Source organism: Gossypium arboreum, chromosome 11 (genome assembly GCF_025698485.1).
Source record: "Gossypium arboreum isolate Shixiya-1 chromosome 11, ASM2569848v2, whole genome shotgun sequence".
NCBI lineage: Eukaryota > Viridiplantae > Streptophyta > Magnoliopsida > Malvales > Malvaceae > Gossypium > Gossypium arboreum.
This window is the reverse complement of record NC_069080.1, coordinates 3563688-3703699: the sequence shown is the minus strand read 5'-3', so window position 1 is coordinate 3703699 and position 140012 is coordinate 3563688. Positions and strand designations below refer to the sequence as shown.

The 140012-nt window shown below is 30.6% G+C and overlaps 14 protein-coding genes, 4 long non-coding RNA genes and 1 other non-coding gene across 23 annotated transcripts; 10 read left to right on the top strand and 9 right to left on the bottom strand.

The window, feature by feature from the left end:
* The first annotated feature begins 12138 nt into the window (after window positions 1–12138).
* Window positions 12139–14690, top strand: LOC108478950 (mitochondrial phosphate carrier protein 3, mitochondrial-like). The gene is made up of 6 exons (XM_053022347.1): window positions 12139–12672; window positions 13269–13630; window positions 13721–13764; window positions 13879–14093; window positions 14190–14314; window positions 14408–14690. The coding sequence occupies exons 1-6, from the start codon at window positions 12316–12318 to the stop codon at window positions 14466–14468; spliced, it is 1164 nt and encodes a 387-aa protein (XP_052878307.1). The 5' UTR covers window positions 12139–12315; the 3' UTR covers window positions 14469–14690.
* A 9651-nt stretch (window positions 14691–24341) lies between these two features.
* Window positions 24342–26879, top strand: LOC108478299 (transcription factor bHLH137-like). The gene is made up of 8 exons (XM_017780743.2): window positions 24342–24898; window positions 25008–25196; window positions 25410–25475; window positions 25580–25648; window positions 25749–25832; window positions 25971–26135; window positions 26233–26372; window positions 26484–26879. Exons 1-7 carry the CDS (start codon window positions 24566–24568, stop codon window positions 26323–26325), a joined length of 999 nt encoding a protein of 332 aa, XP_017636232.1. The 5' UTR covers window positions 24342–24565; the 3' UTR covers window positions 26326–26372; window positions 26484–26879.
* A 9531-nt stretch (window positions 26880–36410) lies between these two features.
* LOC108478381 (uncharacterized) lies at window positions 36411–37745 on the top strand. The gene has a single exon (XM_017780837.2). It carries the CDS (start codon window positions 36676–36678, stop codon window positions 37558–37560), a length of 885 nt encoding a protein of 294 aa, XP_017636326.1. The 5' UTR covers window positions 36411–36675; the 3' UTR covers window positions 37561–37745.
* Window positions 37746–42720: 4975 nt separating this feature from the next.
* Window positions 42721–43217, bottom strand: LOC128283768 (uncharacterized). Its single transcript, XR_008274179.1, has 2 exons — window positions 43103–43217; window positions 42721–43008 (listed from the first exon to the last, which is right to left on the bottom strand). It is a non-coding gene; the product is annotated as an uncharacterized LOC128283768 (long non-coding RNA).
* A 2213-nt stretch (window positions 43218–45430) lies between these two features.
* Window positions 45431–46437, bottom strand: LOC108478378 (CASP-like protein 1F1). The gene is made up of 3 exons (XM_017780835.2): window positions 46056–46437; window positions 45849–45975; window positions 45431–45765 (listed from the first exon to the last, which is right to left on the bottom strand). The coding sequence occupies exons 1-3, from the start codon at window positions 46253–46255 to the stop codon at window positions 45544–45546; spliced, it is 549 nt and encodes a 182-aa protein (XP_017636324.1). The 5' UTR covers window positions 46256–46437; the 3' UTR covers window positions 45431–45543.
* Window positions 46438–48519: 2082 nt separating this feature from the next.
* LOC108478380 (ubiquitin-conjugating enzyme E2 27-like) lies at window positions 48520–51196 on the top strand. Of its 3 annotated transcripts, none has more exons than XM_053021991.1 (6): window positions 48520–48813; window positions 49597–49787; window positions 49963–50011; window positions 50349–50508; window positions 50666–50755; window positions 50875–51196. In XM_053021991.1, the coding sequence occupies exons 2-6, from the start codon at window positions 49610–49612 to the stop codon at window positions 50911–50913; spliced, it is 516 nt and encodes a 171-aa protein (XP_052877951.1). In that variant the 5' UTR covers window positions 48520–48813; window positions 49597–49609; the 3' UTR covers window positions 50914–51196. The 3 variants fall into 3 exon arrangements, with proteins under 3 accessions (XP_052877951.1, XP_052877950.1, XP_017636325.1); XM_053021990.1 differs by having other exon boundaries at window positions 48525–48813; window positions 49582–49787; XM_017780836.2 differs by lacking the exon at window positions 48520–48813 and having other exon boundaries at window positions 49447–49787.
* Window positions 51197–62744: 11548 nt separating this feature from the next.
* On the top strand, window positions 62745–72674 carry LOC108477406 (uncharacterized). The gene is made up of 3 exons (XM_017779946.2): window positions 62745–63064; window positions 63283–63493; window positions 67744–72674. Exons 1-3 carry the CDS (start codon window positions 62906–62908, stop codon window positions 72489–72491), a joined length of 5118 nt encoding a protein of 1705 aa, XP_017635435.1. The 5' UTR covers window positions 62745–62905; the 3' UTR covers window positions 72492–72674.
* Window positions 72675–75492: 2818 nt separating this feature from the next.
* Window positions 75493–76750, bottom strand: LOC108478676 (NAC domain-containing protein 83-like). The gene is made up of 3 exons (XM_017781149.2): window positions 76435–76750; window positions 75991–76271; window positions 75493–75890 (listed from the first exon to the last, which is right to left on the bottom strand). Exons 1-3 carry the CDS (start codon window positions 76607–76609, stop codon window positions 75642–75644), a joined length of 705 nt encoding a protein of 234 aa, XP_017636638.1. The 5' UTR covers window positions 76610–76750; the 3' UTR covers window positions 75493–75641.
* Window positions 76751–80518: 3768 nt separating this feature from the next.
* TRNAQ-UUG (transfer RNA glutamine (anticodon UUG)) lies at window positions 80519–80590 on the bottom strand. Its single transcript has one exon. It is a non-coding gene; the product is annotated as a tRNA-Gln (tRNA).
* Window positions 80591–84511: 3921 nt separating this feature from the next.
* Window positions 84512–85884, top strand: LOC108477617 (bidirectional sugar transporter SWEET12-like). The gene is made up of 6 exons (XM_017780138.1): window positions 84512–84563; window positions 84662–84698; window positions 84784–84994; window positions 85083–85244; window positions 85343–85462; window positions 85570–85884. Exons 1-6 carry the CDS (start codon window positions 84512–84514, stop codon window positions 85882–85884), a joined length of 897 nt encoding a protein of 298 aa, XP_017635627.1.
* Window positions 85885–88065: 2181 nt separating this feature from the next.
* LOC108478751 (TPD1 protein homolog 1) lies at window positions 88066–90947 on the bottom strand. The gene is made up of 4 exons (XM_017781216.2): window positions 90752–90947; window positions 89779–89991; window positions 89570–89662; window positions 88066–88739 (listed from the first exon to the last, which is right to left on the bottom strand). Exons 2-4 carry the CDS (start codon window positions 89858–89860, stop codon window positions 88396–88398), a joined length of 519 nt encoding a protein of 172 aa, XP_017636705.1. The 5' UTR covers window positions 89861–89991; window positions 90752–90947; the 3' UTR covers window positions 88066–88395.
* A 5608-nt stretch (window positions 90948–96555) lies between these two features.
* On the top strand, window positions 96556–98930 carry LOC108476931 (60S ribosomal protein L7a-2). Its single transcript, XM_017779303.2, has 7 exons — window positions 96556–96660; window positions 97204–97251; window positions 97354–97555; window positions 97808–97977; window positions 98097–98225; window positions 98306–98398; window positions 98634–98930. Exons 1-7 carry the CDS (start codon window positions 96658–96660, stop codon window positions 98763–98765), a joined length of 777 nt encoding a protein of 258 aa, XP_017634792.1. The 5' UTR covers window positions 96556–96657; the 3' UTR covers window positions 98766–98930.
* A 1508-nt stretch (window positions 98931–100438) lies between these two features.
* On the top strand, window positions 100439–101758 carry LOC128283477 (uncharacterized). The gene is made up of 2 exons (XR_008273833.1): window positions 100439–100500; window positions 101547–101758. It is a non-coding gene; the product is annotated as an uncharacterized LOC128283477 (long non-coding RNA).
* Window positions 101759–105713: 3955 nt separating this feature from the next.
* Window positions 105714–106938, top strand: LOC128283670 (uncharacterized). The gene is made up of 2 exons (XR_008274069.1): window positions 105714–105814; window positions 106762–106938. It is a non-coding gene; the product is annotated as an uncharacterized LOC128283670 (long non-coding RNA).
* A 4691-nt stretch (window positions 106939–111629) lies between these two features.
* LOC108477384 (squamosa promoter-binding-like protein 13A) lies at window positions 111630–114021 on the top strand. Of its 2 annotated transcripts, none has more exons than XM_017779909.2 (5): window positions 111630–111764; window positions 111933–112019; window positions 112361–112863; window positions 112960–113093; window positions 113221–114021. In XM_017779909.2, exons 3-5 carry the CDS (start codon window positions 112442–112444, stop codon window positions 113787–113789), a joined length of 1125 nt encoding a protein of 374 aa, XP_017635398.1. In that variant the 5' UTR covers window positions 111630–111764; window positions 111933–112019; window positions 112361–112441; the 3' UTR covers window positions 113790–114021. The 2 variants fall into 2 exon arrangements, with proteins under 2 accessions (XP_017635398.1, XP_052876890.1); XM_053020930.1 differs by having other exon boundaries at window positions 111636–111764; window positions 111969–112019.
* Window positions 114022–114142: 121 nt separating this feature from the next.
* LOC128283518 (uncharacterized) lies at window positions 114143–115979 on the bottom strand. The gene is made up of 2 exons (XR_008273879.1): window positions 115554–115979; window positions 114143–114471 (listed from the first exon to the last, which is right to left on the bottom strand). It is a non-coding gene; the product is annotated as an uncharacterized LOC128283518 (long non-coding RNA).
* A 514-nt stretch (window positions 115980–116493) lies between these two features.
* LOC108479029 (MADS-box transcription factor 23-like) lies at window positions 116494–120511 on the bottom strand. 2 transcript variants are annotated; one of them, XM_017781462.2, is made up of 10 exons: window positions 120440–120511; window positions 119630–119818; window positions 119277–119475; window positions 119011–119089; window positions 117835–117896; window positions 117654–117753; window positions 117293–117334; window positions 117041–117082; window positions 116850–116929; window positions 116494–116752 (listed from the first exon to the last, which is right to left on the bottom strand). In XM_017781462.2, exons 2-10 carry the CDS (start codon window positions 119805–119807, stop codon window positions 116704–116706), a joined length of 831 nt encoding a protein of 276 aa, XP_017636951.2. In that variant the 5' UTR covers window positions 119808–119818; window positions 120440–120511; the 3' UTR covers window positions 116494–116703. The 2 variants fall into 2 exon arrangements, with proteins under 2 accessions (XP_017636951.2, XP_052877034.1); XM_053021074.1 differs by having other exon boundaries at window positions 116850–116923.
* Window positions 120512–122990: 2479 nt separating this feature from the next.
* On the bottom strand, window positions 122991–123561 carry LOC108478572 (uncharacterized). The gene has a single exon (XM_017781036.2). The coding sequence runs from the start codon at window positions 123555–123557 to the stop codon at window positions 123165–123167; it is 393 nt and encodes a 130-aa protein (XP_017636525.2). The 5' UTR covers window positions 123558–123561; the 3' UTR covers window positions 122991–123164.
* Window positions 123562–124793: 1232 nt separating this feature from the next.
* Window positions 124794–125756, bottom strand: LOC108478987 (uncharacterized). Its single transcript, XM_017781434.2, has one exon. It carries the CDS (start codon window positions 125224–125226, stop codon window positions 125017–125019), a length of 210 nt encoding a protein of 69 aa, XP_017636923.1. The 5' UTR covers window positions 125227–125756; the 3' UTR covers window positions 124794–125016.
* Window positions 125757–140012: the final 14256 nt, after the last annotated feature.

The following is a 140012-nucleotide window of genomic DNA, read 5'->3' as shown; positions in this document are numbered from 1 at the left end:
AATCCAGCTGGAGGCTTTTATTAAAAATTTAAAGAAAACAAAGGATCTAAACCATAAACCAGAAAACAGAAGCAAAAACTAACAGCGAAAGAAAAACAAATCCTCCAACCTAGACAAAGAGTCCCACCCCAGATAGATGCCACGTGTATGCCTTGGGAGGCTCCAACCGACAGAAGCAGTTCATCGAAACAGCAGCCATTGGAAAACACACTTCCCAAACACCATTTTCTCTCCAGAACAGCGATTTTACCCAAAAAAAAAAAATTGTAATTGAATGAATGGGTAAAATTTAAATCTTAGGTACTTGATGTAGGTATTTACATTTTCAGTATAAGATATTAAAAATAGAATATAATAAATTAATATTTAAAAATTAAAATTAGATTAAGTATGCACATATTTATATTTTTTCATAATTTATGTCTAAATCAATTATAATAAATATTATTGATATATATAATCCTTGTTATATAAACTTATATTCAATGTTGATATAATTTTATAAAGAAATTATATTGAAATAATATTAATTTTAAACATTAGTTATAAGATACATGACAAATAATTAACCTATTTTTAATTGTGTCATTAGAATTATTTCTTTAATTTTTCCATAATATATATACTTTCTACATTAATATTAAAACAAGAAGTATAATTTGCCCATAAAAATTTACATGTTAATAAAAATTGTATTAATATATTTATTAGCCTTTTTTATTTGTATATTTGAACATAAATAAAATTAAAAATTAATGTACAACAACAATATTACTATCAAGAAAATTTATATGCTAGATTATGATCGAGAAAAATATTTTATAGAAATATATTTATGAAAAAAATGGCGCAAGAAATTATGAAGGCCCCAACAGCAGGTATTCTCGATGCCTCAAAGCATTTTGTAGTTCTCTTTAAAGAAGACAATCAATCTACAAATAAAGGCCTTTCTCAGAAGAACAGAGGCAAATCAGGAACCCACCAAGTCGTACTACCAGCAGCACGAGGTATTATGAAAATAGGAAAGGCTCGGAAAGGGAAAAACCTCAAAGTCAACAAAGAAAAAGGTAACCCCTTTAAGGTTTCTCCTTCAAAAAATCTATTATCCGAATCTATCAGTAGTATGGTTGAATTACTGCAAACCCAAGTCCAGCAAGAGCTGGTAAATGAAGTCCCTGAAGGGACAGAAAGAAAAACAGGAGATAACATAGAGACGAAACAGTAATTTAATAACTTTGATGTAACACTCATTTATCTCTGTTTATATTAATGAGTTCTAGAATCTCAATTTTCTCGTGGAATTGCCAAGGTTGCGCAAATGAAAATTTTCCTCGTACTTTTAGATAATATAACAGGGAACATAAGCCGGACATTGTGAGTTTATTAGAACCATGAATTAGTGGCCGCAAAGCTAGTAAAGTAATTACAAAATTAGGATTTCAGTATTCACATTGTGTTGAAGCTAGAGGATTCACAGGGGGAATATGGCTTGGCTGGAATTCCTCTGTTAACCTTTAAATTCTCCGAAATCATCCCTAATTCATTCTCACACGAGTTTCTTACGGAGTTCCCACAGTTCTTATTATTTTTGTATACGGAAGCCTAAATAAAACGAAGAGGACGCTTTTGTGGGAAGCTTTAGAAGAGACGATCCCTTCACCCAACATCCCCTGGTTGGTAGTCGGCGATTTTAACTCCATCTTGTCCAAATATGAGAAGAAATGAGGGTTATCTGATGAGAAACGTTGCCCTCTTTTCGGAAGCTTCGTAGACAATAACGATTTACACGGTCTAGGCTTTCGAGGACCTACCTTTACATGGCAAATAGGAGGGGTATTTGAAAGACTAGATCGTGCAATGGGTAACATATCCTGGATTCGTTCATTCCCAAAGTGCCTAGTCATACACCTAGTGAGGATTAAATCTGACCATCGACCTCTCCTAGTAGATTTATGCCCTGACCTCGAAGCAGCTAAAGGAAGACCCTTTCTGTCATTAGCTGAATGGGTTCACCATCAAAATTTTTCCAGCGCTATTTCTAATCTATGGAAATGTAATGGGGACATGGCATCTACTCTAGAACAACTCACCACAGGGCTAAAAGAGTGGAATACAAAAATTTTTGGGCACATTGGAACTCAGAAATGAGAAATAGCAAAAAACCTAAGCAAGATACAACATATACTTAAGAGGACAAATTCAATTTTTCTAATACAAAAATAAATGGATTTAAGAAAAGAGATGGAAAACATTCTTAATCAAGAAGAGTTATTATGGAAACAAAAATCAAGATGTGACTGGCTCAAAATGGGAGACAGAAACACAAAATTCTTTCATGGTCAAATGCTTTACAGACGAAAGACTAATCGCATCGATACCTTATGCAACGCAAATGGAGAATGGCTTTTTGAACTCAATGAAGTCCAAGCAGAAGCAATACAATTTTTTCAAAAGCTCTATGGAGAAGAACCTGATAAAAGAAGCATCTTGCCGCCCAGTCACTTTCCTCGCTTGGATCAAGTCAATGTTCATTTTCTTGAAAAAGAGGTATCAAATGAAGAAATCAAAATAGAACTTTTTGATATGACCCCTTAAAAGCACCAAGAAGTGATGGATACCACGCCTATTTTTTCCAATCTCAGCAGGACAATATTGGTAGCGCAGTCTGTAAATAGGTTAAGGGTATATTTAGAGGACGACCCATAAAGCCTGAATTAAATAATACATTTATAGTGTTTACACAAAAATTCCCAACCTAAGGAGATCTCTCAGTTCAGACCCATCAGTATTTGCTCAGTCCTTTATAAGCTAGTCATGAAAGTCATTGCTAACAGGTTTAAGATAGTTTTCCCAAAAATTATCTCACAAGAACAGGCGGGATTCATTGCAGGAAGAACAACCTCTGACAATGTCATAATCGCTCAAGAAGTGATACACTCTATGCGAGAAAAAAGTAAGAAATGGATGACAGTCAAAATTGACCTAGAAAAAACTTATGATAGAGTTCGTTGGGACTTTATTGACAAGTTTATTTAGGCGGCAGGAATCCCAGACTTTCTACGGAACGTTGTTATGTCAGCTATTTCAACATCTACTATCCAGATCCTATGGAATGGGGTACCCAAGGAAAATTTTCGACCAGCACAAAGAATTAGGCAATGATGCCCCTTATCACCTTATCTTTTTGTGGTCTGTATGGAATGGTTAGGCCATAGTTTTCAAACAGCTATTAATTCAGAACAATGGAGCCCAATACGACTCTCTAGGTCAAGACTTGCCTTGTCACACCTTTTTTTTGCCGATGACCTAGTAATATTCACAAAAGCTGACAAGAAACATATTATGTTACTAAAGGATATCTTGGAAAAAATTTGCACATATTCAGACCATTGAATCAACGCACTCAAAACTAATATTTTTTTCTCAAGAAGTGTGGATGAGACTATGAGCAACCAAATAAGTCGACTACTGGGGTTTCAAAAAGTCCAAAATCTAGGAACCTACTTAGGGATCCCACTCCTGCATAGCCGGATTACTAAAGCCAACTATAGTTTATTTGTTGAAAAAGTTAGAGCTAAATTATGTAGTTGGAATGTCAAGCAACTATCGATTGCAAGAAGGTTCACCTTGGCTAAATCTGTCCTCCTGTCCATCCCAAACTATTTCATACAGTCCATACGAATCTCAACAGGAGTTTGTGAAGAAATTGAACGATTGGCGAGACAATTCATGTAATGACCCAAATTTTATCAATACTGGAAAAGTGTAATTTCTGATCTTTGTTTCTGAAAAATAGATTCATAAATATTTATTAAAAATATTTATGAAGTTAATCGAGTGGATAATTAAAGTTTAACTAAGTGAATTAGCTTTAATTAAAAGTGATTAGGAAAATGATTAAATTGAATATAATGTGAAAGTTTAATTATAGAATAAATAAAAGTGAAGGGACTAAATAGGCAAATAAGCCAAAAAGGGGTGACAAATGTATGGTTAAAATAAGTTAAATGTGTACAAATATAAATGGTACACATGTATTATACATGTGTATTTACTTGTTTTATAAGTAAAATAATAATAATTAAAGTATATTATTGTAATGGCCCATTTTCAGTAAAAATCAGAATAGTGGTTTCGTGACCACAAATCCGATCTAGAAAGAAAATTTATTTTAATATTGTGGCATAGTCTATATTACTATAGGAATACTGCATGAAAATTTTGATAGGAAAATTTTATTGATTATATAGTTAAATTGTTAAAAAGAGAAAAGAAAGAAAAAATGCATTCTCGGGACTCCATTCCTATAAATCGGATTCGTAAATATTTATTGCAAGTACTTACGAAGTTAGTTGTGTGTCTAATTAGGTTTTGATTAGGTGAATTTGACTTAATTAGAAGTAAATAGGAAAAAGGATTAGATTGAAATAAGTGTGAAAGTTTAATTATAGATTAAAGAAAATAAAAAGGACTAAATAGGTAAATATGCCCTTATTATTAAATGAGGCGGTTTAATGTTAAAAGAAAAAAAATCTAAGATATTTTTTATATAAAATATATATTATATATTATATTAATTTAATATTTAAGTATTAATATATAATATATTATATTATTATATTATTATATTATATATAATATAATATATAAAACATAAAAAAGTAAAGAAACAGAATAGAAAAAAAACAAACAGAATAGCAGGGACGAAATAGAGAAAAGGAGAAAGAAAAAGAAAAAAGAAAAATTGGGATTTCAAGGGTTCAAATTCAAATTGGTAAGTCAATTTAATTCATCTTCTTGTAATTATTGAGTTTTTATGATCCTAGAACAAAATACTATTAGGTATATGTTGAAATTTTGAGAGTTATTAGATTTTTTTATATAGTTATTGTTGAATTTATGGATAAATTAGAGATTGAACTTATGAAAAATTCAAATTAGAATTGAGAAAAAAGATTGAATTGTGAAATAGATTGCAATAAGGAGTAAATTATAAGAAGTTTGAAATTGGGGTTTATTAGTGAAAATTTGGGAGTTAAACTAAGTTATAAGTAGAATTTAAATAAAAATAAAGCATAGATTGTAATAGAAATGGAAATAATTTTAGTTATGGAATAAATTGAAATGTAAGTTAATGTAAGAAATGATGAATTTATTATATCATACATGTTTATTTTTTAATAGCATAGGAAAGTCATTTAATTATTTTCTCTAACATATAAATGTTATATGTTTTATATGAAATTGAAGAGAAAGAAAAGAAATGAGAGGACCTAATTGAAGAAAAAGGAAAAGGAAGGCTAAGGAGTGAAGGAAGACATCATCTCAATCTTTTGTTGTAAGTACTACAAGATTTTTTTAAATTAATTTTATTTAGATGTTTATATTGTAGTATAGAATTATTTAGAAATAAAATGTAATATATATGTATATATTTAAATTTATAAGTAAATAAATAATAATAATAATAATAGATTATGGAATTATGAAATTTGAAAAGAAAATTATAATTGGAGAATATAAGAAATTATATTGTTTGAACATTAAATAATAATGTTGTGACAAAAGTATATGTGTGAAAAAGATGTGATATTTGTGAATTGTGTAATATGTACTAAATTGTAATGATGAAGAAATGAAAAATCTTTTTCGAGATATTTATGTAAAGTATTTAAATGTATGAAATTCAGTTTTAATGCCCAAGTAGATGAATCTAGAACTACTAGGATATTAGTGGCATGCCATTAAGGAACTCTAGCGCTCTCGATTATTAGCACATTAATGCTCTCTGTTTCTATTATTAGCACGTTAAGTCTGTCTGCTTTAGCACATTTGTGCTCTCGCATAACACTTTAGTGCTCTCTCGTTCGCTTGTGCATAATAATGCACTTCAGTATTTGTTCAGATATCCAGTGTGTTCTATTAAGTCTACTTTGGACTAAAGTTATAAGTTGTGAATCAAAGCGAATTATCAATGTACTAAGGTAAGTTTTATAACTTATATAATAATAAATTAAATTTTGTTATTATAAGATACAACTAAAGAAACTTATATGCATATAAATATATATTGATCAAAATGGATTATAATATTTTAAATGGGATTTATTTGCCTATTTATTCTTGTAGTGCTTACTAAGCCTTCACCTGCTTACTAAGCCTTGACCGGCTTAACGCGTTTAATTTTAACGCGTAGGTACAATTAGACTCGAAGAGGTAGCGTCGACTAGAAGATCTCTCATCTCATCACATCCTCAAGAGCTTCATAAGTAGGGACCATATTTTGAATTAAAAGTGGCATGTACAAAGGTGTTATTTTGATCACATCAGAATGTTACAAGACTTTTGTTGTAAAAAAAAAAATGGTAATTAGTATTTTTAATGTTTATACTAATGAAATGGTACAAAAGTTTATATAGTATATATGTATTGGTTGTTTTTGGTTTGAACTTGCAGGGGGTTTTATACAAAATAAGCAGAAATGCTGCCGAAATTTTGAAAAAAAAAAAAATTTTCGTTCCACTCCTAATACGTACTTTGGGCCTCGAGGGTCTATTATAAAGACTTAAAAGTTAAACTATGCTATGAATGTTATTTATTTATGAATTATTTCTAAGTTGTCCAATATGTCCGACAATGCTCCGTAACCCTGATCCGGTGATGGTTTAGGGTTAAGGGGTGTTACAATTATATTAATATTATTTTATATTAATTAATTAAATAAATAAAAGTTATGACAAGTGTAAGGTGATAAATGAATACATGTGTATTAATAAATATACACATGTATAAATAATAAATATTATAATAGTTTAATAATAAAAGTAAATAAATAAATGAAATAAAAGAAATGAAACAGAAAAACAAAGCAAACGAAACAGAGAAGAACAGGGGAGAAAAAAAGGAAAGAAAGAAAGAAAGGGAGAAAAGGGAAAATCAAGGTTTTGAAGCTTTAAACTTTAATAGGTATGTCAATTTAGTCATTTTTTACTTAATTTTGATGTTTTAAAAGCTTTAGAACAAAGTTTTGATGAAATTAAGTTGATATTTTGAAAGTTATTAGATTTCTAAATATTGTTCATGTTGAATAAAAAGATGAATTAAAGGCTAATTTGATAGAAATTCAAGTTAGAAATGATATAAGGATTAAATCGTAAAGAGAGAATTAAGTTTTGACATAGTAATGATTAAATTAAAGGAATTCAAAATTGAAGTTTTATGTTAAATATGAAAAGCTGGAAATTACTTTAAAGTAAGTGTAAAGACGAAAATTAGGTTAATTTTGAAGAAAAAGAAAAGTTATGGTGATAGGACTAAAATGGAATTTATGAAAAAGTTACATGGAAAATTAGAGAAAATGATATTAATGGTCTTAAATGCTGTCTTAATTTTTCCGTAGCTAATATAGCGCCGAATGTGTCATCGAGGAAAGGGAAAAAGAAAATGGACAAGGATATCAGTGGACTCAAGAATTACGGTTTGTATTTCTATAAACTGAACTTAATAGTTGATTGTTATGTTAATATTTGAACTGCTTGAGAATGGAAATGCTAAGGTAAGAATTATAATGTTTTATCATTTATTGATTTTGATTATTAATTGTTGTATCATGATTGATATGTGACAAGTAATTAAAGTATGAAATATTTGAATGTGTAATTTATTGGAAAATGAATTAAAAGGTATGTTGTATTAAAAATGAATTACATGTGAATTGATAAAGAAAGGATTTGAAATGAAGTGAAAGCAAATTAAGAAATTGAAAATTGGAAGTTGACTGAAATCCCTATTAATAATGTCAGGCTAGTCGGATATAGTTGGCATGCCATAGGATCAGTGAAGTTAGGGATATTCCGACTCTGTGTCGATGAGACACTTTATGTGTCGCCAGATTGTGACTGTTCCGGATTTGTTCTGATGAGGTACTTTGTGTACCGTTCTCGTGGATCATATCTTTATTCTTATCTGCTTGCGGTGTATTCGACTTTTAGATGAAACATCAGTATTATATCCCTGGTGTATGGGTTGGATTTGGATCCGTGTATCCGTCCAGGTCCGAGTCATGTTAATAGGAGTAACTAAAAGTATTAAAAACTGTTTGCTACGGAATAATTGATCATTCTTGAATAAATGATCGTTATTGTATAACCGATCGTTATAGAGTAACTGAATGCTACTGAAGAAATTATTATAACAGTATAATTAATTGTTGATGAATGACTGAATGTTCTGTATGAAACTGATGAATTGGTTGATAAATATTGATTGTTGATTGTTATGTATTAATGGATAACGAATGTAGACCGAATTAAATTGTAAAATTTTTATTGACTGTTGACTGTTATGTATTAATGGATAACGAATGTAGACCGAATTAAATGGTAAAATTTATAAGTTATGAAGTGAAGTTAAGTGATTGAATTATAAAGACTGTGAAGCTAAAAGCTAAAGCTCGAATACATATATGATTGACCAATATTATTGTTTTATTGATTTATGAAATTACTGTAAAAGTTGCATGATTTAAGCAAATGTTTTATTTTTTTTATATGTACTATTAAGTATTTAGTTTATAGAAATACCACTAAGTTTATACTCAGCGTACGGTTGTTTCCGTGCATAGGTTAAGCTAAAGAAAGATCGTCGAATCAACATCCTAAGCCGATCCCGAACTCAACAAGGTAAAATATGTTAATTGTTGATAATGGCATGTACATAGGCTATTAAGTTAATAGAGTAAAAATGTTCAAAAATGGTTTAAAGATGTTAGGTCATAAAATGAAATATGCATGCTTGAAAGTTAATATAAGTAAGTTGTTCAAGATTGTACACAAAAATTTTAAGTTAATCTAGACTGTGGTTCCACTGAAAGTCCATTGGTTGAATGTATTATTGTCAAGTCGGGCTAGCATTAAATATGATTAATCGAGTTTTAATCATGTTGAAAGTCGGTAAAAATGTTATCATTAAGCTTAAGTTTTTACCGGGTCAGTAACTTGCAAAACGAAGCTCATCATAGGTCCACACGGCCAGGTCACACAGGCGTGTGATCAGATCGTGTGAGACACACGGCTCGCACACGGGCGTGTCGTTAGGCCGTGTGTCCCCTGCACTCAAAATGTTCTCCAGTTAGTATATTGGAATTGTTACACGGGCGTATGCTTTGGCCGTGCGAAATTAACAGATTTTAAAGAAAAACAACACAGTGTTCCCACACGGACCTGTAAGAAGGGTACACGGGCATGTCCCCTAGGTCACACGGGCGTGTGACACTGTTCATAAAAGGGAATTTTTAAGTTTTCACGAAAATTTTTATAAGCTTCCAGTCGAACCCCGATTGGATTCAAATGTTTATAGTAATCAATATAGGCCCATTTAAGATACAAAATGACATAATTTTAATTTATGTATCATAATTATCCCTGTTTAATGCATAAAAGTATTGTAATGACTAGTAATGCTCCGTAATCCTGTTCCGGCGACGGGACGGGGTTAAGGGGGTGTTACAATTCATATGGGAAACCAATACAGGAAATCGAAAATTGGCTCTAGTTGATTGGAAATCTATATGCCAACCTCACAAATGTGGAAGGTTGGGCATTCAACATTTGAAAGATTAGGATGCATCTTTCCTTCTAAAGCTAGGTTTTAATCTTATTTCTAAAAGGGACTCACTATGGGTGCAAGTTCTAAGATCGAAATACCGAATGATAGGGTCGATCCCAGAGTGCATCACACGTGGAAATTGTTCAGCTATTTGGAAAGCTATTACAAATGTCTGGCCACTGCTAAAAGGAAATTTATGTTGGTCTATTTGTACAGGAGAAGACGTTAGATGCTGAGAGGATCCATAGATTCCAAAATCAGGCCCACTTAAAGAACACGTTTCATCAACAGTTGGACCTACCCCGGAATGTCGAGTTAAAGATATGGTAATGGAAGAAGGCATTTGGGACATAAGTACCCTAAGGAATTGGTTAACAAATGATATAATTCAAAAGATTATAAACATCCCTCATCCACATCCCTTTGCTGGTCTCGACAAAATCTGTTGGAATCTCACATCCAACGGGAAATTTACAGTAAAGAGCGCGTACCACCTATTAAAAGGAAATACATGGAATGAACAAGATAATAACTGGGAAAACATTTGGAAGTTCCAAAGGCCACAGCGAGTTCGATTTTTTCTATGGCGGGTCTATAAACAGCGTCTGCTTACAAACTTTGAACGAGTTAAAAGAGGAATTGGCCAGAATGAAGCTTGCCCAGTATGCGAATACGAGACAGAAGACATCCTGCATACTCTTAGGGACTGCTCAGTGGCCAAGGATATTTGGAAATTAATATTACCTGCAAAGAGATTGCCCCAATTTTCTTCTGGCAGCTTGCTCTAATGGGTCCAGAAAAATTTAGAATCCCATAGCCAGTTTGCAGGACAAGAAGTACTTTGGCCCATGCTTTTCGGAATCATTTTATGGCGGCTATGGAAGAACAGAAACATGATTGTCTTTCAAGGTCTTCCATGAAGTTCAATGGAAGTTATTAAAGCATCAATTAGCAGGGCAAAGCAAAATAATGAAGTCAATAGCAATGCTTCATCTGTTAATAGAATCTTAGGACATATTCCAAGGAATAGTTTTAATTTCAGCTGGAGAGAATGTTAGTTTTATAGGAATTTTTTTAGGATTTTACCTTACACCAAAAAAAAAAATGCATAAATAATAAATAAAGTGTTGGTTGAATTGGTAAATTTAAAATTTTGAAATTTACAATATTTTAGGTTCATTTATTTATTTTTATAAAATAATAAAAATATACTTAGTGCTTAATTGACTCATGAAACAAATTCAATTAAGAGCTTAATATAGTATAGATATATATATTTTGACTTAATGCATATTTTAATCTCAAGTATACTATTTTTCTATTTTGGTCTGAATATTTAGTCCATCATACGTTGCCACGCATCGATGCGACAATGTCATAATGAAATCATCATTATAGTCATTTGAAAAATCTTTAAAAATTTAAAAATTAAAAAAATACATAAAAAGAAATTCCAAAAAATATTTAAATCTCTAAAATTATTAAAAATAAGAAATTTATAAACTTATAAATTATAAAAACAATATAAAATATAATAAATTACTAATTTTTCTTAAATATATTAAAAACTTTAATATTTTTAAAATTTTATAAGCCACATTAACTATAGCTTGAACATGAGAATGTTGTCAACAATATTATTTATAATAATTGTTTTATCATTTAATCAGTTGGAATTTATAATTGGAAGATTTTAAGTGATAATTTTAGATTTTTAAAATAATTAAATAATAAAAATAATGTTATTCCAATTAAATAATTTAAATAATTGAAAATTAATATTATTTATTTTTATTTTAAAAAACCGCCATGCGAGAGCCGATTTGGCAGTGAGACTAGCACTATTTGTTTTATATTTTAACAAAGGGATTACCAACATGTGTTGTAATACTATCAGTCATTTTAAATTAAATTTTAAATTTTAAAATATTTTAATCATTATTTTTTAAAATACAAATAATTAACCTAAGGATTGTTCGAAAACAAATATAACCCATCATCCTTATTAAAGGCTATTTTAGTTAATTTATCAACTTCTATGTTTTTTTCGGTGGGATGTACTTGAATATTTATTCCTTTACATTATTGAGGAATGATATATCTTTTCAATAAGAGTCAACCTAAAATACGTTGAAATCGAATTTTGAATAGTTTCAATAGCTTTCGAGCTATCTGTTTGAATCAACACTTTAAATTATATATGAATATTATATTAATTAGGTTATTTTGTTATCAAGTAATTTAATTTAAATTAATTTTAAATTTAAAACATTTTAGTTATATCTTTAAATTATAATATTATATTAATCAAGTGACCGTTAAATTAACAGTTAACCAACACTTATTTTATTAAAAATACTAAGATGCCCTTAAAAAATATACTAAGATGAAAAGGAAATTATACAGAAAATGGATAATATTTATATTTAGGGGTCAACCGTGGAATTAAGAAAATATCAAAACTCAGAGTATGAGAGAGGCAAGGAAGAATAAAAAGGCGGGAAGCAAAGTAAGGAAGGAGTGTCCTTTAAAAACGCAGAGATTTTCGAGAGGTTTTGCGTACTTTTCATCTCGTATTTCAAAAAACACCACAAACTTTCCATTTTCTTCGTATCCTCCCCTCGCTCAAAAACCAACTCTGCTTTCAATTTCTTTTATTTTTCAGATTCAATAACCACAAAACAAATCAAAACAACAACAACAACAAAAATGGCAATCTCTGATAACTGCCGCCAGTCTCTCATTCCTAGCTTCCTCTATTCCACAACTACATCACCCTTTGGTTTCGACACGTCTTCGATTAACGCCAATCATCGTCACCATCACCATGTGCTGCGTCGATCACCGTCCGTTTCGCCATCGCCATTGCCATCGCCATCGACGAATTACTTGGGTGTCGGTGATGCAGGGATTACTTCGGGTAGGATTTTGATACCTGCACCGAAGGAGAAGATCGAGATGCACTCGCCCGCTTTTTACGCTGCGTGTACGATGGGTGGGATATTAAGCTGTGGTCTTACTCACACTGCTGTCACGCCTCTTGATCTTGTCAAGTGTAATATGCAGGTATTCTTTCTTCGTTCATCCGATCATTTTCTTGATTATTCCGATATTTTATTTTATATGATGGAATTTATGAGGTTAATCCTAAATTTCTATTTGATGATCCAAACAAATGATAGATTAAACAACCTTGTTTGATCTTTTCTTTACTTTACGTTTGTTGGAATTTGATGTTTATTTGATTTGGTCTTTGATTCTGAAATTTAGTGGTTAATATGCATTGCACAAGATTTTACTGTTTCACTATTATCATTGCATTGCCTTCGATTACTAATAACATATATTCAAATTTTCTTTGAATTTTAGACTTCAGGGTCAGTTTGAATAGATAGACGGTGAAATTAATTTCTGAGATTAGAAACAGTATTGGCAATAAAATGTGATTGAGTACTACAACTTCGTTTTAGTTTAAATTAATTTTTAAATCGACGAAATGGTTGCTCGTCCCTTGATGCTTCCAATGACGTATGTGAAAATGCAATTATTTTCAACGTTTTTTCACCTACATCATTCATAATGAGTAGCTTCATTGTTTTAAATTTAATTGTTCATACCAAAGAAAAATTGGAATGCTAATATGAATGCTTCTGAAATCTCAGATCGACCCAGTAAAATACAAGAGCATCTCATCTGGGTTTGGAATCTTGCTGAAGGAGCAAGGTATTAAAGGTTTATCCAAGGGTTGGGTGCCTACTCTGCTCGGTTACAGTGCCCAGGGCGCTTGTAAATTTGGCTTCTATGAGTTCTTCAAGAAGTACTATTCAGACCTTGCGGGTCCTGAATATGCATTAAAGTATAAGACCCTGATTTTTCTTGCTGGTTCAGCATCAGCTGAAGTGATTGCTGATGTTGCTCTCTGCCCCATGGAGGCTGTCAAAGTCCGTGTGCAAACTCAGCCGGGATTTGCCCGAGGTTTATCAGATGGATTACCAAAGTTTTTGAAGGCTGACGGCTTTGGCGGGTATCATAAACATTAAATAAATTTATGGTTCAAGTAGTGGATTTATGTTTTGCATGAAATGCTGACACTATGTTCTTACAATGTTTGTAGGTTGTTCAAAGGACTCGTTCCTCTCTGGGGACGACAGATTCCATGTAAGCCAAACATTTAGCAATTTGTAACTGTTAACCACTGTGTTTAAGTGTCTTTCCTTGGGGTTGTGAGAAGTTTAGAATCTGTAGTGACGAAATGAATTGCTATATGTGCAGATACGATGATGAAATTTGCATCTTTTGAAACAATTGTAGAGCTACTCTACAGGCATGCCATCCCAACCCCGAAAGATAAGTGCAGTAAATCATTGCAACTTGCGGTGAGCTTTGCTGGTGGATACATAGCTGGTGTTTTCTGTGCTGTTGTGTCACATCCTGCTGACAACCTAGTCTCTTTTCTCAACAATGCCAAGGGAGCAACAGTCGGTGACGTACGTAAAAACCTTATATTGTTTCAATATCATTGATATATATATCACTTTTGACATGATCACCCTGATCTTTTACACTTCTTTAATCTGTTGCAGGCGGTGAAGAAGATGGGATTGTTGGGTCTTTGCACCCGTGGACTTCCCCTTCGTATTGTCATGATTGGAACCCTTACTGGTGCACAATGGGGAATCTATGATGCTTTTAAAGTTTTTGTTGGGCTGTGAGTTTTTTCTGATATAGAATTTTAAATCCTAATATCCAAGAAATTTCAATCATATCCAATGACTTAAATCTGGTTTTCCCACTCCTGCAGGCCAACCACTGGCGGTGGTGCTCCCACTCCTGCACCTGCAAAGGCAGGAAAAAGTATGTAGTTCGTGGAGAACGCAATGCTACTTTAGTTAATTCATGTATGAATTTTATAAAGGGGATTCCCCTTATTGAGAGCAATAATAAGGTTGATGTCCACCAATTGCGAATTTTTTAGTGTACGGATTTTGTTCTTTGTTCTTATTTTGTAGGTACCCATTCAAGCTGTAACCAAACGATGATTGAAACTTTGATTTCAAACGAACATAGGTTTGGGTTAAGTTTAATGCAGAATTCTTCTCAAAGATTATATACTCTTGGCTTTTTGTATACAAAGGAAGCATAGAAGTCGAAAGATGAATTGCAAGATTAATCTTTTTGTCTATCTTTAAAATATGCTTTTTATAAATCAATTGATTTAATATTGCTAAGCTTAAGGCCTTAAACCCTAGCCAACGGTGAAAGGGTTTAAGGTCTAATTGGACTATTGCTTGAACCTAGATAAATGGGTTCTGGGTCTGGTCAAGCTAAAATTGATCCATGTTCTCTTTCTTTTTCAAGCCTAAGATCTGTTTTTTGAAGTATATTTTTCCCCATCAAGGATTGGGTTAGTAACTAAGTTGTGAACCAATTCTAATAGAATTTAAAGCCTCCTTTCCCTTGCTCATTGCTCATTTCTCATTTGACCGCTGCAAGATATTAATTAGGAGTTGGGTGGATTTTAATTGAACACGTGGTAAAACAATTTGAACCATATAACTTCGGTGAACCCTTGATTTACAATCCTAGTTTATATAAATAAATATTAATGGTTTTTTACTTCATTCAAAATACATAAATCACAATTCAAAGACGTAGCATAAATAAATATATGAATACGGCATATCAAAATTAATACAAATATACATATTATTGTAATTATTATTTATGTAACACGTAATAAAATCAATCCAAAATAATATGTAAGTAATTTATTTAGCTAAATAATGATTAAAGTTATTACAGACACGTAAATAACAATTCAAACATTGTCATCTTCAATCTCCTCCTCCATATTATAGAGAAGTTCTTGTATTTAAACTAACTCAAGAAAAACCAAACCCAAGAGTCTTAACTCATGGACAATTGCTTGCCGGTCCCAGGTTTGATTGTAAAATTAAAGGCAAACATGTACTAGCAAGTACAGCGAGATAATAACGCAGGGGTAGAAATGGCAAAGGAGGTGCTCATCATTTAGGGTTTGTTTTCTTTTTGCTGTCATGTTTATGTTACAGCTGACAGGATTTACGACGCAAAATACAACTTTTCTTTGAAATCCATAAAAAAAAAAAAGAAAAAAGGAAAAAAGAAAGAGACAGAAACTTCTGATAATCATAATATCGTAGCTTAGATTTGAAAGCGATTAGCTTGAAAAGAGGTTGAATCTTTTAGTCTAACTAATGCTTAAACTGATTATAATTATGAGGTTACTCGTTATAAATAGATATAATAATAATAATGTCAACTAAATTAAAATTTATTTAATTACTAAATATTTTACATGCATGCATTTACGAGCAGTTTATATATATATTAAACTGTTTTATTTAATTATTGTAAATTTTCTATCAAAATTTATGTACTACATCAATATTTATTTAGAGTAATAGTTAAAATTTTATTTATATTTTTATGATACAATTTAAACCTTATCATTCTCTTTTCTTCCCACATCGTTATCAAGATAAAAAAATTTATATAACTTTTTTTTTTTTTTCTACCAAAGAAACGGTGGTTTCTTTAGTTTTGTAGGATGCCGAAAAAGAACCAAATTAATGGATGATTTTTTTCTATACCAAACATTTCCATTTTCATCTTTAATGTGCATTTTATTATATCAAACGCTTTGACTTTTAAGAAGTCTGAAAAGAAGTCAAACGAAATAGAAAATTTGTTGTTGCAATGGATAAATTTCATAGATATAAATACTTTATTTTAAATTTTATTATATTCCTACTCAATTTGGATACGTGGCATTACGATAAGTTATTTGAGAATCACTCACGGATTGCCTTTGGCTTCACATCACTGAGTTGATCACTGAGTACCCAACCACCCATTGATCAGAAAATCTTCCATTTACTCACCACCTAAAGGAACCATTAATGGACAATTGAGTCACAACAACCTTATTATATCTCAATAGAGGGAATGCAAGATCAATGCCACACTTGAAGGCAACCAATTTGCAATTTGGCAGACCATATGACCGGGCCACTGCCCATATTGTCGATAACTTGGCAGTATCAAACAAGGTCCCTCCCCCTAAAAATATACCAAGGAACGATGAAGAAATGATATTTACCCCATTTAACAACCTTAAGCACCAATCCTCAGTACTCAATGTACCTTACCTTTCTAACGTCCATCACCTTACTCTCCTCTTATTACTCCTCTTCTGTTTATGTAAGTAAACCGACCTCTTTGTCACCATCTCTATTTCTTTCTTATTGACCACTATCAATATTTCTAAACAAATTTAAAAAAGATCAATCCAACTTGTTTATCCAAACTAGGGCTAATTATGTAAGCACGATTTAACCGATTCATGTATGGACGCATGCTGTTGCTATACACGTCCGACAAAATTTGAAGTAAATTTTTTTCTTAATGTTCTAATGGAAAATCAAACTTCGAAGGGATACACTAATGTTATGTCTAAATCCAGGATGGGGTCCAAAGCTATGAGTTTTCCTTCAAAGAAATAACGGAAATTGAGAAATTTCAGCTCCTTGTGTATAAAACGCGTTTTGATGAAAAAGACGTACACTTTGTCTGTGTATTGCATGCGGATTACTGTGTGAAAAGTATTTTTCTCTTTAAACCTTTTACTTTCACTTGATGTTTGTAATTCGCTGTTAACGTCCCCAGCCTCATTAAAGCCACTTTGTTTGTTTCCTGGGAAATCTTTATGAAGCATTTTGTTTTTCATTTCGACGAAAATTGAAAACAACTTTGTTCTATTTTCCCGAGAAAATCTTTCCGTTTTGAAGTTGTATTTGTTATAGGCGTTCACCAGCTCATTAAAACAACTTTGTTCGTTTCCTGGGAAATTATTGAAAGGCATTTTTATTTTTCCTGTTCTACTTGTATTAACTATTAAAGTTTAGGAAATCGAACCAAGTAAATTTATTTGAATTAAAATGAATATACTACTTAAATCCATGAGACATATTTTTAAATGAAAATTTACTAGATTTAAATTTCTTTTAAAAGATTTCACCTTAACTAAAATATCACAGTTTTTTTAACTACCATATTAAGTACATAAACTACTCTTAGCTATTAACAACTGATCTTAAAAATCATAAGACAAAGTTCATAAATTTCTTAAAAAATGCTTTTGTTTAGACTATAGATATATCGAGAAACTATGTAAAAGACCAGCTTGATCTAAAAAATGGATGACAGTTTAATCAATATTATCGAATGGATTGGTATTTTACTCGTCCTATATACTCTAGGGGTCCCCGGAAGTCATTAAAGCAGCTTTGTTTGTTTCCGGGAAATCTTTCTGAAGCAATATATTTTTTGCAGCAAAATAAAAACAAACATGCATGGCAGCAATCTATATATACGTGCTTTATATATCAAATCAAATTGCTTTAATTCCACAACCGTCCCAAATCACCCAATGAACAAATTTGTTTGTTTCCCTAGAATTTTCATCTTTTTAAAAAATTAAGAAATCACTGTCTGCTGGAATATATATATATATATACGGCAGGGAAGCAAGCTTTGCTATATCTTTATCTTTTACGTAAGATCACTCAAAGATCAACTTGCGATTCTTTGTAAATTGGGAAAATAAAAAATATGTCACGTCAAACTAGTTAATTGCTTGCTAGCTGTGTTGGCCAAAAAAAAAGAAAAGGTACGTAATTGAAGACAATAAAACTTTGTAATGTATGAAACAGCCAAACCCGGTCTCGTTTCTCTTAATTCAACATGGTTTACTCTCTCTCTCTCTGTGTGTCTATGTTTTGGTTTGGATTGAAAATTCGACGATGTTAAGTACACACACTGTCACGTCGAGCTGCTAGTGTTTTGATGGTCTCCACATATATTTTATGATGCTGATATTGAAGGAGAAACAAAAGAGAATTTCTCTTTTACTAAGTGCTTATGTTATCTGTCTCGGCTGTAATATCGTTGCATGGAGTTGAAAGAAGCAACGTATTATAGGTGGGTCAAACTCTGAACACTGAGCAGTTGCTATCTCTGTTGTCAAGATTTGTTTGGGTGCGTTCCATCTCTTGTTTACTGCGACACAATTGTACTCCAACTCAATGTTTGGTTCTCCCGTCAAAGATATGTTACTATTCATTCTCATTTATTTAGACACCAAGTACCTGCTGCCCCTCTCATTTGGTATAATTGAAAACAATAATTATTTGAACAAGAACAAAAAAGAAGTCTGAAAACAAAAAAGAAAAGGTAAGAATTTGAACAATAAATTTTTAGATAATGCATTTAGAAAATGAGTTGTTGATTTTGTTCAAATTTATTTTTTTGTGTGGAATGTGTCTCGCATTTTCTGATCAAATTAGAGTCAAAGTAGGGATGGCATCGTGACGAAGTGACAAATTCTAACTTAAAGTAGCCACATAATTAAACTCTTAGTGGGGTTATTTTTCCCAGTTAAACTCTGATTAAACTAGAGATATTTTGTATGATTAAAACTTTAATCTTAGCCCACCTTAGTAATACTAGAATAAACATATTCATAACATCAGATTTTGAGAGAAGATCAAGAGAGAGTTTTCAGAGAGTTTTTAAGGGAATTTTGTATGGTGAGAGAGCTTTTTAGGGTTAGGGTTTGTTTTGAATTTCTCTATCTTGTATTCTACGATTATTTGCTCGTTAGTGAAATTTTTCTTTACTTGTGATTTTTTATCCTTTTGACTAGAAGAGTTTTTTCAAGTAAATTTGTGAGTCCAATTTTCTCTATTTCTTCTTTCTCGTTATTCATACGAGCAAATCCCCAACATTTTATATAATCAAATATTTTTGTTTAAATCTTTAAAAATATTGAAAGAATTTTCCGATTTAAAGCATAATCTAAACTCATGAACAATTTTAACATTTCTAATTGATAGAGTTTCGAAAAGAGGAATTCCCACATATAGGGGTGAGCAAAATCCGATTCGATTCGAAAAACTCGATAAAAAATTTAAATTTTGAATTAAATAGTTCGAGTTATTTGAGTTAATCAAGTTATTCGGATTAACTCGAATAAAAAATTAAGTTTTTCAATTTAACTCGAATATGAATTACACAATTTAAGTTATCTGAAAATTTGATAAAAAAGACAAAAATACGTCGTTTTGATAAATGTTTAATTTTTTAAAAGTTAAAAGTCAAAACCATTAAATTAAAAAGTAAAATTACGTCGTTTTGGTAAATATTTACCCATTAAGTTAAAAGGTAAAACTAAATAATCTTATACCTCATCTACAAGTTAAATAATTGGTCCACATAAACGCAACATTGAGTATAAATAATAGGATCCTTAACTCGACTTGACTCGAAATTTTTTTTACTCGATTTGATTCAATTCGAAAAAAATTCAAGTTGAGTTCAGTTGCTAAAATAAGATTTTTCAACTCGACTAACTCAAAAAATTTTGACTCGACTCAACGAATACTTACCCCTACCCACATATTAATGAGTAGGGGTGAGTATTCATTCGAGTCGAGTCGAATCAAGTCAAAAAAAAATTAGTTAGTCAAGTTGACAAATCCTATTTTAGCAACTGAACTCAATTTGAATTTTTTTAGAATCAGATCGAATCGAGTCAAAAAATTTCGAGTCAAGTCGAGTCGAGTTAACGAATCCTATTATTTATACTCGATGTCGCATTTACATGAACCGATTATTCAACTAGTAAACAAAGTATAAAATTTTTTAACTACATAAACAATATAATGGTTTTATCTTTTAACAAAATAACGTAATTTTGACTTTTTAAATTAATGGTTTTGACTTTTAACTTTAGAAAAAATAAACATTTATCAAAATGGCGTAGTTTTGACTTTTCTTATTTGATTTTGTCTTTCTTTTATCTGCAATGGATTATGGTAGCTTTTAAAATGGTATAATAACAACTTTAACCCTCAACATTTATAAATTATATCAATTTAGTCTTGATTTAAAAAAAAATTAACTCTTAACATTTGAACATTATGTAATTTGTTGTTGTTGTTGTTGTTTTTATTATTATTTTAAATTCCATTTTTTTAGTGACATTCTGGTTAATTTTGAAAAAATAAAAAAGATGAAAATTAATATATTGTGTTATCGGGTATTTACATTTTTTATTTATTTTAATCAAATTTAGCTAATATATATATATATATATATATATATATATTAGCTTTCTAAATGGAAAAGTCACAAAGAAAAGTAATATAAATATTAAAAGTTAAATTTTTAAACTCAAAATTAAATTAACATAATATATAAATATTAAAAATAATATTAATATTATACCATTTTATAAAAATTACCACAACTTTTCATACTTATAGCATCCAACCATCCAAATTTAAATCCAAATATCTGTAAATTAAAATTTTCTTCATTGTAAAAATAAAATAAAGTCTGATGTACAACAATAACTACATAAACTAAATTAAACTTGGGTTGAAATGACATAAGTTTTAACACTCATTACGTTATGACTTTTTTAAAAAAATAATTAATTAACAATTAATCGAGTATAATGATAAGATGTATCGTACTTTCAAAAAAATTTAAATTTAAATATTAAAAATAATATTATTAATTTCAATAATCACGAATCATAAACAACTACAGTAAAACAGAAATAAAGTATATATAAAAACAAAAAAGCAATCGATTCCCTATGATTACTTTAGCACCAACTTTGTCTCCTCCATTTGTCTTCGTTTCCATATAATTCAGGTGATTTTACGTGTATGGTTAAAGCTTTCATCTGGACATTTTGATCTCCTAAACAAATCATGCTTATCCATATTTAATTTTTATCTTCTTTCACGAATGACAACTGGACTATACCAAATTGCAACTTGCTTATTCATCCTTCTTGTTTCCTTAATATTATAAACTACAAATTAGTGTGTCATATCCCCATCTTACAGTTTAGTCCCACAAATAATTTTTCTGTACCAAAAAAATATAATATCTTTCATTCATTTACTCATATGTTTTCTCATTTTCATATTGAAAAACATATTACTTTTGAATCGGATATAACATAAAAAATAATTAAATATGGGTAAAAATAAAATGATAATATACAATATTGTACACCCACAATTAAATGAAAAACTTGTTAAAATTTAAGGTAAATTATACCGTTAGTAGTTAAATTATGGGTAAATTTTGTTTTGGTCACTTAATTAAAAAATTACAATTTGATCACTAAACTAAAAACAAAATTCATTTAAGTTATTAAACTGTTAAAACCAATGTTATATGGCTTTTTTCTATTTAGACTCAGGGACGAAGCTAGAACAACTTTTTGGGAAGGGCCAAATGAAATTTTAATTTTTTATAGTCTATATATTTATAATTCTTAAAGTATTAAATTGAATTTTTATAATTTTAGGGGGGCCAAAGTGCAATTTTATTTTATTAATTTAAAATTTAAAAAAATTAGAAGACCTAAATGGTAATTTTTTATTTTAAGGGGGCCAGGGCCATGCTATCCCCCCCCCCAGGATCGCCTCTATTCACACTGCCTACACCAGTCGATAGCTCTCTCTCCCCTTATCTTTTACAATTTGGTTTTCTTTTTCAATGAAGCAGCTTTGGAAGTCATGAATTTGTAAACCAAAATTTGAATAATTTTTTTCTCTAATCTAGCACATTGATCGTCAAATCGACATGGATTTAATGTATGTTCTTCTACTTGTTGTTTGGTACTAATCCACTGTACCCATTGTTGCTTGGAGCTAGCTAGTAGGACTTTTTTTAATTAATAGTCTATTAACTTGAATATAAACTTTTAAATAGTTCGGTGACTTAAATGAAAACTTTCTAATCATTCAATGACTAAATTGGAACTTTTTTAGTTAAGTGACCAAACTTACCCATAATTTATTGGCTAATGGTGTAATTTACCCTAAATTTAACATTAATATAATAAATTATCATGTCTTAATATGTCTAAAATTTCATATTATTTTATTTTAAATAAACGAATAAATCACCATATAATCCCTAAACTTGATAACTATTTCTAACTTAGTCCCTAAATTTTTTTTATCCAAATCAGTCTTTAGACTTGGTAACTTTTCCCACATTAGTTTTACAACTTGACAGTTTTTTCAATTTTAGTCCATATGATGATGTATTACTCTGATATTATGTCACACTACATCATCATATACAAATTATAATATTTTCTATGAAAAGTTAATTGATAAATAGAAGAATCTAAGAGCGGCACAATATCGCGAAGACCAAAATTAAAAAAAAAAAAACCACCAAGTTTAGGAATTAATATAGACAAAAAAAATTAGGGACTAAATAAAGAAAGAGTGTTAAATTTAAGGATTAAATGTCAAGTTATCCATTAAGAGAAAAAACGATGGGCTAAATATGAAAAGTCGGGCTTGACCTATCAGGGTTAGATTTTGGGCTTAGTGGATAGTTTTGGGTCAGAGTGAGGGTGGCGGTGATCCTTAGATATTACAATACGTCCTTTCAACCGTCAATCCCATCCCATCCAATTCTGTTCTGTTCTTTTAAAAAAAGATTGGGACTGACATTGACTGTGTTTTTTGTCTGAAAGTATACACAATCAGCCGCTTTTATGTAACAACATGCCTTTACTGTTTTTCTTAACTTCTTATACACAAATTTAAATAATAATAAAAATTATTAATAAATGAAAAAACCCAACCCAATCGAAACCACCCATTTCTTCTTTGTTTTTGGTTGATTACTCAAACAGTATAAATATTTAATTTCTCTGAACAAAGGGTGTGCCAAATCACTGCCGTGAACATCATTATATGGCAGAAAAAGTATAGGTATAGTATGTCTGGGAAACTGAATCACTGACATCTTCATCTGTTATAATTCACTACTATTTTAGAAACTCAATTTTTTATTATAATAAAAGCATTTTTAAAATAATTACATCTTATATCTTTTGATATTGAATAATTATATTATTTTTTTATCAATAATTGATTGACTTAAGATTCAATAAATTGAAAATCAAAATATCAACACGCTAAATAAATTGACCTAAGAACTACTATTATGAATCAATAAGTGGTGGAGCCAGAAAGGTTGATAAGGTATTTGTCACTTTTATAATAGAAACTTTTTATTTAAATTTTTTATAATTTATAAAATTTTAAATTATTAATAATAAAATTATATATTAACCACTTAAAAGAATAATAAAATCTAATTTAATTATTTAAACATTATAAAATGTTGACTATTAAAATAATAAAATTATATTTTATTTATTGTAAAAATATATAATTTAGTTTTGACCTGAAAATAATTTTTACCTCCACTATTAAAATCAATTGAATTAAACAATTGAACTAGAAAACAGATTAAATTTTTAATATTTTTTATAATTTATTTAATTGAAACAATAAATCAGTTTACAAACTTGATTCTCAAAATCTTGTTTGCACCTTGGTGGAAGAGCATCAAGAGGGTTTAGGTGTTATGTATACTTTGAAGATATAATCCACTTTAATAGAATCGAGGTTTTACTTTTCTGAAGGAGGAAACCGTACAAATGTAGAATTTTTAGGATTATTGATTTTTTACAATTATAGTTATACTTGTGATTTGGGAAAGAAAAGAAAGGTCAAATCTAGGATTAGAATATTAAAATAAGAAATTATAATATATCTTGTTTTTTTATTGGTGGGAGACGTGAGAGATAGATAAGATAAGAGTGAAAAATAGAAATTTTGCATGGGAAAGAGTTACCATACAATCTCTTTCCCTCTCTCTCTCCTGACGTTTATATAAACCTTGGAAATGGGCATCTTTGTTTTTCATACACACTTTAATTTTCTTGACTGCCTCCAAACACGCTCACCTCATCTCTCTTGAAAAAGAAAAATAGTAGTTTGAATTCTTTTGTTTTTCTTCTCTAATGGCGACCTATTCGTTTCAGTCTCATCCTTTTCTTCTTGACTCCATTTTCTTACCAAACACGTCCACTACCAAAGTTTCTGGTTTCGTGGAAGAAGGCAACATCATTAATCCCAATTGTTTCCCTCAATTTTACCAGGATTCACCTGTTGGTCCTATGCTCCATCAAAGTAACTGTCTTGATCACAGTTCAAATGAGCCTTCCACCGTGACTAAAAAACAGAGCACCGACGATGGTTCCTCCACTGCGGTGGATAAGCTTGAAAGTGGTGAGCAAGTCACTCAGAAGAAAAGGACAAGGAATGGGACAACCTCGAATTCTGCACAATTTAAGGTTTGTCCATGACCATGTTTTTTTTTTTTTTAAATATTGTGTTTCGGGTTTTTCAATAATGGGTTCCCTAACTGTTTTTTATGATTGATCCATGGAATTTTTTCATTAGGGTGCAAAAGAAGGGAAAACCAAGAAGCAAAAGAAGTGCAATGACGGCTTGAAAAATGAAAAGAAAGGGTGTAACTCTAAAGCTGATAAGAAAGCCCAAGAGAAAGCAACTGAACAGCCACCAACAGGTTACATTCATGTTAGAGCCAGGCGGGGTCAAGCCACCGACAGCCACAGTCTAGCAGAAAGGGTACTGTTACTCTAGCAAAACTCACTTTTTCTGGGGCTAAGAATCCCACACTTTTTGCAGCAACAAGCAGCAGCTTGGGCTTGACCCTCAGCCCCTTTTCTGGGTCAAAACTCATGGCCTTAAAGGATTAGTTAAACCATGGGACCTAGCCCCTGGTTTTAAAATTAGATTAATTGTTCCTTATTGGTTATTTTCTTGAAATGGATTTTGCAGGTAAGAAGAGAGAAAATAAGTGAACGGATGAAGACATTACAGCGACTTGTTCCAGGGTGTGACAAGGTGATCAAGTTCAGTTCCAGTTTAATTTGCCATTTGTCTTTTTTTTTTTAAAACATTTCTGACAGGCTGTTCTGATCACGAGGTTAATTTTTGTACGAAAATAGGTGACTGGAAAGGCCCTTATGTTGGATGAAATTATCAATTATGTTCAGTCCCTACAAAACCAAGTTGAGGTAACAATTAACAAACTGTTTTTTTAACATTATTTCTAATAGTAAGATCAAACAACCAATACATAATCTCTTTTTTCTTTGTCTTTCTTTTTATTGGTAGTTTCTGTCAATGAAGCTTGCTTCTTTGAGTCCCATGTTCTATGACTTTGGAGTGGACCTGGAAACATTGATGATCAGACCAGAAGTAAGAAAGCATGTGTTGTTTAAAGCTATGCCTAGTTTGCGCACCATTTATATGTGTTAACTATAAGCCATTATTTCATTACTGAAGCTGATGAAATCTTTGTCTCTCTTGACATTATTATTGTTTTTTTTTTATTAGAGGGTGAGCAGTACTGAAACATCCCCACTTCCAATGCCATGTCCACAACAATGTAACCCCATTCAGACCACCATTGCCCCATCTCACAATTATCCTCTTCTGGATGTTTCAACTGCACTTTTTCTTCAACAGGGGCTAAGGCCCAATCTCTTTTCTCACTCTCAGGTATATTCACATAAAAACAACCACATTTATCAGATATATATATATAAATATGTATATGTATATATATTCTAACTATTTGACAAGACATCTTTTTCAGGATAATGGAAGTTTATTGTGGGATGTGGAGGACCAAAGACAAAAAATTTTCAACTCATCTCAGCTCAACGACAACTTATGTTCTTTCCATTAATATTAATGCAGAGGGAGAGTGAGAGAGAGCTGCCCTACAAACATCTGGTAGTAAACCCCTGATGTACTGTCTTTTTTTTTCTTTTTTTTTTCATGCAATAAAAACATTAAAACAATTTCCATTGTAAATTTACCTACATTTTTCCTTTGTTAAACCAGCAAAAAATACCGGAAAAACAAAGATTCAAAACCAAGTTCATCTGGCTTTTTTCTGCATAACTTTTCCATGGAGGAATTAAGAGCAGCATCTGAAAGATGAATAAAAGGGCAGCTTGCAAAGCAACATTGAATGGAGGAAGAAGAACGCAAAAGGACAGATATAAAGCCGACCAAAAATAAGACCATATCTTTTTGTAGATCCATTGTTCCTGTCTATTTTGACTCCCCCCCATGTCACTTTCATGCACAAATTCCTAGACCCTACGCCTGTTTAGTGTTTCGGCCCTAGAACTAAAACGAAGAACCGCTAAATTTATTTTCTTTCATGTAGTAAAAGTAAAAAGTATGTTGTAATGTAAAAATCAACTTTATAAAATCTCTTTTCCGTTGCTTTTACTGTTTTTCTGTTATTTCTGTTATATTTATTGTTGTCATGTTTATTTGCTGAAGAAAAAAGTAAATAAAATAATATTAAAATTTAAAATTTTATTTAAATTAAATGATTAAATAAATATATATGTAAATAGAATTAATAGTAAGAAAAATATATAAGAATAGCTGTTAAGTTTACAATAAATAGGTATGGCTAGGTAGGTTCTGATGCTCTGTGGTTGATGTGACCAGTTGTGCAATATTTGGCTTCAATTCGAGGTGGAATCTTCTTGGTTCTTGCATTTATGGGGGCTTTAGCTTCATTTATTAGATGATCTTCCTATAGACGAATTCTGTCATGATACAAAAATAATTATTTGATTTTTTATTTTGGTTCGTCTAGGGTTCGTTGTGTTATTTGTTAATATTTTGAAAATATAATTATTTGAATTGATAATTAATAACTTGAGTCATTGGATTGTGTCTATATAATCCAAGTTGAAGTGTTTTCTTTTTAATATATAATTTAGCCGACTTGGTATTTTCCCCTTACAAGTTGAAGATTCTAAACAGTGCAAATTAATAATTGGTCTGAAAGAAGAAGAAATATATATATATATAGTATTTGGATTAATATTTGTAAAAAGATGGACAATTTTCACTTCTAATGTCCAAAGATTGCCATAGCCTGTCTGGTTATGGATCAACAATATCTTCAACATAACATGTATTTGCTGTCCAAAGCACCAGAATTCCTTTTTCCTTGATGGCAACATCAGAATGGTGGTCTCTATTCTCAACGTAATCATATAATAATAATGAATATATAATATGAAACTGAATGACAGCCCACCAATGAAAGGATGACAGTGTTCCTTCACTTGTGGCTCTTCAACCTCCTAATCACATCATTGTATCAATGGACGTAAATATAGAAATATATTGATAAAATTATGATTAGGGTTTCGATGCCTTTTGTCAAGCGCTTTGAGTAAGATTTTGCAATTTGTTTGTTTTGGAATATTTGGTTTAAGTCCATAATGGAAGAAGAGAATATTGTTATGGAGATGATCATAGGAATTTTTATTTTTATTTTTTATTTTTATAAAGTTGAGGAAACAATGAATATTAAGAAGCAAGAAAAAGGTAGGCAGCCCAACTATACTGGTCAAAGGAATTGGAAAAAAATGGTGATCTTGATTTAATATTCGTACCAGTTAAATATACCCCATTAAACAATCAAAAAGCTTGGATTCTTTTTTCTAAAAATATATTCCATTTGGCATTTCTTATATTCTTTGTATTAATTAAATATGCATGTTTTGCATTATGATTTGATTATGGTACAAACTGATTTGATTAAAACTCCCAAATCGTCCAATTAAATCCTTAATTATCAGCATCCTTGGGCATGACCCACTGTAATTAAACCAATCTCTCTTTTGTTTTAACTCTGGTATAGAAGCAGACAATCCATGTGGTTCAAAGTGTTTCACTTGTTTTTTTACACTGACCCACACAAATTAACTTCCATAGATGCTGCAACGACTAACAAATAACAACCTCCCCCTCTTTCTTCACCATTCCAAAGTCTCAATCTCCAAAAACCAAGGAAACAGAACTCCGGAAAATGTCGGAAAATAAAATTTTATGTGTTCAAACCGTTTGAAGTTGCTTTTCTAACAAAGCTGTGACATTGAAATTTTCTTTCAAGTGAGATGATAACGATGATTCAGTTCATAGAATGATTGCTTTACCAATCAATTCATAGATGGAAAAACAGTGATATGATATTTAAATGAGAGTGGTTAAGTGTCTCCAGGAGAGGAAATTAGTGAATGCCATCTGGATAATGAGGTGTTTTATTAGCATACAAAATGGAGTAAATGCTCTTTATATAATGTAAGCTCACCAACTGATCAATCTTCTTCTTCATGGACCCTCATGTTTCTCCATTTATGATGTGTTATTACGAGTTTTTATTTAATTAACATCATGTCTATAACATATATCGTAAAATTAAAACTTACTATATTAGTGTCTGATTCACTAAAATTTTATTTTATAAAAAATGACAATTTCGAAAGTTGGAATTTACTTCCCGATGTCTCCGGAACTTGCAAGAATTTGGATCCCGCAAGTTTATTACAGAAGAAAATCTTTGTTAAATTATTATTATATATATGAAACAGATTGAAATATATTAAATTATGTTACATTCATCATATTATGTAATAAATTTTAAAAAATAGATATAATAATTAAATACGGTATTGGTTGAAATAATAAAAATATTATAATACTTAAATAGTCTATTCTCAAAACTATGAGATTGATCCGCAAGCCGTGCCTGTGTGACAATTTAAATGGGTGCATCAGTTTCAAATGTTATTATATAAAAAATAATAATATTTTGGGTTCATTTCCATCTATTACTTTCAAAATAATATATATTACTCTGTAAAAAATAACTTTTGATAAATTTTTCATCGAATGGAGACCAAATTGAAGGGTACTGACACGAAACTTGTGATTAAAAAAGAAATTAAGAAAATTATAAAATGACATATTTTGTTTTGTCTGGGCAATAAATGATTTTACATCAAAGTAAGTGTTATTCCATAGAAAATTATGTTTCTTTCACGTCCAATATTGACATGGAACTTTAGATAAAAATAATTACTGAAAAATAAAAATAATTATAAAATATTATTACACCATCAAATTTTAGCTTAACTGTATATCTTTTAACCATATATATAACTCAATAAATAAACCCAACTACTTAATGTACTAGTTTGCTAACTTATTACAAGAGTTGTAAAGAAATTTTCACCTAATTTTTTATATTATTTATCTTTTGTATTGTGAGGTTATTAATATCATAAATTAAGATAATATTACCAATAAATCGTTGGGTGTAATGTTAAAACACATTGCATTCTCAAGGAGAAGACGTAAACTTGAATATTGAAAACAACATTATAAAAAAAATAACTACTGAACACTATATATATAAAAAGAATACGACAATATTGATTCACTAAAAATATTAAATAAATATGTTATATTGTTGGTGATTATTTTTATTTTTGTTTCAAAGTACATTTATAATAATGCATTAGCCTTATAAATACAAAATCAATTAAGACAACACCCATCTGAGTTTCTTCGACCAGTCCTTTCAATTAAGTTCAGTTTCTATCCATTCCAAACGTACAACAAAAGGGAAATTTGCATGGCAAAGCATGCTTTCCAAAAGCACCAACCTCAGCTGCAAAGTTCGACAATTGTCAAAGCTAGTTTCACTAAATGAAGTGGTTTGTTTTTGGGGGGTTAGGTATAAATAATAATATAAAAGCAGAAGGAACAAAAAACCCAACTAAAGGAAAGGAAAAAAAAAAAAAGTGCTACTTTAATTTTTTTTTTGTCAACTAACATTTTGGTAAGTTGATTTAAATGTGTGATTGACTGAACATGAAGCAAAGGTCATGTATATAATAACTAAGGCAAATTTTATGTGCAAGTGTAGGAGACACATGTCAAAACCTGGAGAAATTTCCTTGCTTCGTTCATTCTCTTTTTTCCTTTTTTATAATTTGATTATGATGATGGTGATGACATGGTATATTTATATGCATGACCCATCAAAATCATGAAGGAGACATGACTGCCATTAAAGGACCCATCAAAAACTCTCGTATGATTATCAGTCTAACCATCTAAGTATATGAATAAGGGGAGTTTCCTTTTTTTTTTCTTCCGAAGAATAATGAGAGTTGTTTTTTAGTATGAATTTGTAAAAAATTTAATCACAAAAGAATTAGCCATTAAAGGATACTTTAGTCTTCTATTTTTGGATTTAGATACGTATTTGGTTTAACTATGTTTAGTTTGTTCTTTTAATATGTATTTAGTGAATATTTTAAAATTATATCTTGATATTTATATTTTGAATATGCATTTAATCTACATGTTAATTTAAAATACATGAATATTGAAAATAAAAATATTAAAAAGAAATTAAAAGTCAAAATAACATAGCTGAAGGAAATATATTAGATATTAATGAAATAACAAAAGTTCATAATGATATAGGTGGTTAGAAGATATTATCGCTACTAAGAGAAATCTTTGAAATATTGCTTATTTAGAGTTTACATATCTTTAATGGGTTGATATTGTTATTGAATTGAATTAAGATTTTGTAGCCGTAAAATTAGAAAAAAAATTTGGGAGGACTAGAATTAATTTGTATATTTTATGATGGTAAAAATATAATTTTATCATTTTAATAATTTATATCTTTAAAATTTGTAAATGATTAAATTAATTTTTATCGTTTAAGAATAAAGTGTAATTTTACTAATATTAATTTAAAATTTTATAAATTATAAACAACCTAAATGAAAAGAAATTCATTTTAAGGAGTCCAAAGCCCCTGTCAACTCCTCACTTTGCCGTTGGAATTTTGCCTTCTAATTTTATCAAGAGCCCTAGTATTAGAGGCGGAGTTCATAGAGCAGAAGCACCTCACTAAATTGGGCTTGCATGGTGCACGCACGATCACCTACCTCAAGGATGAGAGCATCACAATTTTAGTAGAGTTTGCACCTTTTTGTTGAGGCTCGAGGGAGAGCAGTTACTTTCAGTGAAATTTTCAAAGTGTGGTTTATCTGAACAATAAACTTTTCAACAGGTCAATATTATTTAGGAATTGAGTCGTAGCGTTGTCTCCCTCAAATAATTTATCGTCAAATTTCAGCACAAATTAAGAAATTATTTTCAACGGTCTTGAAATATATTGGTACTAACTACCTAATACCTATTATGACAATCTTTTAGCAAAGCAAATATGGAATTAAAAATCACCAGTTTCTTCCCGGAAGCATAACAATCGATGCTGGAAAACACTTGGGCAGCGTGTCTCACCGGCGGTTTTGTCAGAAAACGAGAAAATTATGTGCGTAACGGAGGAGGTTTATTGGACCAAAAATCTTGGCCGTCGTTGTAGGTAGAAGATAACAAGGAGAATTATTAAATGGCAATGGGCAGTATTGGCCCACCTTTGGGGGAGGTGAAGGGACAGGGACCAGTTTTAAAAAGTGGTGATCGGCTAGGAACTTGGGATGGTGCAGCCTCTGGTTGCGGCCGAATGGACCAGACTAGGGGTCCACTAGGGGGACTTCACTTGTTAAGAGTCGGTCCAAGTAGAGGAGCAAACCCGCATGGCTTGGTCGCTTCCCCATCGAACTGCCTTGTCTCTTTTGCTTATCAAAAATAAATAAATAATGGATTGAAGAAGAAGATGATGATTTAAGCATGGGCTCTACAAATAAATATATCGTTTTTATATCCACTTGTTTCATGTTTTTCTCTATTATAGGATATAGGTGGATTTGATGAACGGTAAAGTGTGGTGCGGTTTATAGCGTTGTTACAGTATCTAATTTTACCATCACTATTATTTTTATACTAATCGCAAATAAACGCATTGCTCATCTAAACTCACCCATAAATTACTTGATATTCTTTTTAATACAAAAATCAGATAAATACCTTATATTAAAAAGATATTAAATTTTGGTTGTCTCAATTGCCAAAAGACTAATAAGATCAACTAAATTATTATTTTTATTAAATATAATATATGATAATCTTAAAGAATGGTCTATAAGAACTCTTGATTATATTAATTCATTTTTCGAACTAGTTGGAAATGTTAAATTAAAGCCGCTACCAAAAAAGGACTAATGAAGTGCGAACCTTTTTTTGTCGAATTAGACGACCCCAAGACCAAATAAAAACTTGTCTATTTGCAGGTGCTTGCCCCCTTGGATTGGTCCCTGTATATTTGACTTAAATGGACACTTTGATCATGTTTTGTTTTGCCTTTATCACACAGTCCAACTTGGGAATTGTCCAATCACACACCCTACAATTTCCTTCCTACTAACTAAGATACATATATCTTCAGAACTAGAGTAAGCCAATGTTGAGGTATGAAGTTTTAGATTAAGATATTGTCCGTTTTTTCTATTAAGAAATATTTTTTCTCAAAAGATAAAAATTATTACAATGATCCACAAACCAAAAGATTGCAAATGGTGGAGTGGAAATTAAAGGCTTTGCGAATTGGTCTCGTTTGCTATCTATTTGAAATACAAGGAGAAAAAACTGGGACCATAACCTCAGTAAATTAATGTCTGCCTTGGAGTCTCATGGGATGTCTGATTCAGACCAGACGAAAATATTTGTAAAAGAAGGACGTTTCTCAAGTTCCCGGTACAAACAACACAATGGTCCCTTCCTATAGTACAATTTTAACATGATTTATTTATATTAGTCCGTTAGGACCGAAAGCAACTGCGTTATTGCAGTTGGCTCGGGGTGTGCTTTAGGGTTCAACATGAACAGTCTTAGACACTTAATTCAACCTTTTGAAACGAAAACTTGTAATAAGACTCTCATTGACTAGGCTACTACAATTGGTTCTTCACCCGTAGCACCATGCTTCTTGAAGGGTTTGGATTCTTGTGGTTTTTTAGTGTAAAAATTTCGGTATTTAGTAGTTACATCGTGTTTCGATTATCTTATTTGGACAGAAACAGGGACATGAAAAGAAGATGGGGGGCAAGTTGAGCAATGAAACCGAAATGGAAAACGAACGAAAATGAGAGATTCATTTGAACCAACGTGCAAAAGACAATATACTGTTTTTGCATGCAAAATTCAATGTAAATTGTGAGCAGACAAAGGCATGGGAAACCAAATTGACTGCTAAAAATGGATTAATTGCGAAGGGGACGTAACGCTGAGCATCCAAAACCTATAATATGCCGATGGGATGCCCATCCCTCCTTCGAGACTACACATGCAAGCACATGAACCTCGGTTAGCACCATGACCTTTAAGTCAAACATTTGACGACGGTTTTTCCATCAAGGACCCTTTTTTAAGTGGTCCCATTACCACGAAAATAAAGTCTCCATGCATTTCATACGTAAATTATGCGTAACAATACATTTATATATAGTTCCAAAAAGATAAATACGTTTTGTGGGCACGAAAATTGAATAAGTTAGGTAAAAAGGGTCGGTACATTTGTATGAGATTAATTGCGAAAGGGATTTAAGGTTGAACAATGAGAGCATAGAAGTTGGTTCCTAGGGTTTTTGTTTTTTTTTTTTTCTCTTTTCAGTCTGTGCATTGCCGGTGTGCCCATACCTCCATGAAAGAGACTACACTATTCTTTTTATACTTTGTTAGTATTCACTTCTTTTACTGTAAATTTCATCGTCATTTTTTGGTGGCCAACATTGGACGTGGTCCTCCACCGTGAAAATGGATAATCCCTATAATGAGAAATATAAAATATGTTTATGACTAAATTTTATTATAAATTTAAAAGGTGAGCCGAGATGGAATAGATTTAATTTTGGACTGTCCTCTTTACTAGTAATAGCCATAATGAGAAAGAGGGTCAGGATAAGCCCGTTTATAATTAATGGGCTTTCTTAAAAAGTCCATTTATAATTAATGGGCTTTCTATACAAGAGTCCATTTCGGATCCGTTACAGAGATGCAGAATCTTTATTTGCCATCAAATAATACTATAGCTATTGTCTTACAATTTAAAAAAAAAAAAACTGAAATGATTAGAATGTTTTCATTATTAATTAGATTTATCCGATTTACAGGTAAGAAGCTTAATTTAATTAAAAATATTAGTGATTATATTTATTTGATGATAAAAGAAAAAAGTTGAAACTTACAATTAATTACTTTAATCTGTCTGAAGAAATTTTCATCGAGAAATATTTAAATCGAATTCAAAAATGCATCGTCAATCAATTTTTATTGAGTTGAAAATTGACAGCTTCTGTAAATTGAATCAAATTAATTTCTCAGCATTCGTGCATATTGAATGGATCGTTTACACTCAATGAAGTCATCCAAGCATGTTTTCACCCGCAATTCTCGATTTTGGACCAAGATTTTCAAGAATTGAACCCGTGATTTTCTTTAAACTCGATATTGTCACCTTGAAGCTTGCTAAGTTTGTTTGTCGCGAACTTTTGTATGATCAAGTTCGTCATCGCTCAAATCCGCTTCAATCTTACATGAGTAATTAGACCTTCAGGGAGACCAAGCCCATTATTATGCTGGCCCTTAAATGGGCCTCAGTACTTGCATCATTTCTCCTCTACTCAACAAGATTCATCCTCGAATATATGCAATGTCAATGAGAGATAAATCAAAGGCATTAAAAGAAGCAATACAACCATACTTACCAGGCAAATCAATTTTGTAAGCATTACCATTGATCTACTCAAGGACTTGAAAAGACACATCACTTCTGAGATTTAATTTAATTTTACGTTTTTCGAGAACATGTTCTTTTTGCATATGGACCTAAAAACTTGTTTCCTCTTGTGGTTTGCTTTTTTAACATTGGTGGTATTGATTTTCTCTCTGTGTTGTCTTACCTTTCATGAATTTGTTTAACAAGTTTCCCTTTATATTCACCATCAAAGATTTAAAAGTTAATGTGTTAAATCCTTGAACACTTTCGAAGGAGGATAAATTGATGGAACACTAGTGATATGCTTACCTACCAGGGTTGTTTGGAGAATCATTGATGTCGTACATTGTGAATGGTGCCTAAAAATATGTTGCGATTTATGACTTGTGACTAAACAAAAGAATGATGAATTTACATTCACAAAGTTTATCATCAAATAAATTTAAAAGGGATAAAGACATATAACCACAAAGATAATAATCTCATGTAAAAAAAACCCTCCAAAATCTATTCTGAAGAGACCTCATTTACTATTGTTGTTGTTTCCACCACTAACTATACATATCATTTCAATGGGAAAGGAATAAGTTCTCTTTCATTGAACAATTATAGTTGATTAGTTTATTTAAAGATGTAAATATGATACCTTAAGAAGTTGATACATTGTTGGTGTTGTTGGCCTCCTTGTGATCACCTATATTTGTATAAAGTTTAAAACCATTCAAGGGAGACTTTTTTGGAGTGACACATTGGGTTCCCAATGATATAGTTCTTCATCTATTGCAATACGAAGTTTCTTCATGTGTGGATTATTTTTTAGGTCACGTGTAAATTCATGTATGATGAAATCAATCAATAACACTATAATATCAACACAGTTCTTATTTAGCTTTATCAACTTAGATAAGAAATAATGTCATTATTATTGTTTAGTTCATAAGCATGTAGCATGCTTACATTAGTAAGATCAAGCGTGGCGAATTCTTTCGATTTGGAAAATGAATTTCTAGACCCATAAGAAGTTGTCGACAATAGAGAAAGTGGAAATGGATAAGTGAAAAAAAAGGAATAGATATTGTTAATGGTCATATCAGCTTGCGATTACAATGTTAATGATAGCTAACGGGTCAATGACCATAATGTAATAATTCGATAATGTTAGTGATCATATAGTATTTTTTTTAAAAAAATTGATGACCAGAGCTCAATTTCAATCATACAATGGTTTAACTTGAAATTTACCCAAGAACTCAAAGCGACACTTCGTCAGTATAAAAAAATAAAAATTTGAACATATTAAAGATTTTAGATTTAAAAAAATTACAACGAACAAAAAAATTAGAAGAAAAAAAAAAAGGGATATGAATCGACTGATCCGATTGATTTGAACTGAAAAGCGGCAATTCGAACCGTTCAATGCCCTTTCTTTAATCGCCGTTTTTGCTTCCTCATTTTCTTCACAAATAAAAACAAACCCAAAAAGAGACCAAAAAGAAAACCTAAAGTAAAACAAACATGGCGGAGGTGCCGCCGTCAGACGGCCAGGTAAACGCCGGCGGAGGGACCGACCCGTTGGTTTCATCTGAGACTATTGGATCGAAACGCCAGAGACGACCCAGCGTTCGTTTAGGCGACATCGGCGGCGACCAAGCTTATGATTCTTATGTCCGAAGACAGTCGTCTTCCGCCGCCGCATCCGTCGCCAAGCAATGGAAACATCAATCCCGCCACCATTCCGTAAATCCCTCAGTAGCCGCCGCGAGTTCTAAATTATCCAAGACTCGCGCTTTAACCAATCTCAACACTGACTTCAACGCCAAGAGCCAAACCCTCGATGACGTAAGAGAAGTGAACAACGATACCAACAATTTAGATGGCGTGGCCGTTTCTAGCTGGAGAGTCAAAGATTCTAAGAAACGAGGCTCCGCCGCGAAACGGGTCCGCTCCAATTGGGTTTCCAACAGTAATGTGGATGCGGAGGAGAAATACAGTGGCGGTGAAGACAACGATGATTTCGACATGGAGAACTCCGAAAGCCCCTTGAAAGAACAGAGTCATATTCATTCTTTGGACAATTTGGGTATCGATGGCAAAGAAAGGCAAGTTCTTTATCATGAAAATAATCGAAGAAGGCCATTTCGAACTAGGGTTTCTGATAGAACTGAGTTTTCTGGGCCATCAGATACTAACTTAAGGCGGTGTGAGGAAGATAGCGTTAGAACCTGGTTGGATACTTTGGGTCTAGGACGATACGCCCCTATTTTCGAGATCCATGAGGTAGATGATGAGATTCTGCCATTGTTGACACTGGAAGATTTGAAGGATATGGGAATAACTGCAGTTGGCTCAAGAAGAAAACTCTTTTGTGCAATCCAAAAGCTCGGTAAAGGCTTTTCCTAACATTTTCTTTTTTTCATCATTGTTATAAGATTTTTGAAACCAGAATTTTATCTTCTTTTTTGATGTAGTGAAGGTAGGAGAATTTTGAGTCTGGTGCAAATTTTTTTTTTTTGCTGTGCAATTCGCTCATGGTGAACTAAAACAATTATTGAAAACTTTTAATGGAAAACATTGAGAGATTATTAGCTTTTTTTGTTCTTTTGGTTAAAGGAAAGTGCTTTCACAAAATAAGGCGATTTCTAATCATATTCTTATGGTTTTCTTAGTTCTTCTTGATTATGAAATGGAATGTATCTTTGCATTTACACTATTTTACCCGAACTGTTTTACTATCTTTCAAATATATGGGAAAACTTTAAAAGAAACGAGCATATACACATGTTGGATGCATACCTGTATCCTACACTCGTGATGTAGCAATCACTTAACATGTGTTTCTTTGCTCTGCTTGTTGAGGATTCTGTATTTAATAAGTTGTTCCCTCTTGAAACTGTTTGTTTTGAATTTATCGTAAGATACTTGCACTCTATCTTTACATACTGTCATCCTTGTGCATATGCACATTAACCTAATCATATAGAACTTCCTCTTAACATGCTAATTGTGTTTTTAGGATCAATATCAATGTCTGAATTTCTGTTTCTTTGCCTTCGTTTTGTTCCGTGTATAAATCTTTAGTTGGAAACCTCATGCATACATTCCCATAGTTGGAGCATTTCTGTATCTTGTGTTGATAACATGCTTAATACATCTTGCCTAAAATTCTACATATATGTATATATATGGCATGAATGCACATAAACAGAAGTGCTTAAAAGAGAAAGCAGAGTTCGAACCTGAAACTCTATATTTCCTATGCTGAATAAGGTAAACTTGCTCATATCTTTTGTTTTATGGTTCATAATTGTAACACATTGTGGAACATTCTAAGGAAATGGCATGGAAGAGATGTAGGTCATGCATGAAAGATAAGAGCCAGTGAGGATAGCCAAAGGAGACTGCCTAAAAAGCCCCATTAAAATGGATACTTCAAACAAAACCCTGTTTGGGGGTTTTAGGCAAGTCATCCTTGGCTACCTTACAAGGCTCTTTAATCTCCATACAAGACCTCGCTTCCTGGTTTTGCTGTTAATGAAAGCATTGAGAAAGCCTCTATTTATAGCCACTGAAAACTGGAGGATTCCAAGGCCTCTGTAGACTGTAAATTAGCAAATTCATGGTCCTAAATATTTGTATTTCTCGACACATAGCCAACGTTTAATCAACGTGGACATTGTCAGAATATATTCCCAGTGAACTTGTGTGATGAACGTTGGTTTTGGCTTATATTTGTTGTTTTCACCACTGTCTACCATGATTGAAAATCACCCTTGATTTTAAGGTCAAACATATATATAATTAAAATAAAAGAATTGGATTGGGACATTTTGAATGTTGGTGAGCCAACTTGCAGTGAATCAGTTCATTTGATCGACCTTCAAAGACTTCCAAAGGGTGAAAACGATGTTTAATGCAAGTTATTTGAATTTGATAAATTCAAATTATTTTTGAACTCGACCAGCTTGAGTTATCCATAAGCTAAATTTAAATATTGTAATGAACTCCGGTCGTGTGCTAATCATGTTGCTGTTAAAGTTTTTACTAGTATTAAATTTGACTAGGACAAGAGTGTCTGTCTTTGAATAAAATAGTTTATTTTGTCTCAAGATTCATCCGTCCAATTATATTTGAAATATCACATTTGTAATTAAGAAATTAAAGAAAACATAAAAACAATTTTCTATTAATATTTGTATAATTTTATAATTGAATTTAATATAAATTTTATATTAATTAAATAATTACTTAACAAAAGAAGATTAACTTCTAACTCTGACCTGTTTCTTTCCTATTATTCATTATTTCCCAATTTATCCAGAGTTCACTAGGCGAGCAATAACAAGTCAAAAATCAAATATGCCTTTTTTTAATTTCAGGTTCAGTCCTTAGATATTTGATTTAATGTAATCTGAGTTTTAGTTCTTTAGTAATCAGTATTTTTATAATTGAATCAGTGATCAAATTAATCAAACCATTAACTTATCAGTTGAATTAAAAATTTATTAACAAATAAAAAGAGCTTGATGCAACCAATAATGTAATTTAGTTTTAATCCCTCAAATACCATCTATATCCATTGTCTCAATCAATAAATATTTGGGGTAAATTGTTCCAATTTGACTTCAACGTCACATCATTTTCACAATTTAATTCCCAATGGTTTTCAAAGTCAAATACTACTTTGGCATAATTTTATTTAACAGATTTTCTTTTTTAATAATTCATATTCCAGGCTTCTCCAGTTCAAAAGTTTTCTTCCCCCACACTTGTCTAAATCCCTCACTTGCTTTCAACTTTTATGCTATTTGGGGTCTCATATGAAAGAATTGGTTGACATACAAATGTAAAGTCAACTATTCGCCTCCATGATTAAATTGATTAAATCATTATTTTTTTATTAAATTAATTAAATATCTGGATGTAATCTTTTTTTATTTTCTATTTTTATCAATTTTAAATAATTTATTCAAAATTAACTTAATCCTTTTGTCCAAATTAATATATCCATTAATTTTTAATTTAATTAGGGCCCGCTCGCTTAGCTTTTCAGATGAGCTTTTACAATAAAGATCATTTTCCTTCAAAATCATTACCAAACATACATCATTTGAGAAAATTTTCAACTTAAAATAAGTGATTTTTGACAGATGAAAAAGTTGAAAATATTTTTAACTTTACTTTTGTCTTCTCTCAAAATGTTAGAATACCATATCTAATTAAATTTAATAAATAATTAATATTAATTACTTAAAATATTTAAAATTAATACTATATAGTAAAATATTAACAATAAGTTGTAATAAATTATTTTTATATTCTTCTTAAAATATCATAATATTAATTAATTTGAACAGTATTTAAATGCATATTTGTTACTTTATAATATCATGTCTAAAATAGACATTTTATTTCTCAAAAGCACTTTTGACAATAATACTAAACACTTAAATTTTAAACCAAACTTTTCAAAAATATTTTTTCACAACACTTTTTAAAAGTATCGCTAAACTAGCCATCAGTCATGTCTAATTCCAACAACTTTGCTTTTTATGTAGTAAAAGAATGAAAAGAAAGAAAAAAAAAAACCCACGCTTTTTATTTTGTTAAAGGACAACTCTCTTACTCTTTGTAAATTAGATATGGATGGCTAAGTCTAATGCTTTACCATAAATGTTCATTTTTTCCTTATAAAAAAATACAACTTAAACTCTAAATTTATTAAATGTTAAGTTTAATTAAGAATGACTTATTTAAGAGAAAATGACTTGTAAAAAATATGATTTGTATTTCATGTGTTTGTTTCATGAAAATCAGTTTAATCAATGAAAAAACTCATTTATGAATAATTTTATTTTTATATAAAATTAACTTAAATCAAGCATAATATTATTACATTAATAATTTTTTATTTTAATTATTAAAATACTTTAAAATATTAATATATTAATATCGAATACTATGATGTTTAATATTATTGAACATTCATAAGTAATTACTTATATTTTATAATATAATAAATTATTGTTATAGTTAATATGATTTATTATTTTAATAAATTATTTAATATTACAATTTTATTTAATAATAAATTTGAAATATAATAATTTTAAATTTTAATTAATATTCTTAACGTATTATTGATAATATTTTTATTAATTTTTAATATATAAATATGGGTATCTGTTTAAATTATGCTTAACTCTTTTATCCTTCCAACTCTAATTTGTCATTATTTACTCTCATATATGTAATATATATAAAATTTAAATTAAGTTTTAATTAACCATTGTTTAATATTAAGTTTAAATATGATATATTTGGCCAAAAAGTTTATATATGGTATTAATTATTATAAAATATCATTTTATTATAAAATAAATTTCGATTGTCAAAAGGAAATGTTACTATAATATTTTGTAACAAATATTTATAATGCATTCGTTTCACTAATTACAACTTTTATAAACCGATTTTAGGAAAATTTTTCAAACAACGGAAAATATTTTAAGTAGAACCATCAAAATACAAAAAAATCAACTTTTTCAAAAAATTAATCCAATTCTTAGAAATCATTTTTGAAAGTTGTTTTAATAAAACAAACGTAACTAGAGTAGTTGTATGATTTAAGCCTTAATTGAAATAACTAAAATTAATATTTTCAGCAATTTAAATCTTTAAATATGTTTAATAATCTATAATATATAAAAATCATATGATAAAATCTTTTCTATGAAACAAATGCATAAAATGATAAGTAGATAAAAAAATTTAACCAATCACTTAATTTATTTTATTTGTTTAGGTTTAAAATGTTATTTTGTTTAAAATAATGTGAAATGTTTTAAAAAAATAAAAAATAATTAAAAGTTTATATTTACCAAACCGTCTATTATATTTTAAACATTTTATAACTTAAATTTAATATCCTTAATTTCCAACACTTGAAATTTTATTTTTATTAAACACCCCTCAATTAGAATAAATTGTCAACCCACTTTTTTTTTTATTTGTTTAATTTGTAAGGTAAGTAAGTTATGATATATGATTTGCTGCATATTTCTATTTAGGCAAAAGTAATATGAAGGTGTTGTAGGATATTTAGATTGCATTTTGTCTCTTTTGTTAAAAAAAATAAGTAAATTAATTCCTATGCGTTAGATCAAATAATAAATTAGTCTTTTTTGTTAAAAGCTTTATTTATTTTTATTGTTAAAAACTGCCTCGTATATGTTGGCATGAGGTATACATGGCAAATGGCACATTACATGTTATTGTTTGGTTATTCTGTCAGCCATGTTAGTTTTTAATAGTAAAAATAAATGAAATTTTTAACATAAAGGACCAGTTTACTCATTGATCTAATATATAATGATTAATTTATTTATTTTTTTAGTAGTAGTGGTAAAATTCAATCTAATACCTAATATAGGAGCCTCTATACACATATATAAAAAAAATACACTTAAACATACTCAAACCCAGATCGTCTTAATTATTATAATAATAACATATTAATTGAATTAAGGATGCTATAAGGTAATGTAATTTTGAGATGAAGAATTTGTGGGTCTGACTCCAAGCTCAAGCTTATTTATTACACATTCTTAAAATTTGATGATATAAATCATATTTCCAATTCAATCTCTTTTGCTTACTTGTCCAACCTTTTTTATTTTCCGGACACAACATTGTTAGCAGTATTGGACACATAGACGTGGTCACCTACAGACATTACTTGTTCCAAGGGCCGCAGGTTTGCGACCAACCAGCATGGATGTTACCACCGCGGCCTAAATACCCAAATGCAGTCCCCGCCGCCATACCGGATAGCATCAGCGACATCAGAAACTGCAGTAATCCGAATATCAATATCAAACAAACATTTGAGGTTAACAAAAATCGTATTTCAATCTCATGGATTTGTTTAAAACCAACATTATACCATATCGTGAAGGAACAACAAGTGATTAGTAGGATTCAAGCCATGGCGGCCAAAGAAGAACACGAATAACAAGAAAAGCAAAGTGAAACCGCAAGTGAAGGCATTTGCAAACGCCAGGAACCTGAAAAACCAGGTGATTTTACCATTAGCAGTTGAGCAGTTCCGAGAAATTTTGAGGGCAATATATTGTAATAATCCCGGGTTTCTCATTTCTTACTTGAAAGCCGAAGAATAGCTACTGGTTTCTTAATTTGGAAGTGACGGTCGTTCATGTGGCGGCAAATGCGGTGGCGATCGCAACCATCCGCCAGCAAATTTGTGCAAAGAGGAAAAGATGGTGGGTATTGTGATGTGAGTTTTTCAAATTAAATGTTAGAATTAAATTAAAAAATTAAACATGTTAAATTAAAATTTTATTATAAAATAATTAAATTATTATTTAGATCTCAAAATTATTATTTAAAAATAAAATTTAAAAATTTTAATTTTCTTTATATATCTTTATTTTAAAATTTAAAATTTTTAAATTATAAAATATAAATTTTAGATTTTTATAAATATTTTAAATTTTTTTTCGTAATTTTTGTTGAGAGAGATCAATTTGTTGATTTTTCAAAATTGATAGGGACTAAGAGGATATTCACACAAATATGTTATTCAACTTGTAAAATTCAACTTGATTCGAACTCGAAACTCAAATTACTTATTCGAATTGACTCGAATAACTTGAAGAACTCAACTTAATTAACTTAAAATTCGATTTTTTCAAGTAAAATCAAATTTTACTCGCTACTATTTTTCATTGCGACTTAAAAAGACTTAAAAAAGAAAGATATAGGGAAAAAAATTAGAGATGAATGATACAGAGGAAACTTATGCATTTGTTAAGGTTAAGCTTCAAGATAAAAAAAAAAATAATGGCGTCTCAACTTTCAATCTAGAACAAAATTGCTTGGCTTATTTCTTTAAAATTGGATCGTGAGTGGAACTACTTTAATAATTATCTATAAATTAAAATAATCATTTTATAAAATTTGAGATTTAATCTCTATAATTATAAAGTTAAATCAGTAAACTATTTTAATTTAAAAATTATAATTCAATTATTGAAATTGTAAATATTTTGTGTCATAATTTTTCAATTTGTCATATTGGTTAAGTTATCCTTATGTGATGTGTTAGAATAAATTTTAATAGAAGCTACCAATAATAATAATAATGATTGAACTGAAATTTTAAATTAAAATAAAAGTAAAATGATTAAATTTTAAACTTTTAAAATAAGAGAAGAGTTGATCTCAAAGTCGAACAAAATTCCAAACACTAACTCAACTTGAAATTTGAGGTTGAATCTGACTTGAGCTGGATTAATTTGATCTCAATCGATAAAATTATTTATCAAATATAAAATAAACTTGAGTCTCAAAATTAATTTTAAATTTAATTACATTGTTGGAGTTGAAATGAAAATTTTCAATATTAATTTAAAATAAAAATGAATTAAAAAATACTTTTTATTAAGCTAGCAAGTTACTTAGAATTCAATTTATTTGCTCAAGATAGAGTTTAGCTGAATAAGGAATGAACACCAAATTCAACTCAAAGGAGTGAACCCAAGAGGTAGGCATAGACTTTGAACACCCAAAATGGAAAAATTACTTTTTAAGTTTATTAGATAATTATAAAATTATAAATTAACATAATGAAAATTATTCAACTTGAGTCATTAAATAACAAAAATATTATGTGTGAAGAGATAAAGTTAATAATATTATCTGAAATAAAATTTTAAAAGATGAAAGTTAAAAATAATGGTTTAACAAAAATTAATTATCAAGTGGTCTTGATTACAGGTGGGTTGGACGGACGTAAAAAATAGTAACAATAAAATTAAATATTATAATGATATTAAAATATAAAACAAAAATAAATTAAACACATCAAACTACATATAAATGTTCATCTAAACCACACTTAACTTTAAAACTTATCTCTTAAAACTTATTTTAGATAGATGAAAATTTATTTCTGGATGCTTTGTGTCCCATCCTCCCATCAATTAAAAGCATTCACTTCACTCTTTTTCTACGTCATTAGATAAAACTTTCCAGTAACTACGATAACATGAAAAAAGAAAAAAAGAGGTAAAGTGTGTAGCTTTAACATTTAACTTTTAACTGATAAGAACAGTAAAAACAGTTGATGAAATAACTTTTACGAAGGAAATGACTTTGACTTTATAAAGAAAAGTTAGCCAGTTTTTCCTGAAGCTATCCTTTCCCCCATATGATAAAACTGTGATTTATCGATACTCACGAAGAAGGAAAATAAGCAGTAAAAAAAGGCTAAATTTTATTACTTTCGTTTTTGCTACGAAAGAGTGAACAAAGTTTACAAAGACACGCATTGCATCGTCATCATGACCCAAATTCAAATAACTTTTAAACCATGATTTGTCGGGACTTGCCGGCGGAGATGACTGTAAGCACCACTAAACAAAACACTGACAGATACGACAGCACCATAGAAGTGGTCACCTTGTCGCAGTATTTCTTCAAACGGTCGCAGATTTCCGACCAACCAGCATGACTGTTACCATAACGGCCAACAAATCCTATTGCAGTCCCTGCCGCCACGCCGGAAAGAATCAGCGACATCATAAACTGCAATGCCCAACCAAACACAGTATTATTTATCAAATAAAAGCTGTTGGTTTTCTATACACGTACATGAAACCCGACATTACCAAATCGTGTAGGAACAGGAAGAAGAAGTTCGAAGGTGTAAAGCGGCCATGGCGGAAGATTAAGAGCACGAACATCAAGGAAAGCGAAGTGAAACCACATGCGATGGCATTTGCAAACGCGAAGAACCTGAAAAAAAGAGAGGATTTACTGATTTAGCACATGAAAAATTTGGGTTTTGTGTTATAATCACGATGAGTTCATCTTACTTGAAGGCAGAGGAATAGGTATATCGAGCATCGAATTGCAAGCCGAAAACCACAACAGTTTCCTTGGCGTTGACAATCGTCCATGTGGCAGCAAATGCAGTCGAAATGGCCACGATTCTCAAACAAATTTGTGCACAAAGGACAAGTTTGTGTGTTTTACGAGGTGGGTTTTGTGGGAGCTTGGCTTCCATGCTTTCCATTGAAAGGGAAATGAAGCTCTTCAAACAAGAAGAAAAGAAAAACAGGGGAATGAATTCGCAGAGAATAAAATAGAGCAAGGGCGTTGATATAGAAAAAGGAAACACAAAGTTAACGAGGGTATTTATAGATGAAAGAAAAGAAAAAGTGAAGAATCTTTTAGTGCGTTAAAAAAGTTCACCAAGAAACAAAAATGGTGGTATTTCAGCTTTTAATCTAAAGATTAATACTACAAATGTGGTTTTTGTTCTGAAACAAATGAGGTAATTTTTTTTAAATATTAGGTAAAGTGATGGATATGCAATTAATATAGACACACTAGTTGTTTTGACTCTTCACAGATTTTCATGGAAAAAGGCTAAAGTTTTCTGGCGGTGAATAGACTACGTTACTAAGTATTTGCTACTTATATAGTAAAGAAGAGGAAGATTTTATGCAAACTTATTCAAATTATTTGTGGAGCGTGACTCATTTCCGACGAAATAGGGTCAATATCGTCACGAGAAAAGCTTAGGAATTTCAATAACTGGATATTTTAATTAGATTAGCCTACGAATTTCAGCCTATAAATAATAAGGTTTTTACTAATTGAGAGCGATTAATTCAACAACACAATTAAGAGAGGGTTTTTTGAAAACTTCGAGAAAACTTTACATTTTGGGTTCGGGTTTATTTTATTTCTCCATCTTGTAATCCTCTTTGATTATTTATTGTTTTAGTGAAGTTTTTTTCCGTAATTTTTTATCTTCTTCAACGAAGTTTTTTCACGTAAATATCTATGTTCAATTTTCTATATTCATTTTTTGTTCGTTACTTAATTCGAATTTATCCCCAACATCATTAACAGTGGTTAATAAAAGAAAAAATCAAGTTTTAATTTTAGAAATTATATTATTGGGACCAACTCCAAAAGAATTAGTTTTCTTAATGGGCCGGTATAAATGCATTAAATAGATTTGGGGGTGCTTGAAATTTTAGATTAATTGATTTAATCTAGTTTTATCATATGTAATTGTTATATAATATGAGTCTCTAAATTTACCATCATATGTCTTAATCATATTAAGATTTTTCATCTGTTTGTGATTTTTAGTCTCTTAGACCAATTTCATCTCAAATCTAATTTTGTAACATCTTTTAACATATGATACCAACTTAGTTAAAATTGATTAAGAGTATTTCACTTTTATAAAATAACAAATATTTATATAAAAATAATTTTATTTTATTTTAATAAAACAATAAACTTGAAATACATGAAATTTAAATTTTAAATGATTATTTTAACCAAAATTATATATATTAAATTTTTATATATAATTATTTTCACTCTATTTAAAGGATGTACCATAATCTAATAATAATAGAATGATTTTAGAAAGAAGTTAACATATTTGGAAGTTTGGCATAGTAGTTTAGTTCATTTCTATTTTGTTTTTATTCTGGAAATGAAAATAAAACAAAAGGAAGAATTGAAGGTTTGACTTATGCTTCCGTAACCCATAAATCCCAGTTGAGAACCAAACAAATTTCTTAAAACATGTGTGGACTTCATTCTCACCATTTTTCTCTGCTTATTGTATTTTTGACTCATACTAATATAGAGGAAGGTAACCGCCCAGCAACAATAACTCAATCTCCAATATATTTTGATGGTTTATTGTGTAAGTTTGTCATTTTTCTTTTATATTTTAAAAATTTTGAAAATTGTTATTGAACAATATTTATAAAAAAACACTTCAATATTTTATTAAATAGTATTAAAAATTATAAAATAAATTTCATTTTATTAAAATATCTAAAAACTTAAAATAAAAATTGCTCTTCAAAAAATCCCACCTAACCAAATCGATATTAGTATATATGCTTGATAACCCATTATGATAAATTTATACACATTTTGGTGGCTTGCAAAGAGCCACATGCATTCCTCTGGATGGAAGATGATGGTTACCTAGCCATAACCGAAATCCTACTTGGTCTTTAATGTGCCATGTGAAGTGGTATTTGGGTAGCTAAGAGCTAATACGATTTTTAGCGTTTTTTTTTTAATTTATTGTCAGTGCTTTTTAAATAGGTAAACGAGATTAAATCTCTGATCACATAGTTAAAAAATGAGATGTGTAACAAAAAAAAAAAAACCATTAAATCATAGTGGAAGATGTTAAAAAGGACCAACCTATTATCATGATCACAACTTTAATTTTCAGTCTTCATATATATGTATATATAAAAGCAATTAGCCCATGCATTAATAAGTGAGAATATATAATAAAGTGGTCAAAGAATCAATTCCAATCCTTCTTCCTGCAAATGGAAAACAAAAGCCAAGTGGGTTAAATGTGGAAGGTGATAAAGATTAAGTCTAAAGTGATATGTAATTTATGTTGATGAATATGCCTATCTAACCACATGGCCCTGAGACCTTCACACATGTAAAGACAACTATGCGAGGAAAGTGTTGATGTAAGGATAGTAACGCTAGCTTTCGGTATGAGGTATTGTTGGTTTTGGAGGAGGACATGTTGATAAGTAGCGAATGATCCTTGCTGGTTATAAGGTGAGATCTTCATTTTAGTGTTTTTAAACTTACATTTGCTTTGGATCTTAGCCATTCATGATAGTGAGTATAATAAGTATAGTGTCATGACAACACTTGTACCCAAGAATCTGTTCATCCATAAACAAACAGAAACAAAGAGGGCGGCTTCACCCTTTTGGATTGCTGCATATAAATTTTATTCCACCATGATTGCAGCTTAGCTGAATTTGTTTTTTTTTTTTTTATATAATAATAAGTATCCTCGTCTATTTTACTATCTTCATCTGTTTTGATATCTACTTTCACTTATTTCAACTATTTCATTTAACATTTACACAAAAATATAATAATCAACTATTTATTATAATATAAAACAAAATTTTCATCACAATTCTAGGTGAATTTTTTTATAGTTAATAATTATAAATTAAATTATCACATTTTTAATTAAATAAATTTAAAATATTTATGTCATCCATTCAAAAAATTTATTTATCTCGAATCCTGTGTTCATTGTCCCAATTATAGTTTAAGTTTGAATCGCGTTACTGATAATTTCTCTTATCATTTACAAAAAAAAATATTTATGTCAATAATTTTTTTAGATTCAAAATTCAATTCAAATTAAAACTCCATTTCAGAATAGCAAAAATCATTTAATAAAACTCTTTTGGCGGGAAAAAGAAACCATTGTTTGTTGGACTCTTCCCTTTATAGAGTTTTTTTTTTTTTTCTTTATAGTTCAATTTGGCAATCTTGTTTTTCTTCTTTAATTACTGGGTTTAGGGTTTGATCAAGAAGAAGAATTGAGAAGATGAAACACCTTGCTCGGATTCTAAAGGAGTTAGAAGAATGTAACACAGAACAAGACTCCTCGGGCATTACGCTCTCGCTGAAACCAGACAATCTCACTCGCTTGATTGGCAGCATCGCCGGTCCCCTCGGCACTCCTTATGAAGGAGGCTCCTTTCAGATCCATATCGCATTGCCTGGTTTATTCACAATTCTTAAATCTTATTGTCTACTTTGATGGGGTTTGTGTTGTGTGAAGTGATAAATTAATGGTCTTACATATGTAGTTGGCTGATAGATTAAGTTGAACTTAGCCTTGTTTAATTGGATTAGATCATTAATTGCTGATATTGGTGAATTCATGCTGTTTTGCAGGTGCATACCCATACGAACCTCCCCGAATGACGTTTATTACCAAAATTTGGTAGTAAAAAATTTGCATCATCTTATTTAGTCTGCATATTTCATTTTCATTTGTTGATTGCTTTGGATAGTTGAGTTGATTTTCTAGTAGTGTAGTACAATTGATGTGCCTGTGATTGATAATCCACTGAACTCTGTACTTGGGAATGGCCTAAGGAGAGATATATGTATGTTGTGGAATCCTAGTTTCAATTGGTACAAACTGCTTCGTTTATCAGATGCAAAACTTTGTCGAATTTGATACATAAGCTAGGTGCATAAACATGACCTTACAAACGATTAAGTTCTGGTTTTAATTAACTCTTGAAAACTTGCTTATGTTCTGTAACCTACCCAAGGCACCCGAATATCAGCAGTCAAAGTGGGGCGATGTGCCTCGATATATTGAAGGACCAGTGGAGCCCTGCAGTCCGTCTTAAAACGGCTCTTCTTTCGGTCCAAGCTTTGCTTTCTGCTCCTGAACTCCGTGATCCTCAAGATGCTCTAGTAGCACGACAGGTTCGGTTTGCTCAATGTGTTCTCCCATGTTCCGTAACAAAAATTTCCTTTGTTTTTACCAAGCCTTATTTATATATGCAGTAGCTTGTAGATGAAGAAACCTATATATGTTCTCAGGACAGCTTTAGTGACCCTTTTTTAATCCATTTTATCGCAGTATATTTGTGAGTATCAAACATTCATCGATACAGCTCGTTCCTGGACAGAAAATTTTGCCAGGGTGCCTTCTTTAGGGGTTGAGGAAAAGGTTAGTATTATTTATTCATCCGGCTACTCATAGACGCAAGTAAATACATTCCAACAAAGTATGCTTCGAGTTAGTTTCGGTAGCGGACTAATGTCGACAATCTTATTTATTTTTATCAGACGGGAACAGATGAAACGGTTTCGCCGATGATTTGGTGAGAAGTAGTCTAGCAGCCATTGGCGGTGATGAAGGCTAAGCTCTTGAAGGACTTTTGACCTGGTGATCTGTGGTGGAGCTGCCAACTTAGTAAATTCTCATCTACCAAGTGAATCTGAATACTATAGATTGCACAAAGGATTATATTTGAATAAAAGCTGTTAAGTATTGTCTGAGGTTATGAGACTTTGCTTATCAACTTTTGCTGGATAACATGGAGTTAAAGTTTGCTTTCTTGAATGATTACTTGCGTGCTAAGTCTCATGATCATTCAATTTCTTCGAAGTTGCATCTATGCTATTATTTTATATATTTTGTTTTTTTTTTCATATTTTTATATAATCTACACTATTTGAACTGTATATTAAGTTGGTGTCATTGGTTAATTGGGTATCAATTCAATTGGGAAAAAACTAATTTACTCTTTCTATTAAATTATTACAAAAATTATTTTAATGGTGTTTTTATTTTTTTCATACTTTTATATAATCTTTAAATAAAAGAAATATGTAACACCCCTTACTTGCTAAGTTGTGGAATATACTCTCTAAGATCTCTATTTCATCATTCATGCTTGGTGTCTGGAAATTTTCAAGAATTTTGAGCATAATAGTACGGTTTTATGACAAAGGACTAAGTTGTAAGAAAATGAGAATTTCTCTCCTTTTATGATGATGGCGGTGGCATTGGAGCATGGAGAGTATGTTCATATTTCTTCTTACTTCCATACCAATATCTCATTTGATTTAATTAATTAAAATATTAATATATCTTATAATAAAATATTTGTAACACTCCAATTACCCGACCCAATCACTGGGTCTGAACAACGCGATATCACATTCGTTGTTAGAGCAACTGACAATATTTATTTCAATATAAATAAAAAAAATCATAGATTTAGACCCGTGATCAAGTCATGATTAATATATGTATATATCAGTATCTCAACTATTAACCTCTTTATTCGTTGCATTTCATGCGTCCTCTTTTCCAATTATCGGTTCACACAAAAAACATTATAACTTCATCTAAATATTCGCATAGCATCATCGACGTAAAAAATATACATAGTACAAACTATTATCAACTGTCATATATGCCTATTTATATAACTTCTCGAAATATGAAATAATTCTCCATCTAAGCTTATTAACATAAAATCTTATCGAATTTGCTATTGTCTAAGAATAAATATTAAATTCTTGCTTGGAAGTGAGTAGTTAGGTATAGCCACACAGGCAGAGACACAGGCGTGTGACTTGGTCGTATGAAGCTAGTTTATTCATGAGTAATAAGTCAGTGTTGTACACGGGTAAAGGACCCGGGCGTGTCCAAGTCGTGTGAGTCACATGGGGAGGCAACACGGGTGTGTCATGGAGACACAGACGTGTCTCCTAGGCCATACGGGCGTATGGTACTATTCATTAAAGGAAATTTTAAGAATTGTATGAAAAATTTTATAAGCTTTCGATTGAGTCCTGTTTGGTTCCAACATACATTATAAGTCTCGAGGGCCCAATAAGGGACAATAAGATATATTTTATGAACTAAATTATATTTCTCTCTCTATTAATCGTAATCGAACTGTAATGACTGGTAATACTCCGTAATCCTGTTCCGGCTACGGGATAGGGTTAGCGGGTGCTACAAGTTTAATGTTTAATAAACATGAAAATGAGTTGGTTTGAATGCACATTACAAGGTCATCTATGCATATTAATGTACTTGATGAAAAGTGAAAACCCTAGTTGAATGAAAAGGATGTCCGATGGATTTTCCTAAAAAGGAATTGACAGTAAAAAGGATCTAGCCCGGACGGGTGTTCCTAAAGTGATCTAGCCTCCTGAATAATATGTGTGCAATATAGTTTTAGCCCGAACGGGTAATCCGATTAGGATCTGAATTTAGCCTGGACTGGTAATTCAAATCCGAGCTCATGAGAGTAATTGTCGTTGTAAGGGATTTAGCCTGGACTGGTAATCCTGCCGTAAGAGTGATGTTCGCAGGAGTGCGTACTTGAAATGATCACTTGCATGATTTGACGGTAAATGGGATATCCATCGAGATTCCGAGAAATTCAGCAGGATTAATATGAGAAATGAATCAAAAGGGTTTTTGCCATGACGAACTTATTTATGTTATAAGATACTATTATGATGATATGATTGTCACGATTGGACAAATGGTGGTGCTAAGAGATAGCATAGGTATGTCCTCGAAACCCACGAACATGTGTTGGACAGGGGAAGTGAAATGGACTTGTGGTAAGAATGCTAATAAATGAGTGATACATATAAGAATAATTTTTATGGCAATCATATAATGATTATCATTTTGTTGCTTTAAAACTGTTTGACTAGCAGCAATATTCCGACTTTCAAAATCCACCACAAATTTTGGAAGTCAAATTAAATGCTAAATAAAATATAAAATTAAAGCTTATTGAGACTAGTTTCAGATAAAGGAAACAACATAAGCAAAGGAATCTCATATTATGAGATATTTGAATTTTTGTGAGACAGTGTCAGAATGAGTTCGGAATCCCCTGTTTTGACTTGGGAAAATCACTAAAACTTGTACAAAAATAATTAGGGAAATCTACAAAAATAGTCACTTTTGTGTGCCTTAGGTTACATTTTATTCACTTATGTTTGAAATGTTATGTTTTAGTCGCTTATGTTACTATTTTGTTACAAAGTGATCACTCTATCGTTAAGTTCCGTTATCTCTCTAACGGTAATCCTACGTGGCAGTCCAACTAGATTTTAGATGCCAACTTGGATTTTTAAATGGGATGAAAATAGATTTTTAATTAAAAAATTTAATTAATTAAAATTTTTAAACTTAAACATTAACTAAAAAAACTGCTCATTTCCTCTTTTTAATTTTTCTTCAATCTCTTCTTTTTTTTCAATGCTTTTTTTTTCATTTAACTGGAAAAACTATTATTAAGATCAAAATAGTTGAAATCAAATTCATTGCTTCATAAAGATGGATTCAATGGAGGGTTCAGGTATGTCTTCTTTGCATTCCTCTATCTCTTTTATTCAATATAGAAAAATAAAAGATTGAATTTTTTATTGTTTAATGAAAACCCTAAATTAAAATTCTTGATATGAATATTAACTAAAAGAATTTCAGATCAGAAAAAAGGGATACCCACAAAGGGATTGTGAACAATCAAGCCGATTCAAATCTGAAAAAACAGGATTGAGAAACTAATTATTCAAGAATGTGAAGAATTGAAAAATACAATGATTAGGAACAAAAACGATTACCATCTTCTTATTTGTCGACAACCACTTCATTTTAAGTTTTAGAACATAAATTTGTCGGTGAAGAAAACATACCTAGACCTTTCATTGAATCCTCTTTTGTTTTTGTACTTGAATAAATTTTTTTGATGATAACGAAATTTAACGGAAGAGTGATCACTTCGTAACAAAATAATAACATAAGTGACTAAAATGTAACATTTCAAACATAAGTGACTAAAATGTAACCTGAAACAAACAAAAGTGACTATTTTTGTAGTTTACCCAAATAATTATGGGTTATAATTCATATTACTAAGTCCTTAATGAGTCTATTGTCAATAGAAATAGACGGGAACATTATTTGAATCCCGTACTAAGAGATAAATAAATTTTAGTGAAGAAATGTAGAAGCTGTCAAACAGTGAAATAGAAGAGATTTTGAATAATTAATTGTACTTATTAGTTGGACCAAAAATTCTGAAAATTTTATGGTAAGAAGATATGTGAGTCTAGTTTTAGGAAAAATTATCGGATCTTAATTTGGAGTTCTATAGCTCCGGATATAAATAATTTAATCACCGCGACTCTAGAAAATAGCTTGACTGCACTTTAAATAAATAAAAAGAATTTGAAAATAGCATGTTAATACATTGCTTATTATTTTTCATGCGAGCTTACTAAGTGTAAAGCTTACTCCTTCCTTTCCATTCCTTAGTGTTCTTAAGTCGGCTCGAGATTGAAGATCGTCGGAGGCAGCATCACACTATCAAGCCAATACCTTTGGAGTATTGATACATAAGTTAGAAATATCAAGTGAGTGGCATGTATAGGGACCTAATTTTATAACATGTGTTATTATAATTTGGCCAAATGTATTGGCCTATATTGAGCTATTGATTACGACTTGTTAATCTAGCCATTCATGTTGTGTCTAATAATTGCGATGTGAATATGCCTGTTTGCCATGCATGGTTGGTAATATGTCATGTGTGTTGAATGCATGTTTTATGACCAATCGAGGTGGTCATGACCATAAATTAAATGTGTAATGTGGAAATAAAATGATAATGCCTTGAACATGGACGTTTGATGGATAGTTTGGTAACCATGGTACAATGGAATAAAGTGAGAAACAGTAATAATGTTAAATTGAATATGGAATTGGTGTAGAATGTCTTAGTCAAGCATATTGTTTTATGCATGTGAAATATGGACACTAAATAAAGTTATGACTTGGTTAGAATGTAATGGCCTAAATTCAAGGTTATCGGAATAGTGGTTTCGTAACCACAAATCCGATTTAAAGAGAAATTTATTTCAATATTTTTGCATGAAAATTGATATGATAGGAAAATCGTATGAAAATATTGATAGAAAAATTTTACCGATTTAGTGGTTAGTTAGAAAAAGAAATTATTGAAGAAATTGGGTAAAATAAGGTATCGGGACCTCTATCTCGTAAAACCGAGTCGAAAATAATTTTATAAATATTTATGAAATGTTAGTAATGTGGTATTGGATAATTAATTAAATGAAAAGGACTAAATTGTAAAAGATGTAAAAGTGGATGAGATGGTTAAATAGCTTTTTTTAAAAAAAGTACTTTTCTTTTAAAAGTAATGAAGTACATATATCATTGGGGCAACTTTTTTAACTTTTGGGATGAGCTTTTTTAGAGATGAAAAAGCAGTAAATTTTAACTTTTTCACCAAAAAGCACTTTTAACATTATTTTACCTTTTAACCTTACTTTTTGACTTAAAATGTGTTTGATGCTATTATTTTGTGTTCTCTTTCTTGGTTATTTAATATGATTTTTACAAATGTGTTAAAAGCATTAATTAAAAATAAAAATATTTTTAAAATAATATAATTGTGTCAATATCTAATTACAAATATTTAATTATTATATTTAAATATTTAAATATAGTTTATATATTCTAATTAAATTTAATAAATAATTAATATTAATTACTTAGAAATATTTAAAATTAATATTATATATTAAAATATTAACAATAAGTTATAATAAATTATTTTTTATATTTTTACTAAAATATCATAATATTAACTAATTTGAACATTATTTAAATACATATTTGTTACTTTATAATATCATGTCTAAAATGAACATTTTACTTTTCAAAAGCACTTTTTGACAGCAAGATCAAACACTTAAATTTTTCTAAAGCACTTCTCAAAAACACTTTTTCACAACACTTTTCAAAAGCACTTTTCAAAAGCAATGAAGAACTTGCCCTAAGTGTCCAATGAGAGAGGCTTTAAAAGGAAATTAGACCCAAAATTTATTTGGGCTGGACGGCAAGGGCATGAAATCAGCAGGAAAATTGATAAATTAAGGGCAAAATTGGAATATTACAAAATTAACTAAATAAAACTAGGACTAAATAGGAAATATCTAGATTTCTCTTCATTTCTCTTCAATTCCAGCAGCTAAAAACGCCATACGAGGGTTCTCTAAGCTGGTATTCCATAATTTTTGCACCAAGTGAGTTAATCCTTGCCTTTTTCTTGTAATTTTTATGTTTCTAAGACTTTTACAACTAGGTCCTACTATTAAATTCATTAGTTTTTGATTTCATAGATGAAATTGAAAGTCACCATGGTTGAGTGATGTAAGTTTATGATGAAATAGAATGAAATTAAAGCTTTAATTTGTTTATGAGATGATTTTATTAAGTAATTTGAATAGAAATTAATTTTTAGGACCTAATTCTAAAAATGTTTGGAATTAAAGTCTATTGCTGAAATTTTGATTCCTAAAGGTTGTAAAATAGTTTAAGGTGATAGAATAAAGTGTTAATTGAGAAAAATCAGCTCAATTGAGAGGCTAATTGAGTAGGGACGAAATTGTTATTTATTAAAAGCCTAGGGGAAAAATGGTAATAAACAACTTGCACTAAAACAATACTGGACAGCAGCAGTAGACTAACTTTGAAAAATTACCATAAATTTTAGGAATGGAATTAGAAGATGAAAAAAATATGAAATTAAAGCTTATTGAGCCTAGTTTCTCATAGAAGAAACGGTGTAAGTAATAGATCTGTAAATGATGAGATATAATGAATTTTGTGAGACAAGGTTAGAATGAATTTGAGTTCCCCTGTTCTGACTTTGAAAAATCATAAAAAATTGAATAAAAATAATTATGGGCTTAAATTTATATGCCTAGAATCCTTAATGAGTCTATTTTCAAGATAAACAAACAAAAACATTATCCGAATTCTGTATGAAGAAATAATTAATTTTTAGTGAAGAAGGGTCAGAACTATCAGACAGCAGAACAGGGGTGACTTTAAAGAATAAACTGTACTTATTGGCTAAACTGAAAATTATGAAAATTTTTTGGTAAGAAGATATATGAGTCTACTTTCAGGGAAAATTAACGAATCTTAATTTAGAGTTTCGTAGCTCGAGTTATAAATAATTTAGTGACTATGACTCAAATAGACAACTTTGAATAAACTATAAGTAATAATAATGAAATTATAGAAATTGTTGCATATGAACATAAAATGTATTAAATTGATAATTAAATTTATTTATTTAGATCCAAAAGATTCAAATACGAAGCTAGATCAAGGAAAGGAAAAAGTTCAAGATTAGTAGATTTTTGTACACGAACAAGTATCAAGGTAAGTTCATGTAACTTGAATTATATTCTTAAATGCTTGAAATGTATGTTATTGATGTGAATATGATTTGAAAGTTCATTGTATGAAAATTTATGAAACATTGATATATTTGATAAAAAAGGGAAGAAATTCTGGTTGCATGAAAGGAAATTTTGATGGATTTCTGAAAATGAATTGACGGTAAAAAGGATTTAGCCCGGGTAGGTGATCCTATCCTGATATAGCCCTCCCAAATAATACGTGTAAAATAGATTTAGCCCGGACGGGTAATCCGAATTAGGGTCTGAATTTAGCTTGGGTAGTAATTGGATCCAAGCTCATTAGAGTAATTGTCGTTCTGAGGATTTAGCTTTGACCGTAATCCCAACAATACTCTATGAGTTTATATTACGAAATTTAGCTTTGACTGGTAATCCCGCCGTAAGGATGAGGTTCGCGGGAGTGTGCTCTCTGAAATGGAAAAGTGCGCACATGCATATGAATTGACGGACCTGGAAATGTACACTAAAAGTGTACCTCTGAAAATCCATCGAAATTCCGAGAAATTCAACGGGATAAATATGAAAAAAATAACAAGGAAATGGAAATCATGGCATTGATGAGCTCATCAATCATAGTATATATTATTGGTACATGGAAATTATTGTACTAACTTGAATGTTGAGTTTGTGCATGTTAGGGTAATAATGCATTGAATGGATATAGGAATGTTTATTGTATTGTATTGAAAATATTCGGTAAGTATAATTCTTGTTACATGAGCTTACTAAGCACAAAGTGCTTACCAAGTTTCATTTTCCCCTGTTTTGTAGTGTTAAGAGCTCGGAGGTCAGATTTGGTCGGAGACACATCACACTATCAAGACTCCCAGCTTATTCTCTTTGTACTGCTAGTTTATTCTCTTTGTACTGAAGCCGGAGCATGACTCCCAGCTTTCTCAGATTGAGCTCAGTCGGATGACATTACTATAAGAAAAACACATTTTAAATGGTCAGGAGATATCACACTATCAATAATAATTTAAATTGCATGTATAGCTAATCCCGTATTTGCTACATAGGTCTTAGAACCAGCTAAACCGTAGCTCTGATACCAATAAATGTAATACCCCTACCTGTATTCATTGCCGGAATAGGGTACGAGGTATTACTGGAGTTTACGAATTAATTTTTTTTTATATTCAATATAGCCCATTTATAAATATCTAACCTTCCCTGCAATATTAAATCGAGACCAATCCACATCAACCAAATCAATTCAACATATTTTCAAGATAAATTCATGCATATTTATAAGATAATGTCATCACATATCTAAAACCAGGTTTGTTAACCATACTAATGGCTAACTTTACATTCATTTCACGTTAACATTTACTTTGTTAGCTTATACATGCCATTGATTTCCAAAATAAAGTTTCTTTAAAAACCGAAATCCTGAGGTTGATAGTGTGATGTGTCTCCGACCAAATCCGACCTCCGAGCTCTTAACACTACAAAACAGGGAAAAAGGAAACGGGGTAAGCACTTCGTGCTTAGTAAGCTCATGTAATAAGAATTATACTTACCTAATATTTTTAATACAATACAATAAACATTCATATATCCATTAAATGCATTATTACCCTAATATGCACAAACTCAACATTCAAGTTAGTACAATAATTTCCATGTACCAATAATATATACCATGATTGATGAGCTCATCAATATCATAATTTTCATTTCCTTGTTATTTTTTCATATTTATCCCATTGAATTTATCGAAATTTCGATAGATTTTCAGAGGTACACTTTTAGTGTACAATTCCGGGTCCGTCAATTCATATTCATGTGCGCACATTTCCATTTCAGATAGCACACTCCCGCGAACCTCAACCTTGCAGTGAGATTACCAGTCCAAAGCTAAATCACAACGACAATTACTCTAATGAGCTTGGATCCGAATTACCATCCAAAGCTAAATTCAGATCCTAATTCAGATTACCCGTCCGGCTAAATCCATTTTACACATATTCTTCGGAGGGCTATATCAAGATAGGATCACCCGTCCGGCTAGATCCTTTTACCGTCAATTCCTTTTCGAGATCCATCAATTTTCCCTTCATTCAACCGGATTTCTTCCCATTTTATCAAATATATCAATGTTTCATTAATTTTTATACAATGAACATTCAAATCATATTCACATCAATAACATACAATCTCAAGCATTTAAGAATATAATTCAAGTTACACGAACTTACCTTGATACTTGTTTGTAAACAAAAAAATCTACTAATCCCGAACTTTTCCTTTCCTCAATCTAGCTTCAGATTTGAATCTTCTGGATCTAAATAAATAAATTTAATTATCAATTTAATACATTTCATGTTCATATGCAACATTCTCTATAATTCAACTATTATTATTTATAGTTTATTCAAAGCTGTCTATTTGATTCATAGTCACTAAATTATTTATAACTCGAGCTACAGAACTCAAAATTAAGATCTGTTAATTTTCCCTGAGACTAGACTCATATATATTCTTACCATAAAATTTTCAGAATTTTTGGTTTAGCCAATAAGTACAGTTTATTCTTTAAAGTCACCCCTGTTCTGCTATCTGACAGTTCTGACCCTTCTTCACTAAAAATTAATTATCTCTTCATACAGGATTCAAATGATGTTCTTGTTTGTTTTTCTTAAAAATAGACTCATTCATGATTTTATACATGTAAATTTAAGCCCCTAATTATTTTTCTTCAATTTTTTATGATTTTTAAAATTCAAAACAGGGGAACCCGAATTCATTCTGACCTTGTCTCACAAAATTCATTATATCTCAAAATTTACAAATCCATTACTTACACTATTTCTTATATGAGAAACTAGACTCAATAAGATTTAATTCCATATTTTCTTCATCTTCTAATTCGATTTCTAAAATTTATGGTGATTTTTCAAAGTTAGTCTACTGCTGCTGTCCAAACTGTTTTTGTGCAAGCTGTTTATTACCATTTTTCTCCTAAGCTTTTAATAAATGATAATTTCGTCCCTACTAAATTAGCCTCTTAATTGAGCTGATTTTTCTCAATTAAAATTTTATTCTATCACCTTAAACTAGTTTACAACCTTTAGGAATCAGAATTTCAGTAATAGACTTTAATTCCAAACATTTTCACAATTAGGTCCTAAAAATCAATTTCTATTGAAATTACCTAATAAAATCATCTCATAAACAAATTAAAGCTTTAATTTCATTCTATTTCATCATAAACTTACAGCACTACCATGATGATTTTCAATTTCATCCATGAAATCAAAAACTAATGAATTTAATAGTAGGACCTAGTTGTAAAAGTCTTAGAAGCACAAAAATTACAAGATAAAGGCAAGGATTAACTCACTTGGTGCAAAAATTATGGAATATCAGCTTAGATAACCCTCCTATGGCGTTTTTAGCTGCTGAAATTGAAGAGAAATGAAGAGAAATCTAAATATTTCCTATTTAGTCATAGCTTTATTTAGTTAATTTCGTAATATTCCAATTTTGCCCTTAATTTATCAATTTTCCTGCTGATTTCATGCCCATGCCGTCCAGCCATAATAAATTTTGGGGCTAATTACCTTTTAAATCCTTTCTCATTAGACTCTTAAGCTATTTAATCATTCTAGCAACTTTTACACTTATTACAATTTAGTCCTTTTCATTTAATTGACTACCCAAACATTAAAATTTCCTATCGAAATTTTAATACCATATTACTAACATTTCATAAATATTTATAAAATTATTTTTGACTCGGTTTTACGAGATAGAGGTCCTGATACCTTATTTTTACCCAATTTCTTCAATAATTTCTTCAATAATTTCTTTTTCTAACTAACCACTAAATCGGTAAAATTTTTCTATCAATATTTTAATACGATTTTCCTATCATATCAATTTTCATGCAAAAATATTGAAATAAATTTTTCTTTAAATCGGATTTGTGGTTATGAAATCACTGTTCCGATAATTTTAAATTTAGGCCATTACAATATATATATATATTAATCATGACTTGGTCATGGGTCTAAATGTATGATTTTTTTTATTATATTGGAATGAATGTTGTCAGTTATTCCAGCAACGAATGTGATATCCCGTTGTTCGGACCCAGTGATTGAGTCGGGTAATTGGGGTGTTACAATATAAAAATGGAAATACTATAATAAAAAATTAGAAAACATGTATTATTAATACAATATATTTGTTTGTTTAATTTGTTTTATTCAAATTTAAACTAATTTCTTTTTCTTAATTCCGTACATGTTACATGAGTGTTCATACATATTGCACAAATGTTATTATTATTAGTTTCAAATAGTACATTTTATTATTGATTATATGTTATTTTAATCACATACTTATATTCTAAATATGTGGTTTGTATATGCATATGCTTGTGAGAAAATTTTATATTGATAACGTTATTAATTGGGTTAGTGTCACAACTTTAATTCTTAGAAGTGTATTTAATATTTTTAATATAATGTATTTATATGTTTAAATTTTATTTTACTCATAATTTAAAATCCTACATATTTCATATTTTATTATTAATTAATTTTAAATATTATATTTTATTGTTTTAAAACATATTTATATATTTTAAATATGTAATTTCTATTCACGTACATGTGTGACAAAATTTAATATCCCTTAATTGCGGCAAGGAATCTTAATTTATATGCATTAAAGAATAAATTGTAAGAGTTTCTCTTTTCTCCGCCGAGTAAACGACGACTTTAAAAAAAGACTATTCTTATTTTCGTTTTTGACCAAAGTGGAAGCCAGAGCCTCCTTCCGTTCAATTGTACTATTACCTTTTATATTTTTTTTAATAAATTAATAATTGATATTATATGAATTTTCATAATTTCGTTAACTTTTAAAGGAACTCCTTATTGATTAAGTCACCTTGGCGTTGGGGTTTCCTTTTCCACGGGAGACACTAAAAGGTCCTCCTTTTTTAGTCCACTCTCTGCTCTCTACTTCCTCTTAACTTTCATTTTCTCTGAGAAAAAAGAAATTAAGGAAACTTGTGTTAGCAATGGCGTCACCTAAAGAACACATTGATGCGATTAGAAAAATAAAGTACTCAATCGGAGGAGAACCCAACCCTTTGACAGAAGACCTTCATCAAGCCGTTCGAAACTTATCCGCTGAGCTTTATACTAAAGATGTTCATTTCCTCATGGAACTTATCCAGGTCTTTTTTCATGTTCCTTTTGCCCACTTTTTCTTTTGTCCATTTAATATGATATTGTTTCCAGTAATATATGAAAAATTTTGAATATGTTACTGTAAGATATATACTCAAACATTCATGTGAATCAGAATGACGTAGATGATCGATTGTGTTTTTTTTTTTTATATTTTTAAATTTTGATTGTCGTGGTAATGGGGGAAAGTTTTGTGATGAGGCAGAATGCGCAAGATAACGAGTATTTAGAAGGAGTGGATCCATCACTCGAGTTTGTGATAACTTCTCGAGATATTACGGCGACCGGAGCTTCGGCAACGTTGCTGATGTTCAATAATGAGAAGGGATTTTCTTCCAAAAATATTGACTCTATTTGCAGTGTTGGTCGTTCCACCAAGAAAGGGAATAGGCAAAGTGGTTATATTGGGGAGAAAGGTACATGCATTTTCCATTTTCTATTCTTTTTATTTTTAATTGGTTACCTGCTTTTTATTTTTTAAAATATTAAATTTTATTATATAAATATATAATTTTTTAAAACAAATATTTAAATCCTTAAATAAATTTATATGTCAAATAAAATGGGTTTTTTTATTAAACTAACCCCAAAAAATAAATTAATTATCAAAATAACCCATATTTTTAATTAAATACAAAAATAACTTATTTTTTACAGTAAAAAGTGGTGGAGCCATATGATATGGCACCACCAAAGTGCCACGTCAGCAAGGAGTGTTAAAAAATTATTTTTTAGTGGAGCCATGTTGAATGGCGTCACCAATATAAAATACCAAGTAAATACTTAAAATTTTGGAAAAATAAGAAATTTAAAAAAAAATTTACCATTTTCGGGTGGAGCTATTCTTAATTGGGCCACCACTTTTTTGCCTTCTCGCACCTTTTGTTTTCTTTTTCTTTCATTTTCATATTTTTTTTGTTTTTTTTGTTTTATTTTCATATTTCTTTTTTTTTTTACTTTTTTATTTTGTTCCTTAATAAACTTTATCTTTTTTTTTTACTTTTTGATTTTTTTCTTATTTTATTTTGTTTATTTTGTTTTATTTTTATTATTAACTTTAAAATGATATAATATAATATATTTTTAATTATGATATAATATAATTATGTGGTGTCTAATATCATTTTATTTTTATTTAATATGATATAATATAATATATTTTTTAATTATGATTGAATTTTAACATCCATGTCAAAAGAAAATATTATCTACTATAACTATTAAATATAAAAATAAATTTAATAGTTTTCTATTATAATTTTAAAATAAATAAATAAAATTTATTTTTATTTTACTTTTAATATTCCCCCCGCCCCCAAAACTTTGACTGTTTATAATGATCCTTCAATAACTTTTATCATTCCATTTTAATCGACTTTTATGTTTATAATGATTTTTTTTATTCACATTTTGTCGTTTTTGCAGTCTAGTTTTATAGAAAAATATTTTAATCAATTTTTTTATTTTTTTATTAAAACCACCTCAAAAGACCGTGCCAAGCTATTTGATCGAGATTCGAAATACCCTTCCTCGCCGCCACCTTCCTTCTGAGCCAGCCCGATTGGAATCTTGTACACTTTCGTTATCTTTCTTTTATTGATCCAGCCTATACCTATTTCCTCTTGCTTCGTGCGCCCGGGCCTGTACCTCATAGAACAGAAATCCGCTTTAGGAAGCTAGCGCCAACACTACTAAACCAATTAACAATCGAAATTCTATAACAATTCAAATGCTTATCAATTAATCAAATTACAAGTTATTAGCAATTAATATTAATTTATATTATTTGTTATTAATATTAAGATTAAGTAATTAATAATATTTATATTATTATATTTATATTAATATATTTCGATTTATAAATCTATATTTCTATATTATTTATTTTATTATTCTATCTATTATTATATTATCTATTATTATATTATCTATTTATATATTAATATTATTTTATATATTATTATATATATTTTATTTCTATTTAAAATTAATTTTATTGACATATCTCACATTTGATTGTCATATAATGATATGTCAACATTTAATTCATTTTCAAATTTAAATTTTTATATATTCTTAATTATTTTAATTTTTTTAAAATTTTTAAAATTAATTAAATATTAAGATATCATCCACATAGCTATTTATGTATTGAAAAATTCATCAATTTTGAGTAAAAATAGATTTAAAAGTTAAGAAAATGAAAAATTAAATGAATGAATAAAATAATTTTTTAAATGCAATATATTTTACTAATATTTGTTAATTATAATATTGGATTTTAGAAAAATAGGATGAAATATTCATCACAATTAATACCTATCTTTAAAAGGTAAAAAGCAATCATGGCCATATAATTCTCATTTAATACAAAAAGATAAACCAATCATAATTAAAAAATATATTATATTATATCATAATTAAAAAATATTATATTATATCATTTTAAATTTAATAATAAAAATAAAACAAAATAAACAAAATGAAATAAGAAAAACAATCAAAAAGTAAAAAAAATAAAAAGATAAAATTTATTAAGGAACAAAATAAAAAAGTAAAAAAAAGAAATATGAAAATAAAAGAAAAAGAAAACAAAAATGTGTCAAAAGCAGAAAAGTGGTGGGGCCATTTAGAATGGCTTCACCCGAAAATGGTAAAATTTTTTTTAAGTCCCTCATTTTTTCAGAATTTTAAGTATTTTCTTGATATTTTATACTGGTGGCGCCATTCAACATGATTCTACCAAAAAATAATTTTTTAACACCCCTTACTGACGTGGCACTGTGATGGCGTCATATCATATGGCACCACCACTTTTTACTGTAAAAAATGGATTATTTTTGTATTTAATTAAAAATGTGAGTTATTTTGATAATTAATTTATTTTTTGAGTTAATTTAATAAAAAGCCAACAAAATGATGAAATAAATAATTAATAGTTTAATAAAAAGCTAACAAAATGATGAAATAAATAATTAAACTATCTCTATAAAGGTCAAAGTATACTAGGATTCTCTGTCATACAGTGTAAATTTCATTTTACTCCTATTAAAAATTGGACGACGTTAGTCTTTTGTACATTAAAATCTAATTAAATTCTGACACTATTACAATTTCCATTTAAATTACTGTACAGTTAGACTAAATATATTATATCAAATTGATTTACCTTAATTTGACCTCACATATAAAAATTCAACTATTCCCAAAAAAATTTATTTAAATTATGATACTATTACAATTTATAATTTAAGTTAACGATAAATCAGACTAAATATATTATATCAAAATAATTTAAAATGATCGGACTCGACACATAAAAGTTTAAGTATCCCAAAAAAATTTTATAATTTTTTATGGGTCAAGTCAGTCATAATAAATTAATAGATTATAATATATTTTATTTAAATTATAATTTAATTATAATTATAGTAGTGTCATGATATGAATAAATTTTAATGTATAAAAATTAATTTAAAGTAATTTTAATGAAGGAGTAAAATGAACTTGAAATAGTAATATAGTAACTCTATAAAAAGTTGTATAAATAAAAGAAATTATATCGATATCTTTTGTTTGCAAACTTACATCAGTGCTCAAATATGTATATTATAAAATTTTCATTGGCTGCATATTGTTGGGATTTTTTGGTATTACAGTTTGTTGGGATTAAAAGGAAACGGAAAAAAAGTATACTAAAATTTTTAGTGTTTAAGATAGAATTTTTGATAAATATTAGAAATTTTTAATATTGACTAAGCTTTAAATTTTCTTTTCTCGAACGCAGAACAGAATTCCCTCGGCATGTGAACTTTTCATTTTCTTTTTTTTTTTTTTTCATTTATGGGCAATGCTTAAAACTAAATTTAATCCACCTTAAATGTATAATATGTGATAGCTAAGAAGTCAAATTCCTTTGAAAGCTGATATTTTAAATATATATTTGGTATTTTGGGATGATTTTGATAATTTCTAATATGCATAGATTTATTATGATAACTCTATTGAATTTTTAATATATTTTATGAAACGAGTAAGTTGGGAGAGAAATTCATTGAACTTAAATAAATTAAGTGTATAGGATATCAAAACTTATCTTTTTCCTTTTTTTTGAAAAATTAAAAAAATAAAAATTAATAACTGAGTGAGTATAATTATTTGGTGGAAGATTAAAATTAAAATTTTTATATTACGTATGGAAGATGATATATTACCCTAATTTGCTTGACACTTTTAGTATACTATATTTGTATAACTTTAGAGTGTTCAAGCCAGTTGCCTAACAAATATTTTAATCTTCTAACATAATTATATACCCTATTTTGCTTACACTTTTATTAGCATAATCATTGATATCCTAGTCTTCTAATACAAATATTTCAGTGTTCATGGCATTTACATTACCATTGATATTTTAGCATAAAAAAAAATTAGAGAAATGGAATAACACGTGATAAAATATTTCAATGAAACATCAGAGCTTCTTTAAATTACAAGAAATCTTTTGTGGACGTACAAAAATAATTCACATTTAACATTTTTAGCAACTAAAATTCAAATAAAAGGAAATTATAACAGAGCGAGACTTGGAAACCTCATAAATATTACAGTGCCATAATATATGTGAGGATTTATTATCTAAGGATGTATTATGTTTTCTTTGCAGGAATTGGATTCAAGAGTGTCTTTCTGATCAGTGCGCAGCCCTACGTATTCAGCAATGGCTATCAGATACGGTTCAATGAGGCCCCTTGCCCTCACTGTGGTCTTGGCTACATAGTTCCTGAGTGGGTTGATGACCTGACACTCAACGACATTAGAAAGGTTTATGGATCTGCGCTTCCAACCACAGTCATTGTGCTTCCCCTGAAGCCTGACAAGGTCAAGGCAGTGAAACAGCAGCTGTCAATCATTGAACCCGAAGTTTTATTATTCCTTTCGAAGATCAAGCGTCTTTCTGTCAGGGAAGACAATGAGGATCCGAGCCTCAATACTGTGAGTGGGATAGCTATTACCAGTGAGACTAATTTTGTGACAAGGAAGAATGTCGATGCTGAGTCCTATACTCTCTGTCTTTCCGCTGAGGAAAAGGATGACAAGTCCGGAAAAGAATGCAGCTACCATATATGGAAGCAGAAGTTTCCTGTTAGGCTGGAAAACAAAGTGGAAAGGAGAATGGATGTGGACGAGTTGGTGATCACGTTGGCTTTTCCGAACGATGAGCGTCTGCATAGGGGGATGAACTTACCTGGGGTCTATGCATTTCTTCCCACGGAGATGGTGACCAATTTCCCCTTCATTATTCAAGCAGATTTTGTTTTATCATCATCAAGGGAAACAATACTCTTAGACAACAAATGGAACCAAGGGATTCTTGATTGCGTTCCCACTGCTTTTGTCAATGCTTTCATCTCACTGGTTAAAATGACAAATGAGGCCCCGGTTTCTAGTTTACGTTGGATGTTCAATTTCTTGCCTGTCAACTGTTCCTCGTACCAGAAATTTAATGCCATTAGGGAAACAATAAGATTGAAACTGGTGGATGAAGATATACTACCAAGTGATGAGTCTTGCACGGGCCAGAAGTTTTTTCATAAACCCGGTGAAGTTGGTAGAATTATGCCTGCTTTCTGGGTTATTGTGGAGAAGGCAAGAAAGGAGGGGGTAGGCTTGCATAATCTGTCATCACATGGAACATATGTCTTGCATTCTTCTTTTGATGTGGCCGAGTATGATAATATTCTGAATTTTTTGGGAGTTGGACTGGTCGACAACAGATGGTATGCAAAGTGCATCCGAGGTTCTAATCTTGTGTTGGGAGTTTCGGAGAGCCTTTATCTTGAGCTTCTTATCTTCCTTGCAGAGAATTGGAACATATTCTATGGTACCAACATTATAAACGTACCACTTCTTAAATATGTTGATCTTTCTGGATGTGTGTCCACGTGCAGTATCAGTGAATCCAAGCAACATACTCGAGGGACAATATGCCGATCTCATCAATTTGATCACGTCTCATGGATGATTGATTGGAATAGGGAGTTTGGTGGGGCTACAAACTGTCTTTTTCTTCCTGAAAGCACACAATATGCCATCCGTACATGCTTCAAGAAAGAAACAATTTCAGGATGGCTACAAAACCAGGTCAAGGTTGTTTCAATAAGTGTGTATGACTATGCAGCTGCTCTTATTGACAGTCTTGGTAGCAAGCCGAAGCTTGTTATTACCTATGCTCACTTCTTATATCATTCATTCTGGAAGTACTTCGTAACATCAGCAGAAGTTGGTGATTTGTGTGACATTATGCCGCTGGTAGATAACTATGGTAATGTAAATGTGACCAAGAAGAGGAAGATTCTTGTTCCTGCTAATGGAAGCAAATGGAACAGTTTAGTGGGTTCTAATCCACTGAAAGCTGAAGGCTATATTGAGTTGGGGGAAGATTACTTGCATGAGAGGACTTTTGCTGGTCAATTCACTCCTGGAAAGCAGCTCTTGGAGTTTCTAATATCACATGTTGGTGTTTCAGATATCCCATCTGTGTCTCCCCCTAATGCTGCGGTTCCTGCTGTCTCTTCACCCCTCACAAAGGATAACACTTTCTTGCTTTTGGATTGGATTCAGTACTTGAGAAGTAGAAGAACGCCAATTCCAGAAAGGTTTCTGACTAGCATAAAAAGTGGAAACTGGCTGAAAGTCACCATAAATGGCTCTTCTGGCTACAAACCACCAGCACAATCATTCTTTCATTCATCTTCATGGGGAGATATTTTGCAGAATGGGTCAGTGTTTGTTGATATTCCACTAATTGATCAGAGATATTATGGAGACAGAATAAATTATTATAGGGAGGAGCTGAAAATTATCGGAGTAATGTTTGAGTATGGTGAAGCATGTCAATTTATCGGGGACCATCTCATGCGATTGGCATCTTCATCAACGCTAAGTAAAGATCGTGTGCTTTCCATTCTTGGTCTCATCAGATATCTGAGGAAAAAATACCTCGCTCCTGATGAATTTATCCGCAGTATCAAAGAAGGAAGGTGGCTAAAGACTTCCCATGGTTTCAGATCACCGGTGGGAGCTGTTTTGTTCGACGAGGAATGGAGAACAGCCATACAAATATGTAATGCCCCCCTCATTGATCAAGCATTCTACGGTGATCAAATCCTTGGCTTCAAAGACGAACTCAGGCTGCTTGGTGTTATAGTTGGCTTCAGTAGATGCTATCAGCTTGTCATTGATAACTTGAAAAATTCTTCGTACTTGACCTCTATGAGTGCTGATGCTTTTCTTTTATCGCTGGAATGTATGCGTTATGCAAGATCGCCTGAGAGGCTTGTTACTACACTTAGAGATGCAAAGTGTTTGAAGACAAATCTTGGTTTCAAACCTCCATCTGAATGCTTTCTATTTGATCAAGAGTGGGGCTGTCTTCTACAAGTTTTCACTTGTTTCCCGATAATCGATCAAGCTTACTACAGAAGTATCATCTCCAGCTACAAAAATGAGTTGAAGAGATTGGGTGCTGTTGTGGATTTCGATGTAGCAGTCAAATCCTTTATCAGCCGTTTCAAGCGACGGGCATCGTCATCATCTCTTACAAAAGATGATGTTTTCTCATTCCTCTCATGCTGTAGACAACTGAAGGGAACGTCCTATAAGTTTCCCTCTGACTTAAAGAAATGCATACTTGAAGCAAAATGGTTGCGGACTCGGCTTGGTGATTTCAGGTCTCCGAGAGAGTGTATCCTTTTTAGTCCGGAATGGGAGTCCATCTCTTCAATTACCCTCCTTCCTTTTCTTGATGATAGTGACAGCTTCTACGGAAAGGATCTTCACAAGTACAGACATGAGTTGAAGACTATTGGAGTAGTCATTGAATTCGAAAGTGGTGTGAAGTTTGTGCCTTCTTGCCTCTATTTCCCTCGAAGTACTGACAGTATAACTCCCAGAATTGCACTTTCATTTCTCAATTGCTTGAGAATTTTGTTGGAAGACAAGAACTACACCTTCTCTTTACCATTTCTTAAAAAAGTTTCAGAAAAATGGTTGAAAACCACTGTTGGTTATATGAGTCCAGGTGATTGCTTACTTTTAGATAAGAATTCAGGCTTGAAACCAACTGATGGACCATTCATCGATGAAGGGTTTTATGGTTCCGAGATTAGAACATACAGAAAAGAGCTATCTTCTATAGGTGTTATTGTTGATGTTGAGAAGGGAAGCACACACATAGCCAATCACCTTGATCTGCATTCAGATTTTGCCACAATCATTCGAATATATAAATTCTTGGCAAAAGTAGAATGGAAGCCTGACTGTGAAGCTAAACAGCTAATATGGATCCCAGAGGGAAATGAAAATGGAAGGTGGGTAAAACCTGATGGATGTGTTCTGCATGATAGAGATGGACTCTTTGGTTTGCAGTTGAATGTTTTGGAGAAGCACTATAAGAACAAAATACTACTGCAGCTCTTCTCTGGTGCAGCATTTGGTGTCAAATCGTATCCTTCGCTAGATGATTACTGCAAACTCTGGAAAGGTTGGGAAACTTCAGGACACCGATTGTCGCATGGTGAGTGTTGTGCATTCTGGAGGTTTGTTTTGCAGCACAAGAGTTCAAAGGAAGAGCAAATTCTTTCTGAAAGTTTGGTGAAGGTCCCTGTGGATTTAGGTTCAGAGGGGATTATGTTATTCGACAAGCATGATGTGTTTATAGCTGATGATCTTCGGCTTAAGGAGCTTTTACTCAAATCATCATCTCATCCTCTATTTGTCTGGTATCCTCAGCCAAGTTTACCTGTTTTGCCTCGGACTACGTTGTTCGAGTTATATTTGAAAATCGGGGTTCGGATGATCTCTCACTCTGTACAGAAGAAAGACTTATCCTTTACAAATGGCCTGGAACTTAAGCAGATCAATCCTAGAGATGCCATGCTTGGAAAAGAGCTGCTCCGACTTATTCTTGGGTTTTTAGCATGTTCATTAAAAATGGAAGCTGAGAAAAGGCATGAAGCTGTTCAGTCCCTCCGCAATCTCACTGTCCTTGAGACTTCGGAACCGGTTGCTGTTGTATATAGTTTGTTATTGTCTTCAGGTAAAACCCAAGAAGTTCAAGCTAGTCGAATGGTACGCTGGGACAAAGAAAGCTCTAAGTTTTTCATTCAGAAGTTGGATGAGTCTGCTGGGCAAAAGGATCGGCTTGAATATGCTACTTATTTCTCAGAAGCAGTTGCTGAGGGACTACTGTGGGAGAAGGAAGATCAGGTCAGTTCTCTCTCCGAACTAATCAAGCTGGCCTTCATTCTGAAATTCGATGAAGACGCTGTCAGTTTCCTGATGAAATCCAAGAATCTGCAAGTGTTTGCGGAGGATGAAGATTTCCTATCTGCTGCCTTTCCTAATGAATAGTGTTTATGAATCATAGTATGGTGTTCAGTTGTGTGTATTAAAACATAGCTTATGAAACATATGCTGGTGCGTGAACTTTAATATTTTGATGCATCTGTAAGAACTGGTTTGGATGAATGTCTACATGCATGTATATGTATGAATGGTTTCTTATGATCTGTTTTTTTTATGTATCTTTAAAAACTTGCTTGTGATATTTAACCTAAGGAATTCGTTTGTTTGTCGATGTGCCAGAATTCGATATATCTCTTTATGTCTTGCAGTATGGTCTCTATGATCTGCTTGCTAGGGATGGTTTATGTTTGAGCAATCACCATTTCTGTCCAATATGCTAGCCTTTTAAAATATTATTATTCTTTAGATAAAAATGATTCACATCTTATTCGTAAAAGTGAGACTTACATGCCAGCTTTACATGAAAATGGTAGATAGACCTTAGTGCCTTACGCTTTTTGAAGGAACTTTTTCTTTTTATCTTTCTTATCTTCAGCATTGTCGTCATCCAGGTTATCTTGTGTTGTGGCTGACCCGATTGAAAATTTTTCTACGGGGCAATTCAACTTGAATCAATTTCAATCGTAATTTAAAAAAAAAAATCAAATTTATTTAAAAGTAATATTCATAATTATATTTAAATATATATATCAGACACTGATAGCTCAATCAATATGAATATGCTAAATACTTTTCTTCAAAGAAAATTCTGAGAGAAATTCTAGGCTAATCTACAAAACTATTCCCTTAGATTATCAGTTTCTACAGAATTTCGTAGAACAAATATATCGCTTTCCAGACTGGGACAAGTTGTGTATATGACGTCAATATTCCTATAATTAACTTGAATCCAACTTTTCACAAAAACACACATTAAAAAAAAAAATAGTAAGAAAAGATGTTCCAGTAAGGAAAGGCTTGTTCGAAACTAGAAAGATAAGATACAATTTATTTTGGATGGTTGAATCAACAAACTGAGACCAATTTCGGCATCAAATAAATTAAATTTAAACGTATTATATTTAATTTCATAATCCAAAGTTTCTCTATTGTAAATTTGATTTTTTTCATTAAATTAAATTTTTTAAAAATATTTACAAAACATTAAATTAAACATAATAGTTTGTACGACAATCCATTTATATTTTATGTTTTTTAGAGTAGCTTTTTATTATTATTTATTATTATATTTTTATATTATTTGTTGATGTAGAATATAAGACAAATAATCTCATGTCGAATAAAGTACATGCAGAATGTCATGAGTTGATACGCCAACATTATTAAAAGATTAGTGTTTAATTTAATTAGCATTTCCGTTAAAAAAGTAATTTAACTCTTTTCAAATGTTTAATGGGAAAATTTAGTAAAAAAGATATAAACATTAGGACTAAATTTATTATTATACCCTATAACATACACAAAATTCTTTAGAAGTAGTGAATGTGACTTGCACAATTAAATGGTCAGTAATCACACATTACAATAGGCATGGATGGATCCAGGGGGCGTGGGGGACGGTCGCCTTGAAATTTTAAATTTTTGAATTTTATATATAAATTATCATGTATTTTATATTTGGTGTTCACATTATATAATATTCACCCACTTAGCTAAAATGTATTTCATATAATTTGCTTGATTAAGTTGTAAGGTTATACTTTATATTAACAAAGTATTTTTTAAATTTTAATTATATAACTTTAATAATAATATTTAAATATTAATGTATGATGGGCCTTGAATGACTAAACTTAAAGGGTCAATATGGATTTTAAAGTTAAATTCCAGAATTAATTGATTTGGCCCATATTCATACATATTAGGCTAGTGGCTTTTTTGTATTTTAATTTGTATGTCTTACTAAGGAATTATCTTCCCCTAGTAAGGTGTCGACACTGCCGAGAGAAAAAGAAATGAGTTTGATGTCGAGACTCAGGGCATAGAGTAAAAAAATACAAATTATCTTCCTCTTGGCTGCTTACGTAAAAGACGTCTTGGTACGTAAATATTTTTGCATAAATTATGTTATTTATTTATTTGACATTATTATTTTTCTTTTTCCTAATATGTTTTTGTTTAATATATTATTACAGCTTGAGGTTTTTCAATTAAATTATGGTCAACAAAAAGATTAATTTTTTTTCCAAGAAAAGGGTCTCAGAAAGTAATAATGATCAATTGGTTCCTCAATCTTCTATTATTAGTGCAGAAAAATGAAATATCAGATCTTCCCAAGATCCTAAACGAGATATCCAGTCTTCTTAAACTCCTAAATAAGATATCGAGTCTTCTCAAGTTCCTAAACGTCCTCATAAAGTGTCGAGAATCAAAGCAAAGAAGTTTAATACTTCTTCTTTAGAGCGTGATCTGGGACTTCGAAAATCTATTTGGGATTACCCTCCAAATCAATAGGATAGAGTACGTTAAGCTTACATTAAGGTTGGATCATATCAACCGATTCCTACCAATGAGGCTCCAACATCTCCTCAATATATTGACAAGAATGACACTTTTTTACATTAAAAACAAAAAAATAGTTCAAATTTAGAAGTCTCCTTTGGAGTAAAATATTGGATCCGTCCTTTACGATAGAAGCATACTCACACCAGGTCTAAAGAAAGCTGTCCAAATAAAAACCTATTACTTATACTTTTAACGGTTCATTCATAAGTAGATGGATTTTATGGGTGATCAACACTTAACCACCAAGTTCATGATTTAATTGTAAAAGAAATAATATTTAAAAAGTCTAAAATTTGACTTTTAACCCTATAAGCATCTGCAATCCATTGCTGAGAAGCGAACATAGAGTTTAAACCACATAGAACCTGGCAAGAAAGAATCAGAATTGAATCCTTCCTACGTGCTACATATTCTTGCTTTTAATTAACGGTGCTTTGCTTTGCCGCCGAATAACCTTTTTTTTTTCTTCTTTTCGCAAAGTTTGACATATTCGTTTTCTGTAGGATAAAAATGAATATGCCTTTTTTCATCCAACCTCTAATTTCTTTATATCAATTTATATTTTATATTATAATAAAATAGTTTTCCAAATGTCAATATAGATGGACTAATAACAACAGACTGCTGATGAAGAGAACTTATCCACCTAAATTATACAGTATGGCAGTGAGTTGCTTTCTTTCAGTATTGTCAGCTGCATGCACTTGAAGACACCTCAGTGATATCACTCCTCGAACTTGCTGATGATGAAGATGATGACTCGGCATCTTTTTCTCTCATAAAATTATACAATTTGGGTTCCATCCTATGACCCAATTCTTCATTTCTATTTTTATTGCAAAAACTCTGCATAATCTCCTCCTCACTACTTTTCTTACTAGTTCTCTTCAAAAATACATGACATAGTACCCATTTTTCCATCCCATGATTCAAATAATTCTGCAAAATTTTTAAAAAAATTTATATTAACAATAATGAGACATGTTATATGTATCTATGTTACTCAATGTAGAATATCAGTTTATATACATAGACTTGCCTGCATCATTGGGTTGTTTGCCGAGTTGAAATCATTGTTTGGTACATTGACTAAACGATATTCATGCATGATCCAATCAGTTCTTAATCCATGTGGAGGCTTCCCCATGTGAAAAACTAGGGTTTTCCTCATCCCTGCTACTTGATTTCTCCTTGATATGATTTGCTTATCTGACCCGGTTGCCTTCCAATATCCGGAAGCAGTCGCCCGGTTTATCCGGTTCCCGATCTTATACTTGGCTTCCTTCACACTAAAAAAATACCTCTCTTCCCCCAAATCACCTAAAAATAAAGTTGAATATTAATTAAACTTCATGGATATTTACATGCAAATGCATGTTTTAATAACCCTCCATAGAGACTGCATGCATGCATGCTACATAAGCTCCCAATCATGGAATATGTGACAGCTAATAAATAAAAATAAAAACAAAACATGTGTTACCAGGCAAATCCCAGGGATCAAAATTGCAAATATTGAGGTCAGGGATGATAGAAGCAGGCAAAGGGAAGGAAAAGGCCTTGCATTTCAAGTACTGAAACACAAGCTCTTCCTCCGTCGGCTGAAAACGGAAGCCCGGCGGCAATTTTCTTAATCCATTCAGCCTCAGACTGTTCATAATATCCTTAAGTGAGTAATAGCCTAAGTTTCCCTTTCTTCTTCTGCAAGGTGGGTGGTAAAAGTCAAGCAATGGCCATTGAAAGTTGAAAGCATTTTATAGGGCAAAAAGAAGAAACAAAAGAAACCAATGGTCCCCGTTTTTCTTAATGGCACTCCGGCAGATTCGTTAAAAGTTTTATCAAATCAAATTTAAGGGATTAGTTAACTGAACAAAAAAAATTTCCATTTTTTGGTCCCAATATATAATATAATTTTTTTTTGAGATTACGATATAAAATTTTTTAAATTATTTACCTAATTCAAAATTTTATTTTATTATTTAACATTGTCGGACAGATTCAACCGGTCAATCAGATAGATTAGATTGAAAACCAATCAGTATATTAATTTAGACAAAAGCATTAAACTATCTTTTGAATGAATCACTCAAAATCGAAAAAAAACCTAAAATCAATAAAAATTTAACAGTTGAACTAGTCTAACGAGTTTATAATTTTTGTAATTTTTTTTAAATTTTTTATTATTGTTAGATTGGGGATTAAACCAATTGAATTGAAAATTAATGAAGTGATAAATTTAGAGATGTGTAAAGCTAGGGTTTAACGATAGCCTTTTTCTTTTCCAGGCAAACTTTTCACGCTTGGTCCCTTCTAAATTTGATAGGATGGTCCGTGAATCTTGTTTAATTGGTTTATCACTTTGAGTTTTCTTCATTATTATTGTTTTACACAATTACTCATTTTGTTTCTAATTGGAACTTAATTTTGATATAAGATTAAATAATGATTTATCATTTATTAGATTATGGTAATAAAATATATTTATTAAAAGTTCAAATTAAAAAAATCGATAAAAATGATAAAATCAAGGATTTAAATAGAAATATAAAATAATGGAAAGGCATTTTTCCAAAATTGAAATAATTAATGAACATTGTTAAATAAAGTAGTTTTCTTTTCTCTTCTTTTATAGTTTGTCAAATGCAGTACCTTTTTGTTGAAAGAAGAAAATATATATATATATATATATATAAAATTAAGAGAAATAGATGGTAGAGGTTAGGAAGTTACTTAAGGTGTAAGTTTCAAAGTAGAGAGTGTGAGAGTGCTATATTTCTTTAATTTGCTGTTTTGTTTAATTAATCTCTCCCCATTTTATCTACTTTATAAGTGGTTTCTGTGAGTCAAAGCTTTCATATATCTTTTGTTGCAATTATCATCAACATTTTATTTATGCTTTTCAACTTTTCCAAGCTGCCCAAATTTGAATCACGGTTTTTTTTTTAATTATTCAATAATTTTTTTATGTTATTATATATAATTTGGTAATTCTTTTTATTTCAAATCCCAAATTTTGAATCTCGAAGTTCAAGATTTGAGGTTCCGAGTTTAGAGTTCAGGATAAAAAATATTATTAAAATCATGTATTAATGACATGAAAAATATTATTGAAATGTCATTAAATAATTGAAAAGTCGCCGTGAATGATGTGGTGGGAATGATCCATAAAATATTTTTCCAATTTTAAATTATCAACAATTTTTCTTATTTTAATATAAATATTGTAATTTCAAAAGCAAATTGAATTAAATTTTAAAGGTAGAAAAAGGTGAAGATAAAACTCATATTAATTTTTTAAAGTTTAAATTACATTTACAATTCCAACTATAAATAATAAATATTTGAATTAACTATAATTAAAATCAAACAACGAAATATAATCGAATCGAATCGAATACTTCTTAAAAGAACTTACACATGGTAAGTTTTAAACTAAAATAAATCTGAAGACAAGTCACATATGATTTGTGTAAAGTTAGAGTCGAACCTAAATCATTAAACTCTATAAACACTACCAAAGTTTGATAAAATTGACTTCGAGCTTATTTTTAAAAAAATAAAAACCTTATAAAATAAATAAAAACGAATAGAATTTGAAAAGATAAATTAAAAATGATTTAAACCATAAAAGAGTTTAATTTTAAAATATTAATTAGATTAGAGAATATATTAAATAAAAATAAAAGTTTTAGGATCATTTTGTAAAGAAAACTTTAAGTCGAAAATTAGTAAACTTTAAGAAAATAAAGGTACGTTTTTTGTTTATTTATTGAAAAAGAAAATTGTGCATGAAGGCGACGTTGGAGTTTTGTGCTTTTCTTCATAACGAAGATGTTATCTTTGCTCTTTCCACGCAATGTTGATTCGGAAATAAGAATGCTCGGCTCCCATTTTAGTATTATTTTTATTTTTATTTTTATTTTATTTAATTCATTGTTTTATCAAAGAATATTCATTCACAACACCAACAAAAGTCTTATGTTTTTCTTTACCAACTTTGACCATACAATCTACTCCAAAACTTCTTATTTCTTAAATTCCCCATTTTATAATAATTCAATTTTAAATTTATTTTTATTGTAATTCCAACTAATTTGACGTGTGGAAAATCACATTAATTATTTTTATTTTAGTCCCATCAAGTTGTGTATAGTCAATTCAAAGCATAAGTATCCAGCTCATGAAATCAATGAAGTTCTTGGTAGCTAATTTTTATGTTTGGATAAATTTTGAAAAATAGGGTAGTCTTACATGTACTTTTTATGGTTCTGAATTTATTCATAAAGGATGACATTATTTTTTATTAAATGGATGGATTTAATTATTGTATTATTAGGAAAAAAAATTAAAAAGTGTTATAAGTTTTATGTTGTTCGTGAATTTAAAATTTAGTCTTTTATTTTTTAAAATTTTAAAATTCAAATTTAATTGTTAGCATTATCAAAATTTTTCCGTTAAATCTGCTAGTGTGATGTTTTAAAATAAAAGACAATACTCACTTAGTAGTCATGCAATTTTAAAAAAATGGTATTGTAATGAATCTAATTTTAATAAAAAATTAATAGTGTGAATAATTGGATTTGCATTTTTAGATTAAAAAAATCAAAAGACTAAATTCATTGATATAAAAGTAAAAAAAAATTCAAAATATATTTTATCCAAAAAAAATCAAATAATGCCAATTTGTAACAAAGTTAACCATGTCGAATTTTGGCCTTATTTGATAATTAACAGCCATGTCAACACATTAGTGGTCAATATGACGAAAACCATTAGTTAAAGGATTTTTAACGTCTAAGTGTCACGGTTCAAAGTTCGTGACAAATGCACACAAAGTGTCTCATGGAAGTCAATTGATTAAATAGGGTACATTTAACCCACTTGAATTGATTCGATTCATGACACATATGGAGAAGACCGTCTTCTTGAAGCTTTGGTGTCTCAATGAAGCACTCCAATAAAACTAGAGTTATTATGCTGAATGTTGTAAATCTAGAGAGACAAGATTGTATGAAGTTTAAATCCTTTAGGATTCTCGTCCTGTAGATAAGTTTTAATTTTTGACCGTCGATGTAATTTAAACTGTACCACTTAGTTTAAGAGAGCTCAACTATAAATAGAGGTATTCCCTTTATTTGTAACTATCTCATTGTACTTCATTCTTGAGTTAAAAGAATATGTTTGAAAGCATTTATTCAAACACCAACATGCTATTATTTTCTTTTGACTTTTCTTTTCAATTTAAGCCCATTTGTCTTTTCGAATTGCTTCCGCTTTGTTTCGGTAACTTAAAGAAATTCTTTATAAATTTTTATTTTCAAGAGTTAGGCTGATAAGCTTGTATTCAATTATATATTATATAAAAATTAAATTATAGTGTAAACATTGAAACCATGATATGGCTAACAAAGAATCTTGAACCTAAAGGAAGAGAAAAAGAGAGTATTGATTCTCTTAACAAGTGGGCAAATTTAAAAGCAATACCGTTGAAAATACATGGGCCTAATGGTCCGCTACTGATGTAAATCATAAATGATAATGATGATAAAAAAAAAAAAGAGAAAGAAAGGTCCCACCGGGAGTCGAACCCAGGTCGCTGGATTCAAAGTCCAGAGTGCTAACCACTACACCATGGAACCCCAACTTGAAATCAATTTCTCAGTCTTACTTTATTAATAAAATTGGAATTTCTAGCTGATTGCACTAATAAAAGATGGTCTTACCATTTGTGTGTTTTTTTTTACTCATAATCTACCACTTTTTGTATTTTATAATCATCATCATAAACGTTTATATACATATTCAAAATTTGTATTATATAAAACTTAGCATATTCGTTTTTTATTTATTTCATATTATATTATATTTAATATTTTCACATCTTTTCTTTAGACATGATTTTTTCTTCAGTATAATGTCTCATACTAGCTTTAAGCACAATTAATGGTTAGATTTTAATTTTTTTTCTCTTTGGTTTAATTAATTTCTTAATCAATTTTCTCTTCTTCATTTTGTATTTCTTAACGTAGACTCTAGACCTTGAAACCTTGGACCATCGACCCTAAACCCTGGATCCAAGGTTCAGGGTGTGAGGATCCAGGGTCTAAGGTTTCAAGGTCTTGGATCTAGTGTTTTAGAGTTTTAAGGTACAGAGTATAAGATTTAGGGTCAAGATTTAAAAAACTTATCAAAATGATGTGTCAATAGCATGAAAAAAAATGCTGAAAAAGCATTAAATAATTGATGAGGTATACAGGATGATGTGACGTATTTGTTTCATATAATCATTTTCCTTTATTAACATATATAAAATATCTCTTCTACGTTGCTAATTAAAATTTTAAATTCAAAAATCAAGACGAAACAACCCTTATATCATCACGAGTAAATCAAATAATAATACACATCATTTAACTCTATTTTTAATAATATACTTTAAGTAATTCACTAATTAATATATTAAATATAAACCTTAAAACCAAAATTCAAATTAACTAAAATATGTACATAAATAATTGGTATGTATCAACAATGATACATCATTACCTTTTATATGCAAAACAAAAGGTGAAACATCATTGTATATTACCTGTCTGTGGTTTATTTAAATGCAGGTTTGCAACAAATGTTCCAATCTGAACAAAAAGATGTAAACTTGAATGACAGCCGCAAGATTAACAGTAGAATATTAGCCTTTTTCCAAACATTGTTCACACACTCAGCTTCTAACTAAGTTTAGAGCCGCAAAAATTAAAAGCTTTTTAGTACGTGCTAAAGCTTGTTTAAGTGCCAAGTTACCCACAGCTTTTCGCTTTCAAAATACTGTCCATGAAAGCAACTAACTTCGTATCCCACTTATATTCAGACGTGCAAGTAATAAGCTATTTTCAGATTAAACACAACAATGTATATGTTGCTATCAGTTTTTTTTTTTTTAATTATATCACTTTTATCATTGTTGTAAACATATAATAAATAATATTATCATGATTTTTTAAAAAAAATAAAACAAAATGAGTTTTCAAGTCTGTTGAATCAAAAGTCGAGATTTTGTTTAATTTAATGATGTTATAATTATATTTTGTAAATTTACTTTACGTGTCTATGATCTCACAGGTCAACATCTTGCAAGCTTAAGATCTTATAAGCCCGATCTATAAATCATATACTTGACCTAAATAGAATGCTTACCATTCGCCAGTGATACATATTAAACCTTAAGACATCTTGAGAACTCTTTTGCTCTCATCATTTCCTTAATCTTTCCCTACAAATAAACTGTCGCAACCGTATCATTGTATCAACGAATGATTAGTTCTAATGGTAACTTAAAGATTATATCATCAACCATTAAACCGTACATTTAATCAATTCAATTTATGAGCTGGTTTTTAACATAATGCTTGATAAAAAAAGTATGAGAAGCAAAGAAATTGTTTAAAACAATGATCATTAGGGTAATCTTTTAATTAATCAGATGATGGGGTTTGTTTAGAAAATGTTATCATTTCAGGTATGGTTTAACACTTAAACCTACCACTTCAAGTCCCATCTTTACAAAAAGCAATTTGTCTTGAAAATGATATATAAAAATTTCGACACTTTTTTTTCCTTCAAGCCTTGTAATTTGATTTAATTGGAAAACGAGTGTGGGAATATCAACATCAAAGATGAAAAATAAACAGTGAAGAAATGGAGTGAGGTTGACTTGGATGAGGTTGAAATCCTCCTCAGTTTCACGCGTGACGAAGTGTAAAAAAAAAGAAAAAGAAAAAAGAGACTGTTATAGAACGCAATACCAACTTAACATTTTGCTCTTCACCATCATTAAACAAAAAAGGTTTTGTTAATCACCCTTTAATATTAGTTTTCTTAATTTAAATCTGTTCTCACCTTATGACTTCTGTTAAGATTTCTGTTAAGAAAATTATCATTATCGGCCCAAAACCTAAAAGGATTTGGGCCTGGGTCGTAATGAGCTCGTGGGATGAGCTCACAAGATCAATTTATTCTCTTATGAGGTTATACGTGCATAAAATTTTATAAATATGTGTTGAGCCTAAAGGAAAAATATATATATTTAAATTTATTATATGTGTTTTTTAGTTTACTTATTAATATATTATAATGATTGATTTTAATCATAATTATAAAGTATATTAATATTAATATTGTATTGACTATAATTATGCTTATAATAGTGATTTAAAAAGTGGGAGGGTTTCTTTTTAGAGAAATAATTGGTTGAATGGTAGAGATCGGCTTAATGCACTGTTGTCGAAAAACTGAGGAAGGTTGGAACTTTCCGTACATTAGCAGGTCGTTAAGTGGGGGGATTTTGCGTACGTCACTAATATTGGTAGACATGTCAAATTCGTATATGTTGTAATTGTCGGCCTACTTATAAAGATGACCTTTCTATTTCATATAAATTAAAATTTTAATTTATATTATTTTCTAATAATTTAATGTCTTTAAAGGTGAAATGACATCAAATTATTAAAAAATACAAACAACATAATATTTAAGTTATATACAAAGATTCAACCAGTAGTTTTAAGATGGAAGTATAAAATTATCATTAAAAACATTAAATTTAAATGAGTGTATGTGTATAATAAAAGCTAAAATCATAATATATTATATTAAATGATAAAATATAAAAATTATATAATTTTAAAGTTACATTTAAATAAGCATATTATTAAAATTATGTTTAATAAAATATATTAAAATTATTTGATGTTAATTAGTAATTAAAATTATATATTTATTAAACTTTCGTATGGAAATAAAACTTGTAATATATTATATAATATTTTTATGTTTATGTTTATGTCATATGACATATTTTCTTTTTTTCCTAAACCCATAAAGAGAGTTAAAATTGGAAATATATGTTCCACTATTGGAGCCTTGTCCGATCAATTGGAAGTTTTATAATGCCACATTACTAATTTATAATTAATATTTAATTAATAATATTATTTAAAATTTAAAATATATATTAAAAATAATATAAATTAGAGTTATGTTTTTTTTCTTGTAAAGAATAATATAATCAATTTTATTTTAAAATTTATTTATTTATACTTGGCAAATTATAATGTAATGATTGTGGATAGCCCACAGTGTAGGGTATATAATAATTTAGTTTTAATTAAGAACTGTGATAATTATTTTAGTCTGTGAGTTATTGAAACCACATTGAATGTGATTAAAATACATGCCTCCACCTGTCTTTTGCAGTTGCAAAAATTCGGTATAATTAATTACATATATGCTATGGTTGAAAATATTTTCATAATTCCAATGCTCAAGTTTCATTTCTTAACAACCTTAAATATAAAAAAACACATAGGACTTGGTGTGATTATGATATGTTGGGTGCATGGAATTGAACACAACATATATACCCAACTGATGAAAAAGTAAGAATTTATGATGCAACAGCAAAGGGGATGGGCTTCCCTTTCTCTATATAAACGCCATCACCCTGTGCTAGGTTTTTGCATCCCAGCCTTGTTCCAGTGCGAGAGAGTGAGAAACATATAGAGATCATGGCGTTAATTTCTGCAGATAATCCTTGGGTTTTCATCTCTGGTCTCTTAGGTACATTTACACAATATTCCATTGTTTTTCAACTTCACAGTTTTACAATAATTCATTTCTTCTTCTTCTTCTTCTTCTTCTTTTTATCAATGTTATAGGTAACATTTCTTCCTTGGTGGTTTTCCTTGCTCCACTGTAAGATTCTTTCATGGTTTAATTTCTCTTTTTTATATACATAGTTAAAGACAAAAGATGTAGTTAAATTTATTGATCTTTTCAGACCAACATTTATCCGAGTTTGTAAGAAGAAATCAACAGAAGGCTTCCAATCAATCCCATACGTAGTTTCACTCTTCAGTGCTATGCTTTGGATATACTATGCCTATGTCAAGACCGGAGCTTTCCTCCTTATTACCATTAACTCCTTCGGTTGTGTCATTGAGACCCTTTACATTGCTCTCTACATTACTTATGCTTCAAAGGAAGCTAGGGTACAACACTCGTCTCATCATTCCTACATATATTTATTTGTATTTGTAAAAGTTCATTAACTCTTTCAATTTGCAAAATGATGTACAGATATTTACCTTAAGGATACTTTTATTGCTGGATTTTGGGGTATTTTGTGCTATTCTTCTAATCACCCACTTTTTAGCCAAAGGTTCCAATCGAGTCCAACTTCTTGGATGGATCAGTGTAGTGTTTGCTACAAGTGTATTTGCTGCACCTTTAAGCATCATAGTAAGCATATATTTAATTGGATTTTATATTTAAAGTATTGCTAAACCTGAATATCTCACTAATATTATTATTTTTAAATTTATAACAATATTTTGCAGAGGCAGGTTATTCGTACCGAAAGTGTGGAGTTCATGCCATTTTATTTATCAATTATGCTTACTCTAAGTGCTATTATGTGGCTTTTGTATGGCATATTCCTTAAAGATTTATATATTGCGGTAAGTAATTCATTGAAAAAGACAATCCCTTAAACCTTTCCTTTAAAAGCTTTTGAATTTCTGCTTTAGTTAACAGCTAAAAAGAAGTTGGTGTAAATTATTGACAGATTCCCAATGTTCTGGGTTTCATCTTCGGGATGCTTCAAATGGTGTTACATGCAGTATATAGGAAGCACAAGACAGTGTCCGAGGATGTCAAGTTACCAGAACACTGTGTCGATGTTACAAACGTGAGCGCGGTTACGGATTCCCATAATCATCGGGTGCGGGAAACCGTGAGCTCATCCGAGCCACCCCAAGTTCACGATCATAGAATGATTGGGATGACCTGCAAATCACAGAATTATCAAAGTGATCAAAGGGAGGAAATCATGGATTCCCCTAACCCTAATCCTAACCTGCTAGGAACATGTGAAGCTTGATGGAAGTTGTATACATAAATCTCTCTATTGATGGCTACATGCGGTATATATATTATATGCACGTATCTCTCTCTCTCTCTCTCCCCTGGACTTCTGTAGTATACATATATGCGTGTAGCATAGGTATATGTCAACATCTCATGCTTTTATTTTTCATATAGGTATATGAGTTTCAAAAATCATAAAATACTTTAATTTCATTAAGAAAAACATTAGACTCTTACACACTCTTGAATTCTTTTAAAATTTTCACATAATTATAATTTTTATACTGGTTATATTTGTTTATTATTATTATTTTTTGTTTTTTAAGTTGTATTGGTTTACCATCATACATAAGTTAAAATAAATTAAAAATATATAATTATTTATTTAATGAAAAATCTAAGAGGTTTAATTAACACATAAATTCTCAATTAAATAAGTGATTAATATTAATAGCAAGAAGTTTTAATGACTATTGATGTTTATAGTAAGAATTCCATGTGATTGGTTTCAAAGGCACCACCACAACATCTTGCTATTTGGTAATGATCACAATTCAGTATTTCGCGCGCCCACCGTGCCCATCGACTCATAAATGACTGCCCACTGGGCCCTTTTCTTTTTATGTAAATAATAGGGATAAATTAACTTTAGTCCCCCAACTTGAAAACCCTTTTTAATGTAGTCCCTAATTTTTTTTCTCACAATAGCCTTGAAATTTGGTAACTTTTGATAGCTTTGATTTATGTGATTACTAGTCACTATCATATTATTATTATGTCACATCATTATCTAAAAACTATTAATTTTACTAAAACATTAATGATGACGTGGCATAAAATTAAATTGTTGTATTATTACATGTACCAAAACTAAAAAAAAAAAATTGTGAAGTATTCATAAGACTTAAATTAAGAAAAATTGCTAAATTCGAAGGCTAAATATTATTTTATCCCTTAACAATATTATGCTACATTTATGCAAATTTTGCAAGGAATTGAGTGGAGTCGTAAAATGATTTGAGTGATTGGAAATTTAAAACTTAATATCTTATGTTACATTTGATTAATAGTATAATAATATGAGGAAAAGAATTTATTTAATACACATTTATTATAATAGTTACACATAAAATAAAAGATAATTAGTATAAATTTAAACTTGAAATTAGAAAGATGAGTAAAAATTCTTGTAAAAAAAATAAAACATCTTCAAAATAAAAAGAAAAATATTCTCTCTTTTCAAAAACAAGTCAGGCGGCGCTAAAATTATCAATTAAATTTTGTTTATTGCTAACTCCTATTAAAATAAAATGCAAAAATAATACTCTTACCAAATATGATATTATTGATTAATTGATTAATCTTGTTTTGAGATAAATAAGATCTTATTATATATTAAAAAAGTTTGAATACATACTTTCTAAATTAGCTATTTGTGTTCAAACTCCTAACTCCAAAGTTTTTCTAACATAAATTTGAGTCCAAATTGGATAAAATTTATTTATTTTAATTAAATCAAGTTGCTTTAGAATATATATATATATATTTGCATTTGATTTATGCTCTAAATTTTAGATAGAATTTGTAAATTTAAAAGTTAAGTTTGTTGAATTATTTAAAATTAAGATTAAATTGATAAAATATGTAAATATTAAAAATAAATGTGTTATAATATCAAATAGAAAAGATCACACCTTTATTTCCGTCGAAAAAATTAGAAAAATATTATGCTAATAAAAATGAATGACAAAAAAAGACAGAAAAGTTAGCATTACGTTTATCATTATGTTATAAGAAAGAAATCCACTTGTTTAGTTCTTTAATTCTTAAGGAGCACAAAAGAAAGAATAAAAGGAGGGGCTCATTTGGGAAAAGAAAAGTAGAGAAAATTTGCAAGATATGATCTTTCTGTATCTAACATATCAACTTCAAATATTGCAAATAAAAAGAGAAAGTCGATTTAGTGAAGAACGAACAAAACAAAACAAGTAGGAAAATGTTATTAAAAAGCACAGTTTAATGATCAAAACAAAAACATTCTAAAAATTAAGAGACTCGTGGTGTAATTTATCTCAATTTTTTCAACTTACTAGCATACTGCGTCAAATATATGGTAAGGTTACCATATGTTATATGGGATGAATATAGGAATTAGTAATCTTACTATATTTAAGATAATATGCTAGCAATGATATATACACACTCACGAACAGCAACAACCAATATTCATGGTAGATCTTCACTACAAAACCAGTTCAAACACTTTTACGGTATAGTATCAAATCTCAAAATCAGTACCTCCAAATAGACATTCATATCGGATTCATACCTCGTATTTACACCCAAGTTCAAAAGCATATTCTCCAAATTAAACTAAATGGATGAGCTCACAAGGGTCTATACGTATACTAAAGGTATGAAAATCCAGTATTGTAAACTAATCACTAACCTATTCTTGCTTTAAAGTGGGATTATATAGAGAGAGATATCAACATGTATAGGTTGAGCTCTTGAATCTTTACGGTTAAGAACAAATGACGCGGGAGACAGAAAGAGGGTAAAGGAAGGTGTTGGCGTATTGAAAGGAGACTGTTCCACCATTGATCAATGGTTTCCCGTCGTTCACGAGGCAGTCGTTGTAGCGAAGGCGTCTGAACGTTTTGGGGTTGATGAGACGGGCGGAGCTAAACCAGCCGCAGTTTAAGTGAATTCCAGAGATGTCGCAGCCGGTAACGCAGATGTTCATGATCTCGACGGTGTAGGTCGGGATGCCAGTGGGGAGTGGCCGAGTGGCTCCCTGGTTGATCACTATATCTGCCTTGGTACACTTCTCCCCTGGAAGTCGGTTCGGTTCCTTCATTGTTGTCCCTGAAAGTATAGGGACTTATTTGATTAAATTCTGAAAGGATAAATTAGTCAACTTGACTTTTACAATAAAATATCGATAAAAAAAACACAAAAGTAACCCAACCAATAAGGGGAAGAACATTTGCAGACAAAATACACTTTCTAAAGGGGGAAAAGGGAAACAGACAGTATTTAACCCCAAAAGGACTGGGTTCAAAAGGAGAACACAACGGCAACAAATTCCTTTACATGTTCAAACCTTTTCTTACTGTTCAATGAGAAATGAAAATTCGAACAATATTCGAATCCAACCCTAATTTATGATATGATTTTACCGGCTCAAACAAAAATTCGAGTTACACAACCAAAAGAGATTTAAAAAGACAAGCTGGCTTCATTACCAAAAAAGATGATAAGCTAGCATAAAAAAAAGTTGGTGCCCAAATTTAGCATCGATCACGGTGAGCTAAAAGGCTTTAAAGAAAAAGCAAGGCTCTCAAGTTTCTATTACGAAAAAAAGGCAATCTCTTATTAAAGCTTTCATGGGGATATCATTATCAGATCCCATATTCAAAGATACTATCGACAGTAACTTGTATCATCAATGGCAAGACGACAGACATAGTTAACAAACGCTGGAAACTTTTCCGGGTTCGGAAAAAAAAGGGTCGGTTCTTTTAGTAGAAATTTCGGGTTGTAGTAAGTAAAAATCAAACCCACCCGGACCCCCTCATACAAAAACAGTGACAAAAACCCAGAATAAAACATTCCATATCCTAACTTTTTTGTCATTTTGTTTATGAAAAAAAACAAATGGGTGGATTCTATTTTGTTTCTTTGTATAACTTTACCATGAAGAAGCTTGCGATGTAGTGCAGAAAATGTGTTGTTTCCTTGCTTGATCCTCAGTCCCATCAACTTCAACCCGAATGAACCACTCTCACCTGTAACATGAATAGCAAAAACCAATAAAAAATTAGTATAAAATGAACATAAAGAGACAAAGGGGAAGATGATGGAGAATCCCAAAAGGGTGTATCTTTGCACGTAAATCAAGCACCTGGAAATTGCACGATGAGGAAGAGGAATAATACGGCGGTGGAAACCGAGGACAGTAGTACCAAAAGGAATCGCCGATTCATCGGTCAAAGTTACCTATATGACATCAGATCCCGATACTTGGAAAACCAAGTCAAAAGGTCAACGAGTGGAGTGGCCTTAAAACGCCATTGAAAAAGATAAGCAGTGGTGAGTGCTTCAGATACTTGAAAATCTGCTTCAAAAACAACGAGGGATCATTTATATATTAGATCAAATAAGAACATCCCATCCATCAAATTTTTGAAATGAAATCGAAGATGAGAAAACAACCGTCAGATCATCAATAGGGCGGTTCAGATTTGACTAGAATAAAAAAGAAAGTCTACCAAAAAGCTACGCTTCACGAGCTCAACTTTAGGCTCCGAAAACAGTAACACCAAAACGACGGCGATTCGTACCTGAACTCTTTTCTAAACAAAAAATCAAAAACCCATTTTCATTTCATTTCAAAAAAATTTAAAAGCCTTTTTTTATTTGTAGTGCTAAAAATGGAAGTTTTCTCGAGAGAAGGCGAAAGAAATGTTTGCAATGAAGAAGAAAAAGAATTGACTCCAAGACTACAAAAAAATGAAAGAAAAAGGAAAGTGATGAATTCACTGAGAGCAGTCGACAAAGCAGAGACTTGCACTACAGAAAAGATGCAAGAGAAACAGAGAGAGAGAGAGAGCAGATCACCAGACCATATAGAATTGCATGATATTATAATAATAATCGATTTTGTTTCCTCTTTTGCTAGTATATTTGAAACGACAAAAATTGCAGAAGAAGATCATGAAAGACAGAAATGACAAAACAGCAAAAATCCCAAAAAGGTCGTTCGCATTTATTGAACTAAAATCCAAATTTTCAATAAAATAATCCCCTTTTCTTCGCATTTTCGAACCAAGAAGCATAGAAAAAAACAAAGAGAAAGCTTCTTGACTTCACCTTACCTTGGGAAATCGAGATATAGTAAGGATGGATCGGAGAGTACAATCAACTACGAAACGCGTGCGTTTTAGGGGTGGGTTGTTTAATCTGATTTGGCTTGAGAAATCGAGATGAGAAAAAGGAAGAAGACGAAGGAAAGAGCAGCGGGGTAATTTATGTAGTTTTCAAATTTATTTTGTTTTTGTGTTTTTTTAAATGAACCATGGTTAGAAGTGCACGTGGCGTTTTGAAAGGAAAAAAAGGTTGATTAGATTAAAAAGTGCGGACAAAGTCACGTGCGGCCAAATACAGAATTTATTAAAGCGTAAGAGTAGTTGACGCGCGCCTTCTATAAGGAATGTATTGTATTTGCTCTTTGTATGCTGCAAAACTGTTCTCCAATCAGGTCGGTTCTTAGATTCCTTTTTTATTTAACTCCTAAGTTGATTGTTTTATTAAAAATAAGACTTAGTATTTGATACTATGATAATATTTTTTTATTTTAAATATTTTTCATTTGTAATATATAATTATATTTTATAAGATAAAAACTTTCCTGATATTTATTAAATATTTACTCAAAAATAAATATAGATATTTGATATCCCTAAAAAAAATTCTCTTTTGAGGGTTGAGACATCCTTTAACAGAAGAAAAATTATGTTGGATTGGCATGATGTGATGATACACTAAAAAAGGGAAAAAGGTCAAAACAACAATGGAGTAATAGAGGATCGAAAGTGTTTTTTTAAGAAAACAAAAAGTAAAAACTATTATATACACTGTATTATAGCATATAGGTGAAATTTTTATATAAATTATATTTATATAAAATAAAATGAAATTTTAGATACAATAATAAATTTAAAATTTTTAATTTCAGAAAAGATATTTTGATTTTATATAAAAATATAAGAATACTTTTATAATAGTGTAATTTATTTTGTAAAAAATACAGATAAGAATAATCTTCAAAAGAAAAAAATATATATTAATATAAGCTGAGTAAACAGGTAATGTATCATGGGGGTTATTAAGCGGGTTTTTATGGGGACCATGAGATGAAAAACTAGGGAGAAAGTGGAGAGGTATTTCGCAGCAATCCTAGAGACTAGAGAGACAGAGAAACATTCTGAGAAAGGGGTTTTCCTTGGGTTTCTTTTCATGTTTAGTAGAGGGATTAAAAAATAAAAATAAAGAATTATTTAAGAAATAGTAAGGTCTGATTCATGTTGAGGATCAGAAATGTGTCATCAATTGGCTAGTAATAGGGTCATGTGGACACCATGCCACACAGACAGAAACACTGGTCGGAAACATCCACATGAAACCAGAGCCTGCCACTGCCACTGCCACTGCTGTTAGCCTCTGCGCTCTAAGCCTCGGCTTTTAGCCACTTACCACATTTACCCATTGCCTAAAACTTTTATACAGTGGCAGACAAGTGATGAACGACATTTTCAATGTAAAAAAAAAAATAATAATAATAATAATAATAACAGGTTGTTCGCATTTTTGCACAATTTATTATTAAGACTGGAATCTTAAATTTAAAACCATTTTTGTTTAATGCTTTATGATATTTTTATTTTCATTTTACAGTTCATATAACTATCTAATAATGTTTTATATTATATTAACTTTTATAATACTAAAAGAAATACATATTATAAAATCATGCATTTTTAAAAGATTTTAATTAAAAGTAAGTATTTAGTATATTAACGATATTTTTATTTCATAAATACTTTTTAAAAAATTATAAGTGTCTTTTTTTAAATATATTTTAATATTTACTATACTTTTATGATATTTGTGAACTATATAACTTTGTGAATTCTAAAATTTCATTGATAATATATTAAATATTTCTTATTAATTAAAATATAAAAATAAATTCTCAAAAAAAGTTCTTTTTTAGAAAAGACATTCAATAAATATCTAAAAATTAGATGGTGAGAGTTACAGTTTTTCACCTCATTAATCTAAAAAATTAATTATATTTCAAAATGATATCCCTATGACATTATTTTTCAAAATAGGATGAAATGAATAGTGATAGAAGGGTAAGCATTCGGAGTTGTCTGACTCCTATCCTCCAACCACTAAAAAATATTTTTTTAAAGATTTATATTTAACCCGTATAAGCATATTGGTGCCGTTGTATATGATCCATCCACCGTTATAATATTAATTTTTTTTTGTATAATAGCCTAATGATTGAGCAACAAAAAAGGGATGGTGCCGTCACCTTCTCAGGCTCCACTCCTTGGCACTATTAATTTCACCCCATGGTAAATAATGCCATCAACAAGGGTGAAGATAGAAATTTTTTTTAAGGAGGTCGAAATTAAGTTATAATTTTTATAATAGTAAAAATTTAATTTCATCATTTTAATAGACTCTATCTTTATAATTTTTAAATGATTAAATTAAATTTTTATCAATTTTAGGAGGTCAAATTTTAATTTTACCTTTTACTAATTATAATTTTTAAAATTTTCGAATGGCCTAAATGAAAATTTTTCAATTTTAGAGGGGTTAAGGCCCTGCCAACCTCCTGATTTCGCCCTTGGCCACGGGGATACCATTTTGGAATATGTTTAATTCTTTTTAGATTATTACGATAAAAAAATTGGGGTTACTTATGGGATCACCCACTTGATTCAAGCATTGAACAAATCTTTCAGTGATTCTCAAAGTAGTGATTATTATTTGGGTAAATTCTATTAGAAGGAACATAACTATGTTTTATTTTATTTTTGGTCACTTAATTATTTAATTTTGTCTTTTTGATCATTCAATTATCTTAGATTTTTTGGTGTTCTCGTATTTACATTAGCCACCGATGACAAAAAATAAATTTAAATAATTAAGTGACCATTTTATAACTTTTATAGTTGGTTGACAAAAAAACCTAATTAGGTGACCTCTACCGTAATTTACCCTTATTATATTTTTTATTTAATGTTAATTGTAAAAATCAATTATTTACATGTTAAATGAATAATGTATTCAAACATTTTGGTTGCCTCACTCGACTCATATATAAATCTACTTAACAAAATTTGCCATACCTTGAATCATCAAACTAGTAATAAATTTTTAAATTCATAATGATATATTTAGTTTTAACAATTTTTTTTTAAATTCAGCCGTTATTCTTTTTTAATTAAATTTGACCCTCAATTTTTTTAAAAAGGTTAAATTTGACCATCAACCTTTTTAAAAATAGTCCAGTTAATGTCTCTTTATCAAAAATATTGACTAAAATATTAAATTTTTAAACATAATAACTCACATGGCAATCCACGTGTGTTTGTTGATGTGGCATATAAGATAAATAGTGGCATCCATGTCTGCATAAAGTGCATGTGAACTATTATATGGGTTCTCATACCAACATCGTTAAAAAAATAATATTTTAGTCAGTATTTTCGTTAAAAATAAAAGCAAATTAACTTTTTTTTTTGAAAGGTTAATATCAATTTACCTAAAAAAAAGAATAAGGGCAATTGACAAAAAATAAAAACATTGATAGCTAAATTTATCATTGTTCCTTTTCTAAAAGATAGAGGATTAAAAAAGGTGATGCCACTATTGGCCTTCAATTATAAAAGGGATAATATATTTTTTTGACCCTTGAACTTGACAACTAAATTCAATTTGGTACTTATACTGGCACTTGAGCTTGACAACTACGTTTATTTCGGTCCTTAAACTTAAAAAATATAAAAGTTTGACAATGTGGCATTTTGAGATTATGCCACATCATCACTTGAAAATTTTAAAAATTATATAAATCTTCAGATGATGGTGCAGTTCCATCACATAGTGTCACATTCTGTATTCTAATAATTGGATCGATGGTTGAAAAGGTTAGACTTAAAGTACTAATTCCCGATTCAACCAGCTCGATCAATTTCATTGTCAAACAAACAATAATTAACTAAATAATTTAAATATCATAAAAATCCAAAACTATCAATTTTTTATATTAAATCGGTTAAACTATCAATTTTTGTCCCGATTTTTTATTTTTACTTCTTTCAAGTAGTTTTCAAGTCAATCGATTCAATCCATTTGTTTGGATCATTATATCAATCAGTTTTTGATCCAACCCTACTCAAGTAATATTGGTCACATCATCAGATATTAACAAAATCTAAATTCGGAGACTAAAATGGATTTAGTTGCACATACCAAAGTAGAACCCAAAAAAGTACACATGCTAAAATGAACTTAATTGTTAAATTCAAGAGCCGAAAATTATATTATCCCATTATAAAATGGTTCTTTTAAAAATTATAAAATTTCTAAATAACTTGATAAAATTGCATCTTGTTCCTTGAGAAAATTTAAAATTCAATGCTGACCCTATAAAATGAAAAAAGTACATAGTTTAATCCCTGGGTAAAGAACAAAATTGACGACGAATCTCATACCCCTGGCCCTCTACTCTGGTGCTTGCATGAGTGTTGACCATCAAGTCTAAGCCTTCCTATAAATAAGAGAGCCAAGTTTGGAATTGCTTTGCATCGGCTCTTGTGACAAAATTTCCGAACCATACTAAATTCAACAAGCATCTGGTTCTCATGTCTGACGCATCAATGCTAGGATGTTCTTGGAATGTTATGCTGCCTGCAATGGCGTTTTTGTTCGCCTGAACTGCCATGACGTAATGGCATTTAAGTATATGAACAACAAAGTTTTTTTTTTTTTTGGTTCTGCAACTGTTAAGACCAGAGATGGTGTTACTTGGTAAGAAGATTATAGTATCAAGCACTCTCGGCCACCAAAAAAATGCCATAATGGACAAAGACAATCAAACAGATAGACTTGATAAAAGACCAATTTTATAAACTTCAACGATAGCGTTAACGAATTATGATTTTGATGATATCACATTAGACCAAAAATATTCCAAAAAGAAGATTACAAGCAAGAAGAGCATTGTAGAAGGCAAGTATATAGATCAGTTGTTCTTAGTACCTGTGATCATAGACGTATAAAGTAGACGTCAAAATGGAATAACACCAAACAGGACACACGCAGCTTGGGTGAAGTATCTGATGCTTCTTTTTGGTGCAGCTTTATGATTTTTACCCTTGTAAAACAAAGGATAAAGAATCGCATTCAATCCTGAACTGATAGTTTAATTATGCCGATGGAATACTTCAAAAGAAAAAATGTAAAAAAGTTATGAAATAGACATCTTTTTTTAGTTTTTAAAATTCAACCAATCATTGATGGGCCCTTGTATATGTTGGTTACAATTATAGTTATGTTATACCCCTTCAGATTTGGACACGTTTAAAGAGGATAAGTCACCTGAGAAACGCTCATAAGCAGTTATCCATTGCTCATTGGGTAACCTACCTCCCGAATGGTTTGTCTTCATTCAACCTCTCGCCTCCTTCAAAAAGTTTTCGTCAATCTATCTTTGTCAACAGCTACCCGCTTCTCAAGGCATCTACATGCTCCCTTAAGAGACAAGGGAGAACAGATCCCACCATGCTATAAATACCCTCCAAACTTAAGGAGGAGGGGGCTAAGTAAACCTATCCAACATTTTACAGTCTTTGTTCCCGTAGCAAACTAGCAATTGCCTTCTTCTGCTTTCTACCTGGTGAGAGTGAACCGACCTGCTTTGCTCTACAGCTTTCTCTCTTTTATATTAAATATCTTAAATAAAATGAAATACCATATTAAATATCTTAAATAACATGAAATATTTGATTTCTCTCTTTTATATGTAGAAAGGTCCAACAAGCCCAAAACTTTCGACAACTGGCCCAAACTTGGGCTTTTTTTCTTATATAATTATAAACCCTAATTTTTTGAATTTTCTCCTTCACTGAGGGTTTTCCTTCGCCGGTTCCATCTAACCCAAAAAAAACCTTGGAAAAAGCTTCAGGAGGTTCCAAAAATGGTAAATCCGAAAACTCCGTTTCATTTTTTTTAATTTTAATTTTGTTGTGTTGTTTCTTTAAATTCTATCCGCGAATGCTCTTTCATTTATGCTTGTTTTTGCTTTAGATTCAGTTCACTAAGCTTTTTATTTGAGCTATTTTTTTGGACAAAATATCGTGTGGAATTTAATTGATGGGTTAGAACCTTAGAAGGTTATCGCAAATACTCGGTTTAAATGTTATTTGTTAAATTCTAGTAAAAAAAAGAACAGTTTCATTTTATTATAAATTTACAAATACAATGCAGCTATTGGTATAGTGTTGTTAAAAGTGATCTCATTGAAAGAGTAGTGTAAGTCATTGTTTAGTTAAAAGGACTGATATTTGTGTTGGTCAATGTCGAGTTATTGAAATTAAACATGTGAAGTTTATTTGTGTTTAATGTTTAAAGAATTCAACAGTGGCTCTTTGTACGTTAGTTTAATGGTTTGATCCTCGTTATTAATTGACGTGTTCCTTTAAAAGGGATTGGGATTTCTTATTTGATTTGTTGATAAATGCAGGCCCCAAAGAGAGGAGGAAAGGTAGTTGTGCCGGCCAAGAAGAAACAAGTAATTTTCAATTTTTTCATTAGTTTTTATCATATGGATGATCTCTTAAATAACTTGATTACGGTTTTCTCACTATCTGTTCTTTTCAATTTTGGAAATTAGGAGAAGGTTGTGAATCCATTGTTTGAGAAGCGTCCAAAGCAATTCGGTATTGGAGGAGCTTTACCTCCAAAGAAGGATCTGCACCGTTTTGTGAAGTGGCCTAAGGTTGTTCGCATTCAAAGGAAAAAGAGGATCCTTAAGCAGAGGTTGAAAGTCCCACCAGCACTGAACCAGTTTACAAAGACTCTTGATAAAAACCTTGGTACGTGATAAAATCTTCTCCTGTAAGCTGAATGGGTTACATTTCTATTAAATCTATTTGTGTTAGCCTGAAAAATCTGCTGTGTTTGTTCTTTTATCTTGTGTTGTGCCATCATATGTTCTTTGTTTTTGTAGCCTCTTCCATTCCTGTTCTATTTCATTTGCCTGTACTATTCCAGAATTCCTTTTTCTGTTTATAATGATTGATCATGAATTTGTGATTATAAGTTGGTTATTTTATGTCCAAATGTAGCAACAAGTCTGTTCAAGTTGCTCCTCAAGTATAGGCCGGAGGACAAGGCGGCCAAGCAGGAACGTCTCCTGAAGAAAGCCCAAGCTGAGGCTGAAGGAAAAGCTCCCGAATCAAAGAAGCCAATTGTTGTAAAATATGGACTCAACCACGTTACCTACCTCATTGAGCAGGTTGCCTTCCTGGTTTTTCATATTTTCATCAGTTTATCTGGAGTGTACCATGTATTCTGTTTATCGCAAAATTATTAAAAACAATTGTCTTCTTTTCTATTTTTATTATGCCCTGGCAGAACAAAGCACAATTGGTAGTTATTGCTCATGATGTGGATCCCATAGAGTTGGTAGTATGGCTCCCTGCATTGTGCAGAAAGATGGAGGTTCCATACTGCATTGTGAAGGGGAAATCACGTTTGGGATCGGTAATTGTCTTCTGCTTTTTTGCCGTTTGTAGAATTTAAAGCTAGTAGGTTACTTATTTGTGTTGATGCTACCATGGCAGATTGTCCACAAGAAAACTGCTTCCGTCTTATGCTTGACTACTGTCAAGAATGAGGATAAGTTGGACTTCAGCAAAATCCTTGAGGCTATCAAGGTACGAATTGAACCTTACCTGCAATATTTTCCAAATTCCAAATATATGAAGTGTATAGGGATTTGAAGCATATCTTAACCTAGTAAAATGAGTTACAAAATCAGTAAAAGAATTAAATATTTTAGTAATATACCCAGGTTGTGATCGGCAGAATTTAACTAAAATTGCCCTGACCCTAACTAAAAGATATTAAAAATAGTTACAAAACACTAAAAACAATCAACTAATGTGGCAGGCAAACTTCAATGACAAATACGATGAGTACCGGAAGAAGTGGGGAGGTGGTATCATGGGGTCCAAGTCACAGGCCAGAACCAAGGCAAAGGAGAAGCTTCTTGCAAAAGAAGCTGCACAGAGGATGACTTAGAAATACCATAGTTTCTCCCAAAGGCGGCTTGGGTTGTACTTTTATTTTCTATTTTTCTTGATTGATTAAATGGCCCTGAGTAGTCAGCTGCAACTTGTGTTTAAGTGGATTTGCTTTCCCCTTTATTGATTTTGATGGAATTGTCATTAGAAGTTCATCTTTCAACTTCGCCTTTCATTTTATATTTCTTATTGAACTGTATTCTCATCTTATTAGGAAAGGTTTTCTGTTGAGTTTTGTAACGACCCGAATTTTACCGTTACCGAAAAAGTGTCTTTTCGGGTCCTTGTTTCTGAAAAATGGATTCGTAAATATTTATTAAAAATATTTACGAAGTCAATTGAGTGGTTAATTAGAGTTTAATTAAGTAAATTTAGTTTAATTAAGAGTAATTAGGAAAAATGACTAAATTGAATAAAGGATGAAAGTTGAATTGTAGATTAAAAGAAAATGAAGAGGATCAAAATGGCAATTATGCTATTTGTCCTAAGTGAGGCGGCATAAACATAAAAATTTGAGATTTTTTATGTGTTAAAATATATATATTAAATTATTATTATATTATAGTATATTATATTATATATTATATTATATAAATAAGTAAAGAAACATAAGAAACAGAATGAAAGCAAACGAAATAGAGAAGAAACAGGGGAGAAAGAAAGAAAGAAAAAGAAAAAGGAAAATTTAGGTTTCAAGGCTCAAAGTTTAATTTGGTAAGTCAATTAAGTCATTTCTTCTTAAATTTTGATGTTTTAGAAACTTTGGAATAAGGCTTTGATGAAATTAAGTTGATATTTTGAGAGTTTATAGATTTTCAAGTATAGTTCATGTTGAATAAAATAGTGAATTAAGGGTTTAATTGAGTAAATTTCAAGCTAGAATTGATAATAGGATCAAATTGTAAAGTAAGTTATAAGTTTTATGTTGTAGGGACTAAATTGATGAAATTTTGAAATTAGGAAAGTATGCTGGAAATTTAATATTTAAATGAGAGTATGGATGAAATTTGAATAGAAATAAAGTATGAATTAAGATAGAAAAGTAAGTGAATTTAGTTAGAATTAAATTGAAATTAAAGTAAATCAACATTTTGTACTAAGACTATTTTGGACAGCAGCAGTAGTCTAAGTTTGAAAAATCACCAAAAATTGTAGAAATTGAATTAGAGGATGAATAAAATATGAAATTAAATATTATTGAGTCTAGTTTCTTATAGAAGAAACGATATAAGCAATTGAATTGTAAATTATGAGATAATAAATTTTATGAGACAAGGTCAGAATGAATTCGGGTTCCCCTGTTCTGACTTTGGAAAATCACCAAAAATTGAATAAAAATAATTAGAGGCTTAAAGTTATATGTTTAGAATCCCTAATGAGTCTATTTTCATTAGAAATCAACGAGAATGTTATCCGAGTTCTGTACTGTAAGATAATTAATTTTTAGTGAAGAAGGGACGAAACTGTCAGACAGCAGAATAGGGGTGAATTTAAAGAATAAACTGTACTTAATGGCTAAACCAAAAATTCTGAAAATTTTATTGTAAGAAGATTTGTGAGTCTAGTTTCAAGAAAAATTAGCGGATCTTAATTTAGAATTCTATAACTCAAGATATGAATTAGTAATGTATTAATGATTATGAATTGTATTAATTTCAGTAGTCAATGTGGTACCGAAATCTCGGCTAAGAAAGGACAAGACAAAGTCAACAGGAGTTAGCTCGAAAATTACGGTTTGTATTTCTATAATCCGAACCTAATACTTAATTGTTGAATTTATTTCTTAATATGTATATTAAGTGTTTTGAAGTAAGAATTATTGTGTTTTGCAAATGAAATGGATTGATATAGTATGTGATGAACTTATTGAATTTATATTGATTGAATTGGCGTATATATATAGATATATATATTGAATATTGAATATATATTGATTATTTAAATTGAATTGAAATATAAATTGTTTGAAAATTTTAAATATGAGATTTGTGATATTTGGATATTTGTTATTGAAAAGTGAATTGAATTGTATTGAATTATGAATTTATGTGATTAATTAAAATGTGTATTGATTGAAAGAATTGAAAGTGAATTGAATACCCTATTAACAAGATGTCGGGCTGAGTCGGATATAGTTGGCATGCCATAGGATTGGAAGTGTTCAGGGACTCTTCGACCTCGAGTCGATGAGACACTGGGTGTCACTATATTTCTTCGGATAGGTTCGATGAGGTACTGGGTACCAACTTTACTTCGGCTAGGCCGATGAGACACTGGGTGTCAAATATTGCTTCGAACTATCCGATGAGGCACTGGGTGCCATATTGGTATGTTTGGTTGGATCCGTGTATCCGCCAAGGTCCGAGTCTTGTTAATAGGGGTAAATAAGTGAAAAGATAAGTCGAGTGAATTTGATTGATTGAGCTATTTGAATGAAATGAGAAATTGAATTGAGAATTGAAATTGAGATATGAGATTGAAAACATGAACCAAAAGGTTCATGAAATGAGTGAAGTTCAAATGGATGATGATTGATGTTAGAATGAATTAAAATGGTATATTGTTAAGAAGTAAAGTGTGAAAACAAGTGAATTGTGAATATATGACTTGTATAGAATTTATATGGTAAGTAATTGAAATTTTATCTATAAAACAAATAAATGAATACTTATAATTGTTATTGTGATTTTAAGTTTAATTGTTATATTATTAAGTGTTCGGATTATGGAAATACCACTGAGTATACCATACTCAGCGTACGGTTTGTTTCCGTGCGCAGGTTTAGTAAAGATAGAACGTTGAATCAGCATCCCAGTTCGATCCCGAATTCATTAAGGTAAAGTGTGTTAATTATTGGTAATGGCATGTACCTAGGATGTTTTATGAGAGTCATTTAGGTTGTAGATGTACTCATGAAATGAGTAAATTATGATTGGCAACGGTATGTAGTATGAATTTTGAAATTTACTAAAAATTCGTAGTGATTCTAAATTAGTCCCGAATTGAATTTACTGTTCATATTGGACCGCGAGGGCCCATTAAAGGGACGACATCTTAAAACTAGGATGTGTGTAAATATTTATTTTAATTAATGACCGAAATTGGACTGTACTGACTGGTAATGTCTCGTAACCCTGTTTCGATGACGGTATAGGGTTAGGGGGCGTTACATTTAGTGGTATCGAGCTATTCAGGTCTAGCGATTCTCGGACTAAATCGAACTCGAATTGAGTCTAGGGTACATGCCATAATTGAGTCGAAATTGAGTCGGGATGGGATCTTGATATATTTGTTTGGTACTTGTTTTATAGTGAAAATGTTAGACAAAAATATCGATGGTATTGATTATGAAATGTGTCTTTGAGACGAATAGTCTCGTGAATTAGATGAAAACCGAATCAACAACACTGGGTATAAACTCAATGGGTAATTAATTCTTGAATGATGACTGATGAAATAATAGAAAAAAAGGATACATAATTATTTAGAATTATAACGATGTTTTTCGTTGAATAGAATAAATTGTATTTGTTATGATATCTACCCTCCTGCTTCTCAATCGGTTCCAAAGTGCTTCAAGGTATAGAGCTTGTCGAGCGGGTAAGTTATCTGCTTTAATGATTTGGACATGTATATATATGGTGTGGATGAATTGAGAATTACAGTTGAGAATGATCTTGAAAGAAACTGAAACTGGTTAGAGAATATTATCGGGATTGTAAATGAATTGTTCTGATCACCGATTAAATGTTAGAAGGGTATGATATTTCATTAAAAGATTCAGCTTACCGGTGGTAGAAAACATTGATTATGTTGTGATTAAGAAAGGGTTATTTGAAGGTTTTCGAGATGAGTTCGAATGAAATATATATATCGATCGAGATTTCTTGATCGAAACGTCTGAAATTCTTGAAGCTTAAACAGGATCATATAACGCAATCTGTGTATGAAGGGAATTTGTTTGATTAAATAAATATATCGGAGGGTATATTCGATAGAAACTGTATGATACAAATGGTTTGAAGATGGTTTAAATGAAGGCAAGTGAACAATATAGAATAAGGAATGGAATATGTGTTAGACATGATTCTCCGATTATTATCTTAGTGATTGTTTGAAGAAAATTGAAAAAAAACATTATTCGAGTTCAAGACCGAGTAATGTAGTTAATAGAGGTAGGTTACCTGTAATCTCAAAAATACGAGTGAAAGCCAAGTGTGACAAATAACTTCATTGTAAAATCGGAGAATGAACATCGGCCGGGTATATGTTAATTATATATGAGAAGATTTATCTCTACGGATGTCATTACGGTACTTTCTTATTTATCGACACTAATATGATTATTTTAAATTGATCTTGGTTTGACTATTCCTATGATTACATAAGTTCAAGATCTATTAAAGATTTGCTGTTGGGTTTGCTGAAATTTTGGGTTGAAGCATTAAATTTTTAGATTAGTATTTATGGGTGATAAGATCTGCGAGGAACTGTTTGATAATGATACTCTTGTTTTTCGAACAATTTGATGTTCTTCTTGTTTGATATAATCTCAATAATGGAATGGTTAATTCTGTATGATATGGTGGTAAATTATAAGTAGAAGTATAATATGTTGCAAGATCAAGATGATGAAATGTTTTGTTGAATCAGAGAAGATTGAGCTAATTGTCTATTGTGATATTGAACATGCCAACATAGATATATGCCGGAAAGGGGTCATGGTATTTACCTTGTTTATGTATTGAATATTAAAATATTTAAGTTAAGGTTTAAATCAGTAGCAATAGTGCAAGAGAATTCTAATGTGTTTCCAGAAGAGTTACCCGAACTACTGTTGATTGAAGAAGTTGAATGTGCTATAGATTTTGTAACTGAAATGATAGTGAAAAATATATTTGAAATCAGAGGTTTTCTAAAACTAGTCGGTTATTATAGAAAGATGTGGAATTGGAATGATCGATGAGCGTTAACAAGGTTACGATTAGTTGAAAGCTCGATTAAGCTGAAGCACTAGTTACGTTCGATCTGAAATCGATAAAGAAACTTGTGGTTTACTGAGGATAGCAGTGTTTTGATGCAAAAAAAGAAAAAAAAGTGAAGTAATGGTTTATGTTACGAAATGTTAGAATCACATGGGAAGAATTATTTGATACCTGATTTGGAAGTGGTAGTTACTGTTCTTGCATTAAAAGATCAAGATATGATAATTAATTATCATCCGAAAAGACAATGAATGTATGTATATTCAAGTTGAAAGCTTTGTTTTGTGTTATGAGCTATGAACATCTGACTGTTATCATTTGAAGATGGTTCAATTTTGGTAGAGATAAAAAAAAAATTAAACCGACTTCTTTATAGCAGATCTGCGAAGCTCAGAAATGTGGTAATGAGTTATCGATTAAATGGATATAGTATACAGATTTCTAATTAAACATTTCAGATTGGATATGATGGTTGTTTGCTATTTAGAAATAAAAGCTGAACAGAGAGATTCAGAACTTATACGGGAGAATTTGCATGAAATTATAGTAGTACTATGTCTATGCATTTTGGAAGAATAAGATGTACAGTGATTTGAGGAAGATGTGTTGAAGACTGGGAAAGAAAAGTAGTACTTTGAAATTGTATATAAATGTTTATATCAGATACAGATATCTTCAGAACTGTTACAGCTAGAAAGGATATCAGAATGGAAGTGGGATATAATTTCTATGGGTTTGAATTGGAATTATCTCGATCTTTGAAAAAGAAAGACGGTATTTGAGTAATCATCGAAGGTATGGTGAAGCTTGTATATTCTATTCTAGTATGAATAAGTTTCTTACTCAATAATTGTTTGAAATCTAGGTTTCTGAGATTATTAGATTACATGGTATGGTGGTTTCTATTATTTCTGATTGAGATATGTGGTTTATACTCTGATTATAGAACAAGTACAAGAAGTTCTGGGTGCGTAATAATAGTTTTCAACACTGTATGAAGTTCTGAATAATGATTGATGTAAAACTGCATGGGATTTGATTAAATACAGTGAGAAAAAGAATATGTAGAGTTGTTTAATTCGTGAAATTGAAGAAAAGTGGAAGTGATTCGAGATAGATTGAAAGTAATTTTGACAGATAAGAATCATATGTGGACTTGAAACGTTGGGATATTGAGTATTTAATTAGTGATATGATATTTCTTAAAGATCCACCTTGGAAGAAAATTTTAAAGATCAGGTTGAAAAAGAAATTGAGTTCTTGTTACATTGGGCTATGTGAAGTTGTAGAAAAGTCAAATTGGTAAAATATTGCTTGGTTTTGCTTCTAAAGTTACGAAAGTTTATGATAATTTTCATGATTTGAAGCTCGAACATTATAGAGATCAAATCTCTTGCATGTTATACCGACAAAGGATATTGAGATTTGATGTAATCTATAGTATGAAAAAGAGCGGTTGAGATACTAGCCCGAAGCAAGAATGTCATAATATTGAAGAAGCAATATGGGAACCGAGAGGAACAATGAGATCTTTGTACTTATACCCCACCTCTCTCGTAAATTTCGAGGACGAAATTATAAAGGGGGAGAATTGTAACGACCGAATTTTACCGTTATCGAAAAAGTGTATTTTGGTCCCGTTTCTGAAAAATGGATTAAGTAAATATTTATTAAAAATATTTACGAAGTCAATTGAGTGGTTAATTAGAGTTTAATTAAGTAAATTTAGTTTAATTAAGAGTAATTAGGAAAAATGACTAAATTGAATAAAGGATGAAAGTTTAATTGTAGATTAAAAGAAAATGAAGAGGACCAAAATGGCAATTATGCCATTTGTCCTAAGTGAGGCGGCATAAACATAAAAATCTGAGATTTTTTATGTGTTAAAATATATATATTAAATTATTATTATATTATAGCATATTATATTATATATCATATTATATAAATAAGTAAAGAAACATAAGAAACAGAATGAAAGCAAACGAAACAGAGAAGAAACAGGGGAGAAAGAAAGAAAGAAAAAGGAAAATTTGGGTTTCAAGGCTCAAAGTTTAATTTGGTAAGTCAATTAAGTCATTTCTTCTTAAATTTTGATGTTTTAGAAGCTCTGGAACAAGGCTTTGATGAAATTAAGTTGATATTTTGAGAGTTTATAGATTTTCAAGTATAGTTCATGTTGAATAAAATAGTGAATTAAGGGTTTAATTGAGTAAATTTCAAGCTAGAATTGATAATAGGATCAAATTGTAAAGTAAGTTATAAGTTTTATGTTGTAGGGACTAAATTGATGAAATTTTGAAATTAGGAAAGTATGCTGGAAATTTAATATTTAAATGAGAGTATGGATGAAATTTGAATAGAAATAAAGTATGAATTAAGATAGAAAAGTAAGTGAATTTAGTTAGAATTAAATTGAAATTAAAGTAAATCAACATTTTGTACTAAGACTATTTTGGACAGCAGCAGTAGTCTAAGTTTGAAAAATCACCAAAAATTGTAGAAATTGAATTAGAGGATGAATAAAATATGAAATTAAATATTATTGAGTCTAGTTTCTTATAGAAGAAACGATATAAGCAATTGAATTGTAAATTATGAGATAATAAATTTTGTGAGACAAGGTCAGAATGAATTTGGGTTCCCCTGTTCTGACTTTGGAAAATCACCAAAAATTGAATACAAATAATTAGAGGCTTAAAGTTATATGTTTAGAATCCCTAATGAGTCTATTTTCATTAGAAATCAACGAGAATGTTATCCGAGTTCTGTACTATGAGATAATTAATTTTTAGTGAAGAAGGGACGAAACTATCAGACAGCAGAATAGGGGTGAATTTAAAGAATAAACTGTACTTAATGGCTAAACCAAAAATTCTGAAAATTTTATTGTAAGAAGATTTGTGAGTCTAGTTTCAAGAAAAATTAGCGGATCTTAATTTAGAATTCTATAACTCAAGATATGAATTAGTAATGTATTAATGATTATGAATTGTATTAATTTCGTAGTCAATGTGGTACCAGAAATCTCGGCTAAGAAAGGACAAGACAAAGTCAACGGGAGTTAGCTCGAAAATTACGGTTTGTATTTCTATAATCCGAACCTAATACTTAATTGTTGAATTTATTTCTTAATATGTATATTAAGTGTTTTGAAGTAAGAATTATTGTGTTTTGCAAATGAAATGGATTGATATAGTATGTGATGAACTTATTGAATTTATATTGATTGAATTGGCGTATATATATATAGATATATATATTGAATATTGAATATATATTGATTATTTAAATTGAATTGAAATATAAATTGTTTGAAAATTTTAAATATGAGATTTGTGATATTTGGATATTTGTTATTGAAAAGTGAATTGAATTGTATTGAATTATGAATTTATGTGATTAATTAAAATGTGTATTGATTGAAAGAATTGAAAGTGAATTGAATACCCTATTAACAGTATCGGGCTGAGTCGGATATAGTTGGCATGCCATAGGATTGGAAGTGTTCAGGGACTCTTCGACCTCGAGTCGATGAGACACTAGGTGTCACTATATTTCTTCGGATAGGTTCGATGAGGTACTGGGTACCAACTTTACTTTGGCTAGGCCGATGAGACACTGGGTGCCAAATATTGCTTGAACTATCCGATGAGGCACTTGGGTGCCATATTGGTGTGTTTGGTTGGATCCGTATATCGCCAAGGTCCGAGTCTTGTTAATAGGGGTAAATAAGTGAAAAGATAAGTCGAGTGAATTTGATTGATTGAGCTATTTGAATGAAATGAGAAATTGAATTGAGAATTGAAATTGAGATATGAGATTGAAAACATGAACCAAAAGGTTCATGAAATGAGTGAAGTTCAAATGGATGATGATTGATGTTAGAATGAATTAAAATGGTATATTGTTAAGAAGTAAAGTGTGAAAACAAGTGAATTGTGAATATATGACTTGTATAGAATTTATATGGTAAGTAATTGAAATTTTATCTATAAAACAAATAAATGAATACTTATAATTGTTATTGTGATTTTAAGTTTAATTGTTATATTATTAAGTGTTCGGATTATGGAAATACCACTTGAGTATACCATACTCAGCGTCAGATTGTTTCCGTGCGAAGGTTTAGTAAAGATAGAACGTTGAATCAAGATCCCGTTCGATCCCGAATTCATTAAGGTAAAGTGTGTTAATTATTGGTAATGGCATGTACCTAGGATGTTTTATGAGAGTCATTTAGGTTGTAGATGTACTCATGAAATGAGTAAATTATGATTGGCAACGGTATGTAGTATGAATTTTGAAATTTACTAAAAATTCGTAGTGATTCTAAATTAGTCTCGAATTGAATTTACTGTTCATATTGGACCGCGAGGGCCCATTAAAGGGACGACATCTTAAAACTAGGATGTGTGTAAATATTTATTTTAATTAATGACCGAAATTGGACTGTACTGACTGGTAATGTCTCGTAACCCTGTTCCGATGACGGTATAGGGTTAGGGGGCGTTACAAGTTTTGTGTCCTGGTTTCTGATTAATGTTATATAAGATTATGAGATGTTTATGTATACTTTTTTGGTATTTGGGGCTTTCATGAATTGGTCAACTTTGTTGCCCCGCCTTGACCCTACTATTGTTCTGAGACCAATGATAGGGTTCAGGTTGAAGACGGGACTCCAAAAGCTGTTGGGATCTTGGCCACTTCTGATTCTTTACGGCCGGTTGTTAAGGGGAAGAACAATGGTGGTGGGAATGTGGATAGTGGAGTCAAGTTGTGGCCTCTGTTGGTATGTTTTTGATGATTTGAAGAGGGCTGTATTGTTGCAGTTGTGGGGGATAATTGTGACTCTGAATGCTGTGAATATAACAAGGCAATTCTTTAATCTTGACTGCTTTCAAGCTAATTTTAGCTTGGAATCGTTTGATCCCCGAATTATCCAAAGAATACTGCTTTATTAATGTGATTTTTCGCTTGATTTTGTAGGTATAATCACATTTTACTTGTTATTAACTTCGTCTTTTTTATCAATCTATTATTAGAAGAAATTTTCAGTATAAGCACCATAGCTAGTTTAATTGAGGAGCCAATACGACTCGAGGAATACATTATTCACCTCTTTGTTGTATATGTACGCGTGCGTTCAATCTTCACATAAAAAAGTGATTATACCTGTTATATTTGACGAGTCTCCATCGTTCTTTCGCTCAGCTCTCTAATATGAAGTACCCAAGCCATTGCTTCGTTTTCCTTGTAGCCGCCAACTGTTAAAACGGGGTAGGAAATTACTTCTTCCATTGCGCTGTTATTACCCATCTCTTACTAAGCTAGTTGGAGCTAGAGGTGTGTATGGGCTGGGTTGGGTCCATAAAAAAATTTAGGCCCATTTTTTAGGCCCGGGCTTGGCCCAAAATATGAGCTTAAAAATTTATCTAAACCCGGCTCAAAATAAAATTGTTAAGTTCGAGCCCGGCCCGGTTCGACTCATATTAATTTTTTTAACTTATTTCATTAAATAAAAAATTTTAAAATATATTAAATAATCAAATACATTTAAAACAAATATTAAAACAAAAAAATAAAAATATATTAAAACAATTTTTAAAACAATACACAAATTGAAAATATAATAAAAATTAATTATATTAAAATTAAAAAAATATAAATATGATTAAAAATAAAAAAATATATATATATTTAGTATATAATTCGGGCTAGGCCAGGTTGGGTCAAAAAAATTTACCTGAGCCTGGCCCATTTTCTAAACGAGCCTCGTTTTATTGCCCAAACCCATATTTCGGGCCTATATTTTTATCCGAACCCTCCCATTTTTCGGGTGAATCTTCGGACCGGGCCGGGTAGCCCAACCCATGCACACCTCTTGTTGGAACCCATACCCTCTGAGTTATCTTCGTTGTTCTGATGTACTCCTCCGCTTCCCTAATGATCGTTAGCGGATTAAGTTGATTGTTTATAATATATAATATTACAATTTTAAAAAGGAAAATAAAAACAATAAATCAATTAACTAATTTAGCCGATGGAATCAAGTAAAATTTAGTGGGTGGAGTGTAAAAATCAATTCATATTACAAAGGGATGATGGATCAAAGAGACTAAAATGACCGTTGTCTAAGACTTAGAAGGAGGTGATTGGGTGAATATCATCAATGGGTGATATAATATAGCAGCTAGAATCATAAATGAGCAGTTTAAAGTTTCATAACCATCATATTTATACACTCCAGGTGCAACCAGGTGCAGGACAGATGTGACATCCAGCACCGTAGAATATATATATATATATTTTTTCACAAAATTAAAAATATTATTCTTAGAATATTTATATTTTTATATTGTAACAAATTTTAAAAATATATTAAATAATAAATTTTGAACTCAAAATATTACAGATATACTATTTCAACTAAACATATTTAGTTTTTATATTGAATTTTATAAATTTATTGTATATATATATATATATATATATTTTACTGAAAGTACCCTAATCTAATTATTAGAATAGATAGAATTAAGAGTTTATTACATAAGTATTAATGGATTTTTTTCAACTTGCCGGTGATTCCTAGACTCTATATGTAGCTTCTTTTTTAAATAAACAATATATCCATATGCAGTTATTAAGTTTAAATTTGACTTTTTCTATGGAAACTTTAAATTTTACTAGAGATTTTTTTATCTGATATGATTGTTTATATAGTAAAATCAGCGTAAAGCAAAAAACAAAGATTACATTAATTACTCAAAGAACCGAAATGTTTGGCTAAATTTGAGACCTCGAAATGTAACGAATAAAGATCTTCCAGTTACAACTTAATAGATAATGAATAAGATATAGATAAGACGTAGTTTCACCATATTACTCTCAATAGATCTACTAGCTAAAATCATCTCTATTAAAAGGACATTATTACATTTTAATTTCAATTATCGATATCCTTTCCCTTAAGATAAGCTTAGACTCTCTAATGTGACTTTTGCTTCGATTTTGAGAACTTTATTTTTATACTTAACTTCAAACGAGGGGCAAAGCCAGGGGCTGGCATGGGCCCTGCCCTCTCAATATATAAAATTACTATTTAAGTCCTTAAATTTTTTTTAAAATTTTAAATTAGTAAAGGTAAAATTATACTTTGACCCCTAAAATTATAAAAATTTGATTTAATCATTTATAAATTATAAAAATATAAACTATAAAAATTAAAATTTCATTCATTTCTTAAAAATTATTCGACTTACCCGCTTCAAACTTTATTTGAATTGAATTTTTTATATTAATTAAAAAAATTAAAAATTTATTTTGAAAAACAAAATTCAACTTATCGATTATACATTGAGACACTCGAATTATTCAAGCTTAACGTGTAATGAGGTTAAAAAGTTTTCCAAGTCACTTGAATAACTTGTAAGCTCATATGTTTCTTTAAAAAAAAAATTGTAACAATTTCATAATAAAATTTCAAATAATTTAATATTCTTCTGTATTAGCCAAGTCAAGCTTCCATATGAAGATTTTATTTAATTTCCAATAGCGTAGAGGACAGTGTCGGCTAGGGAAAAAAAAAAAAAACCAATTCAAAAATAGACAGAAGGTGGGTCTTTTTTGGGGAGAGTAATAAATAAATGGTCATTTTCATGCATAAAATAAAAAAAATAATTAATTATTAAATCCAAGACGACAGCCACAAATTTTACATTTTAAGGGCCCCAACATGGAAGATGATCATATAAGAATAAAAGATTTGCATTTAAAATTTAGTTACAATGGAAAAGGACAAAAATAAATTTTTATTAATTTTTCAACACTAAATTTTATTATAATGGTATATAAAATAATAATTCTTTGTTTAAAAAGGCAAAAGATAAACTCAGAAAGAAGAGAAACATGTTATGAAATATGAAACACATTTTGTCCTAAGCATCCTCTTCTTTGTACTTTTGGTTTTTTTTAATCTTTGTTTTAAAAAGTTTGAAAGCAACAAACAGGTTGTTCCCTATTTTCCCTTCTTTCTCAACATCATTTCATATTTCAAACAATCTCTAAAATTCATATACATAGTATATTTATTATATTGTAAAACAAATCTGTTTAAGGCAAAAACCCCTTTCCCTTTCTTACATTTTATTTTTAAAATTTTTCTCTTTGCTTTTCAGCTACTTTAAATTGTATTTTAATGGAGTCTTTGTCAGTGATTCAATGGCTTGAAAAGAGAAAACAGCTCTTCTTGTTTGTCTGCAACTGTAAGTGCCCCCTTTCTTACAATCTTTCTTATTTGTTTATTATATCTTTATCTCTCTGTCTCTTTTTTTTTTTTTTTACTTCCAATCTTCTTGGAATTGTATTTGTTGCTATATAAAAACATGTTTTTCTCTTCTTCCCTTTTTGCTATTTATTTTATTCTTGTTCATCTAAACTATATTAATGTCGGATCTGACAAAGGGTGTGTCTGATTTGGGGATTTCATTGTGGAGTTTATAGTTCAATACCCATAATATTTCAATAATTGTTTTTTTTGTCATTTTTAGCTATTTTCTATAGCAATATTGACTCCTTTTTTTTTTTTCCTTCTCTTATTTAAAAGGAGTTTTATATTAGGTGAGCGTAAAACAGTAGGAAGAAGCTTAACAAACAAGGTGTTGAAGCGAAGGGGTTTTTGATTTTAATGGACTGGAACTTGAAAGCTACATCATGGGATTTTACTGAATTTGTTGAGGAAACTGTATCAAACGCAGACACTGATATCATCAATGGCAATGAATCAAATAGCTATAAACTTGTTAACTCTATAGGGGATTTTAGAGTTGATTTGAAGCTTGGCCAAGTAGGAAATTCAGGTGAATTACCTTCTAACAAATGGAAGGAACCCAGAGTTTTAAAGATGGAATCTTCTTCTTCGAGTTCGAAGAAAGCTAGACCTACTAATATCGGGACTCATCCGGTTGTGTGCCTCGTTGACGAATGTAATACGGACCTTAGTAATTGTCGGGACTACCATAGGCGACATAAGGTGTGTGAGCTCCATTCTAAGACTGCTGAAGTTATGATCAATGGCCTAAAACAAAGATTCTGTCAACAATGCAGCAGGTCCTTACTCGTGTTTTGAGTTCCATCTGTTTTTAGAGGCTGGATCATTGTGGTTTCCCCGGATTCCTCAACGGTAACTTATGTTTTTTTTTGTAGGTTTCACTCACTGGAGGAGTTCGATAATGGGAAGAGAAGCTGCAGGGCACGTCTCGATAGACACAACCGGAGACGAAGGAAGCCTCAACCGGATCCCCTCTCACATTCTCGAAGCTATTTCTCCAATTACCAAGGTTAGCTTATGACTATGATGCTTGAATGAAATCAATTAGGACATATATCCTATGATGTTTTCATTCAATTTGCTTTGCTTTTATATGTAATGAACTTGTTTGAATCAATACAAATGCAACATTTCAGGTTCCCAAATGTTGCCATTCTCTAGTTTGCAAGTATATCCATCCACCAGTGTGGTGAAAACTATTTGGCCCGAATCTCGGTATCTCAACCTGAAGCAACCACCTGCGAAACAAAACCTTCTTCTAGGATCCTCTTCAAGCAACTACAGAGAAGGTAAGCAGCAATGCTCATTCTTGCAAGGCAAGAATCAAACACCTGCGAAAGCTTCCATTTGCCAGCCAGTCCTCGGGCGTGTTGCACCTTTCTCGGAAGGCAATGGGGGCTGCCAGAGCATGTTATGTGACAGGCTAACAACTCAAGTTCGGGATTCGGATTGTGCTCTCTCTCTTCTGTCATCTCCACTGTCGCATACATCTGGGATTGGGTTGAGTAACATGGTGCAGCCTCAGTCATTCCCCTTGGTGCAATCCTTGGGTCCGAGCCTACAAGACCACATTATAGAGCCTATGGGTTCGGTCGTTGCTAATGGCAGGGAGACTACGGTCCATGGCTCAGGAATGTTTCACATGGGTTCTGGTGGATCATCTGCAAGTGAACCCCCTGAAAATCTTGGCTATCATTGGCAGTAGGAAATTTGAAAGTCGCCGTAACAATAAATTGCCAAAGCTATAATATTGGTACATTCGAATTTAAACTCACGAGTTTCGGGGTTTTTTTCAGGTGTGTTTTAATTTGGAGATGTTAATCTATTGAATGTTACTCTTAAAAGTAGATGCGAGTATTACTTTGATTAAACTTTGGGTCCCAATAATAGACATTTAGTTGGAATGATACATGCAATCATTTTAGTAGTGGAGAGAATCATGTTTGGATTTAGATTGTTCAGAATTTATATTAATTTAGGTTTGATGGTCTATCAGCATTTGAGTTTCAATCATGGATGTTCCTGCATTTGGTTTTTGATTAGATCGAATCACACAAATTTTCTTCAAACAGACTTTCGGTTTTGGGTTTATTTAAAGAAATTAACCAACAAAATCTTTCAGTTGCAAACTATCTCTCATTTCAATGGACTTCACAACTACATCATCAAACGATCTGTGCTAAGATTGCTTATTGCCACCGTAAGTTTACAGATTTCTAATGTTTCTTCGTGTACCAAGCTAGGTTTCCTGCTCCAAGCTCACCACTTGGGATTCTCTGACCTGGAGGAACTACACAACCGGCTTCAAGGATAGGGTGTGTCTCTACCAGGGAACCTTCCATAAGAATAGAACAAGTATGCGCCAATTGATGTCTCTGCCAGAAACCCTGTTATATAGAAAGAAATAAAAACATTTTAAATAAAACACAGTCCAGATTCAAAAACAGTGTTCACATGATGATGCCAAAGAGGTACAGATGACCCCGAGTGACGAGGCATGGATAAAATAAAGTTATACCTAAACAAATAAGGGTTGACTTGCAAGCAATCAAGCATGGATTGCAGGTTCCAAGAGCAAAACTAGAAAACAATGGTAGAAAAAGAGAAGCAAAACAAGATTCAAGAATGAACCAGTTCTTAACGTACATTTACTTGTTTTTACTCGTGCCTACCATCAACTAATATATCTAAGCAAATCAGGCAGAAAATCAAAAACATTGATGAAATAAAGCGAAAAGCACTAATGATATCCCTCTAAATGTTATCAGTTTCCTTACTTCTATTCAAAGCCATTAGACCTCTGCATTTCTGCTGTTCAAGGCAGGGATTCCAAAATGAAATTCAGTTCACTAGCAATGGAAAGGTTCAAAAAACGTCTTGTGTAAGGCATCACATACTAAAGTGATTATTGCTCACTTGCCTCGTTTATCTAGAATAAATACACTTTTCTTGGCACCAAAATTTACAGTATTAACAAATATCAAGCTGCAGTAAAAACCAAGATATTCTTCGAGGTATGGGTATATTTTCATAATGCAAAGCATTGAATGCCCAGGTAATAGACTATCCTTCAAGCCATCAACTAATGGATCAACATGTGTCGACCTCATATGACAAATTTCACCAGAAAAATGAAGCAAATGATGGCTGTAAATCTCAAAATAAAAGCTTAATACACATTGTTCTGCATCTGAATTCATTGAGTAAATTAGCTCAGTCCATATTATACAGACACCAAGAGCTCCTATGAACCAGAATTTAACGATCTACAAAATTTTTTTTCCTTGCTTATTTTTCAGCTGCATTGAAAAAAACTAAAACATAATGTACAAGTCTTAAATCAGTTGAAGCTTAAACTGGATGGTCTCAGCTAAATTTTGATTACAAACAAGTCCCCACAAAAAAACTCCTAAAGATTAATTTTCTTTTCTTTTTTTGTTTAAAGATTACAAAGCACCGAAAGATTTACCAGCAGTTGAGAACCAAGCGGCGTGAATAACACAGCGTTCCTGCAAAATAGAGCAGAATCCAACGGTGTTCTTGTTGAGATCGCCCCCTAGGACGCAGCCGTCCCATACCGAGGCTCCATCGTTGACGGTTACTTGACGGCCAAGACAAATTTAGGCGCCACATAAGCGTCAGCAGCTACCTTCGGTACCCACTGGCCAAGAGGAATTATCGTCCCTTGGACCCTGTAGTCCCTCCCGATTCACTCGATCCGACGACGGCGATAAAGTTTTATCCGCCTCCATTGCTAATCTCCGGGTAGAAATGACGAGGCGATGAGCAGAGAAAGCCGAGGCCACCACCGCTCACGATTCGCCGAGCTGACATAAGATGTTGCCATTTCTAGTGGTGACGTAGATAGAGAGAGATCGTTACAGAAGCAACAACGGCGGGAAGAAATGCGAAAGGGCTATAAAGGGAAAAGCCCAGCCCAAATCATATTCTTTTAGTGGGCTTTCATATGAGCCCAGAAACTTTCAATAGACCCAAAGGATAATAGAAATTTTCAATTAAAATATTTATATTCAAATATAGTGAGGTCCTTGATAAAAATCAAATAAGTACAAATTTTGATAGAGATAATATTTTTTTAAATGTCATTTAAAATTATCAGAACTAATAATTTCTAAATTTTTTATGGTTTCTTTTACTTGGAGTTGGAGTGTAAATAAAATAATAATTTTTATGTAATTTTTAAATCCTAATTTTAATTTTATTACAATTTGAAGAATTAATATCATCCACTCCTTATGAGAAATATCAAATTTGAATGAAAATAATGTAAGAAAATTTCATCATTGATTAATATTTGTTAACCATTACTTGAACGGACGGTTTAAAAGTAAAAGAAAATTCATATAATTAAAGACTGCATAAAATAAAAATAAAATTCAAAGGACTACTTTTGTACCACGTGGAAGCATGGGTTGAAAATAAATATAAAAATACTGAATCACAATTTCTTGTATAATAGAGGTAGCCATCAATAAAGGCCATTTAAAACAAATTAAAACATAAAAGGGCAGGGCTATGATATGAGCACCGTACGTCAACTAAATATTATGCAATAGTAACGCCGGTGACATCGGTGACATCCAGATGCATATATCCGCTCATAGTGGGAGGCCTGTTTCGTTATGGAAATCTTCTTCATGAACGATCCTGCAATGTTCCAATTAATGCAGCAAAGCTTTTGAAATGGCAAACGGTTATTATCTAAGTGCATACGAAAAACTTGAAGCTTAACAGTAATGATCACCTTTGATGAAACATGGTGCAAGCATTTTCACCCACAAGTCCTGAGCTGATATTGCCATCTTGTAACTCTTTCAACTTAACCTCAAAATTCACACAGAAGTTATAATTTTAACTTCATTGTAAAAACAAGCTAAATAATATACGGAAATTATCAAATAGTGATTTCTATAAAGTGCAAAATGAAAGCCTCACTCTTTTATGGAGGCGACTGTTCTCCTCTTGCAATTGTTTGTGCTGTGTTGAACGTTGGAACACAAGATATGGTTAGTTTGAATTGCTTTTCTGATAATATATTTCATCCTAAAAGATTAAAGTTAAAAAAATATATGGATCATGTGTAAGTGTTTGATATAGTTATACTCAAGTTTTTTCTTAGATGATTCCCTCGAATGTGAATGTGTTTCGAGTTCAGAGGGTCAAAAACAGACTGATGAATTTTCTTACCCTTCTCTTCAGCAAGGTGGCGTGATCCGAAACAATGCGTCTCTGTTTAATGCAGAAAATGGATGTTAGCTTAATACAAATATATATAAGCAGGAAAAATTTGTCCTATATATTATCATGTCACTGCATGAAAAAAATCTGCAAGTCCTTCAACGCCATTTCACTTTCCATCCGATATATAAATATTTGTACTCGATATCTGTGTACAATATATATTTGAACACGGATATGAGATATCACGATCATTAAAATATATGAAAAAATTATAAAAATAATATATAAAAAAAACATACTCATCTTCAACATTTACTCCAAAATAACTAACATAGATTATATAGGTATAACCGTGTTTGAACCCTACCTTTCTGGAGCGGACACGTTCAACGCCTATTTTCAACTGGCGCTCAAGCTGTTTCAAGTCTCTCATGCCTAATGCTAAGATGTCTTCTCCAGATAAGTGCCTGCAAAAATCGAAAACATTCGATGTACGGAAAACATGGAATATATATATATTTAAGTATTGTGAGATCAGTTGTACGTACTTAAGTCTAGCTTCCAAGGTGTTTATGGATCTATTTAACTCATCAATCTCACTTCTCCAAAACTGTGAACATGAGGAAAGTGAGAAGCTGTTTAGTTAGCACATGGTATGATCAAATTCGAATTTAAAATTGACCACCATGCAGTCATAATATTGAAACAAATGGAAGGTTTAACCTTTGGTCTTTGCCCTACATGTATAGGCTAAACATGGTAGATTAAAGCTTGAACCCATAGGATTATCCAATGTCCAGTTTTTGTTTTAAAGAGCTGAAAAATGCTTTCATAAAATTTATTATTTTTTCAAATGCATAAATGACAAAGGATTATAACTAATCCAGAATTAAAACTTGGTCCAAGACAAAATAAAAACCCAAGAAATCAATAATTCTAAATCCGAACCAGGATGCAATGCAAGAGCCTAAAATAAAGTTATATGCAATAGTTCCAATCCAATCCTATCCAAAAACCTAACCTCTCCTTGTGTTAAAATAAAGTTAGAATAGGTCATCCGGTTTTCATGATTCAAACTGTAAAAAGAACGAGATAAAAGGTTAAAAAGTCTTAAGCCTCTCTCTTTTTGGCTTTCGGTTTTCATGATTCAAAGTATAAAAAACTTGGATGTCCCTTTCACTATTTTTCTCCATGACAGGTTTGATGAGCTCTCATTTTCAGAGCTTTCTCCAAACTATTTGTTACAATCCCAAATAGCCCTTAACGACTGAAATAATAATAATTAAATAGATTTCTATGTCACTGATAATGTCAATAAACAAACTTAATGTCATTGGTTCTTGATAAGATATAAGTCATCATCTATCTTACCCCAAACTTTTCATGTTTCTTAAGCACTTAATTTCTCCAAATATATAATAATTAAAAAAAAAAACCTTAGATAAAATGGAGAGTATATCCATATCCAACCTTCACCTCAAATTCGAAGAATATAGCTTAAAATACCACTAAGATTTGACAGAAATAAAGTTGTCAGGATAAAATGCATGATGTGCTCTTATTTGCTATATAAGAAATGAATATGGAAAAGACGAAATTTACAGGGAAGGGAGTATTCAATCTAATGGAGATGTAAGTAGTTTGTAATTGAATAACCGTCAATATTATTCAGAAGCATTAAATACTAAAAAATAACAGATTGATCAGAAATCATCACACAATACCTCCATGGTTCTAAATTGGGGGTTACTTGAATCAGGCAGCCCTACTTCCCTTCTATACTTTGCAACAGTCCTATCCATGCTGCAGCAATTAATATATATATTTTATATTGAGATCAAGGATAAACTATATTTAAGAAAATAACAATTGGTTTACAGCTTCATGCCATAGGTTTACATACAAGCTTCCATGAGAAAATGCATGGTGGAGCAAGGATTTTAATAGCAGTAGGAACACAATTTTACAGGTTAGAATTAAGTGAACTTACTCATGACTTGCAAACTGGTAAACCTTTCCAGAAGAAGAGAAGATAAGCAAGACAACTTCAGCATCACAAAGAATGGACAACTCAAAAGCTTTCTTGAGAAGCCCATTTCTTCTCTTTGAGAAGGTAACTTGCCTGTTTGTTGGGTTCTCAATTCTTTTCAACTGAACCTTGCCTCTCCCCATTTCCTTTAAAACCCAACCTAAATCAAGTAAAAACTTGCTGCATAAACTTCAATGTTTGTCCATATTTATACAAGAAAAAGAAAAAGGGTGGAAGAAAAAGAAGGACTTGATTATGAAAGATGAAGAAATGTTTCCGATTCCATGCAAGCAAGCAAAAACGATCAAGCTTACCATCATGCATTGGCGCATAGGTGTCGACTGTCGAGAGTACGTTGTCAATGGCTTTGTGGGTGTTTTGAGTCAGGCAAGAACGAGACGGCTCTGGTGACACGACCGCACTACTCGATTGCCTTTCATAATTCCAAATATTTCTCAATTCCCTTGTACAATGGGGTCCCTCCGACCTCATCACCACCCAAACTTAAAAGAAAAAAAAAGCATAAATGGGTTTTCAATAATCATTTTTTTTCTTACCAGATATCTAATTGGCTAATTGTGAAAACTAGTAACAAGAAGTTTCATTTGAATTCACTAGAATTTTACTTTTAAAACGTAGCTCCATTGAAATGGTTTATATGCAATTGGATTAAAACTTGGAATTAAATAAAAAAATTCTATTCGGCTTATAAACTACACGATAGAGTTTTTCCATGATGTCTCGTTTCCACCCTATCTTTTACAATTAAAGCACTAATATTAAGAGAGATGAATTTGGTCAATAAAGCACATAATCAAAAAAATAAAACCTCAAAAAGTGCGTATATATATGATGCATATGTAAGAACATAAACGTTTCCAAATGCTATAGTATATTATAATTGATCACAACAAAACTCCAATCAAAAGTTTCTTTTTTTATAAGGTTACTCCAATCAAAAGTTTGACTCATAAATATGGCAGATATATGTTCTATTAATCATTTTTGATAATAAAATATTTACAAGATATACATGACGAGAAAGAGATCTAGATATTACAATTACAAATAATGTATCATGTATTTTTGATCGTGAAAAAGCCAATCCGTTGGCAGACCCTTACCCTTAATTTGCTTATAGACAACTGAGATGCCGACACATGGTTGAAGAAAAAGATGGTGACAAATTCAACTATAAAATGATTTGCAAAGAAGATAAAAAAGAAAGATAAAAAAGCAAAAGACTTTGTTTTTTAAAGTCCATGGTAGGGTGAGGTGGCACATATATGAACCAACAATCAGACTACAGGGCTGGTCAGTTAGAGGTAGTGGGTGCCAGTTACCGGGTACAACGGGCAATCTGTGTCGAACAATGTGGAGGCTAGACAGTTTGGAGTAAACAGTCCCCTGCTAGGCATTTTCACAAACAAGGTATGAGCTAATCGACACGTATGGATCATGGTACAATCACAGATTCTGGTGAATCCAACAAGACACAAACAAGTGTCCTGTAAGATTGATTGATTGAATACCCTATATTTAAATTGGGATTGGAGGGGCTTTTTTTTATGGAGATCGAAAGTTGAGTAGTGAAGAAACGTCATATGATGTCCTTTTTCACAAGAAAAGTTGAAAAATAATGAAGGTGATGTTGAAGTTTTGGGGAACTGGTAAGACAGGTGTCGAAATATATTCGGCTGATCGAAGGACCCAAACGTCACTACATAGCCAGAAATCTGGCGAATCCCTCATTATGGTTTTTATTACCCGAAACCTTGTACAACCATTAATGTTTTGCTTTCCAAGTTGTAAGGAATATTAACATGTTCATTGTTATTGGAATACATATTTTTTTTTCCAATATTTGTGTTTACTATCAATAATTTAGTATTTATTTGAATATAAATTTAAATTATTATAATATCTTAATTAGTAATCAGGGTTCAAGTACTCTTAATGTAATCCTCTCCTCAATTTGTATAAAAACCCTCTAAGAATAATTAATAAAATGAATGATTTGTTCTCTTAAATTCTAGAAAAATGAAGCATCGCTTTCATGCAACCTTGCTATTTAGATGATTATGGTAGTCAGTTGTGTAGCATAGTAGAGACCCAAGGTCATGACACTAAATTTTAAATTTAAGCTTTTTATAATTTATAAAATTTTAAATTAATAATGATAAAATTGTACTTTGACTCCTTAAAATAATAAAAATTTCATTTAACCATTTAAAAGTTATAAAGATATAAGTTATTAAGATGATGAAATTACATTTTATTATTATAAAATATACAATTAAGTTTCAACTCCTAAAAAATTTAAGCTCCACCACTTATGGGTAGTTTATCTATTTCGCAAGTTTTTGTGTTTAAATAAAGTTAAAAATGAAAAATTCAAAGCATATATTTATACTTTTCTAAAAGAAATAAAAATAAAAAACTCAATAGATTTATACAATATTTTTTAAAGGCAGACATTTAATAGATTTCAAGTTCGAACTTCATCCACAACTCTTTCCCTATCTCAGGTGATATCATTTTTTGTACTAAAATGAAAAAAGTTAAATCCCAATTTTAATTTCCATTCGAAAGTGCACTGAAATTCTCTTCTTTTTATTTGGTTAATTTATCATTTAGTACTTAAATTTGATTTTAATATTCAAATTGGTGTCTAAATTAAGCAGTATCATGTGGTCTAATGAATATTTTGCACGTATACCCTATTAAAAAGATATAAACACTTAATTGGATCAAACAAAAGATTTGATACCAAATTAAAAATTGAAACCAAACTCAAATATTTAAGTCGAACAAAAGAAAACTCAAGTATACTTTAGTATTAAAATGAACATTGAAATTAAATTAAGACAGAAAAATTAGATAACAAAATAAATATGAAAACTAAACTCAAATACTAAATAATATATTTTATATATATATATATATATATATATATATATATATATATATAAAAGAGGGTTATCTTATGAATAATGGAAGGAATGCAAACTTTACTTTGCCAATTGCGAAGGAAGTACAATTTGACAACCCATTATAAAAAAACCCATTTTTATCTCTTAAGATTCAACTTCTAATGAATTTTAAAATTCAGACAAAAATATTATTAAATGTAATAGAAAATTACATTATATTCTTAAAAATAAAATTTTATTCAAAATTTGAAGATATCGTTGTTAGAAACGATAATCACAAACTCCTAAAAAATTTGTATATTTAAATCATTATTGTTTGAAACGAACCAAATTGGTCATTGCTCAAGGTATTAATTTGGAAAAATATATTTGACTAGTTGAATCAAGCTAAAAATCGGTTGAACCACATCTTTATTTTTAATAATTTATTTAATCTAATCGATTAAACTAATTAAACCGATAAACTAATACATTTACATGTTTGATCACCGGTCTGATTTTCTTTTGCTATAAACCGAAACTTTTGATGAAGCTTTCTGAGGAAGGCTAAACCCAATCATTTGAGGCGGCTCGAACTATTGGACCCTGTAAACTTCCAAGCCCAACCAAGTTGATATTTGTCGTTTATTTTATTATGATCTATTTGTTTTTCTTTTCCTTTATGATATCAAATCTGAATCTGAAAGCTCGTTTGCATTCGTCATTTTAAATCCTAATTTGCCTTGAAAACAAAAGCTGTAAATAAATGAAAATTTGCAGTTTTGATTCGATTCGGACCTTGTCAATTACATGGTTTCATTTCATCTTACAGATAGAACAAAAGAGCAAAAAAGCCCAAACAGTACTACTGCTGAAGCAAAAAAAAACAAAAACACTAACATAAAAGCAAAGAAGCCATTAAAGAGAGAAACAAAGATCACTGAGAAGCATAGATATGAACTCCAATGGCAATACAAAAGATAGTAATGAGACCAAAGTAGATAATAGCGTGGACAACAATGGAAGCTCCACTGGTATGCATGTTACCAAACTCAACAACCTTGTTCCTACCAGGTATTTGAAACAAAAGTCCAGGACAAAGCAATACGAACAGCACTGTCGCTACTAAGACCGGACCCCAGTCTGCCATTTGCTGCCGCTGCCTTTGTCTCTCTTTTTTTTTTTTTTCCCAGAAGGAAAACAAAAAAGTAATGAAAATGGGGGGCGGAGGGGAAGAAAAAAAAAGCAAGTGTGGGAATAGAGAGTAATGGAGATGGGGATTGGGGGGATAGCATAGAAGACGACGAAATGCGACAGTTTTTGCATCCATTCAGGATCCTTCTCGGATGTCGTGGCCACGTGACACGACAAGCGAGACATCACGTGAGCGGCTTCCGCTGTTTGTTTTTCTGATTTTCCAACGGCTGGGATTGTCTTGGGGTACTCGAAATTATTGTAGTTGGTAAATTTTGAGGTTTTGGTTTTCAATTGGTTGTTCTAAATGATGAAATTTGTATTATTTGTAATTTATATTCTACTTATAGTTTTATTTGTAATTATATTTGTAAATTACTTCGAAGAAAAGTATTACAGAGTAAACAGTCAATTTATTTTATTTCAATTAACACTGTAATTGTATTCATCAAACATCAATTTAGATTAGAGTTATTGTGGGATTAGTTCATCCGATTAGGATTAAAAGCCCTTTAAAATATAGAAGAATTTGGATAAAAATATAGGTTCGAAATATAAGCTTAAACAAAAAACAAGATTCATTTTCTAAACAGATCGGGCCTTGAGTAAGCTTTTTTAGCTTCGGCTTGACCTGAATAATTATCTAGAACATTTATTTTATTGTTAATTTTGCTACTATTTTAGTTGCAACATCTTAGTATAAAGACTTTTTAATGTACTTTCAATTTGTTAAGAAACATTTATTTTATTATTTTTAGTGTATATTATATAATAAAATAGTTTTTTAAAATTTTAATATGGTTCAGGCCCGAATTTAGCATCTGCAATCTAAGTCAAGCTTTGACAAAAATTTAAGCTCATTTTTCGAGCAGGATACAAACCTATCAAACGAACCTAAAATTTTATTAAGATTCAATTAAACCTATGAACAACTCTAATTAAAAATAAAAATAATCAAATTGATTGGAATTAATCAACCCAATATAAACTCAAAATGCAGAATTGATAATAAAATGTGATATTAGTACATCAAATCGTACACAAATAAGTAAAACACAAAAATAATAAAAATACACATAGGAAGTTGTTAATGCAATCCATATTCAGATCTATCTATTCATTAGATAATTACAAGTACACAAGTTGTAATAATTTGTATAATTAGATAATGTTTCATCTCTTCTTAAAACTCTTATTTTTTTATTTGTAATTTTAATAATTCGTTAGCCTAATAATTTTTTAAATTAATATATTTATTATCTATAATTGTTATTAAAAAGACATTGGCCATTGATAGCAATAATTGACTCTCAACTTTCAAGTTTAGCATGAATAATGAGATAATTTCTATTAGACAGATGAACACAGGCCCTTTTAAATGAATAACGTATAAATTTCGATTACTAGAAATAACAACTTTTACAAAATGAACAAAAAAAAAAAACCAAAAAAACAACATAATTTGTAGTTTTGTTTCGGCTAAGTTCAAAAGATAAACGAACTCGAACAATGAATTGAAACACAATCAAACTATATATATATATATATATATATAAAAGAATAAGAAGAAGATAATGTCAAAACAATAAATGAGGTTAGCCAGCGTAGATGCGGATGCCCAGGGCCAAAATGAGGATAGTGAAGAGACCAAAGAAGAGGAGAGTGTGGATAACAATGGCTTTGCCATTTGTTTGGAAGTTACCAAATTCAACAGTTCGGTTGTTCCCTGGAAGCTGGAAGAGAAGGCCAGGAGACAGCAGTATGAATAGCATATAGCCTACAAGAACGGGCGCCCAATCCACCATTGCTTTAGTACCTTCTAGCTGATGTGAATTTTTGCTGCAATGCAAACTCTCTCAGTTAAAACAACAAACACAAGAAATGCTTTCGAACAATGCAATGGAACATCAATAGAAGCCTATAAATATATTTGGTATGTAAAAGTGACGAAGGACCCCTTTAGATTACTTGTATTCGGATATAATTATGGGTATAATTTTTAAAATAAGTATTTGACACTAACTTTATAAATTATATTAGCTATATACATTTTTTGGCTTTGGAATTAGGATGCTTTGAGTATGGAAACAGTAGAAAGAGCAAAGTTTCAATCAGATGAGAGAAATGATAAATTCTTTTCTTACAATGAAAGCATCAAAATATGGGATCGAATACCATGAATATTTGAGTTTGGGGATCTTTCATTTGAAGTGAAAATTGTTAAGCAAAGGTGCCTTTCTTCGGTACAAAGACATGCCAATGGTGACAAAAGAAAGTAATCCGATTGGGTTAAGCATCTCTCCAGCATCCGTACAATGAACTGATTAAACCCATTGTTGTCAGTGCTGTTTTAGTGAGTTATTTGATTTGTATTAAAATAGTTCATCTTACTAGAGTTGCTCATAAGTCAGATTGTTCATCAGGTTTGAAGGTTCGTTTAAAAAATAAATAAATTTATAAGGCCCAAAACATAAGCTTGAATAAAATTTTAAGGCCCGTTTTTTATATGAGACTAATTTTGGGTAATATTTTTTTTGTTGACCCGAATATGTTATAAAAAATATTTGTATTAATTATATATGTTAAATAATAATTATATTTATATATATTTATATTAAATCACTAATTAAATAACAATTAAATTCATTATTCAAAACCTAAAATAACTTATCCAACTAAATAACCCAACCAAAAATATAAAATTTTAAAATTTATATTTAATACAATAAAATATTCATTATGGGTACATTTGTTTGCCAAGTAAAATGTTTTCCGGAAAATGATTTACGGAAAATGATTTACTTTTGGAAAATAATTTCTGAAAATATTTTACGGTGTTTGGATGAAGTGTGTAAAATATTTTCATTGTTTGGCGATTTCTGAAAATATTTTCCGTAAAAGTTGTTTTATTACATATATTAATAAATTTATATACATATTAATAAATTTTTATATTTTAAATTGTTTTTACATATATTGCAATGATTTATTTATAAATAAATAAATTAAATTAAATATATAATAATACTCAATTATTAAGCTACAATATTAACCTTCATAAATTGAAAACAACCAAATTCAAATAAATTATTTGTAATTGTGTTAAAAAATAAAAACAAGGATTAAATAATTATAAATTAGCTTCCAAACCACAATTAATACTAGAAATTAATAATATTATCCAACTGCATAATTATAGCGATTGCACCACATAATAACAACATTGTCCAAGTGCAAAACTAAATATTACACCACATAAAAGTATCAATATCTTCAACCTTGGGAAAATTTTTGAAGCCAAATTTTTTTATGCTTCTTATTTTTAACTAAAAAAGCTTTGGCCTCGGATTCACGACTCACTAGATAATCAAACACGAATACAAGAAGTCATCATGAAATCCTTCTTCCTCCATCGACATCACTTGTTCAGTAGTCGTGGTGTCTTATCCATGATAAATTGTTCCAAAGCATTAGCAATTTTGCCAAGTTGTTCACCCATAAATTTAACTTGTTCATCAACGATACTTTCTTGAACATTTTTTCTTTTACGTTTGGATGTGCGAGATGAAGATATATTTGTTCTTACCTCTTCATCCTCTTCATTGTAGCAGTCTAGAGGCACTGAATCTTGTTTACCATCATCCAAATCTATGTCAGCAAATGTTCTGGCAAAATTCTCTGTTGCCATATCTTTGCCAACAACCAAAGCCATTTCATCATAATGATCAATGCTTTTATTCAAAAATGGTTCATACTTCTTGTGTGCCTGTTGGATATTATACACAATTAGAATAACAAGTATAAAATAATTGAAATATACTTAACATATATATACATATATTACCATCACTGCTGCATCATATGTCGCTCTATCACATGTGATCATTTTCATGTTATCATCCCATCCAAAACCACTTTCACCTCAAATTTTGCATATAATTTGCCATTGGTTTTTTACAGTCCTCAAATGATTTTCCACATGCTTCGCATCGCATTGGACTTGGAATCTTTCAGAAATAGCTTCGACAACTCGTTTAATAGAAACTGTTTTGAAAGTATTAGAAGGCTTATTTTCTTTCTGGGCCTCATCTGCTAGAATTTCAAGAAAAACATGTTCCATCGGTTTTGTCCACCTGAATTGCTTGGAGGTCTCTTCTTTGTTGCCCTTACCCATTCTACATTAATAATTGTCATTGTCAATCATTTCGATATCCAACAAGCTTAAAACATAATAAATTCAATATCTAACAAGCTTAACATAATCAATATCTAACAAATTCAAGACATAATAATTTCAAAATCCAACAAACTAAAATTTTAATATCATTATCCAACAAACATTAACAAAAAAGAACAATTTTAATACTAAAACATACATAACATAGAAACAACAAACCTAAGACCTAAACCTACCTAATATTTCTAGCCATATAATCAGTCCACATAGTTTGTGCAATTTCGTCTCTCTTAGCAGATCCATTCTCTTGCTTCTTCTCTTTCTTCTCGCCCGTAAGAGTTGGTATTATCAAATCGACTCGGACTCTCGTATAATCCTTGATTAAGTAAATCATTAGGATCAACTCCCATGATATGATTATGAATGATACAACAAACCAAAACTATATCTACTTGAGTTTGAAAATTCCAAAATGGTTCAGCATCTAATACACGAAACTGTTTCTTCAAAATCCCAAAAACACGTTCAATAGTGATTCGCAATGACGAATGTCGAAGATTAAAGAGTTCCTTTGCATTTTCAGGCCCCTGAGCACTAAACTCTTTTAAATGATATCGGACACCACGATATGGGGTAATAAATCCATTTCGGATGCCATATCCAGCATCAGCAAGATAATATTTGTAACACCCCTAGCCCGAGTCCGATCGCCGGTTTAGGCTATAAGGTATTACAGAGCCAAACAATTAAATTTTTTTTTTCTTTTTTTTTTGTCCATATAATCAATCAACAAAGACAGAAATTAAGCTGAGTAGATCTTTAAGTTATATAAATGTCATTTTCATATGGCTAAAATATTTACAATACAAAACATAACCGTCACCGGCCTAACCTATACATGCCATACCAAGGCCAAAATATAACTGTACCAAAAAGATTGATAGTATGATGAACTGCTGATGATCCCCGAGTCGGTGGCCAAAATTGACAATCTATAAAACAAAAAAATAAAATAAAACAGAGTAAGCTTTCGAGGCTTAGTAAGTTTTAAGTGTTTCAAATAATTAAAACGTATCATTTAAAATCTAACATTAAGTATCACAAGAACCCAAATTTAATTTGTAAATTACTTGGCCAAAAACTCACAAGTACATTAATTATAACCTATTGGCCGAATATATATATATACATGAATACACAAGAAAATTCTCAGTACATATTTCACTATACTATATGGTTCATAAAATTTCTTTAAGACACATGCTTTTACAATGACATACATTGATCAAATAAGTCATTCTCTTATTCTTAAATACGGTATTCATTCACATACATATACACACTCACACACACACACACACACACACACATATATATATATATACCATTCTTTGATACTAATAATTCGTTTTGAAGTCAATTCACTTATGAGTACGTAATACGTACCTTAGCAAGTATAACATATATAATACTTACTCGCACGGATATTCAATGTCATAATCATACTTAACTTACTGACACCGGTCCTGTCAAGTCTTAGGACTCGAAACACATATCTAGCACAGCCTGCAGATTTTTAACCCGGATGTCATTCCAAAGACGAAGCTTCTTTGGTCTTTAAGCCCGGATACAATTCCAGCACGAAGCCTGTGGGTCTTTAAGCCCGGATACAATTCCACATCAAATAACATGTCTTTTGTTTTTTTTTATCGTATTCTAACACATTTTATAGAACATTTCACATTATTAGTAGCCAGTGGCTACATTCGGACATGAGCTTCTTATGAACACCATTATTTCATTTCAGCTTAAAATCATGCATGAATATCACACGTACCTTTCATCAATCAAGCTTAACCCTAATTTACCATTCAACTATAGGTCATACACTTAGATTCTTTACCATTAACTTAATTCAAATAGAACCAAAAAGATCAAAATTCATGTAGTATATATATGTCAAGGCATTATAAATTTTATACTAAAGGCGATTACTCAAAACTTACCTTGTATCTTTCTGAACAAATTTCGGGTTGGCTATTCCGCGACTTTAGCTTTTCCCTTATCCGAGGTTGCCCATTTATGCTCTTGAGCTTTAATTCAATAAATTTTAAACTAATCATTAATCAATTATTCAAGTATTACTTTCAGAATATAATACATATATATTCGACTTTCACACATATAGATTATAGTAAACTTATAAGAAATCAATAAGCAATTCATTAGCAAATTTTTTTTTTATCAATGTTTACTATATAATTACAATTTCACTATAAGCTGAATTCCTAAGCAACAGTCATTAAATTACTTATAACTGGAGCTACGAAACTCCAAATCAATTGCTGTAAATTTTCCTTGAAAATAGACTCATTTATCTTTTATCCATAAAATTTTCATAATTTTTAGTCTAGCCAATCAATACCAGATTTTTCCTAAAGTTTCCCTTGTTTCACTGTTTGACAAATCTGACCATTCTTCACTACGAAATAAATTTCTCATTGTACAGAAATCAAAATATGTTGTCGTTTATTTCATTTGAAACTAGACTCACTAAGGAGTTTAAGCATATAAAATTTATTCTATGACCATTTTTATACATTTTATAATGATTTTATAAAAACAGAATAGGGGATCTAGAAGTCATTTTACTCTGTCCCACATTACTTCAAATTTTTCATGATCGGTAATTCTTTTACTTTTATGGTTTCTATTATAGAAAACTAGACTCATCAAGCTTTAATTACATAATTTATTCAGCTTCTAATTCAACTCCTACAATTTATGGTGATTTTCGAAAATCACCTTACTGCTGCTGTCCCAAGTAGATTATTACCAATTCACTCTTTCACACATTCTTTGCATACATATTATTTAAGCATGTATCTCACCAATCAATTTCATCATATATATATCTATAAATTTACTTATACATAATATCAATACCATATTGTGCTCAAATCATTTTTCAAGTTCAATTTCACCAAGCTTCAACCTAACTTAACCTATAATAGTTCATAACACATTTAAAGCACATACCTTACTAAATTTTATCATAGTCCACAATCAGCCATAGTACATTCGGCCATGGCATAGACACAATTACATTTAACTTGATTTCTTCATGAAAAATTAAGGCTATAACCGAATAGTCTTTAACCATTTAAACTACAAAACACAATTTATAACTTCAATTTTACAAGCTTATATCATAAGAGTTTCTTCATTAAAATTTTCAATGTATATTCGGCTATAACACAAACACTTAATCTTTACAATTACAAATTCAAAAACTTAACATACTTTTATAATCTCAACCAAATAGAGTACTTTTATTGATTCACAACAAAACATCAACATAACATTTCTAAATGAAAAATCCTCTCATGACCGATTGCTCCTATAGCTACCAAAATGAAAATTTGCACATAGGTTATGGAGGAATTAAGAAACTATCCTAAAACACACAAGAAATTTCTATCAAAACACTTCAAACATACATTAATCAAGGCTAGGAAGGGGTAGCCGAATGTTTGTTTTCCCCCCTTCTCTTCTTGAAATTTTCGGCCAAAGAAATCAAAGGATGAACCAACTTTGGTTTCTCCTCCCCACTAAGCCATTATTCTTTTATTTTTATTCTTTAATTCATTTAGTTTAAATTAATGTTAATATAATATACATATAATATATATGAATCAACTACATGGCCGGCCACTAAAGAAAAATGGATAATTTGACATGCAAGTCCATTTTTTTTTTAACATGCATTAGTAGACCATATTTAAAATTACCTATCACATTTCACAATTGTCTCACATAAGTCCTATTTAATAAATTTTACATACAATTGACAAAATTAAAGCAAGAAACTTTCACACATGCAGGTTCACATACAATAAGCATAAGATATAACGGTTAATTATTTTTGTGACTCGGTTTTGTGGTCCCAAAACCACTTTCCGACTAGGGTCAAAAATAGGGCTGTCACAATATTTGCCTACAATTTTACAAAACATAATTAATACTAATAAATTATGAGCTTATTAGAACTATTTGGTATTTAATGATAATTATTACCTTCTGGAATTCTTAATACTCTTGGGCGTGAAAGTGCATCACTTAAAATACGAGAATCATGTGCACTACCTTCCCAACCAGCTAGAACATAGGAAAATTTCAAATCAAATGTAATGGCAGCCAATACATTTTGTGTCGTCCCCCCTTTACGGCTACGAAATCTTCCTTCAATGCTAGGTGGAACGGATGCACGAACATGAGTTCCATCTAATGCTCCAATACAATCTTTAAAATAAGGATAAAACCTTCGATTGTTTCTGATTTCACTAGGAGTTGACTCATCAGGTGATCTAATAACTAGTTTATACAATTTCAAAATAGTTCTCAATACAATCCTAAAGTAATGGTGAACTGTCTCAGTTGATCTATAATATCTAGATCCAATTACTCGAAACCTTACATTATGACCAATTATATGTAAAAATATCACTACTTGCTCCCTAATATTCACAGATTTTGTTGATTGTAATAAACTATTCCTACTAAGAATATCACACAAATTAAAAAAGGCAATCAGTCTCATCCTTATCATATTAATACAATGTTGGTCACCACTATGTAAAATACTATTAATATAATTTTCTCTTTCATAATCTCGATTCACACGAGGGTGAGAAGTAATTTCCTTCCTAATTTTAATTTTTAATCCAAAGAGCCCCAAAAGCTAAAATCTGAAGCCACGATTGCAAAGAATTACATTTTGATGTTGACTACGATCCATCTACACAAAATAATGCCACACAAATATTTGATCACTACAAAAAGGTGCAAGCTTTTCATAAGATCACATATATGAATAAAGCTACCATGACTAAAGTGCATACATACATATATGAAAATTGATATCTAATACACTAGTAGCTCATGAAGATATCCAAAAGTCAAGACTTTAAAGATATATATTTATTAAAATAATTATAACGACTGAAATTATTTTTATTAATTAAAAAGTTGAAAAAAAACCTTTAATAATGTCAAATTTTATTAAATCTATGTTAGTATAGATTATTTTAGGTTAAATTATGGTTACTGTTTATTTATTATATTTAAATTTATGAATTAAGAATTAATATTTATATTTTAATTTGATATTATTTTATTATTTTATTTTTATAATATCATTAATTCATGCTAAATGTTATTTTATTTTATTATTTTTATCTGATACTAATACAACTAGAATTCATGCTGCCCCAATAGAGAACTAGAAATCAACTAGCATACACCCAATATCAGTCTTTGATCAATACACGAGAGTTCTCAATACCATAGTGAATATGAAAATCTCATCACAAAAAAATCAAAGAAAAGCTAGAAATACAAGGACAATTAGCACATATTTTCACAGCTCACACATTACTACAGCTCACACATTACATAGCTTGCACATTACACAACTCGCACATCATTGTAGCTCATACATTACACAGCTCACACATCACTATGACTCGCAAATTTAGCACATATTTTGCCAAAGCAGTTTACACATACCCTATAGTAGCTTTCTACAAGACAGCCACAGGTGTTGAACAAAAAAAAAAAATACAAGCTAGCCACAGCCACAAGATACATGGAAGATTAAAATATGTCAGTAATTTTTATAAACTTGAAATTTACACTCTATACTTTTAATTTCAAGAATTTAATTCTTCTCCTTTTTCGATTTAAAAATTCAAGTCCAATTATTAATATAGTTAAATTTATTAGTGTGATATATTGAAATTAAAAAAGATATTTACTTGATAAGCATGTAACTAAAAAATAATTTTGTTGTGTTGAGTGTTAACAATTGGACTTGAATTTTGAAATCTAAAAAGTAGAATACTAAATTGTTAGAAATAAAAGTACAAGGATTAATTTTCAAATTTATGAAAGTACAGAGGATTTTATGGCTATTTTAACCAGCTAAAATCAGCATTGGAGAAAGTAAATGACAAAACCAAACCTAGCAAGCAAAATCTAAAGCTCCCCGACAGCGTGGTAAACAAATCGGCTTAGGCCTAGCGGATATCGTAGCATGATTGCACGATATGAATTAACAAAAACATCTTTAAAATAATATGATTTACTTTATCGGATATAACCAAAGCTTATATTTCTCCTGCGGTGGATATTTATCATCCTATGCATACAAGCCAAAAATACCAATACCGGGTAATAAACATTTCAAAACATATAAATAAGAATATAACATTAAAAGCGGTACAAGCTTTGTCCTACAAATTTTCATTTCATTGAACTGCATCCATCAAGAGGCATTTGTTAACTTGATACTATCCTACAAATAAATGGGAAGGATCTGCAAGCAACTTGTCACAAAATATGCCTAATCTGTCCCTTGATAAACTAAAATCTGCAGTACCATCCATAAATAAGAATTATACAACAACATTCTCATCCATGTTTTGCCTGAATGATGTTATAAGAAAACATGCAACAATGAATAAATCTTGGGATGAAATGGGCTCCAAAACACACATCGCAGCACTCAACATAAAGGCGAATGTCTTTGAAAGTTTTTTATGTTTCCTATTAACATGTTGTTAAGAGATATATATATATATATAAACCAAAATTATATGGTATACCACTATATGTTATTGTTATGTTCATTTGTTTATACACGCAAAAGACAAGAGCATTTAATCTGTGAATCGTAGTGAAAGAAAGTTGAGAACATGTAGAAAGGTAAAATTAATTGTATATGCAACAAGACAACCATTGGCATTGCTTCAGAGAAAAATACAATTGAATGCTAAAAACAGGGCAGTGAATCTTTCTATTTCTCTTTACAATCATCCTAAAAACCCAATGGATCAAAGATGCACAAACTTTTCTTTTGTTCTTGATCACCAAAATCTGCATTCCCTAAGGACAGGATAATTTTGTACAAAAAAAGAATGAAATCGATAAACAAGAACCAACCTAAGGTGACAACATGGGTTTTAACGAGATTACAAAGCATGGATCAAACACAAAGGAAAAATAAAATGTGTCATAAATTTATCTTGGAGGTTTAAAAACCTAACATTATGCTGCAAAATGATTTGTGATACATTACTGAACCAAAATCGAAAGCATAAACAACCCAAACCATTTCTTCTTCCATGCAACAAGCACAAAGAAAATATGAAAAGAGAAAAAGGAAACACTTAAAACACAAAAACACAAAAATTATTAAGAGGAATCCATGAAGAAGTTGAAGACATTTACAACGATGGAGAGGCGTCTTGTAAAAAAACCTTTCTCTCTTGCTCACGAGAGAAACATGTATTTCACGAAATTTTACCCAAACCGGAAAAAAAATAACAATATCGTACCTTAGAAAGAGATTTGCCTTTTGATTTACCTTGCACGAGAAAGAGAGAAAAGAGGAATGTGATTTGCAAAAATAGAAAAGAGAGAAAGAAATGAAGAACGGAAGGAAGGAGAAGATTTTACGGATGAAGAGATGGAAAATGTCTTCTGGAAAAATAATCAGAAGACATTTTCCTAAAATAGAGAAGATTTTACCCATGTTTTGGAAAATATTTTCCAAATGTAAATTATTTTCAGGCTTCCAAACAGTGTAAAATGTGGAAAACATTTTCCAGAAAATCAAATACAAGCAAACAAACAGACCCTTATTTTTCCGAAAGACATTTTCCATCTCTTCATCCAGGTAAAATCTTCTCCCTTCCTTCCGTTCTTCATTTCTTTCTCTCTTTCTCTATTTTTGCAAATCACATTCCTCTTTTTCTCTCTTTCTCAGGCAAGGCAAATTTGCAAAGGCAAATCTCTCTTTCGAAGGTACGATATTGTTCTTTTTTTTTCTGGGTTTGGGTAAAATTTCGTGAAATACATGTTTCTCTGTGAGTAGTAGAGAAAGGTTTTTTTTTTTACAGTATCAGCCTCTCCATCGTTGTAAATGTCTTCAACTTCTTCATGGATTCCTCTTAATAATTTTTGTGTTTTTGTGTTTTAAGTGTTTCCTTTTTCTCTTTTCATATTTTCTTTGTGCTTGTTGCATGGAAGAAGAAATGGTTTGGGTTGTTTGCATTTCTGATTTTGGTTCAGTAATGTATCACAAATCATTTTGCAGCATAATGTTAGGTTTTTAAACCTCCAAGATAAATTTATGACACATTTCATTTTTCCTTTATGTTTGATCCATGCTTTGTAATCTCGTTAAAACCCATGTTGCTGTACCTTAGGTTGGTTCTTGTTTATCGATTTCATTCTTTTTTTTGTACAAAAATTATCCTGTCCATAGGGAATGCAGATTTTGGTGATCACTAAACAAAAGAAAAGTTTGTGCATCTTTGATCCATTGGGTTTTTAGGATGATTGTAAAGAGAAATAGAAAGATTCACTGCCTTATTTTTAGCATTCAATTGTATTTTTATCTGAAGCAATGTCAATGGTTGTCTTGTTGCATATACAATTAATTTTACCTTTCTACATGTTCTCAACTTTCTTTCACTACGATTCACAGATTAGATGCTCTTGTCTTTTGCATGTATAAACAAATGAACATAACAATAACATATAGTGGTATACCATATAATTTTGGTTTATATATATATATATATATATCTCTTAACAACATGTTAATAGGAAACATAAAAAACTTTCAAAGACATTCACCTTTATGTTGAGTGCGGCGATGTGTGTTTTGGAGCCCATTTCATCCCAAGATTTATTCATTGTTGCATGTTTTCTTATAACATCATTCAGGCAAAACATGGATGAGAAGGTTGTTGTATAATTCTTATTTATGGATGGTACTGCAAATTTTAGTTTATCAAGGGACAGATTAGGCATATTTTGTGACAAGTTGCTTGCAGATCCTTCCCATTTATTTGTAGGATAGTATCAAGTTAACAAATGCCTCTTGATGGATGCAGTTCAATGAAATGAAAATTTGTAGGACAAAGCTTGTACTGCTTTAATGTTATATTCTTATTTATATGTTTTTGAAATGTTTATTACCTGGTATTGGTATTTTCTGGTTTGTATGCATAGGATGATAAATATCCACTGCAGGGAGAAATATAAGCTTTGGTTATATCTGATAAAGTAAATCATATTATTTTAAAGATGTTTTTGTTAATTCATATCGTGCAATCATGCTACGATATCCAGTTAGGCCTAAGCCAGATTTGTTTACCACGTTGCTGGGGGAGCTTTAGATTTTTGCTTGCTAGGTTTGGTTTTGTCATTTACTTTCTCCAATGCTGATTTTTAGCTGGTTAAAATAGCCATAAAAATCCATGTACTTTTCATAAATTTGAAAATTAATCTTTGTACTTTTATTTCTAACAATTTAGTATCTCTACTTTTTAGATTTCAAAATTTAAGTCCAATTGTTAACACTCAACACTGTCAAAATTATTTTTTTAGTTACATGCTTATCAAGTAAATATCTTTTTTTAATTTCAATATATCACACTAATTGTAATACCCTGAAAATCTTTACAGTAATATATTATCCTTGATATAATAAAATAAGAAAATAAAGTGATAAAAGGGAAGTTTTGAGTTATGGCAACATTGGGAAGTAAATTATGATATCTTGATTCGGAAAGGACTAAATTGTAAAAGTTAGAAAAGTTTTGTTGCCTAAGAGTAAATACTCAAGACTTAAAGGGTTAAAGTGTAAATATGAAAAGTTGAAGGACCAATAGTGTAAATATTTTAAGGGTAGAATGATCTAGAAACTAAGGAAAATGGATGAATTAGGACCAAATTGAATAAGTGAAGAACTATGAGGGACTAAATTGCAATTTTACCAAATTAAATGATGACTCAAGGATGGAATTCTAAAAGATCATGAAGGGCAAAATGGTCAATTAGTAAGAGAGAGAATTCTAGAATGTAATGATTATGTTAATGATATTTTAAATTAATTAATTAGATAAATATTATTTTATTAATATTTTATGAGATATTTAATATTATTATATTATTATTTATTTAGTATATAAGGAAAGAAAGATGAAGAATTTTCATCATCTTTCCTTTCCATGCAAACTAACGTGAGAGAAAGAGAGGAAGAAAGAAAGTTTTACTTTCTTTACAATTTGGTCCTTTACCAAAAATTCACCATTTTCACCCAAAAATCAAATGAATTTCCATAGCTACCAAGAGAGAAAATGTTAAGGAGAACATGGGGAGTTAGAATATCAAGTTGGATTCAAGAAATAGAAGCTGGAGGAGAGAGAAAATCAAGTTAAAGATTGGTATCAAGAGAATAAGGTAAGTACATCAAGATTTCAATATGTTTTAAGTTTGTTATTGTTGATAAATCATGGAAATAATGTTATAGTAGAGTTTTATTACATAAGGTCCTATGTTCTTGATATATTAGTGAAGAGAAAATAAGAGAAAGTGATGAGAAATGGTGTAGAAAAAGAAAATAAGGGTGTTATAACATGGTAATTAATATCTTGCACTAAAACAGTTATGGACAGCAGCAGTAGTCTAACTTTGAAAAATCACCATAAATTTTATAAATTGAATTAGAAGATGAAAAAAATATGGAATTAAATCTTAATGAGTCTAGTTTCTCATAGAAGAAACAGTGTAAGCAATGAATTTGTAAATTTTGATATATAATGAATTTTGTGAGACAAGGTCAGAATGAATTCGGGTTCCCCTGTTCAGACTTTGAAAAATAATAAAAAAATGAAGAAAAATAATTAGAGGCTTAAATTTATATTTATAGAATCCTGAATGAGTCTAGTTTTATTAGAAACAAACTAGAACATCATTTGAATTCTGTAAAAGGAGATAACTAATTTTTAGTGAAGAAGGGTCAGAACTGTCAGACAGCAGAACAGGGGTGACTTTAATGAATAAACTGTACTAATTGGCTAAACCAAAAATTCTTAAAATTTTATGATAAGAACAAATGTGAGTCTAGTTTCAGGAAAAATTAACGGATCTTAATTTCGAGTTCTGTATCTTAATATATAAATAATTTAGTGACTATGACGCAAATGGACAGTTTTGAATGTACATATAAGTAAATAGTGAAATTATTGATAATGTTACTTGTTGTATGTTATATAAATTAAGGATGTGGAATGGAGAGGAGGAGGAGGAAAATATGTATGAATATTCATCTAGCATGGCTAATTTGCATGTTTTAGGCTCGGGGACTAAATTGAATAAAAGTAAAATTTTATGGGCAATTTTGTAAAAATGTCGAAATGACTAAATTGCATGAAATAGATTATTTTATTATTTAAATTACAAAATTTAACGAAATTATCAATTTAGTTCAAGATCGGGGAAAACATGTTTTAGGGATTAAATTGAAAAGTGTTGAAATTATGGAAAATTTTGATATTTTATAGAATTCATGGACTGTTATCAATATATATGAGAATAATAGTTGGAAATAAGGATTAAATTGCAAGAATTTTACTTTCCGTCCCTAAGGATGAAATCGTCATTAATTAAAGTTTAGGGGCAAATGGTAATTTTGCCTAGAGCATTAATTAAATGTATTAGAATATGAAATGAATGAAAATGATGATCAAATTTATTTATAAAGATCCGGACGACACAAATACGAGACTTGATCATGGAAAGAAAATATATCGAATAATGAAATAATAAACACGAGCAATCAATGAGGTAAGTTCGTAACTTGAATTATATTCTCAAATGCTTGAGATTGTATGTTATTGATGTGAATATGATTTGAATGTTCATTGTATGAAAATTTATAAAACATTGATATATTTAATAAAATGGGAAGAAATCCGGTTGAATGAAAGGAAAATTCGATGGATCTCTCGAAAAGGAATTGACGGTAAAAGGATCTAGCTTGACGGGTGATCCTATCCCGATATAGCCCTCCGAAGAATATGTGTAAAATGGATTTAGCCGGACGGGTAATCCAAATTAGGTCTCAATTTAGCTTTGACGGTAATTGGATCCAAGCTCATTAGAGTAATTGTCGCTGCGAGGGATTTAGCTCGGACCGTAATCCCGACAATACTCTATGAGTTTATATTGCGGGATTTAGCTCGGACCGGTAATCCCGCTGCAAGGATGAGGTTCATGGAGTGTGCTCTCGATATGAAATGTGTAAGACCATGGTTGAAAGATACCATGGCAACTCGAGTGTAAGACCATGGTTGAAAGATACCATGGCAACTCGATATGAAATGTGTAAGACCATGGTTGAAAGATACCATGGCAACGTGATATGAAATGAACAAGACCATGGTTGAAAGATACCATGACAACATGACAGAAAATGAGTAAGACCATAGTTGAAAGACACTATGGCATCATGTCAAAGATAAATAAGACCGTGGATGGGAGACGCCTAGCATCTGTTGA

Excerpts from the sequence above, each read along its gene's own strand:
- LOC108477406 (XM_017779946.2), top strand. The coding sequence starts at position 62,906 with ATGGCGTCACCTAAAGAACACATTGATGCGATTAGAAAAATAAAGTAC. Across the intron at positions 63,065-63,282 it reads TCCTCATGGAACTTATCCAG|AATGCGCAAGATAACGAGTA; the intron begins GTCTTTTTTCAT and ends GTGATGAGGCAG. Across the intron at positions 63,494-67,743 it reads TGGTTATATTGGGGAGAAAG|GAATTGGATTCAAGAGTGTC; the intron begins GTACATGCATTT and ends TTTTCTTTGCAG.
- LOC108477384 (XM_017779909.2), top strand. The coding sequence starts at position 112,442 with ATGGACTGGAACTTGAAAGCTACATCATGGGATTTTACTGAATTTGTT. Across the intron at positions 112,864-112,959 it reads TTCTGTCAACAATGCAGCAG|GTTTCACTCACTGGAGGAGT; the intron begins GTCCTTACTCGT and ends TTTTTTTTGTAG. Across the intron at positions 113,094-113,220 it reads CTATTTCTCCAATTACCAAG|GTTCCCAAATGTTGCCATTC; the intron begins GTTAGCTTATGA and ends GCAACATTTCAG.
- LOC108478299 (XM_017780743.2), top strand. The coding sequence starts at position 24,566 with ATGGCGACCTATTCGTTTCAGTCTCATCCTTTTCTTCTTGACTCCATT. Across the intron at positions 25,476-25,579 it reads TTGTTCCAGGGTGTGACAAG|GTGACTGGAAAGGCCCTTAT; the intron begins GTGATCAAGTTC and ends GTACGAAAATAG. Across the intron at positions 25,649-25,748 it reads CCCTACAAAACCAAGTTGAG|TTTCTGTCAATGAAGCTTGC; the intron begins GTAACAATTAAC and ends TTTTATTGGTAG.
- LOC108478380 (XM_053021991.1), top strand. The coding sequence starts at position 49,610 with ATGAAACACCTTGCTCGGATTCTAAAGGAGTTAGAAGAATGTAACACA. Across the intron at positions 50,509-50,665 it reads ATGCTCTAGTAGCACGACAG|TATATTTGTGAGTATCAAAC; the intron begins GTTCGGTTTGCT and ends ATTTTATCGCAG. Across the intron at positions 50,756-50,874 it reads CTTTAGGGGTTGAGGAAAAG|ACGGGAACAGATGAAACGGT; the intron begins GTTAGTATTATT and ends TATTTTTATCAG.
- LOC108477617 (XM_017780138.1), top strand. The coding sequence starts at position 84,512 with ATGGCGTTAATTTCTGCAGATAATCCTTGGGTTTTCATCTCTGGTCTC. Across the intron at positions 84,995-85,082 it reads ATGCTTCAAAGGAAGCTAGG|ATATTTACCTTAAGGATACT; the intron begins GTACAACACTCG and ends AATGATGTACAG. Across the intron at positions 85,245-85,342 it reads CTGCACCTTTAAGCATCATA|AGGCAGGTTATTCGTACCGA; the intron begins GTAAGCATATAT and ends AATATTTTGCAG.
- LOC108478572 (XM_017781036.2), bottom strand. The coding sequence starts at position 123,557 with ATGGATGCAAAAACTGTCGCATTTCGTCGTCTTCTATGCTATCCCCCC.
- LOC108478987 (XM_017781434.2), bottom strand. The coding sequence starts at position 125,226 with ATGGTGGATTGGGCGCCCGTTCTTGTAGGCTATATGCTATTCATACTG.
- LOC108476931 (XM_017779303.2), top strand. Across the intron at positions 97,556-97,807 it reads GACTCTTGATAAAAACCTTG|CAACAAGTCTGTTCAAGTTG; the intron begins GTACGTGATAAA and ends GTCCAAATGTAG. Across the intron at positions 97,978-98,096 it reads TTACCTACCTCATTGAGCAG|AACAAAGCACAATTGGTAGT; the intron begins GTTGCCTTCCTG and ends ATGCCCTGGCAG.
- LOC108479029 (XM_017781462.2), bottom strand. The coding sequence starts at position 119,807 with ATGAGGTCGGAGGGACCCCATTGTACAAGGGAATTGAGAAATATTTGG. Across the intron at positions 119,090-119,276 it reads TACCAGTTTGCAAGTCATGA|CATGGATAGGACTGTTGCAA; the intron begins GTAAGTTCACTT and ends TAATTGCTGCAG. Across the intron at positions 117,897-119,010 it reads CCCAATTTAGAACCATGGAG|TTTTGGAGAAGTGAGATTGA; the intron begins GTATTGTGTGAT and ends TCATGTTCACAG.
- LOC108478950 (XM_053022347.1), top strand. The coding sequence starts at position 12,316 with ATGGCAATCTCTGATAACTGCCGCCAGTCTCTCATTCCTAGCTTCCTC. Across the intron at positions 12,673-13,268 it reads TTGTCAAGTGTAATATGCAG|ATCGACCCAGTAAAATACAA; the intron begins GTATTCTTTCTT and ends CTGAAATCTCAG. Across the intron at positions 14,315-14,407 it reads TTTAAAGTTTTTGTTGGGCT|GCCAACCACTGGCGGTGGTG; the intron begins GTGAGTTTTTTC and ends CCACTCCTGCAG.
- LOC108478378 (XM_017780835.2), bottom strand. The coding sequence starts at position 46,255 with ATGGAAAGCATGGAAGCCAAGCTCCCACAAAACCCACCTCGTAAAACA. Across the intron at positions 45,976-46,055 it reads ACCTATTCCTCTGCCTTCAA|GTTCTTCGCGTTTGCAAATG; the intron begins GTAAGATGAACT and ends TCTTTTTTTCAG. Across the intron at positions 45,766-45,848 it reads TCCTGTTCCTACACGATTTG|TTTATGATGTCGCTGATTCT; the intron begins GTAATGTCGGGT and ends TGGGCATTGCAG.
- LOC108478381 (XM_017780837.2), top strand. The coding sequence starts at position 36,676 with ATGGCGGAGGTGCCGCCGTCAGACGGCCAGGTAAACGCCGGCGGAGGG.
- LOC108478676 (XM_017781149.2), bottom strand. The coding sequence starts at position 76,609 with ATGAACAGTCTGAGGCTGAATGGATTAAGAAAATTGCCGCCGGGCTTC. Across the intron at positions 76,272-76,434 it reads TGATCCCTGGGATTTGCCTG|GTGATTTGGGGGAAGAGAGG; the intron begins GTAACACATGTT and ends CTTTATTTTTAG. Across the intron at positions 75,891-75,990 it reads CAAACAACCCAATGATGCAG|AATTATTTGAATCATGGGAT; the intron begins GCAAGTCTATGT and ends AAAATTTTGCAG.
- LOC108478751 (XM_017781216.2), bottom strand. The coding sequence starts at position 89,860 with ATGAATCGGCGATTCCTTTTGGTACTACTGTCCTCGGTTTCCACCGCC. Across the intron at positions 89,663-89,778 it reads CCTCATCGTGCAATTTCCAG|GTGAGAGTGGTTCATTCGGG; the intron begins GTGCTTGATTTA and ends TTCATGTTACAG. Across the intron at positions 88,740-89,569 it reads ACATCGCAAGCTTCTTCATG|GGACAACAATGAAGGAACCG; the intron begins GTAAAGTTATAC and ends CTATACTTTCAG.